Source organism: Somniosus microcephalus, chromosome 17 (assembly GCF_052327205.1).
Source record: "Somniosus microcephalus isolate GS21.2 chromosome 17, FLI_Smic_1.0, whole genome shotgun sequence".
Classification (NCBI taxonomy): domain Eukaryota; kingdom Metazoa; phylum Chordata; class Chondrichthyes; order Squaliformes; family Somniosidae; genus Somniosus; species Somniosus microcephalus.
The window spans coordinates 51,968,501-52,112,679 of record NC_141003.1 but is presented as its reverse complement, the minus strand read 5'-3'; the positions used below and the strand labels follow the sequence as shown (position 1 = coordinate 52,112,679).

The following is a 144,179-nucleotide window of genomic DNA, read 5'->3' as shown; positions in this document are numbered from 1 at the left end:
AAATATGTCCTATGTTTCTTTGTTCCTATATGTCCACCTCCTCCCACCGGGACTCCACTCCCTAAGCCCTTGCAGCCACTTACCTTGTGCCGGCGACTGTTGCCATGGCAGTGGCCTCCGAGCTGTGTGATTTTAACGGTCGGGCAGCCGCTTCCTGGCGACTTCACGCCCCTTTTGGTTGGGAAGATGGCAAGCGGCGTGCAAATGAAGATGGCCATTAAAATTGTCCGAGCTCCCTGCTGTGGCTACAGGATGATACAGCTGCTCGCTAGGCCACATTCCCACTCAGGAGACAAAATCGACCCCAGTGTTTTGGCTTGTTGTGGAGCAATTAACAGAGCTTGTGTTAAATTCATATGGCTTGATTTTTAACAGCAAATAGATATATGGGTGTATTGCAATGGTATTCAAATGATGTAAACAGATTGTCTGATACATTTTCCTTCCTTTGCACCATTGCAACACTAGTCATGCTATTGCTGCAAAGGCAACAAATACTATTTTTGCAGTGTACCACAATTACTGCTTTACATTCATTCAAAAATTAGGCATTGGGGCATGTTATTGACATGAAGACAATTTAGGTCAATAGTTTAAAGCAAAACAATCTCATTTTCTCAATGTTCAGACATATCAATCACGCACTCAACCATTAACATTCTAAATACAGAAAGAAAAGAAACTCCTATCTGCAACTTTTGGGACACAAGTTTGAACACAGGGAGTCCATTTATGAATGTGATTTGAAACAGCAGGATTGTATTTCATAATGCTGCCCTGGAGCAACTCTGAACGTTGAATAGACGCTTGATAGAGTTGAGCACACAAGTGGAATGTTTTTGGCTTTTGGTTCCTGCGGTCGCTTTATCATTATGTTTTGGGTTAATTAATGCGAACATTATTTCATGTGAAATTATGTCAACATTAATTGCTGCTGCTAAGGAAATAACTTGCTTTTATACTGCATCTTTCCCATCCTGAAAATATGCCAAAATGCTTCGCCGCCCATGAATTACTTTTGAAGTGTAGTCATTTGTTTTGTAAGCAGAACACAGCAGCCAATTTGCATACAGCAATATCCACAAACAGGAAATAAATAATTTGTTTATTGTAATGGTATTCAAATGATGGAAGCTAGGTGAGTACATGAGGAAGAAAGGAATAGGAGGATATGCTGACAGTGTGAGATGAAGTAGGGTGGGAGGAGGCTCGTGTGGAGCATAAACACCAGTGCAGACCAGTTGGGCCGAATGGCCTGTTTCTGTGCTGTAAATTTTGTAAGACAATTAACCTGGTTTTAGTTGAGATAGGAATGCTAACCATGACACTGGGAAATCTCTGCTCTTCTTTGAATAGTGCCATAGGACTTTTTGGGGGGAAAATTGACTCGCGCCCCCTTTAGGGTGCTAACTTCGCCAGGGCACTACTTTTAGCGCCCTGAAAAAGTTAGCACCCCCACACCCGAAAGTGAATGGTAGCGCCCCGAGCAGGAGGCGTTGGCAAGTTCTTAATTGGCATTGTTAAGCAGTCAGTGTTAAAATAATGATGGAATATTAATGATATGTTCTATTTTCATGGGGCAGAAAACTGGAACAGCACTGCCAACTGACACTGCTAATACTACCTTTCCTGGTTTTCTGCCAATTTTATTGTCAATTTGCATGGGTATTATCAGGGGAAACATTGCCTGAAGATATTTTATGTTAAGTTTTGTTGAAATCAATCCAAAGTCATATAATAGATGCAAACTTCAACTGGAACTATTGCTACAGAACTCAGAGTATCCATGTTGTGTGCATTTCACTGTGGCAAATGCATTGTCCTCCTGTCCTCCCTAAATCTCTGTCCCCATATAAAATCCCCAGACTATATTCATGGGCATCCCCTTGACCTTGCCATTTCCTATGGTCTGCGGTTTGATTTACAGACAAGGCCATTTACAACTACAGGAAACTTTGTGCTATCCGGCACCGACGGGACCGACCTGTTGCCGTTCCCTCAAAACTGCAGGACACACTAGCGTTAATGTTGAAGCATACGGAGCTTTTCATCTCCGTATCTGACAACAAACACTGTTGCCTAGCAACAGCTTCTAAACAGTCGGCCCGTACCTTGGAAGCATCTCTGTAGCTTAGCAACAGCTTCAGAGAGACTTTCCAGAGACTGACTGTTGGAAAAAAAAGCCACGAGAAGAAAAAAAACCTAACAAAACGGCTCCTGATTTTTGCCGGTGGCTCGAGCTTGCCGGACATTTAGCCTCCGGATAACACAAAGTTTCCTGTACTTCCTTGTATTCCTCATCATCCACATTCCGCTGTCCTCTTTCAATCCCACTTGTATAAAGGGTTTCATGATTGTAATGCCCTACCCTACATTTACTCAAAATAATTAGTCGCAATACGTTCTACGTAATGGTACATTTCTTTGTCTTTTTTCACAGATTCTGGACTGCCCAGCAGAACATGTAGTCAGTTATCCACTGCGCTGATAGAAACTGCCATCAAAGTGTGTGAGGATTTCTTGCAAAGTCTGATGTACGATGAAGATGATATTGAAGAAGAATTCCTACTGACACTTAATGAAGCTCAGTGGGCAGATCTAATTGAACAGCACTATGACCTCATTCAGTAAGTAAGAGAAAGGCTGTAACCATTATTCTCTGAACAGTATAGAAGCTTTGGCCATCAGTTTCCATTTGGATTTCTCCTGCTCTCTGGCAGTAACTTTGGTGAGAGATTAGCAGAACCTCTGGAGAAATTATATGAATGGGTATTTGTGCCATTTCTCCAGGGGTCCTGCCGATTTCTCATCAAAGTTATGGTGGGTCAGATGAACCCCTGTGGTCTTTTGTTACTACTGCTGTAAAATTCATACAATAGTTTTTTATGATTGGTATTTTTGGAAGCTCAATCATTTGAATCATTCTAAAAGCTAAGACAGTGACGGATTTTACACTACTACTTTATGTAAATATCATATTGCATATGATAAGGGGTAAGCCATTTAGGACTGAGATGAGGAGGAATTTCTTCACCCAGAGAGTGGTGAACCTGTGGAATTCTCTACCACACAAGGCAGTTGAGGCCAATTCATTAAATATATTCAAGAAGGAGTTAGATATATTTCTTAAGGCTAAACGGATCAAGGGATATGGGGAGAAGGCAGGGATAGGGTACTGAATTTGGATGATCAGCCATGATCTCATTAAATGGCGGAACAGGCTCGAGGGGCCAAATGGCCTACTCCTGCTCCTATCTTCTATGTCTCTATACCCATAGATCTCCACTTGATAAACCTCTTTACTGGCTATTTGACCAACTTTTATTTTGCTCAGATCTAGCAATCATGGAATATAATTCTAAGGCCACAATATCAGCTGAAAATAAGCTTGTGCCATGAGTTTGTCTACTATGTGGAACAGTGAATAATAAATGATAGCCCAGATTTTACGGTGCCTATGACCATGTACGCACAACGTACGCCGTCGTAAGTGCCCCGCAAGTTCCGGGTTTCCGCATGCGCTGCGCATGCAAGATTTCAAGGTTCGCCTTGACAGATTGTATGCATTGCTGTAAATTCACTTTCGCTGGCGCAGGGCTGGGTTATTTGCCCAACTACTGCCCAGCGAATACCCACAAAACCTTTATGTCTGGTAAAAGGTTTTGGGCCTTCTTTTACCAGCGTATGGGTTAAAATAAATGATAAAATAATTTTTTTAAATTATTTAAACATTCACCTACATTTAAAATTAGTTTAGGTTATTTTTGTCCCATTTAAAAATGTTTACATTTATTTTTCAAAAAATTTAATTTTTATTTTAAATGTTTAATTAAAGGGTATTTTAATTAATTTTGAACCTGTGATTATTTTTATTCCATTGTTGTTAAATGTTATTTTTTAGGTGATTTCCATTATGCTTATGGGAATTCCGTATGAAAATGGAATCCCCCATAAGCATAATAGGAAACCTCTTTGTCATTGGTTGGCCTGGTCCACATGATCCCAGGGATGCTTATGAACCACATGCGCCCCGGGATGCGTGGGCCTTTATGCAAGCATATGCCTGCAGGCCCAGGAGCGCAAGAGTCCGAAGCTCCAGAGCCATCAGGTAAGTACATAGGGCCAGATATTCCGATCCCTACGGGTGTGTACACACCCAGAGGGACATTGGAAATGCCGGTTTCAGGCATGCCAAGCGCATGTGCTGAAAACCGGCATTTCCGATCTGTCAAGAATGCTCTTGACAGATCGGACGCCTGTCCTGAGGAAGGGCATCTGCGGGCGGATAGTTGCGCTTTCTGGAGACCCTCCACCCGCAGAAAACCCTTAGAAATCTTATGCCTGATTGGCTCCACGTGATCCCAGGGACGCTTGCGAACCGCATGCGCCTCTGGGATACACGGGCCTGCTTTTACCAGCATAAGAGTCGAAAAAAAGTTAAATTTTTTTTTCACTCATTTATCATTTAAAAATACTTTAAAAGAGGTAAGTTTATTTTTAGCGCTGTAAAAATCTTTAATCATTTTTTTCAAAATACTGTACTACATTTTTGTTTAAAATATTTAATTTATTGTAATTTCAACTCATTTTAAAAATGTGATTTAAAAAAAATTATTATTTAATGTTTTACAGTGTTTTTGGGGTGATCTCCATTCATATATTTGACAGGTCTATCTGTCAAGTGTATGAAGGGAGATTCCCTTCTTTGATTGGCTCCCCATGGCCCACGTGATCCCAGGGACGCTTGCGAACCGCCTGCACCTCTGGGATACCCGGGCCCTGCGCATTTCGAGTTGGAGAGGCCCAGGAACGGAAGTGTCCGGACTTCAGGAGCCCTCAGGTAAGTCCGTAGATTTTTTCCAGATTGGAGGCCTCCGCACGCAGGAAGCCTCAGATCGGAAAAGACGGCCCATAGTTTTCTTGCGGTTCAGAGGTGTACGCGGGCAACAAACCTCCGACTGCAATTTCCAGGCCTTTAGAAATTGATTGGCACATTTCATGTACAATTGCTTAACTTGCTTGTACTACAGTCTTGTGTGTGCTATTTCTCCACAGGTGTTAAGCATTTATTTTAAATGAGTTAGCCGTGCGTAAACTTAGCACGCACAGGGATGTAGTATGAGTGTGTTAAGTATTTGTTGTGCGAACATCGCTGATCAGAATTTCTACTGTTGAAGCTTTGTATTTGTTTAATTGTTTATTATTTTGAGATGAACTTGGGCTGGATTTGTGCTGAGCTGGAGTAGTCGTGCAGAGTGTAGGTGTGTTTTGTGCTCAAATCCTCCACATGCAATTCCCGCTGGCTGCATTTTGTTTCTTGAGTGCTTGTGTACATTTGGTGGTGAATGCTCATCTGCAGCACTCTCAACGCAGAGCTTCGCGCGGCAGTTGTGCATATTTGAGAATATGGAATACTCTGACTCTCAGGGCCACGATTTGGATTGAAAATTGTGGGTCCCCCAAATCAGGTGCCCGCCCAAACTCCCACTACGTGCTCCCGATTCGCCAATCACAGTAACAAAAGTGTTTAGACCAAAAAATTACAGATTTGCGTCACAGCTTCATTTGGATCCTCGAATGCATGCAGAAGTATTTAAATGAGTACTCAGCACAACTTTCCATTTGTACGATAGCAAAATACTGCAGATGCTGGAAATCCAAAATAGCAACAGAAAATGCTGGAAAAACTCAGCTAATCTAGAGCTGTCTTTTGTCTCCACTAGTCCTATTACCATCTCATCTCATTTTGAATACCTCTTAATGTCTCTTCTCTTCTCTTTTGTTCTCTCCCAGCCCCCACTGGCCTTTTAATCTATTTCATTTCCTGTGCTTCTTCAGTCTTGACAAAGGGTTTTCACCCGAAACGTTGACTCTATTTTCTCTCCACGGATGTTGCCTGGCCTGCTGAGTTTTTCCAGCATTTTCTGTTGTTATTTTACAACTTTCCATTTGTTGTGCTGGGTTTGTCCTTTTGCCTTCAAAACTTGTTTCAAGTGGGCACAAAGGAAACTCCGCACGTGAAGGGCTCTTAAAGGGGGATATTTTTAGTATGGTATGGTTTCAATATAGAATTGACATTTTATAGTTTTGGAACAATGTTTTTAGGGGATCATTTTTATTTGTTTATTCGAATAAGTTTATTTGTTAACATCACTCACCAAAAATAGCCCATTATTGGCTACTAATTTTGGGTGGATGGGGGGGAAGGGAGGTCACAATTCTGGGTGGGTGGGTGGGTGAGGGGGAAGGGAGGTCACGATTCTGGGTGGGTGGGTGGAAGAGAGGTCGCGATTCTAGGGGGGTGTGGGGGGGAGGGGAGGTCGGCGGGGATATATCTTGACTTTGCAAGATGGTGTAAAATGGGTGGTGGATGTAAAACAGGCTGTCGACTCGCTTTCGCCTGTTTTACATTATCGCACAGCGTCAAAATCTACGCCCCAGGTTTGTAAATCCCTCACACATTGCTGTTGAGAGGACGAAAATGCACTGTTGCACTTTTTTCAATAACCTGTGCAAAGTTTCCTGCAGTCTGAAAAGATGTGATGAAAGTACTTTATTCATCATTCAACATAGGCATCAAAAGACACGTCCAGGGTCCACGCCTGAAGTAGTTGTTAAGCTTTTATATGCAAATAGTGGGCCTAACACCTGTTTGATGCCCCCTTTACCAAATTGGATTGCCCTGAATGCAGTTGTCCTGGTACTGACTGTGTGCCGTAAAACATGGTCTACATACCACCTACCCAGCAGTCCTTAAAGGGACTGCTGCAGTCCGCCACCAAAAAGGTAACTTTTATAAAAGTACTTACCTGAATGTGGAGCCCGGAGGTGCTGGAGTGCCACTGCTGTCCACCACTTGACCCCCCCCCTCCCACGATCGCTGCCTCGAGCACTTCTCCCCCCATCTTTCTGGCGGGAGATATACCTGCTGATATTTTGGACAGGGGTATGTAAATCAAGTGATAATGAGGGAAACACGGCCTCCATCCTGTTTCCTGTATTTTCCCAGTTTGAACGCCAGACATAGAGGCTGTCTGTTAGGGTTGAGGCATGTTCCCAGGCTGGTGGAATGGACCTCAGCATTTAAATAGAAGAGAAGCCCATGCAAGCACACTCGAGGCGTGACCATCTACAGGTCCCATCAACAAAATTAAACATTTTCACAATTTATTTTTTCTCTTCAGGCAGCTTGGCAGATGCTCTTCCTCCTGCTGCGCTGCAGATAGTCTCCACCTCCAGTCGAGTGTGATCCACCCCCCTCCCGAACCCCACCCCCCTCCCCCCCGCCCCAGAGGCTGGGGAGCCCACCAGCTGCATGTACAATGTTGCTGGAACTGGAATATGGCCAGGGTAAGGGGGGGCCATCTCTGGGACCGGTGGAAGTCATACGCCACCATGGATGCTTCCAATCGGAAAGCCTAAGCCAAGAACTCTTCCTGGCTATGTTTACAATGTCACTTACACTTAGTGATCAGAGCAAATCTTCCCCTCACTTTTGTAATCTATATAAAAAGATTTCTGGAACCACCTGAAAGAATCGTTGTGAGAAATGCCCATTCTGCTAGCTACAACCTCAAACAAGCCTTCTTTTTGTAGCGGAGACATGGGACCCCAGCTTACCCCCTTTGTTGTGCACACAGGATAGGGTACAAGGAGAGGAGCTGACTTGTAGCCATGTTCAAAAACATAGGGGTACATTTTTGGAGACTCTGCTCCTGGTACGGAGTTTTATTTGACAGAAGCATAGGTTTGTGATAGGAGTGTGGAGGTCAGTGCACCCGATTTGTGGTCCTTCATTTTAATGGGTCTCTGAATATGGACCCCGTAGATTTTTGCGAGATGGTGGAGAAACAATACATATGAAGTACATACTAATGATATCAGTGTGAAAACATGTACTCCTGGTGACCATTTTCTGGTCTGTGCATTACTGAAGTATCCTGGTCACTGACATGCAAGTTTTCATTTCCCTGAAATTTAAAGTTAGTCAAAATTATTTTTCTTATTCGTAGAACAACTATTAATTTGTTTCTCTTAAAACAAGGCGTTGTCTCGATGTGCATAGACAAGACTGTCTGATAGTGAACCTTATCTGTACTTCAAGCCTCCAACATCTGTTCGCGAAGTGAAAATTAAAATGTCACACACAAGTTGTGGTTAACCGTCCTTTCTCTTTGAACTCAGGCAAGAACATCTATTCAAAATAGGTCAAATATTTTGACCGGGAGCCTAATTCTGTTCTGTATTTCTGTTGGGTTATGAACATATTAAGTTATAACACTATTTGTAGACTAAGTGAAATGCAGCAATTGTTTTTTAGATAGCTAGATATTTCTTTTCTTGTTTATTTGTGTTTCTTCAGCAACCAAGCTACAATTCCTGGCTCCCACAATTATTTGATTCATTGCCAGAACGTTCTCAATAGGCTAAAGTCTGTCCATCCGCAGTTGGAAATAGATGGTATCAGAAACATCTGGATCGTCAAACCAGCTGCAAAGTCACGGGGTAGAGGTAACATAAAACAAAACCTGGTCGGTGCCATTCATTCTTATGTCTGTAGCCGTGTGTGAAATGGAGGATACTTCATAAATAAGTGTGGTGGTTGAACTGGTGGAAACTTGTGGCAGTGAGTCTGGGCATTATTATTTCACTGAAATTTTCTCCAATTAAATATTGGGAAGACTGAAGCCATTGTTTTCAGTCCCCGCCACAAACTCCATTCCCAGCCACTGACTCCATCCCTCTCCCTAACATCTGTCTGAGGCTGAACCACACTGTTCGCAATCTTGGTGTCATATTTGACCCTGAAATGAGCTTCCGACCACATATCTGCAGCATAACTAAGACCACCTATTTCCACCTCTGTAACATCGCCCATCTCCACCCTTGCCTCAGCTCATCCACTACTGAAACCCTCATCCATGCCTTTGTTACCTCTAGACTTGACTATTCTAACGCACTCCTGGCTGGCCTCCCACATTCTACCCTACGTAAACTTGAGGTGATCCAAAACTCGGCTGCCCGTATCCTAACTCACACCAAGACCCGTTCACCCATCACCCCTGTGCTCGCTGACCTACATTGGCTCCCGTTTAAGCAACGCCTCGATTTCAAAATTCTCATCCTTGTTTTCAAATCCCTCCATGGCCTCGCCTTTCCCTATCTCTGTAATCTCCTCCAGCCCCACAGCCTCCCCCCGAGATATCTGTGCTCCTCTAATTCTGCCCTCTTGAGCATCCCTGATTATAATCACTCAACCATTGATGGCCGTGCCTTCTGTTGCCTAGGCCCTAAGCTCTGGAATTCCCTGCCTAAACCTGTCCGCCTCACTACCTCTCGTTCCTCTTTTAAGACGCTCCTTAAAACCTACCTCTTTGACCAAGCTTTTGGTCACCTGCACTAATTTCTCCTTATTTGGCTCGGTGTCAAATATTTTGTCTTTTAATACTCCTGTGAAGCACCTTGGGACGTTTTACTACATTAAAGGCGCTATATAAATACAAGTTGTTGTTGTTGTTTGCATATACAGGTCAAACCCAACATACTTGTATAGAATAACAGCATACAGTAATAATGGGGATGATTTTAACCCCCAACGGGTTTCAGCCAGGCGAGGGTGTGTAGCAAGTGCAAATTGCTTTCGCAGGCGAAATTTAAGGATCGGAGTATTTTAACTTCTGGGCCTCAGCTGCCCATCCGAAACAGGCGGAAAGCAGCAGCAAGCCAGCAGAGGTTCATGTGGCCAGAGCCATCACCAAAGGAAGGATCGCGGGAACCAGGTAAGTCACAGGGAGGTGATTTCGGGAGGGCCTCACGGAAGGGAAGGGGGAGCGAGTCTGGACCAGGGAAGACCCATGACTTTCCTTGCGGAGCCCAGAAAAGCACTCCTGGTCCTCCTGGCCGCACAAAGGGAAGACTTCCACCTACTTTGGAGGGCCTCTTCGCCATTCCGACAGCTGCAGACCTGCCTTCCTCAGGTTCCCTGCTCAGGCCCTGGTTAACAGGCCTCCGGATTCTTTCAGGTTGTAAGAGCAAACATTAGCAATGTGTCTAGATCAACAGCACAAGTATTTAGAAGGAATGTGATACATTATTCAAAAAAGAATTACATTACAGAACGATGGCAAATGACTTAGGATCACAGTGTGAAATGGCTGTTGGCTTCTACAGGATGGCTGATATTTCCAAGAGAATAGGGTGTCATTGATCAAACCCACATTGGTATAAGAATCTTTTTCATTGATGCGGCTTTATGCTTAACTTGTCGGTGACCCCTCGTAAGCATTTTCCAAAGCTCCTTTTAAACTACATGAAGACACACTTCTAAAGCATTTCCAGATGATGCACTTATTTAACAGTCACTGGCCCAATACCAATAATTCCACTGCAAACCTAGACAATGAACTGGTGGCTATTTTAAGGCTGGTACCACTCAAAGCAGTCATGGCCAGAGTAGTTAATCTTCTTAAAACTCTGTGCGATGACAGAACATTTTACAAGGACAGTTTTCTGTTGAAAATGCTTCCCAACCAGCCCGATTGTAAAGTCCTAAGAAATAGTAATAAAATGTTAGTTATTAATTTATTTTTCTCAAAACATACCCTTCCTAGGCATCAGTCATTCTACATATTCCATGAAGTCACCAGCAAAATTTACTTAAATTTAATCAAATGTTTACATCTTCATAATGAAATCTAGAATGTTGAAAAGTGCAGCTATAGGCCTAGAAATTCAGTTGTTTGCGCCAGCTGCTAGCGCCTTAGGAGGCGGAGATGTGGGGCACTAGGCGGCTAGCGGCCGGGCGCTGCGCGGTCTGCGCCTCTCCCCAACTTCAGTAAAGATTTAGCGGCGGCGCAAAGCCTTTGCGCGCGCTCAGCTGCGCGCGCAGATCCTGACGTCATTTCATCGTGCAACGCCCTTTGTGCGCCCCAAACCGGAAATTCAGTGGCGCCGGCCTATTGCGCGCCTGGCGCCCCTAGCGACTGGTGGAGGGGAACGGTTCCCAGTTGCTGCGGGGCGCGGGGGGCGCTAATTAAAGGGCACTCCTCCTGCAGTAGAAATGGCAGCCATTTTGCAACACTCCTTCTTTGTGAGAGACGGATCTTTGCAGAGAGACAAAGGTAGAGAGCTTTCTGGTTTGGCTCAACATTCGCACAGGTACTTGTGGCTTCAGGCCACAGCTTTGCACTTGTCTTTAACTTCAGAGCCATAGCATTGATTGGAAACATATAATGGGGGCTGCAATGGGTGCAAACGCTGGCCTTCTCCATTGCATTCAAAGGGCTCAGAGACGCCGTGAGAGAGTGGCAGTCATGGCCAGAGGGAGAAGGGGCAACAGGCATCGGCTAAGGAGGCCTTACCCACCCAGGGTATACCGCCAGCAGTTCTCATATTTGAACATGTCTGACGAGCAGTGTGTTCGGAGGCTGCGATTCCGAAGGGTGGTGGTCACTGAGATCTGCCACCTGCTTCGCGGAGATCTGCAGCCACAGCTGAGGAGCAGGACGTCTCTGTCGGTGGCAGTGAAGGTGACGGTGTCTCTCAACTTCTATGCCACCGGCTCCTTCCAATCCGCTGCTGGGGACATTTCCAACATCTCCCAGTTTGCCGTACATTGCTGCATCCGCCAGGTGACCAATGCCCTTTTCAGAAGGAGACGTCAGTTCATCTCCTTCTCCATGGCCCTTGTCAAGCAGCAACAGCGTGCAATGGGCTTTGCAGCATTAGCGGGCTTCCCCATGGTGCAGGGCGTCATTGACTGCACGCATGTGGCTTTGCGGGCACCTCTAGAGCATGCCGAGGATTACCGCAACCGGAAGGGCTACCATTCGCTCAACGTGCAGTTGGTGTGTGACCACAGGCAGATCATCCTAGCTGTCAATGCCCGCTTTCCAGGCAGCAGCCATGATGCCTTCATCCTGCGCCAGACTTCTGTGGCAGACATGTTCCAGGCCCAGCCTCACCCACGAGGATGGCTTCTCGGGGACAAAGGCTATCCTTTGTGCACCTGGCTGATGACCCCGCTCCGTGCGCCCAGCACCCCTGCTGAAGAGGGATACAATGACAGCCATCAAGCAACCAGGAACCTCATTGAGCAAACAATCGGCGTCCTAAAGCAACGGTTCCGCTGTCTGGATCGTTCCGGAGGAGCCCTACAGTACTCGCCTGAGCGAGTCTCCAATTTCGTGGTCGTGTGCTGCATGCTGCACAACCTGGCTATCCGCAGGACTCAGCCACTGCCACCAGACATTGGAGGACCACCAGGGGAGGAGGAGGAGGAGGAGGAGGAGGAGGACCAGCACAGGAGGGAGGCAGAAAGTGCAAGGGCCGCCCGTCGGCGGCTTATTGAACGTCGGTTCTAGGCCCCCTCTCAGGGAATGGCTTGTGCCAAGATGAATGTAGCCGCTCCACAAGCCCTCAGCCGAGCAGGGCAACCAGGACTTCCAAAAGAAAGCATGGACAGTGCGATTTAAGAACATTTATTACTTTGATACCTCTGTGCCCTTCCCACATAACAAACTAATGGAGAGAAGCCCCCCCCAAAAACACAAATCGAGCAGTCTCGGCCTTTCAAAAAAACAAATCCACCCTCCCCCTTTAAGAGCTCACCGGCGCCAGAGTGTCTGCCGTCAATCAGCAGCTCGCCGCACCTGCGCTGCGCCCGCCCTCGGGGGTTTCGCCCCGGGCCGCCGGCTTAGCGCCTAATGATAGTCGTGCATCGCCTGTTTTAGCGCAGCAGCAACCGCTTGGGGCGATGCCACTGAATATCGGCAAAGGTGGCGCGAATTTGCGCCGGGCGCAAACTTTAGCGGCCACCTGGCTGTAGCGCCCCAAACGTGGCTATACTGAATTTTTAGGCCATAATGTTTTGTTAATGTTCATGTTACAGGTATAAAATGTGTAGACAGACTGGATGAGTTTCTAAAACTAAAGGATTTTGACCATTCTTTAGTAAACCCCAAGTGGGTTGTGCAGAAGTACATCGAGAAGCCACTTTTGATTTATGATACCAAATTCGACATCAGACTGTGGTTCCTTGTCACAGACTGGAACCCGATAACCATCTGGTTCTATAAGGACTGCTACTTAAGATTTTCCACTCAGCCCTTCACACTGGAAAACCTAGACAGGTAAAGCAAAAAAGAATGCAGATTGTGTCAAATATATTATATTTGAAGTTATTTATGGGTACGGTAGTGCAGTGGTTATGTTACTGGATGAGTAATCCAGCGGCCTGGACTAATAATCCAGAGGACGTGAGTTCAAAACCCCATCGTGACAGTTAAACTGGAAATAAAAAGCTGGTACCAGTAATAGTGACCACGAAGCTGTCGGATTGTTGTAAAAACCTAACTGGCTCACTAATGTCTTTTAGGGAAGGAATCTTGCTGCCCTTACCCAGTCTGGCCTATATGTGACCCCAGTCTGACACCAACACGGTTGACTCTCAACTTCCCTCTGAAGTGGTCTAGAAAAGCACTGAGTGGTATCAAACGCTAGAAAAGAACGAAAGAATAAAACCAGATGGACCACTCGGCTGTGACCGCGCCATCGAATTAGGACAAAGGCACACCTAACCCAGTCAATGCTGAAAAATCCCCCTCACTAACACCTGGGGGCCTGTGGTAAAGTTGGGAGAGCTGTCTCACAGACTAGTCAAGCAACAGCCTGACATAATCATTCTTACAGAATCATACCTATCAGCCAATATCCCAGACATCTCCAGCAGCCTCTCTGTTAGGCTCAGGTATGTCCTGTCCACAATAAGCAGGACAAATCCAATCCAGCCAATTACTGTCACATTAGCCTACTCCCAATCATCAGCAAAATGATGGAAGGAGTTGTCAACAGTGGTATCAAGCAACACATACCAATAACTTGCCCACCAATGCTTAGTTTAGGTTCCGCTAGAACCACTTGGCCCCAGCCCTTATTACAGTCTTGGTCCAAATATGGAAACGAGAGCTGAAATCCAGTGGTGAGGTGAGAGTGACTGCTTTTGACATCAAGGCAGCATTTGACCAAGTGTGGCACCGAGGAGCCATAGTAAAACTGAAGTCAATGGGGTCGGGGTGTGGGGGGAGAGGAGCTCTACAGTGGCTGGAGTCATGCCTGGCACAAAGGAAGATGGTTGTGGCCATGGGAGGCAAATCATCTCAGAACCAGGATAGCGCTACAGGAGTTTCTCAAGGCAGTGTGTCAGACTTGAGTATCTTCAGCTGGTTCATTAATGACCTTCCCTCCGTCATAAGACCAGAAGTGAGGCTGTTCTCTGATGATTGCACAATGCTCAGCTTCATTCACAAGACCTGGACAACATCCAGACCCCCACACCCTGAGAATTAATAAGAAATCTGTTTTATCATGAACTTGTCAAAACATGAATCGAGTTGGTGATAAATCTATGAGAGAGATACAAAACATTGGATCATAAACAATAACTTAGTGATTACAGCTATGAAAGCTAAATGGAAAGAATGTGCATATCACAAAAACAACAGATAAGGTCAAGGATATAATAGGTCACAAATCAAGTTAGGGGATTGCCTGTGGCAGAGCTGATGATGAGTCAGAGAATATGCTTTTTTATGACCAATTTCATTTAATGCAGTGTTGATTCTAGTGCTGTTGCTCCTGAGCAAAATAAAAACAAAACGAACTCTTCTTTTTCAATTGTTTCTCTTGTTCTTTTGCTACTCTGTAATTTTTTCTCTGTCACCATCTGTGTCAACCTGTTTGTCTTCCACTCTTTTTCTTCCCTCTCTGTATGGCTCTGACACGTTTTTACATTGTGCTATCCTTCCGTTTATTTGTCCTTGAATATTTTATCTCATTCCTTCACTTACTGTGTGAAAGCCTCTCCTTCACAGTGCCACCTCTCTCTGCTATGCCTTTCCCAAGCTGTCCTTGTGGCTCTCACACGTGTTCCTTTGCACTCAACTTTTACTTCTTGCCTTATTTAATGCCCAGGATCCACAGCAAGATAGTGGTCAACATTTACCAGGTTTGAGGTAGGTGCCAGGAGTGGGCTTGGAGAGGCTATCTGAGAGACAGTGAAGCATACACAAGTGAGGGGCTGAGGACTTGGCCTGTAGGAAAGCAGTAGCCAGGAGGAAGCTGAAGGTAGTATGTCTTGCAACACATGGAAGGTATTGGCTGCAGGAAAACAGGGCCTGGGAGGAAGCTGGGGTGGAGGTTGCTATCTGCAACTACCCATGAGGGATAGTGTCTAGATAGTTGATGGGGGCTTGGGAGCATTCGGTGGGGCTGAAACACGGGTACGTTGGCAGGCAGGGAAAGACCATCTGGAAAGAATTGTTGGATGTCGCAGGGGTTTGGTAAAGGAGGCTAGACTGTGCGGTCTGTCAATACTCTGCGGGGGAGGGTCTAGGAGTACTCAAGAGGATATGGAAGCACTGGACAAGATCTGGGATTTATCAGCACTAAGGGGGACCTGGGTCTTGGAGGTACTGCCAGGGGGTTAGGATTTGTCACTACTATGGAGTGCTTCTGGAGCCTGTAGAGGGGTTGTTCTGGAGTTTCAGCAGCACTAGGGGAAGGGAGCAGTTGAAGGAGGAGGCACACGGGGCAGCGCAGCAGAAAAAAGCCAGAAGGTAGAGAGCAGACAGCAACCACAACCACAGTTGCAGCAGCAACAGAGATAGTGACTATATGGGTCGTTGAATATATTTAAGGTGGAGATAGACAGATTTTTGAACGATAAGGGAGTCACGGGTTATGGGGAGCAGGCAGGGAAGTGGAGTTGAGGCCAAGATCAGATCAGCCATGATCGTATTGAATGGCGGAGCAGGCTCGAGGGGCCAAATGATCTACTCCTGCTCCTACGTCTTATGTTCTTATAGCCAGAGCTTGAAAAGCATCCACAGCTGCGGCAACAACGAAGTAGCGGCCATCACTACAGTGAAGGCTCAAAGTGACCATGGCTGCTGCAGGACCCCAGATAGTGGCTGCACCAGGAAGCCACAAAGTGGACATGGCTGCAACAGGAGTGAGTATAGCAGTTGTTTGGCTTCATCAAGAGAGAGAAAGTGGCTGCATAATTTATTTAGTACATGCACTATTGGAGCCCAAGCCATGTGTGCATAGTTGAAACCATTTCTGATCCAAATAAACAGGCAGCAAAGCCTAAGTCAACAATTAAATCTATAACTAGACACTCCAAGTTTAGCACCTGGCTCAAGGAAACGTATTCCAGGATTTACAACACTCTACAGGCAACTCTACGAGCAAGAACAATGATTAATATTTTATAGGGTTTTATGTTACGAATATTAATTATACTGGTGAATTTTCAAGTAAGTGAAAAATCAAGATGGCGACTCAAATTTGGTAACTCAACAATCACCAATTTTTGCCCTAAGAATGTGTGACACTTTGAAGTGTGGTATCCTGAAGTTAGTCCTTTAAGTATAATGCTTTTCATACTGGGTGGTTGCCCAGTTGGTTGAACCGCTACGTGTAGCGTTACTGTTATGTTAATGACCTTGTTGCCAGGATGTCAAGGTGAGAGCAGTGTAATGGGCCCTACTGCCCTTTTGGCGTGCACGTTTTTACCATTACTTTTATCATGTGGACTTCCAAAGCAATATTGGGAAATAATGTTTTAAAATTAAATAACACTGTTTATGCCAAACTTCTTGCAAAATTGGTACAATGATGTTTAATTTTTCCACAGTTCAGTGCATCTCTGCAACAATGCCATCCAGAAGCAATTAAAACCGTCTACTGAACGTAACCCTTTGGTGCCAAAAGAAAACATATGGCCAAGTGGCCAGTTCCAAGACTATTTAAAAATTAAAGGTCACGACAACATCTGGCAGGAGATTGTCCACCCTTCTATGAAAAAGGCTATCATTTGTATTCTGGTGACGGTTCAGTCGATTGTACAAGCACACAAAAACAATTTTGGACTATATGGTGCTGATTTCTTGCTGGGAGAAGACTTTAAACCATGGCTAATTGAGATCAACTTGAGTCCAAGTATGTCACGCTCTACTTCTGTTACCGCACTGCTGTGTGCAAATGTGCAGGAAGACACCATCAAAGTAGTCATTGACAGAAAATATAACAGCAAGTGTAACATTGGACAATTTGAGTGTCTGTCTAGACAGGTAAGAATATCTTACCTCCATCATAATATTTTTTTCTAAACAAGCATTTCTGTGTGTAGGATTGATATTTCCTGACCACTGCAGTAGTGTGACCACAATCATACAAGTTGAAATGTGCTACTTGCCATAATTATGGTGGTTTATCTTTAATTTCAGGAATGTTGCTATTAGAATTAAAATTCGTGCTGCCTGCTCATTATAATGATTGGAGCGCTGAGCTCAGCACTAAATGCGCTGCTGGTTGGCTCAGTGCTCAAGAGGGGGAGGGCCAATATCGGGTGCAGCCTACTGGTCAATAACATTTTGCCTAGGCTCTCTGCACTTCTTAAAGGGGAGGCGCTTTGGTGCATAAGCACCTCATTGTCACTCTGCATGCAGCCATGCCGCAACAGGGAAGAGAAAGGACTAGGCGCTTCTCTGATGCAGCACTGGAGGCCTTGGTCCAACGGGCTACACAGAAGACAGGTCCTCTGCCCGCATGGGGGGCAGGAGGCCTTCCAGGCAGAAGGCACTGGGAGGAGATAGCAGAAGCTGTTAATGCCACGTGTGTAGCCCCCAGGACCTGGATCCAGTGCCGCAAGAAGTTTAATGACCTCACACGAGTGGTCAAGGTGAGTGAATTCATCTTCAAATGCCATATCCCACCAACTGCACCACTAGCCTCACACACGGCTCAATGCACCACACCCCCATCACTCACTTACCAAAAATCTTTAGCAATCACCACTCATACCTCACAATCATAGGTTCACCTCACCCTCACACACTTACCACTGCTGCAAGTCTCACACCCACATCTCACACCTTCCACACAATGACAGTTATTCATCCATGACAGGCATATTACCCAAACACATTGCACCACACTCACTGACTCACTCCCCTTTCTCTTGCAGGAGAAGGTGGCTCACAACCTCAGTGCGCAGTGGCAGACAGGCAGGGGTGAAGCACGTCTCCAAAACCTTACTGCGTTGGAGGAGACAGTGCTGGAGATCATTGGATAGGCCATCACTGAGGCCATGGCGAGTGATGAGGTTAAAAGCATTTCTGATGATGGTATGCTCATACCGAATCCTTCTTCTCATATCCCACTTCCCCCTCATGGCACAATCTCTTCTTACTTACAAGCTGCTGATGGTGTAAGCATGCACACGTTGCTTTCCCCCCCTCCCCTCACCACAACCTGACCCTTGTGCCTTTCTCCTTTCAGATACCCAAGAACTGCCAGCAGCCCAGACTGTCCCCAACCTAGTAGAGGAGGACAGCGATAGACAAGAAGAGGCACCATCACTCGATCTGACACTCCCAGGCACCAGCTCAGAAAATGGCACTGCACATACTTTAGAGGGTAGTATAGAGGCGGGATCTGCATGTGGTGAGTCACTGGGCACGAGTGGGCTGCAGCCAGGCCAGGCAGAAAGGGTAGCTCAGGTGCCAGCTCCCCGGAGGGCGAGTTTGCACACGAGTTCTGCTGCACAGGACTCAGATGATGACTTCGATGGGGCGGCCTTCAGAAGAAGGATGATGGGCACACAGAAATGCTTGGTGCAACAGCAGGCCTGTCAAGGAGCATGGGGGAGTTTGTCTCCAACGTGCACGGGGCTTTGCGCGGAGCTTGGAGCCCATGATTTCCAGGATGGGAATGATGGGCAACTCCAATAGAGTACTTGTGGACCCAACCATGATGCTGGGTATGACGGGCAATGTCGTAGCTTCCATTGGAGCACAAGAGGAAGCGACCTCTGAGTGCTGCACTGGAAACTAAGACTGCTCTCATGCAGGCTCAGTTTGCTGCCACGCAAGCTTAGAGTGATGCCATCGTGGCTGGGTTTACGAGTGGTGAAAGGGGCTTGCAGGGTCTCACAGTAGTCCAGCAATCTGTGCTCCAACAGATGGCTAGGAATGCTGAGGCGCCGCCCCGGGGGAATGGCAGTGGCTCCGTGGAGCAAGTACCTGCTGTCCTCTCTCAGGATGACAGCATTCGTACTCCCACCATTGCCACTCCGCCAGTGCCCTTGCTGCTGCCTGTCGGCCAGCCAGCCCAGGCTGCTGCTGCCCATGCCGAGGCGGTGCAGTCTACAGCCGGGCCTTCTAGGCCCAGAGCAGCTTGATGTCATCCTGCAAGGCCATCTGCAGTGTCCCCATGTAAATTCAGCAGCCTTCCACCAGCCATGCTGCAGCCACTGGGGTAGCACTGTGAGGGAGCACTAGAATAAGCAAAGGAACACGAAAGACAGACACTAAGGGAATGCACAAGGGTGATTAGTTAACTTTGTTGTGTAGTATTGGATTGATACATTTATAAATTACTAGCTGGGGGGAGCCCGGCTTTGCCAGGGCTGTTTTGGGCTGGGCGGTTTAAATCGAGTGCCAGGCTTTGGGCCTGTCTGTGTCCCTCTGTGAATCTGCTGGCGGGCAACATTTCTACCTTTTAATACCTTGAAAGATGAAAGTGAAAGTACTTATAAAAGGTTTTTGGTAAATCTTATGTTATTTTTAAAAGAGATACTAACTTTTTCAAAGCTGGATAAGGAGAGTAGTTTGAGCTGCAAGCAGTGAAACAATGGCTGGCAGATCCCTGAGATGAAAACGATTAGTCCCGCCCACACACACACTTAATACCTTGAAAGATGAAAGTGAAAGTACTTATAAAACGTTTTTGGTAAATCTTATGTTATTTTTAAAAGAGATACTAACTTTCAAAATAGTTTGAGCTGGAAGCTGAAGTCATGGCACTGAAACAATGGCTGCCAGATCCCCGAGATGAAAACGATTAGTCCCGCCCACACACACACACACCGATTGGCCAACCATCATGGGACCGTACTGTAGGATTGGTCAATCGTGACGGCACAGGATTGGTCGAACCTTGACGTCAGTCAATCAATGCTAGCAGATAATGAGTTTAATTTTGAAGGTTTTTTGCATAAGGCGCGAACAATTTTCGTCCGACCGAAAAGTAAATATGCTTACCAGCGTCCCGGAAGCGTAAGCTTTCTTCGGAGGTAACACGCGCATAGGTACGCCGTATAACTTTCGAGCGCATAGCCGGACAGACGCACACCCGAGGACAGACAGACAGAAGGACAGACAGAAGGACAGACAGATCCACCGCTTTATACATATAATATATAGATGTTTGGAATGTTTGTTTTGTGGTGGCTCTCATTTCAGCTTTATGCCCAGGTGGATGCTGTGATGTTCCATGACAGAGGGACGGTAAGGTGAGGAAGTGGTGAGCAACGGGGATCTGTGGTTTCAGTCAGAGGAACCGAATTCTGATGAGGTGCTCATGGACAGCCCGTCCAGAATGGGAATCTGTTGTCTGCCTCCTTCTTTTCCTCCTCCTTCACCTTCACCTCCTCTTCCTCCTCCTCCTCCTTGTCCTCCTCCTGAGGTGGTCACGGAACCTGTTGTGGCAAGGACTGCGCCTTCATGCTGGCCAAGTTGTGGAGGATGCAGCAGACCACCACGAAATGGGACACCCGCTCCAGCGAGTGCTGGAGAGCTCCTCTCGATGGTCTGCTCAATGACATTCCTCGTGGCAGCATGGCTCTCATTATGTGAGTGCTGGTCAGGAGTGGTGGGGTTGCGGAGGGAAATTATCAGCCAGGTGCAGAGCGGATAGCCCTTGTCTCCGAGCAGCCACCCTCCGGTTCGATGTGATGGCTGGAAGATTGCTGGTGCACTGGACTGGCACAGGATGAAGGCATCATGACTGCTGCCAGGATATTGGGCATTCACCATCATGATGTGCTGGGCGTGGTCGCACACCAACTGCACATGAAGTGAGTGGTAGCCTTTGTGGTTACGGTACATCTCAGGATTGATATGCGGCACCTGCAAAACCACGTGCGTGCAGTCGATGGCACCCTGCACTATGGGAAAACTCAATATCCTGGCAAAATCACGTGTGTACTCCTCCTGCTTCTCTCTGTTCAGAGAGAAGACAATGAAGTCCCTTCTCCTGGTGTAGAGTGCCTCAGTGACATCCCAGATGCAGCGATGGATGGCGAACTGGGAGATGTTAGTCTCCTGCTCCAGTCTGGAAGGATCCGGTGGAGAAAAAATTTAAAGCCATGGTGACCTTGAGGGCCACTGGCAGCACCGTCATCGCCCTGCTCTGAGGCTGCAGGTCTGGTTTCAATAGGTGGTAGCGTTCCGTGACCACCTCCTTGGTGAAGCACCTGGCTTAAGTGCAGGTAGGAGAAGTGCTCGCAGAAGACCCTAGGTAGTTAAGGCCTCCAGCTGAGAGCCCTCCTGTCCCTCCTCCTCCTCCTCCTCCCTCTGCAAGCAGCTTGTCCTCTTCTTTGCTGCCTCTGTTCTATCTCCCTGTCATGCTCCAGTGTGAGGGGACTGCAAGTAGAGCCGCCACTGGGAGCAAGTGGTCTGAGTAGAATCCTTGAATTCAGAAGCAGGGCCTTCTCCACTTGCAGCACCACTCCCTGTCACCTCACCAACTTTGAATAATTGTAGAAAGCTCCAAACATTTGCACAAACTTACACAGAGCCAGTAGAAATCAAAAAGCAAGTCACCTGCAAGTTGTTGATGATCTCTTTTAAATACCGCTGGTGGGGGGGTCCCTCATGCAGCTGAACGCACGTCCTGCTCTGCGTGTAGTCGAGCGGCGACTTTTAGCTTTGACATCAGCATCAGATTTGACGTTGCAATGACGCTCTTGTGCATTCAATGCTGGAGAGCAGAGCCCTAGCAGACACTTAGATCAGCAATGTGGGCAGCAAAACAGTGCGTTCCTGAACTAGGAGTTTTAAAGTCCCCAATTTTCATTTTAATGGAGCAAGTCATTCATTTTAACAGACAGAAGTTCCTGTCAGGCACACTGACACTGTGCCCTAATTCCCCACATGCACTCTTGGAAGCTGAAGTTCTATGCCAGCCGCAGGAATGAATAAAATTTAACGTTTAGACTTAATCATAAACGGCTCGTTGATAACAGCACATTTGGAAAATTGCGCATAATTTTGGAAAGTCACTTTACAAAAATGTGTTCAATTGGAGAGTTTCCTGAGAAAAGCGACAAGGATGAATCTGGGACTTAGAACTCTTAAGTTAAGAAAATAAACTCATTGAACCTCTGAGAGCATTGGGAACTCGGGCATAATTGTCAGTGTGTCGTGCAGGAATTTCAGTCAATTAAAATGTATTAACTATGAGCCTTTAAATTGAGCAAGTGGGGACTGGAAAATCTTTGGAAAAACAATTGAGAGTGGACACAATCCAAGTCTTTATCAAATAGACAAATAAAACATTTTTTGCCTTTTTACAGCACTTTACTACGTCATTGAAACAATGAAATAATTTTGGATTGCAATGCTTGTTCTTATGCAATCAAACATGATAGCTATTTTACACCAGAAACATCCCACAGGCAAGTGAAACAAATGGTTCCTCAATGTGTTTTTTGGTTGAGGAGCCTTGATTTCAAAATTCTCATCCTTGTTTTCAAATCCCTCCATGGCCTCGCCCCTCCCTATCTCTGTAATCTCCTCCAGCCCCACAACCTCCCTCCCACCCCGAGATATCTGCGCTCCTTAAATTCTTTCCTCTTGAGCATCCCTGATTATAATCGCTCAACCATTGGTGGCTGTGCCTTCTGTTGCCTAGGCCCTAAGCTCTGAAATTCCCTGCCTAAACCTCACCGCCTCGCTACCTCACTTTCCTCCTTTAAGACGCTCCTTAAAACCTACCACTTTGACCAAGCTTTTGGTCACCTGCCCTAATTTCTCCTTATGTGGCTCGGTGTCAAATTTTTTGTCTTTTAATACACCTGTGAAGCGTCTTGGGACGTTTTACTATGTTAATACAAATTGTTGTTGTTGGAAAAATATTGCTCCTTTTTAAATAATGCCACAGGACATTCAATGTCCACTTGAACAGGCAACAGAACTTCTGTTTAAAGTCCTGTCCACAAAATGTCACCTCTGACACCCCCTCAGTACTGCACTGATGTGTCAGCCGACAATATGCCCTTATATGGACTCCAACCCATAACCTCTGATTCAAAGAAGAGAATGCTGCCAATCAAACCAAGATGGCAACAACATCTGATGTTGTGGTCAGAAATGAAAATGTTGACATAGTTATTTCGATAACCTGATCAGGCTATTGGAGCCAGTTTTCAGCCAAGCAGAGGCTTATTTTGAACAGCATGGATTCCAGATCCAGAAAAGGCGGTGAAGCCCTACAGACTCAGGGGGAAAGTTCAAATAGATGTGTGGCTTGTGGATCTTTTTTCACATATTGTCACTTTTCTCCAGTAATTTCCAAGAAATTCAGTAGCTAACTGTCCTGATTTATACACTTACCTGCTCTAGTGACACATCCACAATGCCTGTGAAATGTTGTCCTTGTGGATGCTTTTAGAGATTTTATCATAATTTGTGTTGATCTGTCTTGCGGCCCAACTCTTTGAGCTTGTACTTACTGCCATATCCTTTCTATCTGCATTATTTCCAGGAAAGAAGATATCTCAGCAGAAGAACTTATTCTCTTCAAGCAAAAGTCCTGCACAAAGATGAGTAGGACTATTTCATATCTCTAGTAGACTCTTTATCTGTCCAGATATTCTGTTGCGGAACTGCATTACTATTCAGCAGCTGATACTGTTTGCCTTCCATTCTCAATGATCTCACATTCCATATATTCCAAGGCTATTAAAGAGCTGCTGTTTAAAGTGTTTTTAACTTTTCAGTACTCACACATTTTTCTCATTAACTGAGTGTAATTCTTGTGTTTAAGAACAGAATAAATAGGAACAGGAGTAGGCCATTTGGCCCTTCGAGCCTGCTCCGCCATTCAATAAGATCATGGCTGATCTTCTACCTCATCTCTATTTTCCTGCACTATCCCCATATCCCTTGATTCCCTTAACATTCAAAAACCTATCGATCTCTCCCTTGATTATACTCAATGACTGAGTCTCCACAGTCCTCTGGGGTAGACAATTCCAAAGATTCACCACCCTCAGAGTGAAGAAATTTCTCATCATCTCAGTCCTAATTGGCCGACCCTTTATTCTGAGACTGTGACCCCTGGTTCTAGACTCCCCAGCCAGTGGAAACATCCTCCCTGCATCTACCCTGTCAAGCCCTGTAAGAATGTTGTATGTTTCAATTAGATCACCGCTCATTCTTCTAAACTCTAGAGAATATAGGCCCAGTCTACTCATTCTCTCCTCATAGGACAATCCCCCCATCCCAGGAACCAGTCTGGTGAACCTTTGTTGCAATCCTGCTATGGCAAGTATATCCTTCCTTAGGTAAGGAGACCAAACTTTAGATTGAAGGTAGTTATGGAAAAGGACAAGGATAGACCAGGAATAAAAATTCTAAATTGGGGAAAAGCAAATTTCGCTAAGCTCAGAGGGGATTTAGCCATAGTGGACTGGAAACAGCTACTTGAAGGTAAATCAGTGTCAGAGCAGTGGGAGGCATTCAAGAAGGAGATCCAAATATGTGCCCTTAAAGAAAAAAGATGGGACTAACACATCTAGAGCCCCCTGGATGTCTAGGGACATACAGGGTAGGGTAAAGAAAAAAAGGGAGGCATATGACAGATACCAAGGGCTAAATACTCCAGAATCATTAGAGGAGTACAAAAAGTACAGGGGTGCAATTAAAAAGGATATTAAGAAAGCAAAGAGAGAGCATGAAAAATTCTTGGCAAGTAAAATCAAGGAAAACCCAAAGATGTTTTATAAATATATTAAGAGTAAAAGGATAACTAAAGAAAGGGTAGGGCCTATTAGAGACCATGAGGGTAATCTGTGTGTGGAGGCTGGAGACATTGGTAGGGTTCTTAATGAATATTTTGCGTCTGTTTTCACAAAGGAGAGGGGTGAAGCAGACATTGCTATCGGGGGAGGAGTGTGAAATATTAGATAGAATAAACATAGTGAGAGAGGAAGTATTCAGGGGTTTAGCAGCTTTAAAAGTTGATAAATCCCCAGGCCCAGATGAAATGTATCCCAGGCTGTTAAGCGAAGCAAAAGAGGAAATAGCAGAGGCTCTGACCATTATTTTTCAATCCTCTCTGGCTTCAGGTGTGGTGCTGGAGGACTGGAGGACTGCTAATGTGGTACCCTTGTTTAAAAAGGGAGAAAAGGATAGACCAAGTAATTACAGGCCAGTCAGCCTAACCTCGGTGGTGGGAAAATTATTGGAAAAAATTCTGAAGGACAGAATGAATCTTCATTTAGAAAGACATGGATTAATCAAGGATAGTCAGCACATATTTGTTAAGGGAAGGTCATGTCTTACAAACTTGATTGAATTTTTTGAGGAGGTAACAAGGAGGGTAGATGAGGGTAGTGCGTTTGATGTAGTGTATATGGACTTTAGCCAGGCTTTTGATAAGGTTCCACATGGCAGACTGGTCACGAAGGTAAAAGCCCATGGGATCCAGGGCAAAGTGTCAAGTTGGATTCAAAACTGGCTCGGAGACAGAAAGCAGAGGGTAATGATTGATGGGTGTTTTTGTGACTGGAAGGCTGTTTCCAGTGGGGTTCCACAGGGCTCAGTACTAGGTCCCTTGCTTTTCGTGGTATATATCAATGATCTAGATTTGAATATAGGGGTATGATTAAGAAGTTTGCAGATGATTATAAAATCGGCTGTGTGGTTGATACTGAAGAAGGAAGCTGTAGACTGCAGGAATATATCAATAAATTGGTTAGGTGGGCAGAACAGTGGCAAATGGAATTCAATCCAGAGAAGAAGTGTGAGGTAATGCATTTGGGGAGGGCTAACAAGGAAAGGGAATACACATTAAATGGTAGGACACTGAGTAGCGTAGAGGAACAAAGGGACCTTGGAGTGCATGTCCACAGATCTCTGAAGGTAGCAGGCCAGGTAGATAAGGTGGTTAAGAAGGCATACAGAATGCTTGCCTTTATTAGCCGTGGCATAGAATACAAGAGCACGGGGGTTATGCTTCAACTGTATAAAACACTAGTTAGGCCTCAGCTAGAGTACTGCGTGTAGTTCTGGTCACCACATTACAGGAAAGATGTGATTGTACTAGAGAGGGTACAGAGGAGATTTACAAGGATGTTGCTGGGAGTAGAGAATCTTAGCTATGAGGAAAGACTGGATAGGCTGGGTCTGTTTTTCTTGGAACAGAGGAGGCTGAGGGGAGACCTTATTGAGGTGTATAAAATTATGAGGGGCATAGATAAAGTGGATAGAAAGGACCTACAGTATTTCCCTTAGCAGAGGGGTCAAAACCAGGGGGCACAGATTTAAAGTAATTGGTGGAAGGTTTAGAGGGGATTTGAGGGGAAATTTCTTCACCCAGAGGGCTGAGGGGGTCTGGAACTCACTGCCTGAAAGGGTGGCAGAGGCAGGAACCCTAACCACATTTAAAAAGTACTTGGATGTGCACTTGGGATGCTCTAACCTGCAGGGCTATGAACCAAGAGCTGGGAAGTGAGATTAGGCTGGATAGCTCTTTGTTGGCCGGCGCGGACACGATGGGCCGAAATGGCCTCCTTCCGTGATGTAACTTTCTACGATTCTATGATTCAAACTGTACACAATACTCCAGGTGTGATCTCATCAGGGCCCTATATAATTGCAGTAAGACGTCTCTACTCTTGTACTTAAATCCTATTGCAATAAAGGGCAACATACCATTTGCTTTCCTAATTGCTTGCTGTAGTTGCATGTTAACTTTCAGTGATTGTTTGTTCTTTCTCTGATACTTTACAGGTTTTGAGTAGTTAGCTGCTGATAATATAAAAAGCCAGGAATTATTTGCACTGCAGGCAGGATCACACTCACGTGACAAAATCACTGTAACATATAGAAAAATACCCTTCTGTATTTTCTAAGGGGGGAAAATTCAGTTGATTGGCGCTAACGGGGCGCAAAGCAACTGGCGCCAAGCATGGCGATGTTTGCGCCGCTTGCAAAATTGACCAGACATTTTGCGGCAGCGTTAAACACTACCACCACGATCCCCTGTGCCCGCAGACCATGATGTCAGTCGAGCGTGCAATGCCCCGGTAGCGCCCCGGACCGGATATTGTGTCACGCCCCCTGCCTTAGCGCCTGCCGCTAGGAACGACAGATAGAGGGGAACGTTATCAAGTCAGGAAGGGGCTGGGGGAGCGCTATTTAAAGGCGGGCGCTTCCTGCACTTTCTTGTCGGCAAAATGTTTGGTTTTAACGCTGTCCTAAGGAGTTTTGGCCCTCAGCACCACTTTTGAGGTTCCTAAGTGCCGAGCTCTTTCCCTGGGCCTATCCATTAGTGCTTCCACACAAGTGCTTTTGAGGTAACTCCAGGCCGAGATTCAAGGCTGCAATGAGCAGGGTGTGGCTGGTCAGCAAGATGGCACCTCCCCTTTAAGAACTGGACGGCGCCAGTCTGTCTGGCTTCCATGGTAATTGGCATCGCCTGAGCTTCGGTAGCGTTCTGAGGTAGCGCCCCGCTCCCTGACGTTTGCACCTTAAGAGAGGTGTGTACTGCCTGATTTAGCTTTCAAATCAACTCCAGGGGCGATAGAGGCGAATTTTCAGTCGGAGGCGATAATTAGCGCCGGGCACTAAACCTTGCGTCCGGCCAATATTAGTGCCCCAAAATGGGCGATACCGAATTTCTCCCCCTAAAACTTTTCTACCTGTACACTGCATATTCCAACATCAGAATGTGAAGAATATTTCCTGTAATTTTGCACTTTCAGTGTTAGATGTCTATTGTTCTTTTGCACTTTGATCTTTATATTATCAGCATGTAAGGGGTGGGATCGACGGCTGGGCTGTTTCGCAGGGCTCCCACGATCGGAGGTGGTGTAGCGGGGTCCGAGCTTGTGGCAGGAGAGGCTTAAGCTTTTCTTGTGGGGGCCAGAAGAGTGACTTCTCCTGGCCTCACAAGGCAGGTTAAAATAAATTTCAAAACTTACCTTTTGAGCCTTTTCTGGCTCCAATCCGCTTCACCACTGTGTTGGTCAGGAAACTCCCTGCCACTTCTTACTCAGGCAGCCTGGTAAAAATTGCATTGGGTCCCAATGACATCATCAGGACCCAGCATGCATTTGCTAAAAAGGACCCCACGAACATTGGGCGGGTGTCCTTGCCGCCTGTGATGAAATATTCCATTCATCACTCATTGGTATTCTCTGCCTGTGACTGTGGTTGGTTTCAGTTTCATTTCCCTTACCTCAGTTCCGTTTGCTCACCATTGTATTGTACTGTGTGTAGGGCTCCGCCCATACCTGGCCCCTATGTAAGCTGGCCCAGCCTGCATCACATCCAGTACGGCAGACCTCTGGATGGAAGATACCTCTCCTCTGTGTGTTACCTTCTAAGTCAATAAAAGCCTTGTTTTGTTTCGCTAACATCGAGTCTCGGATTTATTGAGGCACATCACCGCCTGCCCAGGAGAGCAGGTGAAAATCCAAACCTGGCAGCTCCTGGCGGCTTCAGGCTGGGTACATGACTTGGGCGATTTTAACTGTCTACTTGCTTGGTTTCCGCTGGGCAGGTAGGGTTAAAATTGCCCATGGTGTTACATTTTCTAGCTACTACTTTGTATTCTGCTTTATAAAATTCCTTTGTCTAACCTCTACTTTTGTACTGTCATACAAATGATGTAAGATGACAGTACACAGTAATTAAAACAATATTGTAAGTTGTAAAACTGGTACTAAGCCACCTTTCCTATATAATTATTACTATTTTTCTTATTTGCATAATAAACAATGTTATGTTTCTAAAATGTTTGATTATGTCCTACATAAGCATAGGGGAAAGTAAAGGACAGGTAATTTTAGTCTTCAGTGGAAGATTTCTGCAGGTTAAGTAATTTAAAAGGATGAGGGAGCCTTGTGAATTGTAGTGAACTGTTCATTGCACAATAATGATTATTATAGTTTAGCACCTTAACCAGCAGAAAGTGTGCCTCTTGACTTCTAAAAGAAACAAGCTGGTCATTAATGTAGATATGCCAATGAGATATTGAAGCAAGCGCTCAGAAATCACCCAGAAAAAGCCACAGCGAAAACCACAATCCTACAAGACAAACCAATAAGCCTACGTGAAATACCAGTAACCCTCAATGAAATGCCAGTAACTGAATGAAATGGCAGTAACTTAATGAATTACTGGCATATCTGAATGAAAGGCAGACAGAACAAATTAATGTTATTTCAGAAGAAAATTTACATCATAAGTAAATTACATAGGATTACATCGGATATACGGCACAGAAACAGGTAATTTGGCCCAACCAGTCCATGTCTGCATTTATGCTCCACCCGAGCCTCCTCCATTCCCTTATCCCCTTTACCTACCTCTTCTGTCCAATTAATACTGTGGTAGTTGAAATACCCCATGATTATTATTCTATGTTTTTTACTCATTTCCCTAATTTGTTTGCATATTTCTTCCTCCACCTCCCTTCCACTATTAGGTGGTCTGTAGACTACGCCTATTAGTGTGATTCATCATTTTTTATCTTTTATCTCTATCCATATGGATTCTATTTTTGTCTTGCTGATAGCTGCGTCACTTTTTTCTACTGCCATTATGTTATCCCTAATAAGTACAGCTACTCCACCTCCCTGTTTTCCCTCTCTATTTTTGTAAACATGTTATACCCTGCAATGTTTAATTCCCAGTCCTGATTTTTCTGTAGCCATGTCTCAGTAATCCCTACCATGTCTGGTTCCTCGCAATGTATAATTGCCTCCAGCTCCCCTGTTTTATTACGGACACTGTGTGCATTGCTGTACAGACAGTTTAACTCATTTTTAATAGGACTTCCTCTCACTTTATGTTTAACCATCTTTTAGACTCCTGTTCTATAACTCTATTTATTCCCTTGCCATCAATGTACTCCCTTACTTTATTATTTTCTATGCTCTCTTTTCCTGTTTTATTTATATTTAGGCTAGTTATGTTTCTTGTAGATCCCTCCCCCCATCTTACTAGTTTAAAGCCTTTGCCACCTCCCTATTTACCCTTTTCGCTAGGACACGGGTCCCATCCCTGTTCAGGTGGAGCCAGCCCCATCAGTACAGCTCCTTCCTGTCCCAGAACTGGTGCCAGTGTCCCATGAAAAGGAAAACCTCTTGTGTGATCTCATCAGGGCCCTATATAATTGCAGTAAGACGTTTCTACTCTTATACTCAAATCCTATTGCAATAAATGGCAACATACCATTTGCTTTCCTAATTGCTTGCTGTAGCTGCATGTTAACTTTCAGTGATTGTTTGTTCTTTCTCTGATACTTTACAGGTATTGAGTAGTTAGCCGCTGATGATAATTTAAAAAGTCAGCAATTATTTGCACTGCAGGCAGAATCACACTCACGTCACAAAATCACTGTAACATATAGAAAAATACCCTTCTGTATTTTCTAAGGGGGGAAAATTCAGTTGATTGGCGCTAACGGGGTGCAAAGCAACTGGCGCCGAGCATGGCGATGTTTGCGCCGCTCGCAAAATTGACCAGACATTTTGCGGCGGCATTAAACACTACCACCACGATCCCCTGCGCCCGCAGATCGTGACGTCAGTCGAGCGTGCAATGCCCCGGTAGCGCCCCAGACGGGATATTGTGTCACGCCCCCTGCCTTAGCGCCTGCCGCTAGGAACGACAGATAGAGGGGAACGTTTTCAAGTCAGGAAGGGGCTGGGGGAGCGCTATTTAAAGGCGGGCGCTTCCTGCACTTTCTTGTCGGCAAAATTTTTGGTTTTAATGCTGTCTTAACGAGTTTTGGACCTCAGCACCACTTTTGAGGTTCCTAAGTGCCGAGCTCTTTCCCTGGGCCTATCCATTAGTGCTTCCACACAAGTGCTTTTGAGGTAACTCCAGGCCGAGATTCAAGGCTGCAATGAGCAGGGTGTGGCTAGCCAGCAAGATGGCACCTCCCCTTTAAGAACTGGACGGCGCCAGTCTGTCTGGCTTCCATGGTAATTGGCATTGCCTGAGCTTCGGTAGCGTTCTGAGGTAGCGCCCCGCTCCCTGACGTTTGCACCTTAAGAGAGGTGTGTACTGCCTGATTTAGCTTTCAAATCAACTCCAGGGGCGATAGAGGTGAATTTTGCAGTCGGAGGCGATAATTAGCGCCGGGCACTAAACTTTGCGCCCGGCCAATATTAGTGCCCCAAAATGGGCGATACCGAATTTCTCCCCCTAAAACTTTTCTACCTGTACACTGCATATTCCAACATCAGAATGTGAAGAATATTTCCTGTAATTTTGCACTTTCAGTGTTAGATGTCTATTGTTCTTTTGCACTTTGATCTTTATTATCAACATGTAAGGGGCGGGATCGACTGCTGACCTGTTTCGCAGGGCTCCTACAATCGGAGGTGGGGTAGCGGGGTCCGAGCTTGTGGCAGGAGAGGCTTAAGCTTTTCTTGTGGGGGCCAGAAGAGCGACTTCTCCTCCTGGCCTCACAAGGCAGGTTAAAATAAATTTCAAAACTTACCTTTTCAGGCTCCAATCCGCTTCACCACTGTGTTGGCCTGGCAGGAAACTCCCTGCCACTTCCTACTGAGGCAGCCTGGTAAAAATTGCATTGGGTCCCAATTACATCATCAGGACCCAGCATGCATTTGTTAAAAAGGACCCCACGAACATTGGGTGGGTGTCCTTGCCGCCTGCCCAGGAGAGCAGGCGAAAATCCAAACCTGGCAGCTCCTGGCGGCTTCAGGCTGGGTACATGACTTGGGCGATTTTAACTGTCTACTTGCTTGGTTTCCGCCGGGCAGGTAGGGTTAAAATCGCCCATGGTGTTACATTTTCTAGCTACTACTTTGTATTCTGCTTTATAAAATTCCTTTGTATAACCTCTACTTTTGTACTGTCATAAAAATGATGTAAGGTGACTGTACACAGTAATTAAAACAATATTGTAAGTTGTAAAACTGGTACTAAGCCACCTTTCCTATATAATTATTACTATTTTTCTTATTTGCATAATAAACAATGTTATGTTTCTAAAATGTTTGATTATGTCCTACATAAGCATAGGGGAAAGTAAAGGACAGGTAATTTTAGTCTTTAGTGGAAGATTTCTGCAGGTTAAGTAATTTAAAAGGATGAGGGAGCCTTGTGAATTGTAGTGAACTGTTCATTGCACAATAATGATTATTACAGTTTAGCACCTTAACCAGCAGAAAGTGTGCCTCTTGACTTCTAAAAGAAACAAGCTGGTCATTAATGTAGATATGCCAATGAGATATTGAAGCAAGCGCTCAGAAATCACCCAGAAAAAGCCACAGCGAAAACCACAATCCTACAAGACAAACCAATAAGCCTACGTGAAATACCAGTAACCCTCAATGAAATGCCAGTAACTGAATGAAATGGCAGTAACTTAATGAATTACTGGCATACCTGAATGAAAGGCAGACAGAACAAATTAATGTTATTTCAGAAGAAAATTTACATCATAAGTAAATTACATAGGATTACATCGGATATACGGCACAGAAACAGGTAATTTGGCCCAACCAGTCCATGTCTGCATTTATGCTCCACCCGAGCCTCCTCCATTCCCTTATCCCCTTTACCTACCTCTTCTGTCCAATTAATATTGTGGTAGGTAGTTGAAATCCCCCATGATTATTATTCTATTTTTTTTACTTATTTCCCTAATTTGTTTGCATATTTCTTCCTCCACCTCCCTTCCACTATTAGGTGGCCTGTAGACTACGCCTATTAGTGTGAGTGATCATTTATTGGCCCAGAAATTCGGGTCTCCACGGGTGAGTACGCACGGGGTACTCACACGTGGGCCCGATGGAAGTGCCGGTTTCTTGCATGCACTGCGCATGCGCGGGAAACCGGCACTTCCGTTCCTCTGAACGAAGGGGTTCAGAGGTCGAACGCGTGCGTGCGGGAGTCTGCGCGTGCGCTTTGAACTTACGTTTTTTTTACAGGTTTTTCCGTGAGGGTAAGTCTTTAGATTTTAGAAATGTAAAAACCAGGCGTAAGGCCTGCGTTTTAAAAGGTAAGTGGTCAATTAATTAAAATTAAAACATTTTTTCCACAGGTTTATTATTTTTAAATACTTTAAAGCAAGGTAATTTTAGTTTTAGCCCCGTTTGAATATAAAATTATGTTTTTCAAAAATTTAAATTATTGTTTAAAATAGTTATTTAATGTAATTTATAGTTTATTTAAAAAGTGTGATGATTTTTAAAAGTTTATTTGAAGGTTTACAACTATTTTGGGGCCGTAGTATTTATAAGTTTTGACAGGTCTTCCTGTCACTACTTATGAATGGGCTTTTCCCTGCGCCGATTGGCTGCCCATGGCCCACGTGATCCCAGGGGACGCATCGCACTAACTATGCCCCGGGACACGCAAGCACAGCGCGCCGGCAGCTCGGCCAGGCCCCGGAGCGGAATTCTACGGGGCCCTATAGCTCAACTGCTGGCGCGCAAGGTAAGTGCAGGTCGGGGGCTTGCACCCACGGGAAGCCCCCGACCCGAATTTCTGGCCGTTATCTTTTATCTCTATCCATATGGATTCTATTTTTGTCTTGCTGATAGCTGCGTCACTTTTTTCTACTGCCATTATGTTATCCCTAATAAGTACAGCTACTCCACCTCCCTGTTTTCCCTCTCTATTTTTATAAACATGTTATACCCTGCAATGTTTAATTCCCAGTCCTGATTTTTCTGTAGCCATGTCTCAGTAATCCCTATCATGTCTGGTTCCTCGCAATGCATGATTGCCTCCAGCTCCCCTGTTTTATTATGGACACTGTGTGCATTGCTGTACAGACAGTTTAACTCATTTTTAATAGGACTTCCTCTCACTTTATGTTTAACCATCATTTAGACTCCTGTTCTATAACTCTATTTATTCTCTTGCCATCAATGTACTCCCTTACTTTATTATTTTCTATGCTCTCTTTTCCTGTTTTATTTATATTTAGGCTAGTTATGTTTCTTGTAGATCCCTCCCCCCATCTTACTAGTTTAAAGCCTTTGCCACCTCCCTATTTACCCTTTCTGCTAGGACACGGGTCCCATCCCTGTTCAGGTGGAGCCAGTCCCATCAGTACAGCTCCTTCCTGTCCCAGAACTGGTGCCAGTGTCCCATGAAAAGGAACCCCTCTTTCCCACACCAGCCCTTTAGCCACGTGTTAATTATCCTGATCTGTCTACTTCTATGCCAATTTGCACGTGGCTCGGGCAATAATCAAGAGATTATTACCCTCGAGATCCTGCTTTTTAAGTGGTCAAAATCCTGGAACTCCCTAACTGACAGCACTGTGGGAGTACCTTCGCCACACGGACTGCAGTGGTTCAAGAGAAAATTTCACCACCACCTTCTCAAGGGCGACTAGGGATGGGCAACAAATGCTGACCTTGCTAGCGACGTCCATATCCTCAGAATGATTACTTTGTAAAGTGAGAGAACTATATAAAACACAACTATGATTTGGTTGCCTGCAATTAATTACTACATTCATTTTTCACCTCCTACCAGTCACAGATGTCACATAACAGTTGTTTCTTCTGTTTGAATGTACCACCTAGCCAAGCATCAAAAACAGGTAACAGAACTAGGTCATAATACTAGACGTTAATATGTAAACAACTCAATCTTGTGGACTGATTCCATAATATATTTTCATTATTTACCTAATTGTCCTACCTAATTTAACATGTGATAAGCATTGAATTTGGTGACAAACATGAGTTTAAGGTGAACAGAATAGATCTAGTTTGATTGCTTATTTTAAGGACCATGTTTTTAGTTGTGAAATTACTTCCATTGTGGTTCTCTGCATTTTTCCTGCAGACTTACTGTAATTTCCTGCAAATTTACTGGTTTGTGTTGCAGGGCTGTGGTTTTTGTTGTGGCTTTTGTTTTGTGTCACACAATTTTGATTTTTTTTTTATGTGTTCACATTTGCATTGCAATTGTGTTTTGTTTTCATTTTTGGTGTTTCTTGCAGCTGCCCATATAGAATAAAAAAACATTCCAAAGCACTTTGCAGGCAACAAGTTACTTTTGAAGGGTGGTCACTGTTGTTATGTAGGAAAAGGCAAGAGACAATTTGTCTAACAGACATCAGTGAGATAAATGACTAGCTCATTTGTTTTTGGTGGTGATGGTTGAGGGATAACTGTTGGTCAGGAGAACTCCCTGCTATTCTTCAAATAGTTCCACAGGATCTTTCATATTGACCTAATGAGGAAGATAGGATTTTGGTCCAATGTCTCATTCAAAAGATGGCACCTCCAGCAATGCAGTACTGCACTGAAATGTCAGCCTATATGATATGTTCAAGTCTTGGAATGTGGCTTGAACCGGAACTTCCTGACTCAGAAGCAAGCGATCGACCACTGAGCCAAGCCAACATTTGCTGTAATGCATATTTTAGGAAGAAATACATCAAAGCTCATTGGTGTTTAGTTAAAAACATTGGGGGAAAAATTGAGTCGCGACCCCTTTGAGGCGCTAACTTCTCCGGGGTGCTTCTTTTAGCGCCCCGAAAAAATTTGTGCCCCCGCAGCTGAAATTCACTGGTAGCGCCCCAAGAGGGAAGCGGGGTGCTACTGGAAGCGCCCCGCCTCCCTCTTGGGGTGCTGCGAAGGAATATCGCGGCGCTACATGCTGCAGCGCCATGCTCTGCGGCAGGCTGCGCCGCAGTACTGCAGGCCTTCCTCCCCTTCTTAAAGGGGAGGGGCCTAGTGCAGCGCGACCCGGGGCCCAGCTGGGCCACCAGGGATTGGCGCGCCGGCAAAAGAGCCTGGCACTCAAGAGAAGTGCTGGGCTCACGGAGCGCAGCCGGCACTCCGCAGGGGGAGGGGGGGGCTGCAGAGGAGGCCAAGGAGAGCAGAGGGGGCAAGTGCTGGCAGGCGGCCAGCAACAAAAATGGCCGCCTGACACCTCTCCTTTAATTTGCGCCGCCCTGGCTGCAGGTAGGCCCCCCTGATCCTGTCGGACATAGCGTCCGGCGGTAAGTCAGTGGGCGCTACTGAAGATCACGGCTGGGGTGCTGCACACAGCGATGACGTCATCGCGGCGCAGCGCTGCGGGGCGCTAACGGTTACCACTGCTGCTAACCTCCCGCTGAATTTCGCAGGAGGCGTTGGTGGCGCTGCGCCCAGGTGCTAGTTGCTGTGCGCCCCGTAACGGGAGGCTCAAAGCAACCAAATTTGTAGGACATTTAGTGTAGTCACAAACAGCAATGAGCTAAATCACCAGATAATTTATTTTTTAATGATGTCGGTTGAAGGATATGTAATGGTCAGAACACTAGGGGAATTCTCCTGTTCTTCTTTGAATAGTACCATGGGATTTTTTACGTCCACCTGAGAGGGCAGACGGTGCTTTGGTTTAACGTCTCATCCGAAAGATGGCACCTCAGACAGTGCAGCACTCCCTCAACACTGCACTTGAATGTCGACCTAGTTTATGTGTTACGGCCAAATTTTCTGAGATCCCACAAACAGAAAAATTTGCGCATTGTTTCCTGGCAGCTATTTTGACCAATAAACTCTCCCAGCCACACCTCCACTGATGCAGGGGGGCCATATTTGGCGCAGAAGGAGGTTTTGTCCCAAACAAGATCCTCCAGAACCTAGCAGGGAAGCCTGAGACCTGGCGTATCTGGTTTCTGGCCCAATATCCGACTCTTTGCCTCACTCCCACCAAACTTACAGTGGGAATGTGCAGATGTTTGGCCCTAATTTTTTTTAATGTTTCTTTTGTACAGCAATGAAAAGGTAAAGGGGGTATAATCCAAATTGAAATCTAATGCATAGTTGTGAGTTAGCCAGTTGTATTTTAAAAGGAGTGTACTGTACACTTTTGATAAACATCTTTGTTTGGCATTGATGCCAAAGCTTTAATACATCAATAGCATTTGACTGTTTCTAGTAACTTCACTACTCCCCTGTGGTGTACATTAATTTTATTTCTATTCCAGTTCTAGTACCTGTGTCAGTTTTTCTGAATACAACTTTCCCCACCATTTCTTACTGCTAATCTCAGACTGATTGTTCTTATTTCATCTTGTGGACTGTCACAATTGGTAATCACTCTTGCCCCATGATTTCTTGGGTACTTGGATGACTCATTGACTGATTTTCTTAAGCAAACTGTGACTAAGGTATAATTCATAGAAAAGCAGTTGCAAGAATTTTTAGGAGAAGAGGAATAAAAAATGATTGATTATCAGAACCTATGAATTATTAGCAGCAGGAAACTGCAAAAGGAGGAAGTTAACAGTGAATGAGTAAAGGGAAACAATGAGACAGGAAATGCCTGATAAATCTCACGGAATTCACGGAACAAGCAGCTTAAGGATTATTTTTTTCCCCACTGACTCATATTGGCCAATTCGCCAATCTATATGTATAAATCTACATAGTAAACAGTGAGCAGGCTATTTGGCAATGAAGGGACACCACAACTGATCCAGTCTTGACCTCAGCCAACACTCACTCATTTGCATTTTCCAGCAGGGATCACTTGAGTGTGATCAGGAATGAGACCCTGGTTGAATTTTGTATTCCCTATCCTGGGAGTACTGAGGCCAATTAAGCGTCATTACTGCCTAATTGATATTAGTACAGACCAGGGAACAAATTTGATACCTTTCTTAGATTGCGTGGCCCAGTACTGCACTGGGTGATGCATTTACCCCCTGAGCCAATGGAGAAAAGTGATTGATGTATATAAGCGCAATGTTCATGCCTAAAACAAACTACAAAGATACACCAGGAGCATTCAAAAGCTGTCCTCTTTTTGAGTTGTTTTACTGGTTGGGCAGCAATTAACCAATTCAAAATCCATAAGCAAATACATAGTGATTTTTTTTGACTAAACAACAGATTTGGATACATTCTTTTAAGAAAGCAATGTGATAAGGAGCTCTTTTTTCTTATTTGGATATAAAATAGTGCCAAGTGCTAATAATTATGAAAGAAAAAAATGAAAGAAATTACATTTATATAGCATCTTTCCAACCTCAGGACCTCCCAAACCACTTCACAGCCAATGAGTACTTTTTGAAATGTAGTCGCTGTTGTAATGTAGGGAAATGTGGCAGCTTATTTGTGCACAACAAGATTCCACAAACAACTACAGGTACTTGCAAAATAGCTGCCACAGTGCAGAAAATCCTTAATATATTGTTAATTCTTGATTTTCCTTTTTTCATTATCTGCAATAGAAATCAAATACAGTGTGGTGGATACTTAAATGATATGAAGAAAATTAAGGCTCTTGTATGTAAACAAAAGGGTTAATTTACCAGCTGCAAGGTTCAATCAGAGGCTGGGAACTCTGCCTGATGTGCGTAGTACACAATCTTCCAACAATCTTTGAGTTTGACCTAGAGTGTTCTGGCACAAAATGTCAGGGCTCGTAAACCTTGTGGCACTTTAATAAATTGTTTTTCATTGTAGGCAAAGAACAGAGACAAAAAAAACAGATGGCTGGCCAACGTAACCTGAAATCCTTAACCAAGCTCAAAGGAGTGAATCTTTAAATAATGGGGCCTGTGTAATGAGCCACTTGACAAGGAGAATATTATGTACCCACAAGTTTGTACTTAACATTGATGCTTATTCTTCCATCTCTCAACCTTTCATACACTCAGACACTCCCCAATTGATAGCGTGCACCATCATGTCACATCATGAATTGGCAAGTTATATTAGTTACAAGGAGTGAGCTGTTGGTTCCATTGTGATGACATTCCTCTTCTGTTTCCATAGGTTTCCACAAGGAGTTGCCCTCCAAAAGGGCACACCCACCATGTCACAGTGCGCGGTATCACTCACTCCACCTGCAACAAGGACCAGCAGAGATACATCCACTCAGGGAATGAGTTTAGACTTTGAGGAGGGAGCACCAAGTTAAGCACAGAGTACCAGCGAAGAAGAGCAAGTACAGAAGAGCAGAAAAGTGCCGGCTGGAAAGCCAGCTCAAGTCCTCCCGAAGATGTCGAGTTTTGCGATTGGTGCCTTCCAGGGGCTGCATACAAACAAATGTTTCTTTCTGAGCACCATCAATTAACAAAGTTGTTTGAGAAGCACCCTGGAAGGACTTTGGGCTAGTAAAGAAGAGTTTACTAACCACATCTGTTCAGTTGTGTTTGAACTCTTCTCAGAACTGCACATGGCACCTCCACAGTCATTTGCAGTGCAGCCTCCATTAACAGAGGTCCTAAGCACACCTCTGGGCTTTCTTGGCAATGTTCCAACTCATTTTATAGGGACCTTGGGGGAGAAATTCGGTATCGCCCCGTTTGGGGCGCTAGTATTGGCGGTGCGCAAAGTTTAGCGCCAGGCGCAATTTATCGCCACCTCGAGCGACATTGGGTAGCTGCGCCCCTGAAGGTGATTGCGGCGCTAAATCAGGCACTGCATGATAGTCTTAAGGCACTAACCCGGCGGCGCGATGCAATTTCTCCGCGGGCGGGCGCAGCACAGGTGCTGTCAATTATCGATTTCAGCCAGACACGCTGGCGCCGGCCAGCTCTTAAAGGGGCAGGTCGATTATCATCTGCAGCCACACCCTGCGCCTCGTAGGCCTCAAACACGGCGGTAACCTACCTGTGGCATCGACAACTGCATCAATATGGAGAGGGTCAGGGAAAGAGCGCAGCGCTTCAGTGAGGGGGCATTGGATGCTCTGGTTGGCGCGGTGGAGCGCAGGCGATCTGTGCTCTACCCAGAGAATGGCAGGAGGCCTCAACACAGCGACTATCGCAGAGCTTGGAGGGAGGTTTCCCACAGAGTCACCTCCAGCAGCATGGTTCCCAGGACTCCTGTGCAATGCAGGAAGAAGTTCAACGACCTCACTCGGGTCGTCAGGGTGAGTGCCTTTTTCAGAATCATCTTCATCCCTCCATCTGCACCTCACTTTATGGCCAGAGGGTGTGCAAAGCCCCAATGGCCAGCTGTCATCCAGCACCCATGGCCCTTTCTGGAAACACACACGCACATTCAGCTCTGTGCATAATGTAAGGGCTAATTGACCATGGGAGGCATGTCATGCCAGATCAGGGCAGCATAATGTAAGGGCTAATCGACCATGGGAGGCATGTCATGCCAGATCAGGGCTGCAGGTTTCATCACACCCCGTCCTTTCTCTTGCAGGCCAAGCTGGCAAATAATAGAAGGCAGCAGCATCGGACAGGAGGAGGCCGGCATCACCTGCAGACCCTTACAGACCTGGAGGAGTGAGTCCACCGGATTGTGGCAAGCCGGATGATTGGCCCCGTCCCCTCTGGAGATGCCTACCCCATTGTGGACAGCAATGGTAAGGTCATCAACATTTTGACCTCTCTCCTTCCACTTGTTCCCCACACTAGCATGCTTTTTCACTCTCGAGCCAACTCAGAGCATTGCAGCACTTATGCATCCCTTGCTGCCACACTGTCCTTTCGCTAAAGCCACTCTTGAACCTCGCTGCTTTCAGATGCTGCATCACCAGCTCAGGAGGCGGGCCCTCAAGCTGCCAGTGCGAGTGACTCTGGAGGCGAGGAGGAGGAGGAAGCCGGACCATCCGTACCACCCTCAGGCGAGCCAGCCCATGTCCAGACTGGGGAGACGCCTTCCCTGGAGGGGAGCGGGGGGGAATGGTCTGAGGAGGATGCAGCTCCAGGACCCAGCGGCCTGCAGCAACGCGAGGGGGGTAGGGAAGCTCGGGGTCTCCCCGGAGGGTGAGTTAGGCCACGAGTGCTGCTGCACAGAGTGCAGAAGAGGTGCGTGCCCTCACAGAAATGAGCGCCCAGGCTGGGCTGAGGCACACTGAGCTCATGGCTGCAGTGGCAAGGATGCCCGACTCCATTGAGATACTGGCAAGGAGTGTCCAGGACTTTGGCGCAGCACTGGCAAGGATTCTCTAGGACTTCAGCGAAGCACTGGCACCAGCCACGCAAGTGCTGAGTGCTGCCACGCAGTCAGTGGCTGGTCTCGTGCAGACGCAGATTGAGGCCACGCGAGCACTGACTGCTGCCACTCTCACTGGATCGGGCAGGATTCCCTGGGGCCCTCGCCACGCCACAGCAGGCCAGCAATCTGTGCACCAGCCGATTGCTGCGCATGCTGCGGTGCTGCCCCGTCAGAGTGCCAGTGTGTCGGCCGACCAGGGAGCTGCTGTCCGCTCTCAGGATGGCAGCATTCCTGATGCCACCACTGGTACTTCTCCACTGCAGCTGCCACCACCTGTAGGACAAACTGCTTCCGCCCATGCAGAGTTGGAGCAGTCAGCAGCCGGGCCCTCCAGGCCCAGAGCTGGTCCAGGCCGTCCCTCAAGGGCATCTGCGGTCTCAGTTTCGGACAGTCAGCAGGCCTCCCCCAGCCTTGCTGCAGCCACTGGGGTCCCATTACGGAGGAGCTGCAGGGCGGGAAGGGGGCAATTCCGCAAGGGAAGCAGATCACCATCGAGGGGCAAAAAGTAGAAGGTGCTGCTAAGTTATGTTATTTCTTTCATTCAAGGCCAAGGATGCTGGTCTGAATGTTGGTTATGTTTTGCACATTGTCTCCAGGGTGTGAGAGACAGTTATGTTTTGGACATTGTCTCCAGGGTGTGAGAGACAAATATGTTTTGGACAATCTCCAGGGTGTGAGAGCCAGTTATGTGGCAGTCTGTTTGTTTTGCTGTTTGTTTCCATTGCTTTGTCATGCGGGAAGGATACACATTTTGTTAAATAAAGAAGTTTATTTATTCACAATGCCCATGTCTGTTCTTTGCACTAATTTTTGCCTTGACCGGCTTAGGGGTAGCAGAACGGTTCCACTCATGTTCTTGGAATGGCAGAAAGCATTCCCTCAGAGGGGCCTAGAAGCGACTTGTTATAAACCTCTGACGGACGGCCCTTGCAGTTTGTGCCTCCCTCCCATCTTGGTGCTGCTGCTCCTCCTCCTCCTCCTCCTCTGCTGGTGCTTCAATGTCTGGTGGCATAGGCTGGGTCCTGAGGATTGCCAGCGCCCCCCCAGCCCGACAGCGACTGGGAAACATTCCAGGTAACCTGTCCTTGTTAGCGCCAGGTGGAACAGAGGGGGGCACCACTGAATTTCCGGTCCGGGGCGCCCCAAGGGCGTTGCACACTGAAATGACGTGAGCAGGCGCAACGGTTTAGCGCCAGCGCTAAATATCCGCTCAATTTGGGAAGAGGCGCAGGGTTCGCTGCGCCCGGGTGCTAGTTGGTTAGTGCCCCACTTCTCGACCTCTTTAGGCGCTAATGGGTGGCGCAACCAACCGAATTTTTCCCCCCTTGAGTTCCAATGTCTGTGAAATCTGTCTTGTCTAGATTTAGTATCATCAGCAAATTTAATCAAATTACATTGAGTTTCTGAGTCCAAGTCAATGATGTAAGTTAGAAATGGCAGTGGTCCCAATACTGAATTCGGGGCATCCCATTCAGTATTGGCCCCCCACCCGGAGATTGCACTTCTAACCAGTGCCCATTGTTTTCTACTCCAGTCAATTTCTCATCCATACCCTAGATTTGTTCTGAATTCCTACAGCTTTGAGGTTAATTCGTAACCTTTCATGTAGAACTTTATCAAATATCTTTCGGAGGTCTAAGTACATTATGACAACTGTGGTTGCCATTTCCTCAAAAAAATCAGGATGGTTAGTCAGGCAAGATCTTCCTTCTCTAGAGCCGTGTCAACTGTTGTTTACTAGGGTAGTTGTTTTACAGATAATCCTCAAGTTTACTCCTGATAATTGATTCTATTATTTCACAGAGAATGGAAGTAAGACTAATGGGTCTGTAGTTGCTTGTGTTTATTTTATCACCTTTTTTGAATTTAAGTACCATGTTAGCCTTTTTCCAAGCTACTGGTACCTCCCCAGTATCCATTGACTCCCTCATGATGATCATCAGTGTCTCGCAAATCTCCACGCTTTGTCTCTCTCAACGTTCTGGGATAAATACCTTCTGTAATGTATGTACCTTTAAGGGGGGAACTACTTTCTACAGCTCATGTATACTGTAGTACCGGCAGTGACCACACCTGTATATAACGCTGAGTAGTAATCTGTTGTTTCAGTTGCAGTCTGAGCCACGTTGAGTAAACACCTGTTGTACCATTCTCCTGCAGTCTGTGTCTGATTATTACACGGACGTAACATTGGCGACGAGCAAGTTCGAACCTACCTGCAACTCTGCATCCCCTCCCGGGGATTCGTTCCTGGAGATCAGTGGATTGGAGGTCAAGGCCAGAGACTCGAGCGTCGACCACGGGCAACCGCCAGTCATCCAGCAGAGACTCGAGAATTGCGGGGGAGGCTGTCGAGAGCCAGGCTTGGCTTTCCAGTCGAGGTGGTCCAGCGAAACGGGCTGGCAACAGGTAGTGCGCAGACCCTTCCCGGACAGCGGAGAGAGAGAGAGGGCAGAGCGCACAGGGCGCAGCCGGTGTTCAGGGGCTGAGCAGCATCGGAGACAGGGAGAGAGAGACACGCAGAAACCCGCGAGGCACCGCCATTGCCATGAGAACCGCCGGGAGCGGCGTCGGCAGCAGCGGGGGAGGAAGGAAAGCGCGGGAGATGCCATTTTAAGCCATTGGGAGGCACCATTTTAAACCACACCCAAAATGCTGAAGAGTGGCAGTATCACCGCATTTGACAATGAAGTCGAAGATTGGACTACATATGTCGAACGAATAGAGGCGTACTGCGAGGCAAATGAGGTGTCAGATGACAAGAAAGCGTCGGTATTGTTAAATTTAATGGGTGCAAAGACGTATGGTTTATTACGAAATCTAGTAAACCCAATGAAGCCAACGGAAAAGAGTTTTGAAGACAGAGTAACGATACTAAAGGAACATTTAAACCCCACACCGCTGCTGATAGCAGAAAGATTCAAGTTTCACAAACGGAACCAGCATAAGGATGAAAGCAATGCTGATTATTTAACAGAACTGCGCAAACTATCAAAACACTGCCAGTTTGGAGCGGGACTGGCAGATACCTTAAGGGACAAGTTTGTGTGTGGGCTTCAAAGTGAAGGAACCCAGAAACGGCTTTTATCTGAAAAGGACCTTAAGCTGGAAAAGGCTTTCAGCATTGCGGTATCATATGAAGCAGCAGCACGGGGTGCTGCAGAGATACAACAGAGACCGCAAGAATATGGCACAAACAAAATGTCATATGGAACAGAGAAGTGCTATCGCTGCGGCAAAACAACACACGACCAGAATGATTGCTGGTTCAAAGACAAAGTGTGCAGACAGTGTGGAAAAGTAGGACACATAGCACGAGTCTGCAGGTCGGGAAAGAAAACCAGCAATAAGAAACCGACCAAAGGAAAGTACAAGAAGGTACATAAGATAACGGAGAATAGTTCAGACGAACAAAAGAGTGATAACGACTCCGAAAGCAGGGAACTGAGTTGTCTGAAACTACATAATGTGATCACAACGGAGGATCACCGAACCATTTGGGTCACTCTCAAGATAGCAGGAGTCCAGGTAAAGATGGAATTGGACACAGGATCAGCTCCAACAGTCATAAACCGATGGGACTACGAGCGGCTATTCTCACACATACCCTTGAGAGACACAAAAATTATTTTGAAGACGTACACGGAGCAAAAAGTCTACCCCAAAGGAAAAATAAGGGTGATCATTATATATAACGGTAAGGAAACACCAAAACTAGACCTGTATGTATTGCAAGATGGAGGACCACCATTACTGGGACGTGAATGGACCCGGAAAATACAACTGGATTGGCATTCCATACAGGCACTGACTGTGGCTGACAAAAAGGATGACGACGTCACACCTGGGCGACTGTCAAAGATCCTAACTGACGCGAAAGAAGTGTTCCAGCAAGGACTCGGAACACTAAAAGGCATGACAGCGACGATTAAAATTGAAGAAAACGCAAGCCCAAATTTTTTTAAGGCCAGCCGTCAAAGCAGAGCTGGAGAGTCTGGAACGTTCAGGTGTACTGTCCAAGGTAGACTGGAGTGAGTGGGCTACACCCATCGTCCCTGTGATGAAAAAGTCATTGAGCAGCACGCCTGGGGAACCAAGGAAGGTTCGCATCTGTGGGGACTTTAAGGTGACAGTGAACCCGGTCCTTCACACCGTACAATATCCACTTCCGCGGATTGAAGATATTTTCGCCTCGCTATCTGGAGGGAAGCGCTTCACTAAGATTGATCTGGCCCAGGCGTATCTGCAAATGGAGGTAAAAGAAGCATCAAAAAAATACCTCACAATCAACACCCATAAAGGTCTCTACCAATGCAACCGGCTAGTATTCGGGGTAGCATCAGCTCCGGCTATTTGGCAGAGGGCAATGGAAGAAGTCCTGCAAGGGATCCCAGGGACCCAGTGTTATTTGGACGACATCCTGGTCACGGGCGAAAATGACAGTGATCACCTTTCCAACCTGGAGCAGGTGCTCACTAGATTGCAGGAATATGGGCTCCGAGCTAACCACACCAAATGCGAGCTTTTTAGAAAACAGATCTCGTATTGTGGCCACGTTATCGATAAAGAGGGGTTACATAAGTCCCCAGAGAAGATTGAGGCAGTAGTCAAGGCTCCAGCACCGGAAAATGTGTCACAACCGAGGTCGTTCCTCGGGCTGATAAACTACTACCATAAGTTCTTGCCAAATTTGTCTACAATACTACACCCACTGAACACCCTACTGCAAACTGGGGTGCCATGGAAGTGGAGTGACGAATGTAGATGAGCTTTCCAGAAGAGCAAAACACTAATCACATCGAAAGAGGTATTGGCCCATTACAACCCAGCATTACCAATTCGGTTGGCATGTGATGCGTCACCCTACGGCATTGGAGCGGTGCTGTCGCACAAATTCTCGGACGGCTCAGAGAGGCCAATAGCATTTGCGTCACGATCACTAACCTCAGCCGAGCGTAACTACGCCCAGATTGACAGGGAGGCCCTCAGCCTAGTGTGGGGAGTGAAAAAGTTCAATCACTATCTGCACGGGCAGAAATTCACCTTGCTGACTGATCACCAGCCTCTTGTCTCCATTTTTAATCCGAAGAAGGGCGTTCCGGTGATGACTGCGCAACGACTACAAAGATGGTCACTTTTTCTAGGGGTGCACCACTATGAGATTGAATATAAGGGCACGAAACAGCATGGAAATGCTGATGGGCTATCACACCTGCCACTGCCTACTGCGGAGGAAGCACCAGCAGTGGATCCTGTCGAAATATTCTATTCGACTATAGTTGAATACCTACCGGTAACTAACGCTTGTATCGAAAAGGAAACCCGAAATGACCCGACACTGTCTCGGGTATATGATTTGACGGTGAAGGGATGGCCAGCACATGGCGACTCACTGTTGCCAGCATTCTCGACAAGGAGAGAACAGCTGTCAGTGTGCCGGGGGACCTTGATGTGTGGATCCCGAGTGGTAATTCCACCCAAGTTAAAGGATAGAGTGCTCAATGAGCTTCATGAGGGTCATCTGGGAGGGGTAAAAATGAAAAGCCTAGCCAGGGCTTATGTGTGGTGGCCGGGAATCGATAAACAAATCGAGGACCTGACCAAGAGCTGCTCAGGATGCCAGAAAGTCCAAAATGCACCACCACAGGCCCCTCTACACCCATGGGAGTGGCCCTCATCTCCATGGCAACGGGTGCATATTGATTTTGCTGGTCCATTCATGGACTCAATGTTTTTAATAGCCGTGGATGCGCACTCGAAATGGCCTGAGGTCATCAAAATGTCCTCCACCACCACGGAGAAAACTATTGCAGTCCTACGGACCATTTTTGCCAGGAATGGCTTGCCAGAACAGATTTGCTCCGACAACGGACCACAGTTTGTGTCCAAAGAGTTCCGGAGGTTCTTGAAAAAGAATGGGGTAAGGCATTACACATCCGCCCCGTATCATCCAGCCACAAATGGATTGGCTGAGAGGTTCGTACAAACCTTTAAGAAGGCATTAAAGGCTATGTACAATGACAACATTCCGCTGCAGCACAAGGTGGACAATTTCCTGTTCGCCTACTGGAATGCGACACATGCAGTCACCAACCAGGCCCCAGCCATGATGTTCTTTAACCGAAGGTTAAGATCTCGCCGGGATTTGCTCAGACCAAACGTACGAAGAGATGTTGAGAGTAAGCAATTCCAGCACATCCATGAGAAGCCAACAAGGAGCTTCAATGTAGGGCAACCAGTCTTGGCCCGCGACTACCGAACAGAAAAATAGCAGCCAGGAACGATATGCACACGGCAGGGCCCACTAATGTACACAGTGGACGTTGGGGAGAGCATCGTGAGACGCCATGCTGACCAGATCCTAGAGTCACAGGAACAAGTCAACCCCATGCCTCGCCCATACGTACCTGGTGATGAACCCGACGTACAGGTCGCATCTACCCCAGAAACAGTAGCATCGGAAGCTGATGAACCAACCGACGACAGGGGGCCAGAATCGCCTCCGCACCAAGAGCAAGACACTCGGGAAAGGCGCTATCCAGAAAGGATCAGGAAGCCTCCCCAAAGACTGAATTTATAAATAGACTATTTTCAGCTAATGTTGCATGTTAAAAGTGTTAATTGTAATTAGTTTGATATTTAATTGTTAAATGAGTGTTATGGTACTGTTAATCTAAAAGGGGAGGAATTGTAATGTATGTACCTTTAAGGGGGGAACTACTTTCTACAGCTCATGTATACTGTAGTACCGGCAGTGACCACACCTGTATATAATGCTGAGTAGTAATCTGTTGTTTCAGTTGCAGTCTGAGCCACGTTGAGTAAACATCGTTGTACCGTTCTCCGCAGTTTGTGTCTGATTATTACACGGACGTAACACCTTCTGTCCTAGGGAATTTATTGCTTTTAAGACCTTTCAATTTGTCTGATTTCCATGTCATTTATATCATGCCATGAATTTTGCCTTGTACTCTTTTCTTTGCAGAGAGCATGTTGTTTATATTATCCCTTGTGAATACTTGGAGGAAATAATCATTCAGAATATTTACTGTCTTTTACTCAGCCTGAGTTTCAAGTTCATTTGCATCTTTTAATGTTCTCACCTCTTCTCCGACAGTCCTTTTTAAAATTGTAGTATCGAAAGAGTTTTTTTTACGGTTATGTTTTGTCTCTGCAGCTATGCTTTTTTCTAGGCCTTTCTTTGCCTCTCTGGTCACCCTTTTAGCTTGTTTTTGCATGAACTTAAATACATCCCAGTGAGTGCCTTCTCCTTTCTCCCTGTAGTAGAGGTCACTTTCCCTCTTTATTTCACTTTTAATGGCCTGAATTTTCCAGTAGAAATATGGTGAGGTTATCAGCGCTCCCCATTATTAAAGAGTAAATCGGAGCGCAGCCTCTGGTGACTGCACATGCGCAGTTAAACGTAGAAATCAGGAAGTTGCTGTCCAAATTTCCCAGCTCCTCCAGAAACTTCGCTATAACCGTATCTCACCCAAAGGCTCGCTATTGAAACACATGGAACACGGGATGTTTTTGTACTTACCCACTAGATACCCACTAAACTCATCAGAAAATGTCCATCCTAGTGTAAGTGGATATTTGACAGTGTGATAAGTCTTAATTACTGCCAAACAGCCTTTCTGGCACTGAAAATTAACTTTTACAAGTGTGAAGTTACATTCCTTCAGATTTTAATTATTGTTGGAGGTGAAAAAAAACTTTAAATAATTTTTTAAAACTTTTTCTTGCTGACTCTTATTCCAATCTTTCTTTCCCACTATATTTTGGTTTCTGTACCTGATTTGACATTGAATTCACTATTCTAGCTGGCACTTCCTGGTTCAGACACTGCACTGCTCATTCAAAATTCTTTAATCTGATTGGTTAAGGAGATATAGGCCCAGAAATTCGGGTCGGGGGCTTCCCGCGGGTGCAAGCTCCCGACCTGCACTTACCTAGCGCGCCGGCCGTTGAGCTGTAGGGCCCCGTGGAATTCCGATCTGGGGCCTGGTCCAGCTGCCGGCGCGCAGTGCTTGCGTATCCCAGGGGCGCAGTTAGTTCGATGCGTCCCCTGGGATCACGTGGGCCATGGGCAGCCAATCGGAGCAGGGAATGCTCCATTCATAAGTCTTGACAGGAAGTGCTGTCAAGACTTATAAATACTACGGCCCCAAAATAGCACTAAACCTTCAAATAAAATTTTTTTAAATCACATTTTTAAAATAAACTATAAATTACATGAAATAACTATTTTAAACAATAATTTAAATTTTTGAAAAAAAATAATTTTATATTCTAACGGGGCTAAAAATAAACTTACCTTGCTTTAAAGTATTTAAAAATAATAAACCTGTGGGAAAAATGTTTTAATTTTAATTAATTCACTACTTACCTTGTAAAAAGCAGGCCTGCTTTTTATATATGTAAATTCTGCAGACTTACCCTCACGGAAAAACCTGTAAAAAAACCCTAAGTTTGATGCGCACGCGCAGCCTCTCCCGCACACGCGTTCGACCTCTGAACCCCTGCTTTCAGAGGAACGGAAGTGCCGGTTTCCCGCGCATGCGCAGTGCATGCAGGAAACCGGCACTTCCATCGGGCTTACGGGTGAGTACCCCGTGCATACTCACCCATGGAGACCAGAATTTCTGGGCCATACAGTTTACACAGGTCCAAGATCCTCTATAGAGGGTGCTGCGCCAAAATGGATTTCTAATCACCAGAAGTTCCAGTACAAGAGCCCATAGAAAGTCTGTGGAAAAGTATAATTGTAATGAACAGCTGGCACAATGCTGACCGCAAAATCCGGCTAATGTGTTTGTTAATTCATTCAGGATCACGTTTGTTTAGTCTGTGTTTACTGATCATCAGTATGTATTTGTCTTGCATGTCGAGCATTATTCTTTTAAAGATATTCCATTTATCTTCTACTAAAGTGTTGTTTAACCATCTTCCTTCGATCCATTTGTTTTAAAACTTTTTTTGTCTCTTTGAATTTAGCTCTTTTAAAGTTTTACACCTGGCTCCTAATCTTAGGTTTAATTGAGTAACCATTTATGTCAAACTTGATCATTCTGTGATCATTGTCCTCCACAGAACTGAGTTACGAATTCTTGAGGCCTCAGGCACCTCCGTAACCCCCAGCACAACAACCCCCCCCATTAAAACACAAATGTGCAGTAAAATGCATGAAGAAATAGGCCCGTGAAATGTTTACACACTGCATTAATACTAAAGCAAATCATATCATAATACTCTATGCTTAAATTAAACTGATCCAGCATATGCAGTTTTGCTGCGTTAGGTGAATGTTGCCTGTTGACGTGACACTTTTGAAGTGCAATGCTTTTGAGGTGAAACACTTTGAGATGTGGTACCTTTGAAAGGTCTGACACTATTGATACATGCAAGATGCGAGACTTTTAATTACTGTATATAGATGCTTACGTATAACATTGTGGCATAAACTATGCGAAGGGAAATATTAATGTCTCGCAAATTCACGTCAAGTAGCTTCAGTCTGAATGCAGCACAAGAATGAATACCATTTTTTTTCACATGTAGTACTTGCTATAGGCAGTTGGTGGCACTGCCAAGTTTGAGATGACCAGGCTGAATTGACGTGACATAGACAGAGTACAATGTAACGATAAAGAGTCAACAAAAGAAGGAAAGTAAACAGGTTTTTATCTTTTTAGATGTGGAAAACCTGCTCTGTATTTTTAGCATTTTCTTTGTTTTGATTTCAGCCTAGAGTGGAACCTTTTTATTATAAAGTTCAACTTGTCAGCAGCAACACTGAGAGTAATCGGACTAAGTTTCAGTGCAAGGGCGCTTTCTTCAGCACGACATTGCTGTTTTGACATTTATACAAGGTATACTTCCAGGAACAATAAAATTTGATTGGCCGTACATGTTCTGCAATTCAGGGAAGAGATAGTTCAGGTACAAACTAGGCATATTCCTTTGAAGGGAAAAGATAGAGCATCCAAAGCTAATGCACCCTGGATGACAAAGGAAATAAAAGCTAACAGTTAAAATAAAACAGAAAAAGGAGGCTTATGACAAATGTCAGGAGCAAGATTCAGTTAATAACCAGGGCAATTATGGAAAGTACAGGAGGGAATTGAAAATGTTAATACGGGAGGCAAAGAGGGGTTATGAGAAAAGATTAGCAGGCAACATTAAATTGAAACCTAAAATATTTTATAAACATATAAAGTGTGAGCGGTTAGCGAGGGAAAAAGTTGGGCCTATTAAGGACCCAAAGACAAATCTCCATGTGAGGCAGAGGACATGGCTAATGTAATAAATGAGTACTTTGCATCTGTCTTCACAAAGGAAGCGGATGATGTGAAAGTTATACTAAAAGAGAGGGAAGTTATGGACAAGATAGTAATAAATAGAGAAGATGTACTAAAAAGATTAACATTACTGAAAGTTGGTAAGTCACCTGGTCCAGATGGAATATATCCTAGGTTGCTGAAAGAAACAAAGGTAGAAATAGCAGAGGATTTGCTCACAACCTTTCACTCCTCATTGGATACAGGACTGGAGGGTTGCTAATGTTATACCACTACTCAAGAAAGGGGAGAGGGATAAACCAGGATACTACAGGCCAGTCAACCTAACATCAGTGGTTGGAAACTATTATCAGGGGCAAAATAAACTTTCATTTGGAAAGGCATGGGTTAATCAAGGAGAGTCAGCATGGATTTGTTAAAGGCAAATCGTGTCTGACTAACTTGATTGAATTCTTCGATGAGGTAACAGAGAAGGTTGATCAAGGTAGTGCAGTAGATATTGTATATATGGACTTTTGGAAGGCATTCGACAAAGTACCACAGAGGAGGCTTATTTAGAAGACGGAAGCCCATGGAATTAAGGGGAAAGTGGCGGTATGGATATGGAATTGGCCCAGTGACAGGAAGCCAAGGGTAGTTGTGGATGGATGTTTGTCAGACTGGGAGGTGGTTTGCAGTGGTGTTTCTAAGGGTCAGTTTTGGGTCCATTACTCTTTTCAATAGCTATAAATGACCTAGTCTCGGGTGTAGGGAGCAGCATTATGAAGTTTGCAGATGATACAAAACTTGGCAACGTAGTAAATAGTGATGAGGATAGTTCTAGACTACAGGATGACATAAGGCATTTGATAAGGTACCACATAACATGTTGTTAAGAAGATGAGGCCTCATGGGGTTGGGGGTAAGGTATTAGCATGGATTGAGAATTGGATAATGGATAGAAAACAGAGTGTAGGGATAAATGAGTCATTTTCAGGTTGGCAGGCTATAGCTTGTGGGGTTCCACAAGGATCAATGCTTGGGCCTCAGCTATTTACAATCTACAGTATATGAATGAAGGGACCGAGTCCAATGTATCCAAGTTTGCTGACAATGCAAAGCTAGGTGGGAAAGTAAGCTGTGAGGAGGACACAAAGAGCCTGCAAAGGGATATAGACAGGTTAAGTGAGTGGGCAATAAGGTGGCAGATGGAATATAATGTGGGAAACTGTGAGGTTATTCACTTTGGTAGTAAGAATAGGAAAACAGAATATTTTTAAAGTAGTGAGAAACTATTAAATGTTAGTGTTCACAGAGATTTAGGTGTCCTAGTACAAGAAACATGTAGGTATGTAAAAAGGAAAAGACTGGCGAAGATAAATGTAGGTCCTTTACAGTCAGAGATGGGAGAATTTATAATGAGGAATGAGGAAATGGCTGAGAAATTAAATAAATACTTTGTTTCTGTCTTCACAGAGGAAGACACAAAAAACCTCCCAGAAATACGAGAAAACCAAGGGTGTGACGAGAATGAAGAACTTAAAGAAATTATTATTAGTAAAAAAACAGTACTAGCAAAATTAATGGGACAAAAGTCGATAAATCCCAAGGACCGGATGATCTACATCCTAGGGTTTTGAACAAGCTGGCCATTGGAATAGTGGATGCATTGGTTGTCATCTTCCAAAATTCTATAGATTCTGGAACGGTTCCTGCAGATTGGAGGATAGCAAATGTAACCCCGCTATTTAAGAAAGGAGGGAGAGAGAAAACAGGGAACTACAGACCTGTTAACCTCACGTCAGTAGTTGGGAAAATGCTGGAATCTATTATAAAGGATGCAATAACTGGGCACTTAGAAACTAATAGTAAGATTGGGCAGAGTCAACATGGATTTATGAAAGGGAAATCCTGTTTAACAAACCTATTGGAGTTCTTTGAGGATGTAACTAGTGGAGTAGACAAAGGGGAACCGGTAGATGTGGTGTATCTGGATATTCAGAAGGCGTTCGATAAGGTCCCACACAAGAGGTTGGTGAACAAATTTAGGGCACATGGAATTGGGGGTAATATACTAGCATGGATTGAGAATTGGTTAACAGACAGAAAAAAAAGAGTAGGGATAAACAGGTCTTTTTCAGGATGGCAGGCTGTGACTAGCGGGGTACCGCAAGGATCGGTGCTTGGGCCCCAGCTATTCACAATCTATATCAATGATTTGGATGAGGGGGCTAAATGTAACATTTCCAAATTTGCTGATGATACAAAGCTAGGTGGCAGTGTCAGTTGTGAAGAGGCTTCAAGGGGATCTCGACAGGCTCAGTGAGTAGGTGAGAACATGCCAGATGGAATATAATGTGGATAAATGTGCAGTTATCCACTTTGGTAGAAAAAACAGAAAGGCAGAGTATTTCCTAAATGGTGAAAGATTGGGGAATGCAGATGCTCAAAGGGACATGGGTGTCCTTGTACATGAGTCACTGAAAGTGAATGTGCAGGTGCAGCAAGTCATTAGGAAGGCAAATGGTATACTGGCCTTCATTACAAGAGGATTTGAGTACAGGAGTAAAGAAGTCTTACTCCAATTATATAGGACCTTGGTGAGACCACACCTGGAGTACTGTGTACAATTTGGGTCTCCTTACCTAAGGAAGGATATACTTGCCATAGAGGGAGTGCAACGAAGGTTCATGAGATTGATTCCTGGGATGGCGGGACTGTCGTATGAGAAGAGATTGAGTAAACTAGGCCTATATTCTCATGAATTCAGAAGAATGAGAGGGGATCTCATTGAAGCATACAAAATTATTACAGGGCTTGATAGGATGGATGCAGGGAGAATGTTTCCCATGGCTGGGGAGTCTAGAACCAGGGGCCACAGCCTCATGATAAAGGGTAGGCCATTCAGGACTGAGATGAGAAGAAATTTCTTCGCACAGAGGGTAGTGAATCTTTGGAATTCTCTACCCCAGAGGGCTGTGGAGGCTCAGTCATTGGGTATATTCAAAACAGAAGTCAATAGATTTCTGACTAGTAAGGGCATCAAGGGATATGGCAATAGGGCTGGTGAATGGAATTGAGGCAGAAGATCAGCCATGATCTCATTGAATGGCGGAGCAGGCTCGAAGGACTGAATGGCCTACTCCTGCTTCTTGTTCTTATGTTCTTACACAGAGAGTTGGTATGCAGGTACAGCAAGCAATTAGAAAGGCAAATGGCATGTTGGCCTTTATTGCAAGGGGGTTGGGGTACAAGAGTAAGGAAGTCTTGCAACAATTGTACAGGGTCTTGGTGAAACCGTACCTGGAATACTGTGCACAGTTTTGGTCTCCTTATCTAAGGAAGGATATACATGCCTTAGAGGTGGTGCAATGATGGTTCACTTGATTGATTCCTGGGATGAGAGGGTTGTCCTATGAGGAGAGATTGAGTAGATTGGGTCTATACTTTCTGGAGTTTTGAAGAATGAGAGGTTATCCTATTGAAACATAAGATTCTGAGGGGGATTGACAGAATAGCTGCTGGGAGATTGTTTCCCCAGCTAGAGGGTCTAGAACTAGAGGGCATAGTCTCAGGATAAGCGGTTGGCCTTTTAAGACTGAGATGAGGAGAAATTTCTTCACTCAGAGGGTTGTGAATCTTTCGCATTCTCTGTCCCAAAGGGCTGTGGATGCCCAGTTGGTGACTATATTCAAGGCTGAGATAGATAGATTTTTGGACTCTAGGGGAATCAAGGGATATGGGGATAGGGCAGGAAACTGGAGATGAGGTAGAAGATCAGCCATGATCTTATTGAATGGTGGAGCAGGCTCGAGGGCCGTATAGCCTACTCCTGCTCCTAATTCTTATGTCCTTATGTTCTTAACCCTAGGCGCTTCACAGGAGTGTTATCAAACGTATCCCCCATCATATTTTTCCTCAACAACATTTGGCTACAGTATTAAGGTGGGCTGATGAAACGTAGATTTTAAAAATGTTTAAAACAGAATCAGAAATCAATTTAGGCAAAATGGATTCGCAATTTTACATTAGCAGATTTCATCCCTTTTGAAAGTATACACCGCAATGCTACACATAAACATCATTTCCTTGAAAGTCTTGCATCCTGTATGTATCCATAGTGTCAGACCTTTCAAATGCATCATTCCTCCAAGTGTGGCACCTCCAAAGCATCGCACTTCAAAGGTGTCATGTCAACAAGCAAAATGTTATAATTGACTCAAATAATCTCAGTCTGTCAAGTATATAATCAAACATCCAATCGGCTAAATATGAATCGATCATAAGCAGTTCCATTCCTTCAGAAAGAAGCACAATTTCTTAATGAACAAATGTCTTCTGAAGGCTTTGACTCATTGCTGGGGTACAGTTTCATGGGCACTAGGCACTCTGAGGTATACCTTATCTAAGTGGCCATTTTTCATGTCTCAGTCTTGACACTGTTGCCAGGCTATTTGACAAGGGGGGATTCTGTGCTTAGCCAGCTGCCACTGTCTCAACAGGGGTCATTGGACAGTGATCAGGTGTGGGACCCTAGTATGATTTTCCCCCACCTAGCCAGGGGGTGCTGAAGCCAATTGTGGCATTTACAGATATTTGAGCATTTTAAATGGGATATTGACATTTGCATCTGACTGATTGCCAAGAATATCATTATAGAGGTAAATGTATATGAAATGTTTTGCTGTAAAAGTGACAGAAGGCTGGAATTGAGAGTAAAGTGACTATCAGGTCAAAACTGGATAAGGAAATGGTGCGTACAATTGGTAACTTTAGAAAACCACGATAAAGTGCAGGAATTTACACTGAAAAAGAAGGAAATAATTGGGTTTGACTCTATTACAACAAATGGAATTATCTTATCAATATTGATAAACAACAAGTTTACTTGTCTGTCAAGTAATTAGTTAGTAAATTGAGACAGTGATAAACGGAGTGAGGGTGATACATAAAGCTAGGGGCCAAAGTCTGTAAAATTGCAGGGACAGTCTATTTTTACTATGATACCAATATTGACGTTTGTTAGAGATGCATCCTGGGAATCTATATTGGGTGAGTTCTTAATATTACAGATAAGAAAGCATGGGTTAAGAAAAGGGCATTTGGTCAATCCAGCCTTCCACAAACCATGTTTAATTGACTCAACCCCACCCATTTCCATGTCCTGAAGGAAAGTTCTGCATAAAAACTCAGCGGTCCCAAACATGATCAAGCAAAGTTCCAGAATATTCATTCAGCCTCAAGTCTCTACTGTTCATCAGATGAATCCCTCACCCTACAGTACAAAAAACATTATGTCTCATGGAATATTTGGTTATCTCAGTCTATGCCTATCACTAAAACCAACTATCCCATTCCCTATCAAATTTTTATTTAACTTTTTTTTTAAAGGAATTCATTTTCTCTGCCTCAACTTCGTTGGGTGTCAGCCAATGGCTCAGTGGGTAACACACCTTGCTTCTGAATCATGGAGGTTCTGGGTTCGAGTCCCACTCCAGGAACTTGAGCACAGAAATCTAGGCTGACACTCCAGTGCAGTGCTGAGGGAGTGCTGCACTGTCGGAGGTGCCGTCTTTCAGATGAAACGTTAAACCGAGGCCCCGTCTGCTCTCTCACATGGACGTAAAAGATCCCACAGCACTATTTTGAAGAAGAGCAGGGGAGTTCTCCCTGGTGCAATGACCAATATTTATCCCTCGATCAATGTCACTATAACAGATTATTTGGTCATTATCACATTGCTGTTTGTGGGAGCTTGCTGTGCGCAAATTGGCTGCCACATTTACTACATAACAACAGTGACTACACTTCAAAAAGTACTTCATTGGCTGTAAAGTACTTTGGGACATCTGGTGGTCATGAAAGGCACTATATTACATAGGATATACGGCACAGAAATAGGCCATTCGGCCCAGCCAGTCCATGCCGGCATTTATGCTCCACGCAAGCCTCCTCCCATCTTTCTTCATCTAAATGTATCAGCATAACCCTCTATTCCCTTTTCCCTCATATGCTTGTCTAGCCTCCCCTTAAATACATCTATACTATTCGCTTCAACCACTCTCTGTGGTAGCAAGGTCCACATTCTCACCACTCTTTGGGTAAAGAAGTCTCTTCTGAATTCCCTATTGGATTTCTTGGTAACTATCTTATATTGATGGCCTCTAGTTATGCTCTTCCCAACAAGTGGAAACATTCTCTCACAGCAGTCATCATGGGTGACTTTAATCTACATATAGATTGGGCCAACCAAATTAGTAACAATACTGTGGAGGAGGGATTCCTGGAGTGTTTACGGGATGGTTTCCTGGACCAATATGTCGAGGAACCAACCAGAGATCAGGCCATCTTAGACTGGGTATTATGTAACGAGAAAGGATTAATTAGCAATCTTGTTGTACGAGGCCCCTTGGGTCGGAGCGATCATAATATGATCGAATTCTTCATTAAGATGGAGAATGAAATAGTTGACTCAGAGACTAGGGTCCTCAATTTAAATAAAGGAAACTACGATGGTCTGAGGAGCAAGTGGGGTAGGATTGATTGGGGAATGGCACTCAAAGGGTTGACGGTGGATAGGCAATGACAAACATTCAAAGACCGAATGGATGAACTACAGAATTTGTTCATCCCAGTTTGGCATAAAAATAAAACAAAAATGTGACCCAACCGTGGCTAACAAGGGAAATTAGGGATAGCATAAGGTCCAAGGAGAGGGCATATAAATTGGCCAGAAAAAGCAATAATCCTGAGGATTGGGAGCAGTTTAGGATTCAACAAAGGAGGACAAAGGGATTAATTAAGAAAGGGAAAATAGAATATGAGAGTAAGCTTGCAGGGAACATAAAAACTGACTGTAAAAGCTTTTATAGATATTTGAAGAGAAAAAGATTGGTGAAGTCAAGCGTAGGTCCCTTGCAGTCAGAATTGGGGGATTTTATAATGGGGAACAAAGAAATGGAAGACCAACTAAATACATATTTTGGTTCTGTCTTCACAAAGGAGGACACAAATAACCTCCCAGAGATGCCGGGGAACATAGGGTCTGATGAAAGGGTGGAACTGAAAGAAATCAGTATTTGTAGGGAAATGGTGTTAGAAAAATTGATTGGACTGAAGGCCGATAAATCCCCAGGGCCTGATAATCTACATCCCAGGGTACTTAAGGAAGTGGCACTAGAAATAGTAGATGCATTGCTGGTCATCTTCCAGAACTCGATAGACTCTGGAACGGTACACATGGATTGGCGGGTAGCTAATGTTACCCCACTATTCAAAAAAGGTGGTAGAGAAAAGGCGGGGAATTATAGACCGGTAAGCTTGACATCGGTAGTGGGGAAAATGCTAGAGTCCATTATAAAAGATGTAATAGCAGAGCACTTGGAAAGCAGTGACTGGATCGGACAAAGTCGACATGGATTTACAAAAGGTAAATCATGCTTGACTAATCTACTGGAATTTTTTGAGGATGTAACTGGTAAAATAGATAAGGGAGAACCAGTGGATGTGGTGTATTTGGACTTTCAGAAGGCTTTCGATAAGGTCCCGCATAAGAGATTAGCATGCAAAATTAAGGCACATGGGATTGGGGGCAAGGTATTGACTTGGATAGAGAACTGGTTGGCAGACAGAAAGCAAAGAGTTGGAATAAACGGGTCGTTTTCCGAGTGGCAGGCAGTGACTAGTGGGGTACCGCAAGGATCGGTCCTAGGACCCCAGCTGTTCACGATATATTAATGATCTGGACGAGGGAATTGGATGTAATATCTCCAAATTTGCAGATGACACAAAGCTGGGTGGGAGGGTATGCTGTGAGGAGGATGTCGTGAAACTCCAGTATGATTTGGACAGGTTGGGTGATTGGGCAGAAACATGGCAAATGCACTATAATGTGGATAAATGTGAGGTTATCCACTTTGGTGGCAAAACAGGAAGGCAGATTATTATTTGAATGGCAATAGATTGGGAGAAGGGGAAGTGCAAAGAGACCTGGGTGTTCTTGTGCACCAGTCACTGAAGGTAAGCATGCAGGTGCAGCAGGCGGTTAAGAAGACAAATGGTGTGTTGGCCTCCGTAGCAAGAGGGTTCGAGTACAAGAACAAAGATGTCTTGCTGCAGTTGTACAGGGCCTTGGTGAGACCACACCTTGAGTATTGTGTGCAGTTTTGGTCGCCTTACCTGAGGAAGGATGTTCTTGCCATGGAGGGAGTGCAGCGAAGATTCACCAGGCTGATACCTGGGATGGCAGGAATGACGTATGAGGAGAGATTGTGTCGATTGGGATTATACTCACTGGAGTTTAGAAGATTGAGAGGGGATCTCATCGAAACCTATAAAATTCTGTCAGGCCTGGACAGACTAGATGCAGGAAGGATGTTTATGATGGCCGGGGAGTCCAGAACCAGGGGTCATAGTCTAAGGATAAGGGGTAAGCCATTTAGGACTGAGATGAGGAGGAATTTCTTCACCCAGAGAGTGGTGAACCTGTGGAATTCTCTGCCACAGAAGGCGGTGGAGGCCAGTTCATTAAGTATATTCAAGAAAGAGCTGGATATATTTCTTAAGGCTAAAGGGATCAAGGGATATGGGGAGAAGGCAGGGACAGGGTACAGAATTTGGATGATCAGCCATGATCTCATTGAATGGCAGAGCAGGCTCGAAGGGCCGAATGGCCTACTCCTGCTCCTATCTTCTATGTTTCTATATCCAATTTATCAAAATTTTTCATAATTTTAAAGACCTCTATTAGGTCACCGCTCAGCCTCCTTTTTTCAAGAGAAAAGAGACTCAGCCTGTTCATCCTTTCCTGATATGTATACCTTCGCATGTCTGGTACAGGAAACTTTGTGATATCCGGCACCGACGGGACCGGCGTGTTGCCGATCTATCAAAACTGCCGGACATGCAAAGTTAATGTTGAAGCATACGGAGGTTTTCATCTCCGTATCTGACAACAAACACTGTTGCTTAGCAACAGCTTCTAAAGAGTCGGCTGCAGCTGCAATCGTCTCTAGCTGAAGCTGTTGCTATAGCTACAGACCTTGCAGTGCCTGACTGGGAAAAAAAAGAATGAGAACTAAAAAAACGGCTCCTGATTTTTGCTGTTAGATCGAGTATTCCGGACATACAACCTCCAGATAAACCAAAGTTTCCTGTATCATCCTTGTAAAATTCTCTGCACCCTCTCCAGTGTCTCTTTATCCTTTTTATAATATGGCGACCAGAACTGTACACAATACTCTAAGTGTGGCCTAACCAAGTTTCGATACCAAGGTTTAGCATAACTTCCCTACTTTTTAATTCTATCCCTTTAGAAATAAACCCTAGTGCTTGTTTTTTTTTTATGGCCTTACTAACCTGTGTCACAACTTTTAGTGATTTGTGTATTTGTACTCCGAGATCCCTTTGTTCCTCTACCCCACCTAGAGTAGCGACCTCCAAGTGATAAGTGACCTCCCTATTCTTCCTACCAAAATGTAATACCTCACATTTATCTATGTTGAACTTCATTTGCAAATTATATGCCCATTCTCAAGTTGATTAATGTCCTCCTGTAATTTGTTGCAGTCCTCCTCAGTATTGACTATCTCCCCCCCCCCAATTTGGTGTCATCTACAAATTTAGAAATTGTGTTTTTGATTCCAAAGTCTAAATCGTTAATGTCAATTGTGAACAGCAGTGGTCCCAGCACTGATCCTTGTGGAACACCACTACCCACCTTCTGCCACTGTGAATAGCCACCCTTTACTCCCACTCTCTGCTTTCTGTCCTGAAGCCAGCTAGCAATCCATTCTGCTACTTGTCCCCTGACCTTATTCATCAGTCTATTATGGGGTACCTTATCGAAGTCCTTTTGAAAATCCAGATAAATTACGTCTACTGCATTACCATTGTCTACTCTCTCTGTTACCTCTTGAAAAAATTCAATAAGGTTGGTCAAGCAAGACTTTCCCTTTTGAAATCCATGTTAACTATTCATTATTATATTTTTGGTTTCTAGCTGTTTTTCTATTTTCTCCTTTAGTACGTATTCCATTATTTTTCCTATCACCGATGTTAAGCTGACTGGTCTATAGTTCCCTGGACATGATCTATAAATGCAAGTCTTTCTTTTCTATTGTTGGGACTCTGCTCCACATGCTTAAGTCCTGTTCCCTTTGTGAAATTGTAGAACTGCTCAACTGTATTATCCTCAGACAAAAAATATGGTTATAGATGTTTGGCAATATGCCCTTTCTAAAATGATCTGGGGCATCCCCTATAGTCATTTCCTTATATTCAATATTCACACACAACATGTACGGTTTGGCTCAGGTCCATATGGCAATAACATTTATAAGACTTCTTGATTTCCTATCACAGAGATTACATTGTTGAGCGTTCTTATAGTCTAATAACTCTTTACGCATCAAACTTGGTATGAATTAGTTCAGCAAAACGTTATAAATTGGACAAAAAGATTCCAGCCTAATTAAACATACAATAAACAGATATACATCCATTCAGGATGGAAATAAATAAAGCATTCATTTTCAATGTAAGTGCATTGAGGAGCCTACAGGGTTACGGACAAAAAGTGTGGATGTGGGACTAAGCACGATTGCTCATGCTAAGAGCCAGCACAGGCACAATGGACTGAATGGCCTCCTTCTGTGCTGTGAGTTTCTATGATTACTCTATGAAGTGTGACTGCTGAGTAAGGCTTTTTTCATAATATGTACAATTCAATATACAATCAGGCATGCCAATGCTCCCAGGATCAAAGTTTCACATCCAGAAAAATCCCAGTGTAAAATTCACATGTAAATAAACACTAACAACCAGCAGCATTTATTCATGTTCCAACACACATTTAAAGATATGCTTAAGGCTGCACTAGGAGCCATGAAATCAAGACAATAAATAACACATTTCAGCAATGATGGGGACTTCCATGTGTTCGTTCACTTGTGAAAACGAATATTATAACTCACTGGAACCTTTATTAATTATGGATCTTTTGGACATGAGACAGAGCTGTAACTAAGTAATAATGGTGAGGTATACTCTGTGTTCCTTGGCAAAGCAGAAATATTCTACCACTTACACAGCCTAACATTCGTATAACCCACAGTCCTTGAAAGATATCCAGTAACATCACTGGTGCAAGTATTACATTTAGCCTTAAAAGCAGGTGCACTTTATTTTATTTTGGTTTATATTTAACAGATTTTTCTACAGTGGTGGACATACACATTATCTAATTTACATTAAGGTGTACAGGAAGCACACATAATCCATAAATTAATATACATGACTGAATTGCTATTTACTTTGTGTGTGTGTGAGACAGAGAGAGGACAATGGGAGTCTTTGGATTGATTTGGTCATTTAAACAATGTAATCTATTTCCCCTCTCCACTGATTATCATCCTTTCCTGGAGATGGCAATTCAAGATGAGGTACAGCGACATTGCTGAAAACAGATCTCAAGTGACCATTCTTCATGTGTGAGTCTGAATGGTGAGTATCGGTTAGTTGATCAGAGCTGATCATGGGAGCCTGGTCTAAATGTTCTTCACCTTGTGTCCTCATGTAGACAGTGCTAAAAGGGGTTACTGGTTGATGACCAGGGTAGTGGTGTGTATGATAGCAAAATACTGCGGATGCTGGAAATCCGAAATAACAACAGAAAATGCTGGAAAAACTCAGCAGGCCAGGCAACCTCCGTGGAGAGAGAAATAGAGTCAACGTTTCAGGTTGAAACCCTTCGTCAGGACTGAAAAAACACAGGAAATGAAACAGATTAAAAGGCCAGTTTGGGGGCTGGGAAATGGGGATGAAAGAACAAAAGAGAAGTGAAGAGACATAAAGAGACGAGATGGTGATAGGACTAGTAAAGAGACAAAAGACGGCTCGAGATTAGGTGTGAAATGCACTGGCAGAATGAGAGACAGCTGCCATGTGGGAGAGAAAAAAAAGGGGGAAGGGCCAAAACAAAGGTGTGGATAAAAAATATATGTAAAAATGTAATAGGGGGCGAGGTTATGATCTGAAATTGTTGAACTCGATATTGAGTCCGGCAGACTGTAAAGTGCCTAATCGGAAGATGATGTGTACAAGTGGTGTGTATGGTTCAGTAGCCTACAAAGCTTTGCCCTATTGGATCCCGTGTGTGAGTGTAGGGCATCTCACCGATGCAATTTGATACTAATTACTGATGTTTCTGAGGAAGAGACTTGCCCATTGATGCCTGGGCACTTACTGACACTGGTGAGGCATTCAAATGCGGGTTAGACTCCATTATATATTGTGGGTAAAATAAAAACTTACTGATACTGGAAGAGCCCATGAAGGACAGGTGAAGAAAGAATGAAACATTCAGATACTATTTTGAGGACATTCATATTTATAGGACTGAACGCTTTTATAAAAATGAATTCTAGTTGACTGGCTACAAGCATATTTCTGGTCAGTGAATAGATCTCGAGACTCCAGTTACACTCGTCATTTTGATTCTAGTTAATTACTTTGCAGTTGTAACTTCATCTGAAGTGAACGTTTTCATCGACAGTTCTTTCCATATCTGCCACACACGTCATCTGTAATGTGTTGCAAGGCTTTAATGCCAGCTGTAAAATGCTAAACTATAACAAACAAAAGGTAATAACATTTTTGGAAATATTCCATTACAATCAAGAGATAAATTGTGCAACTGGAAACTACGCAGAATCCAGTACCAGTTCTCGACAATTGTCTATTGCTAAGCGCTTCCACCACCACACCAGCACCCACCACCCGCCCCAACTTTATTAACAGGCTGTAGATTAGAGCACTTCATGACAGGATATTCATTTTAGGAACACATATGGCAAATTTCAAATTGTGGAAGAATGCACTGTTATAACTTGTTTCAAGAAATCATGTGCTTTAATTCGAAGGGTTGGCTTCTTCTGCAGCGCCAGGGGATAGGACCCAGGAATTTCTGGAGGCGGGGCAGGGACTTTGGGTCGGTTTTTAGCCAGCTGTCGGAGGCGGCGAGTCAGTGTTGAGGCAACGTAATACTGCATGACAGCATCCCTGAAGGAAACTGTTGCACGCTGATAGTCCGCGAAATCCATGCAGGTTGTCGCGCCTCTGATAAAATAACGTGCTTTGTCGAGTTTGTGTCTTTCGTGATATCTTTGAATTTAATTTGTAAAGTGACAAAGATACAATGTGCAGGGACAGCTGCTGTCGTCTCAGTTGCCTCGTAGTTACTTTGGGTTTGCTCGTTTCTTGCTGTCGAGCTGTTGAAAACATCACTAAATGTGGATTCAGGTGTTCTCAGGTAGAGTTTAGTTTTTTAATGATCTATTATGACAAAAATGTGAAGTGTTAATTTTGCAGTCATGCTTGTATTTTTTTAAATTTTCATTATACTCTTAAAACGTTTCACCTTGTTTTAATGCTTTTAATTTTAATCTGTTGCTCCTCCCTCCCCCCATATGTTATTTTTCTTCACAATTTTAAAGCTTTTCTTGTGAATTTTTGGCCTTGACCAAGGTGAGGGATGTTAGTGTTGCTGCATGGAGCACTTTCAAGTGTTCCCAGGTTTAGGTTGAACCTGGGATGAAAGCATAACCCATAGGACCACCTGGTCCGAAGACATCCTTTTGGTTCATTGTTATTTTTTAACAGCAGTTAAAAGAAAGAAAGGACCTGCATTTATATAGCGCATTTCACAACCTCAGGACGTACCAAAGCGCTTTACAGCCAACAAAGTGAAGTGTAGTCACTGTTGTAATGTAGGAAACACGGCACCCACAAACAGCAATGTGATAATGACCAAATAATCAGTTTTAGTGATGTTGATTGAGGGATAAATATTGGCCAGGACATGGGGGATAACTCCCCTGCTCTTCTTCGAAATAGTGCCATGGGATCTTTCACATCCACCTGAGAGGGCAGATGGGGCCTTGGTTTAATGTCTGATCCGAAAGACAGTACCTCTGCCAATGTAGCACCCACTCAGTACTGCACTGGAGTGACAGCCTTGATTTTTGTGCTCAAGCCTCTGGAGTGGGACTTGAACCCACAACCTTCTGATACAAGATTAGAATCATATTTTGTATGGGAGAATGAAAAGTGATAAATATTTTATCACTAGTAAAATACTTTACTTTTGCTCAGGTAGTGAGAAGTAAAAAAGCTGTAAACATAAATATAACTAATGGATGTCCTATGGTTTGGCCCATTAAAAAATGACAAAGAGAATTTCCCTCAGACTGCATTAGTGATGCTCCATGTACAGAGGTGAAGATCTCCAGTTTCTGGAACCTATGAATCTCCATCTAGTGGTAGAAGCGCAGAGCTGCAAGCGTCATTGTATGTCACAGAATTGTGTTGGCAAATAAAGATTGTGAAAAATACACAGTAAATTTAACATATTGATAGTTGATCTCTCATGGTTGCATATGATAAGTTGGAGACTTTGGTTACTCTCTTACCTGTCTTGTTGTTGCTGTTTCTCGCTCTCATCTTCTGCCTCTGCCTCTTTCTCTTTTCTGCTTCCCCCAGTTCTTTTTGCTTTTCTCTGTTTGCTTCTCTCTTTGTTTTTCTTTTCTTTCCTTTCTGATTGGAGGTTTCTTTTCTTTCCTTTCTGATTGGAGGTTATCAATGAAACACGAGATAATTAGATTCAAAATTTTCCATTTTTGAAAGTTAAACTAATATTACTATAAAAATATATTCTTTCTCTCGCCTCACCTCCCTCTCTTCCTCTCACTCTTACCTCAGTCTCCATCTGTCTCTCTTGCTTTCTCTCTCTAACCCCAGTCTCTCTCATTCACCTTCGGCTTAATACACTTTCTGAAGTTTATTGAATACAAAACAAAAGCTTCAACAAGTATGAATTATGAAAACTATTTCTCTCTCACATGCACACACACATCCTCTTTTTTGAATTTATAAATTTTATCTCAATGAAAATCTTGAAATGTTTCTTCTTGTAATTATTTACAGAAAATCTACTGATCAGAAAGTGCTAGAAACTAAATACAAATGTTCCATCAGTACAGCTAACTGATACTAGGAAATGAGATATATTGAACATGCTGTGACTGCACAATTGGTTTAGCTCACAGTCACAACTGTAATCAAAAATATCAAATCCAAACCCAAGCTGTTGGGAGAGGCTGAGTTCTTCAGTACAAAACTTTAAAGAGGGCATTAAAAAGCACAAAAGGCAATTCAATGGATAAATGTAATCATGTTACTGTGAGATGGCAATTTAAATTTTTTTTTTTAGTGCTGTTCAAACCTTTATTTTAGACATTATGGGGGAGAAATTGGGTGGAGCCGCAAACGGGGCGCCAAGCTCGCCTGGGCGGCAGATTTAGCGCAGCGTTTGGAGCAGTAGCGACTGCCGGAAATTCAGCTTGAGCGCCCCAAGAGGGACACGGGGCGAGGCTCGAGGCGCTCCACGTCCCTCTTAGGGTGCTGAAAATGAATATTGCAGCGCAACGTGCCGCAGCGCCACACGCTGCGGCATGGCGCGCTGCGGTACTGCAGGCCTTCCTCCAATTCTTAAGGGGAAGAGGCCTGCACCAGCGCGATCGGAGATCGTGAGTGCTGGCAAATCAGGAGGCCGGGGACAGAGGTGCTGGCAGGCGGCCGCCGGGAAAAACGGCCGCCCCGCTCCTCCACCTTAATTTGCGCCACTGCCACCACAGGAAGGCCCCGTGAACCGGGCGCCATTTGCGAACGGTGCTACAGAGGCGGTCGCTGCCAAATATCGAGATCGGGGCGGTAGCGGGGCGCTGCGCACACCGATAACATCATCGGAGGCGGCGCAGCACAACAGGTTAACGCCGCCATTAGCGCCCCAGCTAAATATCGCGGGAGGCGCGGCCAGTGGCGCTAAAGCCACTGAGTGCCCTCTTTAGGCGCTAACTGGTGGCGCAGCCCACCGAATTTCTAGGCCTATAACTTTTAGTTATTGAGAATAAAAGGCAGATGAAAAACAGTATGAGAAACATTTTGAGTGATTTTATGGGAACCCGGTGACTAGAGTGAGAAGTTTACATAGAAAAAAACCCATTATAAAGATGGACATAGAAATTTATAATGGGGGAAAAAACTGACATAAAAAGTTGACAAAAACAGGAAATCAAGTTGTGCCGATAGGATGTAGGAGTAGATGCAAGATGTTTAATAAAATCTAGATAGATGTGTGCACATGTGCACTGGTAAGATTATGACCAAACAAAAATTCCTGTAGATTACATTTTTGTGTTCAATGAGCAGATATGAAAACATAAATCCATTCAAAACAACCCATTTTACAGTACATAGTTTGGAGGGGTGGACAATACTGCCAGTAACAGTGTCTCGATTAGGAAATGGATGTACAACAGGATACATACAGCTTCAGCCAGATCTTTTACTCTACTCTCAAACTGATTTCAAGGTACAGGTATTTTAATAAGTACTAAAAAAATTACCAGTATTAAAAATGGCACAAATATTTTTACTGCAGATGCTTCTTTGGTGCTTGAGGCTTTCACTGGTCACTTTCACTCCTTCACTCGGTGTTTGTGATCTCCTGTTCATATGCAAACTTTCTGTACGGTGAAGTCATGTGCCTCATCTTTGATAACATCTGACCACTTATTTAACAACATGCACCTTTCTTTTCCTTCTACTGACATTATAACAATCTTTTTGTTTGTCTAATTTCAGCCACTATGAAGCATTCTTGTTTTAGAATTGCCTTCAAAGTGGGTAGTCAGGGAATAATATTGTAGATAATTGATGACATCCTTCCATACACACAGCAGCAGTTCAGGTGTTACAAATACTTTGAGTGCTATTACCAACACTTTAATTAGCACCCAGAAGAATTAAATCTCACTATTGGTTTTAGCTTAAACACATTGCCCAGACTTTGCGGTAGGAATAAGGGTGGGGCTATCAGCCCCCACCGTTATTATGGAGTAAATTGGACAGCAACTTACGGTGTCCGCTCATGCAAAGTTAAAAGTGGAAATCGGAATTGCTGTCTGATTTGCGCAGCTCCTCCACAAGCTTCGCTATAACTGTATCTCGCTGAGAGACTCGGCATTCAAACACGTGAAGAGCTGGATTTTCTCAGCCCCGAGGAGGCGGGACTGCCGGTAAAGTTGCAGAATTTGGGTGCGGGTGGCAAACCCACCCCAACCCGCCTCAGTGCCCTCTTGCCAGGAGGGGGGAAGCCGTCCTGCCCTGTGTCCCATCTCCTTGGAGGCAGGAAGGGATTAAAGCCTATTAACTGCCTGTTAACAGGTAGTTAACAGGCAGAAAATAGGATTATCCCCATTTTTTGTTCTGCAGTGCGGGCTTCCCGACCTGGAGGAACGCCGCCAGGGTGTAGGAGCCGAGTAGGAGTTCTGCGGGGGTCGGAGGAGTCTGAAAGTGCAATGTAGAGGTGAGTGATGGGTGCAAGTGTGGAGCGGTAAGTATGTGAGGTGAGTGTAAAATGTTAGAAAATGTTCACTTACCTTTGTTTCTGCCTACATCCTTCAGCCGCTGTGGAACCGGAGTCCCGACATCTCCATTGTAGAGATCACAGACTGACTGTTGGATCCTCCGAACCAACAGTCATCTGATTTCTACAAAGTAGAAAGGTTTGATGAGTCCTGAACACAAGGACTCATCAAACTACACAGAATGTCAGTGTTTGACAGCTTCACAGAGCTGTCAAACGATGACATTTCTTCTTTCAAAAATTCTTGACAGATGACACGTCATACGTTGACCTGCTCTGTCATTGACTTCCCCCTAATTGGCCTGCTGAGCCCGCCAGGCGGGCTTAACAAGGTCAATCAGGGGAAGATCCCGCTGGTTGGCCAGAGGCTGATGGAGGCGGGACTGAAACCAGGCAAGCAGCAGATGCGCCTCCAACACATCTCCATTCATAAAATCCAGCTGAAGGGTGTGAAGTTGCAGTACTTACCAACTAGATACCCTCTAAACATGCCTGAAAATGTTCGGGATTGTCTGTTCAAGTGTAAGTGAATTTTTAACAGTGTGATATGTCTTAATTACTGTGACACAACCTCTCTGGCACTGAAAATGTACTTTTATAAGTGTGGAGTCTCATTCCTTCAGATTTTAATTATTGTTGGAGATTTTCTTTCTGTCTCTTTTATGTTTCTCTCTTAGTCCCATCTTTCTTTCGCTCTCTTTATTTTGCTTTCTGTACATGATTTTAATTTGAATTACATTCTAACTTACACTTCCTGGTTTAGACTCTGCGTGCCTCAGTAGCGATTCTTCAATCTGAGTGGTTGAAGCGACACCCTGTTGCTTGTTCTGTTCACACAGGTCCCAGATCCCCTGTAGAGGGCACCGTGCTGTTAAGACACCCGATGACCATAAGTTGCCACTTACAGCTGCCCACAGAACATAAGTGTAATGAATGGTGAGCTCCGTTCATTCGCCACTGACCCCAAAATCCAGGCAACGGTCTGATGGTGTGGTATTTTCTGCCTTTTAGAAAGTGTCAAGAAAACATGATAAGAAACTCACATGATTGCAGTTTTCCTGTATTAGAACAGTGACTACACTTCCAAAATATACTTCATTGGCTGTAAAGTGCTTTGGGAAGTTTGATGGTTGTGAAAGGTGCTATATAAATGCAAGTCTTTTTCTTTCTTTCAACACTGCAATTAATCCCAGTCATGCTATCCCATTCACAGCATGCAGGTTTCAGTTCCTAGGAAACTTGGCCTGCTTACGGAACATAGGAACCACCTTTGTGCTCCAGACAAAAGTCTTGGGATAAAGTCTGAACGGCAACAATGATTTCAGCACTGGTTGAAGCAGGTCATTTAAGAACATAAGAACATAAGATTTAGGAGCAGGAGTAGGCCAATCGGCCTCTTGAGCCTGCTCCGCCATACAATAAGATCATGGCTGATCTGATCCTAACCGCCAATCCACTATCACAGAACCATCTCCTGAATCTAACAGAATTAGACACACGAAATAGGAGCAGGATCAGGCTACACGGCCCCTGGGCCCGCTCCGCTACCCACAGGGCCATGACCGATCCGAACCTAGACTCATGTCCAAATTCCTGCCCGCTCCCCATAACCCTTAATTCCCTTTACTTCTAGGAAACTGTCTATTTCTGTTTTAAATTTATGTAATGATGTAGCTTCTACAGCTTTTTGGGGCAGCATATTCCATGGACCTACCACCCTCTGAGTGAAGTAGTTCCTCCTCATCTCAGTTTTGAAAGAGCAGCCCCTTATTCTAAGACTATGCCCCCTAGTTCTAGTTTCACCCATCATCGGGAACATCCTCCCCGCATCCACCTGATCCAACCCCTTCACAATCTTATATGTTTCAGTAAGATTGCCTCTCATTCTTCTGAACTCCAATGAGTAGAGTCCCAATCTACTCAACCTCTCCTCATATGTCCATCCCCTCATCCCTGGGATTAACCGAGTGAACCTTCTTTGTACTGCCTCGAGAGCAAGTATGTCCTTTCTTAAGTATGGACACCAAAACTGTACGCAGTATTCCAGGTGCGGTCTCACCAATACCTTGTACAACTGAAGCAATACCTCCCTATTTTTATATTCTATCCCCCTAGCAATGAAAGCCAACATTCCATTGGTCTTCTTAATCACTTGCTGCACCTGCATACTAACCTTTTGAGTTTCATGCACCAGGACCCCCAGATCCCTTTGTACTTCAGTACTTTCCAGTTTCTTGCCATTAAGATAATAACTTGCTCTACGATTTTTCCTGCCAAATTGCATAACCTCACACTTTCCAGTATTGTATTCCATCTGCCAAATCTCGGCCCACTTACTTAGCCTGTCTATGTCCCCTTGCAGGTTTTTTATGTCCTCCTCACTCACTACTTTCCCTCCCATCTTAGTATCATCTGCAAACTTTGATATGTTACACTCGGTCCCCTCCTCCAAATCGTTAATATAGATTGTAAAGAGCTGGGGACCCAGCACTGACCCCTGCGGAACACCACTAGTTACTGATTGCCAGTCCGAGAATGAACCATTTATCCCAACTCTCTGCCTTCTGTTAGATAGCCAATCCTCTATCCATGCCAGAATATTACCCCCAATCCCGTGATTTTTTATCTTAAGAAATAATCTTTTGTGTGGCACCTTGTCAAATGCCTTTTGGAAGTCTAAATACACTACGTCCACTGGTTCCTCTTTATCCACCCTATATGTTACTTCCTCAAAGAACTTCAGCAAATTTGTCAAACATGACTTCCCCTTCATAAAACCATGCTGACTTTGTCCTATTAAATTATGATTATCCAAATGTCCTGTTACTGTCTCCTTAATAATGGACTCCAAAATTTTACCTACCACAGATGTTAGGCTAACCGGTCTATAGTTTCCAGCCTTCTGTCTACTGCCCTTTTTAAATAAGGGTGTTACATTAGCAGTTTTCCAGTCTGCCGGGACCTTTGCCGAGTCCAGGGAGTTTTGGAAAATTATTACCAATACATCCACAATCCCTACCGCCACTTCCCTCAAGACCCTAGGATGTAAGCCATCAGGTCCAGGTGATTTATCCGCCTTGAGTCCCATTATTTTACCGAGCACCACTTCCTTAGTGATTTTGATCGTGTTTAGCTCCTCCCCCCTTTAGCCCCCTGTTTGTCCAGTGTTGGGATATTCTTAGTGTCTTCTACTGTAAAGGCTGATATAAAATATTCATTCAGTGTTTTTGCCATCTCCATATTTCCCACCATTAATTTCCCGGTCTCATCCTCTAAGGGACCAACATTTACTTTAGCCACCCTTTTTCTTTTTATATAACTATAAAAACTCTTACTATCTGTTTTTATATTTTTTGCTAATTTACTTTCATAATCTATCTTCCCTTTCTTAATTAATCTTTTTGTTATTTTTTTGCTGTCTTTTAAAGTTTTCCCAATCCTCTATCCTCCCACTAGATTTGGCTACCTTATATGCCCTTGTTTTTATTCGAATACTATCCTTAATTTCTTTACTTAGCCACGGATGGCTGTCTTTTCTTTTACACCCTTTTCTTCTCAGTGGAATATATTTTTTTTGGAAGTTGTAAAATAACTCCTTAAATGTACACCACTGATCATGTATCGTCTTACCCTTTAATCTATTTTCCCAATCCACTCTACTCAATTCCACTCTCATAGTCTCCTTTACTCAAGCTTAGCACGCTTGTTTGAGATCCAACCTTCTCACCCTCTAATTGAATATGGAATTCAACCATGTTATGGTCACTCATTCCAAGGGGATCCTTTACTAGGACATTTTTAATTAATCCTGTCTCATTACACAGGACCAGATCTAAGGTTGCTTGCCCCCTGGTCGGTTCAGTTACATACTGCTCAAGAAACCCATCCCTAATACACTCAATGAACTCATCCTCAAGGCAACCCTGCCCAATTTGATTTGTCCAATTAATATGATAGTTAAAATCCCCCATAATTATAGATGTTCCCTTATTACAAGCCTCAACTATTTCCTGATTGATACTCCATCCAACAGAGTTGCCACTGTTCGGAGGCCTATAGACTACGCCCACTAGTGTTTTTTTCCCCTTATTATTCCTTACCTCCACCGAAACTGTTTCATTATCCTGATCTTTTGACCCAATATCATTTCTCTGTATTACAGTGATTCCTTCCTTTATTAACATAGCCACCCCACCTCCCCTTCCTTCCTGCCTGTCCTTCCTGATCGTTAAATAACCTGGTATGTTTAATTCCCAGGCATTGTCACCCTGCAGCCATGTTTCTGTAATGGCTACAAGATCATACCCATATGTAGTTATTTGTGCCATTAACTCATCTATTTTGTTACGAATGCTACGTGCATTCAGATAGAGAACTTTCAAAGATGTTTTGTGACACTTAGTTCCTGCTTTTGCCCTTTTTATTACTTTACCTTTTACTCCATACCTTCTGCCCCTTCCCGACATGCTCTGGTTTTTAATTTCCCCACTGCTACCTAAGTCTATGACCTTCTCTGTTGTCATTTTTATTATTTGCTCTCTAGGAACCTCCCCCCCACTAGTTAGTTTAACCTTGATGTTTATTTCATAAGGATCACAATGTGATTGACCGATGCTGTGAAGGTCCACCCAGATACACTTTGGTAAAAGATCTAGCAGTGTCCAGTGGACCATTAATATCGCAATTGGACAACTTAGAAATGATCCGAGCTATCTAAATTGGACAGGCTGTTACCATGATAAAAAAAATAAAAGTGCAATATTGCTGTTCATTGAACAAAATATAGTTACACTATTGATGTTTTCTCAATTTTGACTCAAATTTGAAGATGTGGACGAGCTGAGACTGGTCGCATTCTGCAAAACACTCTGGGACTTACTCAGATAGCTTTGCTGTATATTTATGTGCTGATCTTGAGAACAGCAGCATTTCACATTTAGACATTACTAAAAACAATGCACGTTACTGCTTTGAGTACTTAAATATCAACTGGATAATGAAAATAAAGCAATGCAGTAAAATTGACTTTGCATGTCTGTTGGTGTTTATTCATGAGTATGAAAGGAAACATAACTTATGGTGCCTTTAAATCATTTTCTTATTCACTCATACACTTAAATCAGTAATGCGTTATTTTGTAGGATCCAGATTTTTATTGTTTACATACCTAATAACTTATAATTGCACCTGGTATAAAAAGATAAAAATACCGGCCCTGGAATAGGTTATAAGTTCTCTGCCCAAACTACCATGGTGGTGGTGTGGCTGTCATCTCCAGAACGTATCTCAGCCTGTACCCTAGTTTGCCAGTATTGTCTCTTTGTCTAAGCACCTCACCCGCTACCTCCTCTCCTTTAAATTCACTGTCTGTACCCTTCCAAGCCCCACAGTGACTTCCTTGCTGAAATCTTTTCTTTATTTCCCTCACTAAGCCTTTGCACTAAGTGACTCCTTTATCCTTGATAACTAAAACTACACCTAAGTTGTCCCCTACCCCACCATCCTTGGATTTCTCTGCACTCCTCACCAACTCAGTCTTGCCCTGCAGATCAACTCACCCAATCATACCCATGGCCTCCTCCTTGACGTCGCCAGCATTTAAAGCTTCATCATCTCTGAGATCTTGGTAACTGACAAGGCCTTCTCTGATCACTTCCTCATTTCCCTTACTAATCTATATCTCCTTGCCCAACTCCAACCATTCTTCCTTTACCATCTGACCATGGGCAAAACTATCCCCAGCTCCTTCGTTAGCACCTTCTGTAACTCCAGACTCCCTCTGTTCTTGTCCTTCAACCAACATGATATCAGTATGTCCATCAACCTGCTCAACTACTGCCCTGCTTTTACTTCTGATGTTCTCATCCCCACCAAATCCCTCATGGTCTTCCACTCCTTCTATTGCCCTGGTATAGTACTCGCCTCATGTACTCAAAGTACACTGCCAGATCTGGCCTGACCATCTCAAGCAATATTGCCTCTCCCTTTCTGCAATCAAATCATCTTCCTAAGGACAACCCCAAACACCCCTTTTCAATAGCACACTGTGCTTTTTATGTTCTTATAGAATTTGAACCCTTTGATTGGATTACTTGCCTTGTAATAGCTCTCAAGCTGTTTTAATGGTGCCTTTGTAACACTGGCTCTTAATGAGCAGGTCTTGGACAGTCAGTGGCAGTTGTATAGGTAAATTCCATGGATTAGTGAAGAGCAGGGAGCAGGAAAATCCATTTCTTACCAGATTTTCCTTGTTGCCACTAGGCTATCTGGCATCAGTAAACAGGCTGCTCCAATTGCTACACTACAGCGCAATTCCCTGTAGTGACATCAAGACTCAAGCCTTGGACATTTGGAGACAAGGCGAGAACATTGGCAAATGAATTGGATGGTGCAATGGGTTACCACTCTAGCCTTTCACTTCCTGCTGACATCATGATGCTAGTACTTCGCACATACTCACTGGCCAAACTGTCATGGGCAGTCTGTGCATGGGCTTCACTTTACAACGGTTCACATGGATACTGGCTGCACAATTTGGATATAAATGTGGGTAAACGGCACACTTGAGCCCTTCCCTGAGACCCAGCCAATAATATAAAAGCAGCTTGAGGTATCTGCTAATCTATATGCAAATAAAACCTGCTAAATTATTCACATGATTTGTATAGATTTCCTTATTCTTTTAGAAACAGAAGACCACATTGGAGAAATGCTAATATTTGTAGTAAAGCATTAAGTGGAAGTGATTTTATTTTCTTCCTTCTCCCCATTTCAGAAGATCACTTACAATTAAGCCAGACGCCCTTGTTACCATTTGAATTTGATGCCTGATAACCTACATTATAACCTAGATATTCTGGTGGTATAACCTAGATATTGTAGATGAAGAGAGATGTTATCTATTCAACAGAGGTACAATTTTGATGTGACGTGATCTTGTGCATTGTGCTGTTTCCAGGCAGTTTTAATTTTGCAGCGTACAATATGAAATTCTTGGCATTTATTTTTACTTTGAATAGCAGCTGCAAGCAAAAAAAAAACGAACCACTTCCTCAATGATATACAGTGTATTGATTTCAAGTGTAAACAACTGCCTAGCTGGAAGTGTGCAGCAGGTTGATCAGTGTCTGAAAGAGGAAGATCATCTAAAGGTTTTATTGAGGCTCTTTGCCAGAACTTCTCTTTTTTTTTACCTTGTTTATCCTAAAAACAATTCATGGTACACTTTGAGACATTTTTGAGAGATCTGATAAAGTGCGGTATAAATGCAAAACAAGTGAAGATAATTAATGGTGATCCCAGGAGGTTGCCCTCGCAGCATTTTCACTTGTTGCTGGGATGAATTTCCAGCTTGGTTTCCTTGACCAGTGTGCTACACTGCCAACCCCCACTTTTCTTTCATTTTACTGGTGTTCTTTTACTAACCTTAATGGCAGGTTGAGTACATACACATATGCAGGCACATACATACACACACACACACACACACACACACACACACACACACACACACATATACAGACACAAGGAGGCACATACATACATGCATATACACACACCTGTACACACACTTACATATGTACAAGCACATACAAACATGCATATATGCACACAAATAGTGCAGAAAAGATCTCAAATTAATTATGTTTATGTTCTTTCAGGGTCTCCAATGCAGAAGCAGAAACATGACTTTTAGTAAGTATTACTTTTTAAATTGGCTGTTTCTGTGCCTTATATCCTGTGTAATCCTATGTACTGTAATATGTAATTTATAGATGTAACAAATCCGTATCTCTGGGGAAAAGCTGAATAAACCGGAGCCGTTCAAGTGAGGCCTGAACCCGAAAATAGTTCGGGCCTCCTGACACCGGCTTCGGGCAGAGGACACTCTACACCATTGACTGCTCCTGTTTCGGGTGGAAGTCAAATTCCCCCTCACCCCACCCACCCCCATGAGATGTTGCTAGTAACTGAAGAACGAATGTTGTCCAGGACAGAATAGAAGCCATGATTTACAGTCACAGTCAGGTAGATTTGCTTTCTGCTTTTTCCAGTTCATTCCATTCTCAGGCATGGATCATATCACAATTACCCATGTGTATAAGAAATAGATTTAATCAAAGCTGAATTTATACCACCTTATTTCTGCCATAAATCCCATTATAAAAATTCTCATTTAACGAGAATTATTTCTGTTGGTTTAATCATGAGTAAATTTAGTGCCTCATTATGACTTAGCAGGGATTTCCTCAAGGGCACTGTGCTACCAAGTTCCAAGATTGCATTCATGTATTTACTCATATGTCAATCTTAAAATAACAGTAACAAGTAGCTCCTCCAACAGCTCATTGAGTAAACACCCCACCTAGTGTTGTACTATGTTACACAGAGCAGGAAGGTCCCAGAGTTCAATCCTCGGTCTCTGCTCAGTTTGTTGACCATTTGGGGTTGCATTTGGCCACAGTACTGAAATCTGCAGGAAAGGGAAAAATAACCCAGCTCAATGACGGTTCCCTGCGCAGTTGATAGTCTTCTGATCCTCTTACATGAAGAACAGCCACCTGCTGGAAATAACCCAGCACAAGATGGCCTTCAGGAAACAAGGCGAGAACATTGGCAAATGAATTGGATGGTGCAGTGGGTTATCACTCTAGCCTTTCAGTTTAGAACCAGACTAATTGATGAAAAGCTGGTATTTATGAGAATGCGTTTGAACAGTCTTGACCCAGTTGCTAAGGGGTGTGAACCAATAATGAAATGGTTAGTGCTGCAGCAGGCACTCTTCTGAAGCTGAGGCAGAAATCTGTTACTGGGAAAGAGCAGCGAGAGCCTTATTCTGCATCAAATTGTTTTGTACCTTGCCTGGGATTGTTCAATGCTGATACTGAATATTAATTTTTCAACACTAATATCCCCCACCTTGATAATCACAAATTGCATTCAAATAAAAACCAAAACATAGTTTGCCTCTCTATTGTGAATATTGACTCAGAAAACATGGCACTATGGCTTGGGATCTGACCCCCAACTGGCCAAAGGGTCGATGGGGGGCTCCTAGGTACAGGATCAAAATTTTGAAGTAGACCTCCTCTAAACTTTAAGGTCCCTCCCAAAGACTTTGAAGCTCAATCAGGACCCTCTAGTTGCTGATCTCCATTTCTAGGCCCTGGGCCATGGCAGGTAATCCTGGCGATCCTGGGGTTAGACAGGAGCACATGTGCACTGTTCCTGTCACGTGTGCGTGGTGGGGGAGAGAGAAGTACATCTGCTCTAATGGTTCTGCTTTCAGATTGTTGCGTTATTTTCCCCACATCAGTGTTCAAATTCATTTGGTCACTATGCCTAACCCTATTATAAACGCTGCCGTGAAGATTTCCTCCTGTAATTCTAGCAAAATTGTAAAACAATTTCTTTTAGAAAACTGTTCACACTGCCCTCATGGTGTTAAACCAGTAAATTACCATTAAAGTTGGTTATTTCACTGTGATTAAGTTGCCTATTAACAACTAATTGATCATGCTTTTTACTTTTTTGTGTGATAGTGGTGTAAACTGCATCCAACATGTGTCTTAGCACTAATGTGTTATTGTCCTTTTCCTATCTGCTGTGGCACTGAATAATAAAGTTCCAAGCGATGTGTTTCTTATTTCAAACCTGTTAGCATTCTAATCCCCTTGAAACTTGGAGTCCCACTGCCAAGGCACAGGATGTATGTGCTGTGTTATGCATTGTATATCTATGCACCATATAGAGGTGCCAATGTTATTATGTTTTATGTACACAATAAAAAAATGTATCCTTATTACAATCTTTCCATCATTTTCCGCTCTGCTGTACACATTGGAAATTTTTCTTCTACTTGTTCCTGAGAAGTGGGCAATGCTGTAATTTATTAACCATCCTTAGTTGGCCTGAAAAGGTGTTGGTAGTAGTTCTCCTTGAACTGCTGCAGTCCATGTGGCATAGGTGCTCCCACAAAGGTATTAAGTAGGGAAACTCTGGGCATAGTTGGAGGTCAGGCACTTCAGCGCTCAGCTCGGAGTAGATTGGGACATCTTGATGTAATTAGTCTAACTTGGGGCTAACCACTAAATATAGTTTACATTCAAATGTGAGATATGTCTAACAATATTGTGCAATTTATTTCCTTTTTTAGATGACCAGTACCGTGTCTGCCATGAGTCTCCATCATCCCTACCCTCAAAAATTGTGGAGGATCTCAAAATGTTTACAGTGTTGAAATGCATAAAGGAAAGGCAATGTTCCATACACCTGAAAGTTAAAGGGACATTGACACTTAATGGTATTTAAAGAAAAATATTTTCATCTAAAACGGTTTGAAAATACATTTGGAAGAATGTTGTATCCTCATTGCAGTGAGCATCTATGTACAGCAAATATAGATTCTGAAAAATGCATATATCTCTATTCTTTAGCTTTAAAATTATGGGACAAAATTTCTGTGGGGTTCTCCCAGTCTCCTGCTGTAACCTTGGTAGAACCTCTGGAGAAACAGCATTAGCAGCTGCTTTTAGCCATTTCTCTGGGGATTACGCAAATCTCCCAACAGTGAACCACTGTGGAAATTCCAGCCGTATGTACTTTCAAAGTAATTTAATATACAATGTAAACATTAAGGAAACAGATTATTTACAGTCCTGTACTTACTGGTAGAAAACTCCTTGGTGATGATGAAAGGCCATATAAGTCATAAATGTTACTGTCTCATTTCTTCTGGCGATACATCTTCAGAGGTCCAAAGATAATCTAGTTCGAATATATGGACCGAGTTGAAAATCCAATATCTCAAGCAGCTGAACTCTTTGCTTCCAATAAATTGGTCATAAGTTTGAATTTGAGCGCAGCACACTACTTAAACTTCCTTTGTTATATTGTCAGTTTTTGCTGGTAGATGAAGTGCTGTGTAGAATTTACATGTTATAATTTTCCATCTTGGGGAGAGAAGGACAGAAAGCAATCTCCAAAACACTCTGCTTGTATCACACTTCCTGCTGCCCAGTTGTAGAGCAGCATTGATGGTAATTATGGAGACATCTGCAATTCAAACTATCCTTTCTGCCTGGTTGGAGGTGAAGGGGTGATAATAAGAACAGAAGAACAAAAGAAATAGGAGCAGGAGTAGGCCATACGGCCCCTTGAGCCTGCTCTGCCATTCAATAAGATCACGGTTGATCTTTTACTTCAACTCCAGTTTCTCGCCCATATCCTTTGATTCCCTTATGTGATGAATAGTAGGGAGATGAAGATGGAACTTTTGACAAGTGTATTACATGCCAGCTGAGCAGAGACTAGTATGAGCCTTAAACCTTCTTAACCTCCTATCTGCAAGGTCAAGCAGGGCAATAGGAGGTACCAGTGGAAGTTATAAAGGAGAAAAATAGGAAATAAGGATAAAGAAAGGGGAAATGTTTAATTTTATTAAACCTTAGGTAATTTGTTGTGTCTTGATGATGATTGCACTTGCTGTTGAAGAAAAAAGATGGAAGTGTCTCTTGTGTGGTCTGATCATGCTGGTGTACTTGATTGGCCTTTAGAACGGTGCGAGCGCTTGGAGGCCGGACATATAGGTGCAGGTGAACACTCCCATTGGAATGCAATGAATCTCCCTGCTACCACATATCCCAGCCTGTAAGAGGCCCATCTCTTATATAAAGTACAGAAGTTGGCCTTGAGGAGGATACTGTCTTTTCCTTCTCCCCAGATGCTCTGTTTATTACAAAGTGTTTTACATTTACTTTGTTCTTATGTTCCAGAACATATTCGTGGTGTGGAAATATGCTCTACTTCAATGAGTACCTCACAGTACCAATGTGCAGTTGTGAAATTCAAGAAAAATACATATAAGAAGTTTATTGCACAGCCTGTAAGTTTGAATCTCTCAATGTTTAACTCTTAAAATTGATTAAACTGTGGTATAAATGCACTGTATATATTGGGCTGGATTCTGCTGTAAAGCCGCACATCTGGTTAATTAGACTTATAATTGCACATTTAGGTTTTTAAATCTTTTGCCCACAACGTTGCTGGAAGTGCGAATTGATAACGGTGCAGCGAGGGGAAATAGGGCACCTGGGAGCTTGGTGAACAATGGGACAAACAGTGCATCTCCTTAACCAATGAGATTAAAGGATTGACAAATAAACAGAGTAAGGACTGAAAAGGAGGGTGAATTAGAGTGGGTGAATTTAATGTCCAATCAGATAAGATGTTGTTATTTTTCAGCAAAATCTGGCCCGTTATGTTCCATAGTAATGGGCACTGTAGTGTAGTGATTATTAGTAATCCAGAGGCTTGGACTAATAATCCAGAGAACATAAGAACATAAGAAATAGGAGCAGGAGTAGGCCATACGACCCTTGATCCTGCTCCACCATTCCATAAAATTATGGCTGATCTTCTACCGCAACTCCACTTTCCCGCCCGATCCCCATATCCCTTGATTCCTTTAGTGTCCAAAAATCTATCGATGTCTTGAATATACTCAACGAATGAGCATCCACAGCCCTCTGGGGTAGAGAATTCCAAAGATTCACCACCCTCTGAGTGAAGAAATCTCTCCTCATCACAGTCCTAAATGGCTGACCCCTTATCCTGAGACTATGACCCCCTCCAGAGTTCTAGACTCTCCAGCCAGGGGAAACAGTCTCTTAGCATTTACCCTGTCAAGCCCTCTAAGAATTCTATATATTTCAATGAGATCACCTCTCATTCTTCTAAACTCCAGGGAATATAGGCCTATTCTACTCGATCTCTCTTCATAGGACAGCCCTCTTATCCCAGGAATCAACCTAGTGAACCTTTGTTGCGCCCCCTCTAAGGGAAGTATATCCTTCCTTAGGTAAGGAGACCAAACTGTACAAATGCCATCATGGCAGTTTGAGAAGTTGAATTCAATTAAAAAATTCTGGAAATAAAAAGTTGGTATCAGTAAAAGTGATGTAAAAAAACAACTGGTTCACTAATGTCCTTTAGGAAAGGAAACCTACCGCTCTTAACCAGCTTGACCTATATGTGACTCTGGTCTGGCCTATATGTGAATCCAGCGTAGTTGACTCTTAACGACCATCTGAGGTGGCCTAGCAAGCCACTCAATTGTATCAAATAACTACAGAGAATATGGCATGGACTGCAGTGGTACACAAAGACCCTCCTCCATCTTCTCGGGGCAACTAGAGATGGACATTAAATGCCGACCTTGCCAGCAATGCCCACATCTCAAGAATCAATTTTAAAAAAATCATTATGATGGGTGTCATTGGGCCCAAAATAATCTAATAATAATTATGACAACAAAGTAAGATGCAGACATTTTTCTTGTGTGAAGTTGAATGGATTGAAATTTGAACCTGTTTGGAAGTTTCTGAATTCACTCTAATCATATATATATATATCCAGCTTACTTAACAACTTACATGTATAATTTGTTTGATATTTTTGATTTATTTAAAGAAAGATGTAGAAGCTCAAAAAAAACTACCAGCTTCACTGTGAAAATCCTAGAATAGGATCTGACTCCAATTGACTGAGATCCCAATCAAAATTTTAGATTCACCATCCCTTGTGTACTGATTTAGAGAACCATCCCTGACCTTTTGATTCAATTTGGCTACAAGGATCTGATTGCCACAGGCTTGGAAAATGAATGCCTAACTATTTGTTTCAATCTGACATATAGGGGGAGAAATTCAGTTGGCTGCGCCACCCGTTAGCGCCTTAAGAGGGCGCTAAGTGGGTCGCAAGCCACTGCCCACGCCTCCCGCTAAATTCTGCGGGACACTAGTGGTGGCGCTAGCCATTAGCGCTGCGCCGCTACCGATGACGTCATCGGTGTGCGCAGCGCCCCGCTGACGCCCCGGCTGCGATATTTCGAAGCGCCCCCTGATTTACCGCCGGACGCTATGTCCGACTGGTTCAGGGGGGCCTACCTGCAGCCGGGGAGGCGCAAATTAAAGGAGAGGTGCGGGGCGGCCATTTTTGTTGTTGGCCGCCTGCCAGCACCTGTCTGCGCTCCCATCCCCGGCCTCCTGAACCCGCCCCCCTCGCGGAGTGCCGGCTGCGCTCCAAGAGCCCGGCACTTCTCCTCGGTACCGGGCTCTTTTGCCTGCACTCGCGATCCTCGGGGGCCCAGCTGGGCCCCAGATCGCGCTGAACAAGGCCCCTCCCCTTTAAGAAGGGGAGGAAGGCCTGCAATACCGCAGCGCGACGTGCCACAGCGTGTGGCGCTGCGGCACGTTGCGCTACGATATTCAGTCGCAGCGCCCCAAGAGGGATGCGGGGTGCCTCCAGTAGCGCCGCGCTTCCCTTTGGGGCGCTACCACTCAATTTCCGGCGGACGGCCGCGAATGCTTCTGGGACGCTACAAATGGGGCTGTACTCAATTTTTAGCCCTAGGGAGGTTTTAACCCCATGTTACCTTTTGTGAAGCATTTTTAAAGAAATGTTGTTGGGCGAATGAATCAGTACAAGTTTCAGAACCATTTTTATACAAAACATTAGGATTTTGTTATACGCTGTACAAAAGAGGGCTTGACATTTCTCATACAGGCATTTTTCAAATTGTACAGTAATTTTATCTGTGTTGACATTTTGCCTTTTCAATGCAATTTCAATAGTCATGCCAAAAGCTTGATAATTATGAGGAAGTTCCTGATTGGCAATTTTCCAGTGCTTAAGGTAGTCGGATCAAATTCCTGCCTTCACTATTTAAGATGGTTTTAATGTGGGTTAACCTTTGCCGTAAGATAATCCTGGCAGGAATTTTGTGACTGTGCCTTGAGCGCCCACATCAAAAGATCAGCTATTTGAAGATTTCCCCGTTAGTATCCCTTCCTTGGTCATTAGTCACTTGCTGAAGGTTTTGTCGGCAGCCTGCAGCAGGCTGACATTTCAGGGAGCAGATATGCTCCGTGGACACTAGCCGTTTGTGGAGTGTGGAGGGAGATACTCCGTGGACACTAGCCACTTGTGTCCTGAAAAGTGTTGAGGGAGATACCAGTGGACATGAGTGAACAATGGCGATTAAAAAAGGGGAAAAAATGGCACATGCTGAAAATCGGAAATAAAAATGGAAAATGTTGGAAATATGCAGCAATTCCTGGCAGAGAGAAAAAAAAAATGACTTAATGTTTTGGCTATATTTCCGACATCAGTGTCTGCTGAGTATACTTCATTTTTATGAAATGTTGGTTTGCCTGCTGATGCAGAGCAGCCCATCAGTAACAGGTTCAGGTTCACAGGATCTAACGTTTTATAATATTTTGAATACTGTCCAGCAAGTCATAAATATTACAATTCATAGACTCATACAGCAGAAAAGGAGGCCATTCAGCCCATTGTTCCTGTGCCGGTTCTTTGAAAGAGCTATCCAGTTAGTCCCACCCCCCTGTACTTTCCCCCAAACGCTGCAAACTTTCCATTTTAAAATCTATATCCAATTTCCTTTCTAAAGTTAACGATTGAATCTGCTTCCACCACCCTTTCAGGCAGTGCATTCCAAATCATCATAACTCGCTGCGTAAAAATGTTTTTCCTCATCTCCCCTCTGGTTCTTTTGTCAATTATCTTAAGTCTGTGCCTTTTGGTTACCAAACCATTCGCCAGGTGCTCTCCATCTACTCTATCAAAACCCATCATAATTTTGAAGACCTCTATTAAATCTCCCCTTAACCTTCTCTGCTCTAAGGAGAACAATCCCAGCTTCTCTAGTTTCTCCACGTAACTCAAGTCCCTCATCCCTGGAATAATTCTGGTAAATCTCCTCTGCTCCCTCGCCAAGTCCTTGATGTCCTTATGGTGTGGTATTGCGGTGCCCAGAATTGGACACAATACTCCAGCTGAGGCCTAACCAGTGATTTATAAAGGTTTAGCATAACTTTCTTGCTTTTGTACTCTATGGACTGGATTTTATCAATGGAGGCGAGTAGGAGGCAGGACTCCCACTTTTTGGGTTGTAGTCCCGCCTCCATCAATTTGTGGCCAACCCACTCGATTTTCCCTTGATTGACCTTGTTGAGCCTGCCCAGTGGGCTCAGCAGGCCAATTAAGGGCCATCCGGCAACAGGTGACGTCACAGATTGACATTTCATCTGTCAAGAGCTTTTGGCAGATGAAATATCAGCGTTTGACAGCTCTTTGAAGCTGTCAAACACTGACAATCTGTACTCTAAGTTAATTCCTTCCACTCAGGCTGATTTAGAGATCTCTCCAGAACAGAAAGCAGAGGCTGCAACTTTTGACAGCTTGCGGCCATTCTGCTTTCTGTGCCAATGAGATGAGGGACTCCTGAGACCTGAAGGAAGGAGCCTGTGTTAGTAAGTAAAGGTAAGTAAAACTTATTTAAACACTTTACACACACCAAACGCACTTACCTCTGCACTCATGCACCCATCACTCACCTGAACACCGGACATCTCGAACCCTCCAAGTCCTTCAACCCGACGGTCCGCCTCGTTAACTTGGCGTGGTTTGGAGTCGTCGGGAAGCCCACACTTCAGGGATAAAAATAGGGATTAGGCTAAAAACTGCCTGTTAACTACCTGTTAACAGGCAGTTATTTGGCACTAATCCCCTTCCCGCCTCGGGGAGGCAGCTCCCAGCACAGGTCGGGTACCCAATGTCATGAATCTTATCATGACTCATGAAGTAACACTGGGTGGCCAGCTGGTGGCACCGTCCAAGGAGTATAAATACTTGGGCGTGGGCCCAGCTTGCTCAGGATGTTTCTGTAACCAGGAACTAGTGATGTAACTAGAAATCTCATGGTTTTGAAACAGTTGATTAAAGCCTTGTTTTATACTCAAACTAAGCGCTCAGTAGGCTTTTTACATCACCCGCCTCCTGGGAAACAGGCATGGAGGCGGGTTGGGGGCGGGATGGGTTCGTGCCCCCCATTCCCGCCTCCACGGCCCTGGGAAATTCTAGCCCTATGCCTCTATTTATAAAGTTACGTGTGCTTTTTTTAGCATCCTTATTAATTTGTCCTGTCAGCTTCAAAGCTACTAGCTTCAGAGACAAGTCACTATTACTGTTGTTGATGTCACCGCAGAAACTCTTAATGCATTGTACCAAATTCTTCTCTTCTATTTTATCAGGGGCGTAATGCTTTTAAAATAATTTTCTAGCCTAATACTCTTTTATGCTGGTACATTTTTGGGAAAATCATGGATTATTCATGGCAAAAATTTCTAAAATCATGGGAATCATAATGAAATCATGAACATTGCAAGCATGTTTTGTGACAACCTAAACTATCTTTTGTTTTGCAATATTTTTATACAAACATTAAATCTGATGTGGGTACCTTGCATGTTCTGAATTTGCTGGGCATCATGATTTACTGATATGTTCATGTCCACAGGAATGTGGAAAAGGATGATGGAAAATTAAAAGGTTAAATTATGAGGACAGGTTGCATAGACTACCCTTGTATTCCCTTGAGTATAGAAGATTAAGAGGTAATCTAATTGAAGTGTTTAAGATGATTAAAGGATTTGATAGGATAGACAGAGAGAAACTATTTCCTCTTGTGGAAGAATCCAGAACAAGGGGGAATAACCCTAAAATCAGAGGTAGGCCATTCGGGAGTGATGTCAGGAAGCACTTCTTCATACAAAGGGTAGTGGAAATCTGGAACTCTCTCCCCCAAAAAGCTGTTGAGGCTAGATCAATTGAAAATGTCAAAACTGAGATTGATAGATTTTTGTTAGGTAAGGATCTTAAGGGATATGGAGCCAAGGCGGGTAGATGGAATTAAGATGCAGATCAACCATGAGTTAAGTGAATGGCAGAACAGGCTCGAGGGGCTGAATGGCCTACTCCTGTTCCTATGTTCCTGCCATGTTGATTGATAGATTTAGTCGGTTTTAAAGTTGCTTCTGAGAATAGCTAATTTGAGTCTTGCAAACAGTCAAGTTTCTTAAAGACGGTAGAATTTCTAGCCTAAACCTCAAAACATTTCTGGACATTTTACTATACACAGGTTTAAGTAAATATGGCCCTGAATGTCAAATTCTGTTATCATGAATATATTCAATGAGGAAATGACAAACAACATTTGTCATTCTTTTATTACAGGTGCAAGTTGAATATGACTGTTTCAGTGTTGCAATGGCTGATTATACTTATGTGACGCTTAAAACAATCCCTTACTATTGTGATGTCCTCCTAAAACAGGAGTACCAAGTCGAAGGTAAAAATACATGTAACTTATTGTAATATGTAATATCAAACTCTTCCTTAACACTGCATGGGGTTGTTTCTGATGTGATTTCTTTTTTTTTATTAATGTTGTGGTGGAAAATCATGATCATTGTGCATGACTTAAAATCATTTCGACTTTTGACTGAACCTTCCCTTTTATTGGGTGAAATCTGGTAGAGGCCAATATTACTGTCTACCAATATGAAACTAGGATTACTGCCATCTTAAGTAGACAGTGGCCTCTCAACATAACAATTTGCTAATCTACAATATCCAGTATAAAACAGTGGACCTGAAATTGTGGTGGGAGGCTTCCTACGGACGAATGCCTCCGATCCGCAAGAAAGCTTTGTACCTACCTGGTGCCTCCATATCTTTGGACTCCTGCGGTAAAGCACTATTTCTGTGTGTAGGCCTATGTAAAGGCCCAAGGCAGAGAGTTGGGGCGTATGCGGTTCGCAAGCGTCCCTGGGATCATGTGGGCCAGCCCAACCAATCAAAAAGGGGATTCCCATTATGCTTATGGGGATTTCATTTATGTACGGAATCCTCATAAGTATAACAGGAATGAGATAAAAAACACACTTTCACACAACCTAAATAAAAATAAATCGCCACATGTTTAAAATGAATGAAAATACAATTTAATTAAACATTTAAAACAAAAATTTAATTTTTTGAAAAATAAATTTAAACATTTTTTAATGGGGCCAAAAATCACCTAAACTATTTTTTAAAGGTTTTTGAATGTTTAAATGATTTTTTTAAATGTATTTTAATATTCATTTAAAACCTTATGCTTGTTAAAGAAGGCCCTATGCCTGCTTTTACCAGGCATAAGAGTTTCTTAGGCATTCGCTGGGCAGTAGTTGGGCAAATAGCCCAACTCTCCACCAGTGAATGTCTATTTCCTGCGCATGCGGATGATCTGTTAAGCTGAAACTTGACCGATCACAAGTTCCAGGTTTTCACGCAAACGGAACGTGCAGGGCACTTACGGCCGCGTACGCTGTGTGTACGCCGTCATAGGCCCCGTAAAATCTGGGCCAATATTTTTTAAGACACCCTCACTAATAGAAATCATGTAAAGCAATATTTTTTATCAACTGTGCCCTTGCATCTATTTTGGCGCTGCTATTAATTTGTAAATAGACTGTAGTACACTTAAGCAGTAGCTTATTAACTGGGTGTTAACAAAGGACAAGGGTATTATTATCAACACCTGTAACATACTCTGGATCATTTCTACAGCTTTCTGAGCAGCACAACTCAAAGAAGTCAACATTATTTTAATTATTAGGTTTATTACCCATATAATCTATCTATATCTATCTATCTATCTACCGGCCCAAAATTGCCCTGGCAACGCCGGGCCCCCCCCCCAGCTAGTATATTATATATATAAAGTGGTTGGTTTGTCTGTTTGTCTGTCTGTCCGCTATACACTCAAAGGTTATAGAGCGTACCTACACGTATGTTATATCAAAAGAAAGGTTATGATCAGGGGAGTCTAATAGATGTATTTACTTTTTGGTCAGACAAAAATTGCTCTGACAGTAGACAAAAAATGTTCAAAAATCCGCTCATTAGCGGTTGACCAATCCTACCGCTCATTAGCGTTGAGTGACATGATGGTTGACCAATCCTACAGTTCAGTGACCTGATGGTTGACCAATCCGCCGTCTGTGGGTGGGCCTAATCCTGCAGCCTCCCGAAACTTCGCCACCATTTTTTTCATCCCCACAGCGACAGCACCAGCCAAACAAACCCCCACATTGCGGCTCCGGGAGCGGGAGGTAAGTTGGAGTCACTCGGGCCGGGCCTCACAACCGCTCGGCCCGAGACACAGAGCGGGTGGGGGAGCGTCAGCAGCCAGCCGTAAACCACGCCACCTGTGGCGCAGTGCCCTGCTGCACCGGGAGCTTAGCTGGGGTCCGTCTCGGCCCCAGAGCCTGGCCGGGCCTGAACCGCTAGGCCCCGCACATCCACCGCGGCCGGGCTCAATTTTCAAAGCCCTTCCCCGGGTGCCAAAACAGGGGGAGGGAGGGAGGGAGGGAGATCAGAGGGGGAGACGTAGAGAGAGGGAGAGAGAGAGAGAGGGGACATGCAGGGAGAGAGAGGGGGGTAGAGAGAGGGGGGCAGGGAGAGAGAGGGGCAGGGAGAGAGAGGGGGACGGACACAGAGAGGGTCAGGGAGGGAAAGAGTGACACAGAGTGCGGGAGCAGCAGTGCCTAGCCATAAACCGCGCGGCCCAAAATAGCCCTGGCAACGCCGGGCACCCCCAGCTAGTATAGTATAAATTCCAGTACGTAAGTCAAACTTACATGCAGGTTTTTATGACCTGCAAATCCATACCTGAGAGAGATGCACTGGTGTGTATACTCAATAGCTGGTCAGCTGCCCATAGCAGGAATATCTATTTTTCGCCAGGAAGCAAATGTCTAGCAAAATTAAATTGCAAAACTCCAAGAAAGAATATTGTGAGAAGCATAACCCCAGGAGCTGTTGACAACATGTGAATAATAGCGCCATATGAATAAATAGATTTCGTTTTTAGATCTATTATTTTCACCTCAGTAAATAGTCTGGATCGTGTTGTTAAAAGATAGCATGACTCGCTTCAGGAAAATAACTGGCAATTTGAATGCACAATGTTATCCAGGTTGCTTGATGTGCACAGCAGCCCATATTGCAGCCTGCAAGCATTTAGTGTGCTTTGAGTTTGTGCACCAACTATGTGCAAGCTCTTAACTTCCATGGAAATGAAGGGAGCTCCTCATTATGCAGCTTGGAGCAATTCAGAAACAGTCACTCAGTAGACACCGAGGGAGGGATATAACAAAACTTGACCTTTCCCCCCACCCCCCCAGGCAGTCTTCTCCTCCACATGGGGAATGTTCCTGGACCTCCTATTGCTTGACCTCCAATATCCAACCAGCAAGTTAGTTATTTTTTGGGGCGGCCCATTTGAAAAAAGTCAGGCACTGCTTTAAGAGCCTTTTAACAGCTACTGGTAGCCCAACCCTGCCGAAGTGCTCCTCCCGGCCCCAAAAGGAAAGTCCGGGCCTCTGTTGCTCCGCCCACCCCCCCCCCCCCCCAGCCATGAGATACTTGTAACCCTCCCCTCCCCCCACCCTGGACTTGCCTTGTTGCCGGCAGCGTTCTCTTGGTGCTGGTGGGCAGCCTACTGACCACCTGACCTTCAACCTTCGACCCTCACCTCGCCGGCCAGCTATCACTTTCCGCTCAAAAATGGGACAGCAGCTGAATGCTGGCAATTAAATGAGGCCCAGAAGTTAAAATCGTTCTTTAGCCTTGGGACAGCAAAAAATTACATTCAATATTTCACATGCAGAACTTAATAGTAAATTCAGGAATTTGAGCACTTTAGATATAAGCATTACAGAGAGGTCGATGAACATGTATGGTGCCTGAAGCTGAAGCAGAAAATGATGTAACACTTAATTTGTAAACTAAGGTCAAGGGTTCCCTCCTTGGTTTAGTGAGTTTATCCAATTGGAGTTGAGCTCAATATGGAAGCACCATATTCGATCCTGAGCCTGTGCTGAATTGGATAATCTCAGCTGTGATCGTGGTAATGGTGTTACAATTGATCTCAGCATCCCGGGATTACAGAGGAAAAAGTTAACCAGGGTTCCTATTCTTCTGTTTGAAATGTGCGTGCATGGATGTCGAGTGAGGACAAGTGTGGGCATGGCTGTGATCCCATGATGAATAGCATGCAACACCCACAGTGGAGACTTACATATGAATAATGATCACCTGGCTGAGATGTTGAAGGGTAACAACCACCCATGGACCCATACCCCAGTAAGGATGGAAGGGGAGAAAATTGGCAAGAAAAAAGCCCAACTAAATTTTATGTTCTTTTTAATATTTATTATACATTTAGGACTATTTTCCAAAATTAAACACCCTTTGACCCATTTATGTGAAGCCAGAGCTTGCAGTTTAATTGCTTTGTCCTACTGCACATATTAAATTTCCGTGAGTAATAGGAATAAGGGGGCAATAGTGAAAATATTTCCTCACACATGACTGCCCTTCACCTAACCATGTTTAACATTTTGTTCCAAATGTTGAGTAACTGTCCAACTGAATGTTTTAAAACTGTTCTGAGTTGATAGAAATTGGGCTTATAAGAGGACAATGTAGTCTGGGCCACACATATCTTATTTAATCTAGGTTAAGCAGATTCTAATTAGGACAAGGGTTGATTCCAATACCTGACCCCGAAAGAAGTGTGCTTCCCTTCTGGTGCGGAAATAATGACATCCAGTAGATAAACACACAGGGCTAGATTTTCAGTTGATAGCGCCAGCAGTTAGCACCTTAAGAGAAGTGATTTTCGGGCGCTATGCGTGTAGCGCCCGTGCGCAACGCAGTTTGCGCCCCGCCCCAAATTAAGTTGCCCGTTAGCGCCGGCGCAAAGTTTAGCGCCCGCCCGGATGCGCGCGCAGAAAATGACGTCACATCCTCGTGCAACGCCCTTTGTGTGCCCCAATTCCAAACTTCAGTCGGACCGCCCCATTGTGCGGCTGGCGGCCGGAGCGTTTGGAAAAAGGAACGCAACACAACCAGCGCGGGCCCCGGGGGGCGCAAATTAAAGGGGACGTGCTCTCCAGTATAAAGGCCAGCCTTTTTTCAGAAAACACTCTTGTGCAACGCATTTCTGGAGACACAACAAGGAGGATAGCTAACTGGTTTCAAGCAGCAAGAGCTCAGGTATTTTTGGACTCAGGCCAGAGCGCTGCAAGTGGCCTTTTGGAAATTTGAGTGTTTGCCAGGATTTGATGGGGGTTGCATGGGGTGCCAACGCGGAGCTGCAGCTCCATGTCCGTAGGGCTCGCAGACGCATTGTGAGAGGGGCAGCCCTGGCTAGAGGCAGAGGGGGCTACAGGCGTCGGCCACGTAGGCCTTACCCAGTCAGGCTATACCGCCAGCAGCGCTCCGACCTAAACATGAGTGCCACGCGATGTGTTAAAAGGCTCCGATTCCGAAAGGAGGTGATTGCAGAGATCTGCCACCTGCTTCGCCGAGATCTGCGGCCAAAGCTCAGGTGCAGGACATCTCTGTCGGTGGAAGTGAAGGTGACGGTGGCATTGTTCCAGGCACAGCCTCCCCCAAGAGGATGGCTACTCGGGGACAAAGGCTATCCTTTGTGCACCTGGCTCATGACCCCGCTCCGCGCGCCCAGGACCGCTGCTGAAGAGGCCTACAACGAGAGCCATCAAACCACCCGCAACATCATCGAGCTAACTATTGGGGTCCTCAAGCAGCGGTTCCGCTGCCTTGATCGCTCCGGAGGAGCTCTCCAGTATTCGCCGGACCGGGTCTCCCAATTTGTGGTGGTTTGCTGCATGCTACACAACCTGGCTATCCGCAGGACTCGGGCACTGCCACCTGACGTTGGACCAGCACCTCAGGAGGAGGAGCAGGAGGAGCATGAGGAGGAGGAGGAGGAGGAGCAGGAGTACGTTCCCAGGAGGGAGCGACCAGGGCCAAGGGCCGCACGACGCCACCTTATTACACGGTACTTCTAAGCCCCCTGTCAGGGAATGGCCAGGGGCCATGAGGGAAGATGAATGCAGCCGCTCCGCAAGCCCTCAGCCGGCGAAGCCAACAAACACTAAGAAGAACAACCATGGAGACTGCATGAATAAAGATAATTTTTTATTACACAAAAATGAAAAGCCCTTCCCACATGAATCCCCAAAAACAATAAACGGGCCCCACAAAAAGCCCAACAAATGACTCACTCCCACAAACTGGGGAGGAGTCACTCCACCTTTCTTCAAACCGGGCCTCAACGTCGGCCTAACGTAAAAAATAAGCCCTCCAACAACACAACCATGGGCAAAATAAAGATGGCCACCGCCATATAAAAGGAAAGCTGGCCACACCCTCTACTGAGTGGCCCGCGAGGGCGAGACCTTGCCCAGCCTTTTGCCTCCCCTGCCCGGCCTGCTGCTCCTTCGCAAGCTCTGCCCAGTGGCTGCTGCGAGGCTGGGGGAAGGTGCCTGAGGCTCAGATGCCCTTCCGCCAGATGCCGCTGGGGGGCGGCCTACACGGCATTTGGGCCTCGAGGGGCCGTCTGCTGAGTGGCGCACCTGAGCCTGGCCACCATCAGCTGCAGCCGCTTGCCCTTGACGCCCCAGTGGGGGAATGGCGGCGACGGATGGCGCAATGTGGGCCAGCTGGCGTCTGGGATGCGCTGGCTGGTGCTGTGTCGCGGTGGCACTCGGCCGGGCCCGCACTGCAGGATCCGCAACAATCAGCCGAGGGGCGGCTTGCTGGGATGGTCCAGCGCGGCGGCTGCCCTGGCGATGCCTGCCTGAGACAGCGCGTGTGGCAGCAGTGAGTGCCCCTGTTGTTCTGGTGTGCGCGCGCATCACATCCGCCAGGGTCTTGACGGCATCAGTCAGCATGCGGCCACTCGCGGCAGTTGCTGCCCCGAACTCGCGCACACTGGTCGCCAGCGACTCGATGGCCTCAGGCATGCGCCCCACCACGCTCATGAGCTCCGTGTGGCGCCGGTCCGAATCCTCGGCCATCTTATCCAGCTTCCGCACCTCCTCCGAGGTGAAGGTGTCCGGACTGGAGTCGCGACTCTCCCGCTGGGGAGGAGGGGGCCGAACTAAGGGACCCTTGCCACGTTGGTGGCGGCGAGTGTGCCGATCAGCAGCACTCCCCTCTGATCCTTCCCCCCTTTGGGGGGAAGGCCGCGGGCCACGCGCACGGCTCCTGGGTGGCTGGACGCCACTGGTCCCAGAAGCTGCATTGCCCTGCGACAGTTCCTCCAGGCACTCGTCCAGTGAGGAGGTATCAAGCATTTTCTCCTCTCCTGCGGGACGTGACTGTTCCCCCGATGGTCCGGCTTGCTCCTCCTCCTCCTCCTGCTCGGAGGTGCTGTCACTGGCAGCTTCAGGGTCCTGGTCGTCACCAGCTGAAAGCAGGAATGCACAAGAGTAGCTTCAGAGTGAGGAGACGGCGTCAGCGAGGGAGTTAGGACTGGTGGGATTCAGCGCATTGGTGGGACAGTGGCAAAGGAGGTAGCTTGGATGAGCCAGTGTGACGCGAGAGGGCCAAAAGGCGAGGTCCTTACCATTGCCAGGCAGTGGAGGGTCGGATACTCCGCACGCTGTGGGGACGATCACACGGGCTCCCATGAGCACACACACGCGCTCCTCCAGCCGAGTGAGCTTCTGCAGCTTGGCGCGGCCACCCCTGGCACGGGCCTGGCGATTAAAGGCTACTTTAGCCTGCAAGAGAAAGGACGGGCTGTAAGTGCGCAGTGTAGCCCTGATGTAGTGTGCACTGCCTCCCATGGTGGAATAGCTTGGCCAGAGTGAAGCCCTGATGTAGTGTGCACAGCCTCCCATGGTGGAATAGCTTGGCCAGAGTGAAGCCCTGATGTAGTGTGCACAGCCTCCCATGGTGGAATAGCTTGGCCAAAGTGTAGAGTGCCGAATGGCCATTTGATGCTCATGACTGTCCCAATGCTGCTGGCTGAGGGCTGGCCAATAGGACTTTCAGCTCCCTTTGCCCATCATGTCAGGTGTACATGCAAGAATGAGGAGGAGACTGGAAAGGCTACTCACCTTGACAATCCTGGTCAGGTCGTTGTATTTTTTACGACATTGTTTGTGGGTCCTGGGGGCATCGCCGGTGAACGTCACCCTCTGGGCGATCTGCTTCCAGGCTTTGGTGTAGTCGTGGTGGGTTGGATTCCTCCCACTCTCTGGGAACAAGATCTTGCGCCTCACCTCCAGAGCTGTGACCATTATGTCCAGATCACCCTCTGAGAAGCGCAGGGCACGCTGACGGGCCTTCTCTGGCGTTGCCATGACTCCCTGGGGCTGAGCAGCAGTGTTGAGGCCTCTTTGCAAGGCTGCAGTGTGCAGGGCGTGGCAGCAGACCAATTCGTCCCTTCCCCCTTTAAGAGCTGGTCGGCGCCACGGGGTCTGCTGTCAGTCCAAAAATGACCGCACCCGCGCTGCGCCCCGCCTGGGCGCTATCCCTCTGGACCGCCGGCTTAGCGCCTAAAGATAGTAGTGGAACGCCTCTTTTAGCGCTCCACCAACCTCTTAGGGCGAAGCCACTGAATTCCCGGCAACGGGGCGCTACTTTGGGGCGGGCGCTAACTTCGGGCGGGCGCTAAGGTTAGCGCCCCAAAATTGCCTATACTGAAAATCTAGCCCACAGTTTTTAATTGGTGCATATTAAATGTCCATGACTAGGAGGTGGATTTAGCCTGGGAAAAAAACACACTAATTTAGAATTATACGATTGTACTTTAGTTCTTGCAGAGAGACTTTGGCATTATAAGGCTTCAACTGGCTTTTTCTTTATTTTTAGATTGTACTAATAAAGATATTGGAAGAAATATCCCAACTTGCATAGGTACAGTAATATTCTAATAATAAATTATATGATTCATGTAATAAGCATTTCAAGCTTGGGCATTTCATTATTTTCTTTTGATTTTATTCCTGAAGTCTCCCTGTGTCATACATTGACCTAGAGGGCAGTTGGGGGACCTGTTCCTTGGACTCTGTAATGAAACAAGTTGCTGGGCGGTCTCATTTTCTTTTGCCTGCTCCCTCATATGGGGAAGTACTTGGCAGTTGCTTGGTGCCTCATAGTAATGGCATGGCTAAGATTAGGGACTTACTGTGTGGGGATTTACAATTACATCAGGGAGTAAAGAATAAAATGTATGGGGATTGAATTCCAATGTGTTCACTGCTCTTTGTAGTGCACATTTTAATAAAGTACAATACAATATAAATACACGTTAATCCCGCAAAGCTTGCTTTCAATGTATATGATTTATAATTACCAAATTGGATGTTGTGCATAAAGGTTTTTTTTATATATATCATCTTTTAAAGAAAAATGAAGGTGTTGCCATAGAGTTGTTGACATGCTGAAGTTATTAGTTGACAGTTCAGCATGTTTTAGAATTTGAATACTAAATAAATTACTATTGACTTTCTTACTATATTTCAGCTGGTAAATTAGACTATGTTATTGACAAAAAACAGAAGACATTATCTGTTCAAGTTTCTGACTTCTTAGAAGATCATGCCTACAATGTGCGTTTATGCCTCAAATGGTTTACGTGTGAAGATTTGGGAACCAATGCATTGGTAAATGATCACTGTTTTGTTTCAATGTAAATTCCATCTCCTTTGAAAATATAGGCCCCAAAATTTCTGGGCGGTCTGCTCTGCTGGTTCAAGCATAGTGGAGTGGAACCCCCACCCACCCTAGCCCTGGGCTGCATACCCTGTCCCACATTCCGAGGGCAGGGTTATTTGCAAGGCTATTTTGTGCACCGCTGATGAGCCCTTGTAAGGTGGAGCGATGTCATGCGGTTCCCCAAAGGCCTTGCTATACAGCTTTTAGTGTAGCTATGCTGCCACTAGACAAGGTAATCGAGCCCCTCCAAGATCAATTACCTTAGTCTACTAAAGGAACTCCTAATAACCAGCCATGAGTTCCACTGAGGCCTTTCAGGGGTGTAAAGGATGGAATTTTGGGGGGAAGCCCTGGTGCTCTCCCCCAACATACCCCTTTAACATAGAAGGAGGCAGGCAGAAGATCTGCCCACTGCCCCCCTGGGACAATGGAAAGGCCAGGGAAAATGGAGCAGAATCTCTACACAACCAGGTTCCGCATCATATGTCCTCCCCGCCCCCAACTCAGTCCCCTTCAGTCTCAGGAATTTCGGGGCCATACATTTGATTCTTTACTCCGTAATGTAATTTGGATATTTATTTTCACTGTGGGATTGCTAAAAGTATTTTTTTTTTACAGATTAAAGTTCAAGACTCCAAAGAGGTCACCTTGCCATACTCTCAGATATTGCCCTGTTTGTGTATTGAGGTAATAAGTGTGTGCTACTGTGGCATATTCAGTTGAAGAAGTATTATCAATGATTGAAAATATCAAATTAACAGTTTAATGGCTTACTATGTGCTGAAACTATAAAGGATTTAAAGAGGTGACCAAATGCAATTGATATTAGAACTTAAAAATTCAGGATATTTATTTGTAATTGTCCTTAATTGAATCTTGTAAAATTTGTAGAGCTGTTTATTATGCTATCAAATTTGTAAAAAAAATCTTATAATCTTCTGATAATACTCTTCTAAGGTTCTCATTTTATTGTAGCTAAACTTGTTTTTCACAAGTAAATGATCTCCTATTCTCTTTTCCTTTTGAGAACTCCGTATATGTGCTTTGTTGTATTTCCAGGGCTGGCCAGCATTGCCTGATGCGAGGAGGATACAGCTTTGTCCATTTCAAAACTGTAAGTCACAGAATTTAATTAAAAAAACATTCTCTTGTGTATTCTAAGTGGCTGAGCTAAACACATCAGGGGTGACCTTGGAGATGAGCAGGGGATGCAAAACAGGTGGCATTGCTTTTGCTGCTGTCAATGGAACTGAATATCGGGCGGGGAGTATAATGGGGAAACCGATGTGATGCCTCCTGTTTTACGACCCCGCACATCTCCAATTTCACCCCATTTAACTGCTTTTGCTGTGGTTAATCAGGAGTTTGTTTAAACAGGTACTTTTACTCATTGAATTTTTTTGTCTGTTTAAAATATATTTCACACAGGTATGCTCTTTATGTATAGAATACAATGGCCTAGGTCTTCCGGCCTTGTCCCACTGTTTTTCTTGTGGGCGTGGGGTGGACGATGCTAGAAATGTGCTTGGGGTTGCGCTCTGCTGCCTCCGCACCCCACCCCACCCCACCCCCCCCCACCAAAGGGCACGCCTAAAATGTACCAGCCGTAAATGGGTAGGCACATGCAAACCACATTTAATTAAGGGCATCCCAGTATTTGAACTGCATGAATGTTGCATACAGGGGTCGCCTGTTTTGTCCAGGCACCCAGTGTTCAATGGTCGATAGAAGTGAGGAAGTGGGACGCAAAAATCAATGCACAGCCAGGGCCTGTGCATCTGTTCAGGGATTGCAGCCTGGCACAGGCCCAATGGTGGGGGGGGTTGCATCCCGAGGCCTGCTATGTCAAAGCGCCGCTCATTTTTTCAGTAGGGCTCCCTGAGTGGCCCACCTCAAATATGACTGAGTCTAGGAAGTTTGCTGGGTGAGGGGAACATCTGTGTGGCGCAGCAAGTTTCATCCTACTGGAGTGCGCATCAATCAAAGGCAGGCACAGAAAGCCTAGACCAATGTATCTGTGCAATACAATAGCTTTAACTTAGAATAAATGTATCCGCTTAAAGAGGTAATACCATAAGGACCATAGGAATAGAAAAAGGCCAACTAGTCTGTACAGAATGTCTTTGTTTGATAGTTCCAACCTGGACACCTGTTTTCTCACCATATCCCTCAATCTCTTCTCTCTTTAAAAAAAACCCATTTAATTGCTTCTTCAGTCTATTTATACTTTTATTTCGGTGACCTTCCCTGGTAACATCCCATAACTCTATTACCCTTTCAGTGAGAAAGATCTGCTTGATTTCTTTTCTTACTCCTAACTTAGCAAATTCTAACTTGTTTCTACTGGTATTTGAAGCATATTTGGCACAGCAGAAATTGGTAGCAAATGAATTAAAGCTTTATAATTCTAGTGCCAGCAGTGGATTTTGGCACGAAAAAGTAAAGATAATTTGACTTTGATATGCGTGCTTTACAATTAGTATAGCAATCTGAGAGAATGACAGCGGAGCAACACACAAACTAGTGTGATTTCTGTCTGTTAATCCACGAAGTATTATCATTGTGGTTTCTTGTTGCTGAATCAGACTATAAAACAATTATAATCGGGTGGGGCCTGAGTTTCAGGGAAATGAGCTAATCTTTAATTATTTTTTATTAAATCACTAATCCAGATCAAGTATCTGACTCCTTAGATACTTTATCCCATATAATATATATATATATTTATTACTGACATTTCATCAAAGAATGAATGCAAAAAAAACCTCCTATTTAAGATGAATATTTATACATTGCATCAAACCCAATGTGATTCATTACAGCCAAACAAGCCAAAATGAGCATGTTTTTCAGAGAATTGTTTGAATTTGTAATGCAGACAAGGATTTCAGCACCATCTACAACCTTTTCATCTGACATCTTGCTTTGTCTAATCGTTGTAAATTAATCATTCTGATGTGTTAAATTAAATGCTTTAGTTTGAAGATTGTTAACTGTTCCACCAATTCAGCAAATCACTGGTCATTAGATAATCATTTGAAAATTAAAAAGATGAGAATGCAATGCATTCACTTCCAGGAGTGCAGTTTGAATCCAGTCTAGATCAGAATGATGAGTGTTACCTTTCTCATACAGCTGTTAAAATACGTTTGACCATTTTTAAGCAAATGTTCTGGTAGATATAAATCAGTGTTACCAAAATGCTTTCAAATTTGACACTAGGTTAGTACTTTTAGAGAAACCATTAAAGAAAAAGGTTTCACAAATGGAAGTATCAGAGTGGTGCAGTATTATGCTTAGACTTGGTGTAATATAAAACAAATTGTCTACATTGTGTCTCCCCAAAATTTAGTATAATTCACATTAACTTGTTAATCCCAGTCAGAGACCTTGAAATTGTTGTACAAATATTAAGGTACTTGCTACATTCTTCTTCATTTCCTTTGTCTGCTATTTTGATGAAAGTTTCAGGGTGGGGGGGGGGAAGAGGAATCTTTCAGGGTGGGAGGGGGAATCTTTCCGCTTGTTTCTGCTAGATTTGCGCCCCTATTCCAGCGCAATCCGGGGGGAATCGGCCGAACCAGCGCAAAAGATCAGGGAATTTAAAACGTAGGTGAGTTACACCCAAAGTCACCTGTGCTCATGTTTTTCATGATCCTTTATGCTAGTTCAAGATTCAGTTCACCTGAACCAGGCCCCGCCCACTAAACTGGCCACACACCCCAGGTCAAAATTGCAAGATGCTGCCGGTTGCACTGGTTTGGAAAAGCTATTAAAATTGTGCTCATTTTCAAAAAAAATTTCATATCAAAAAATATTTAATTTACTAAGAAACTGACTAGTGTACACCAATTAAACTATTGAATAATTCAGTATAGTTTTTTAAAAAGTTATTTTCAGTGATTTTAAATCAGGTTATTCGCAGGCGGATAACTGGACATGCTTATTAAAATGCTTATTTTTGGTGATTGCGCCAGAACAGTGATAAACCCATTTTCAGCTGTATTAATATAACTGCACCAGGTTACCACTCTTAAATACATCAAGGAATACATTTTTTAATGGAAAGAAAACAAAAAGGAATGGTTACGTTCTATTACGCTGTCCGATCGCACTGGTTCATGGAAGATTGTGATTATGCAAATGGTTTTTAGCAGAAACTTGAAATTGCACTGGTTAGGCTATGCGTCAAGTGCATTTTGGGTACAATTTCCCAATTGTACCCACAGTGGAAACTCTAGCCCCAGTTGTTTTAAAATATCTGGGCTCTTGCTTCAGTTAACTGGAGCACAAAGGAATATTGGAACAGTAGAATACCAAGGCCAAAGAAACCATAAAGATAAGAATCAGGAATGAATAAAATCACACTGATACAGTGGCTCTGGGGTCTCTCTTTTAGGTTTATGACCTGAGAAATGCGAGCATGATCATTTCCCAAAGGCAATGAGTAGTGAAAAAAATGGTTGCCGTTACAGTACGTTCCTGCAAAAACTCTTGGGGTGGGTGGGGTGTTAACTAATACAGGTGTCTAATTGTTTCTACAAATTATAATTTTGTAGTTGCAAACATTCTTCAACCCAGTTTCTGATATCTGACTACAGATACAGCTGAACTCTGGAACGGCATAACATACGATCCTGTATCGCAGGAGTTGGCATGGCAACCGGCCTGCCCTGTGGAAGTTGATGTAAACCTCTGCTGGATGACTGGAAGCAATGGCCATTGCATTGATCTACAAAACTCTTTCCACAAAGTAGAACAGAAAGTAAGTAAATGAATTTAGAAGTTAAATACAAAGCAAACCGTGATAAACTGACAAATGCTGCATAGTATTTTTCTAGAACTTAGAAGGTTAAGAGGAGATGTGATAAGAGATCTTCAATGAGTTTGACAAGGTAAATAGGAAGAAACTATTTTCACTGGTTGATGAGTCAGTAACTAGAGGGCATGAATTTGAGAATAACATCAAAGGAATGAAGGGAAAAATCATTAAAACCTTTCAAAAGGAAGTGGATAAATATTTTTAAAACAATTTAAGAGTAAAGAAAAGGGCAGAGGAATGTAATTCAGCACATAGCTATTTCAAAGGGCGATGAGCAAAACAGCAATTTGCATAGTACACTTTGAAACAGAGTAAACAATTTATTTTATATGTTGCTAATACTGAGACTGTAATTCCCTTTTTAAGGATCAAACTATGCAACCACGAATTTGACCTTCAGCACAATAAAATCTTTCGATATTGGACCATTTCCAACTTTGATTAGCTTAAGTTGTAGCTACTTCAGGGGATGTTTTCCACTTTTAGAAACCAGGATGTTAGCTGTGTCAGCTGTGGCTCAGTTGGTAGCACACTCGCCTCTGAGTCAGAAGGTTGTGGGTTCATAGTCCTGTTCCAGGGTCTTGAGCACATAAAGCTAGGCTGACACTCCAGTGCAGTGCTGAGGGAGTGCTGCACTGTGGGAGGTGCCGTCTTTCAGATGAGCCCCGTCTGCTCTCTCAGGTGGACGTAAAAGATCCCAAGGTACTATTTTGAAGAAGAGCAGGGGAGTTATCCCCGGTGTCCTGGCCAATGTTTATTCCTCAATCATAAAAACAGATTATCTGGTCATTATCACATTGCTGTTTGTGGGACCTTGCTGTGCGCAAATTGGCTGCTGCGTTTCCCACATTACAACAGTGACCACACTTCAAAAGTACTTCATTGGCTATAAAGTGCTTTGAGACGTCCAGTGGTTGTGAAAGGCGCTATATAAATGCAAGTCTTTCTTTATGACTTTTATTTTTCATTTTAATGACATTACTTCAATGTCAATCAGATCCATTTTCTGGTGGGTGACTTTGTTCTGTAAGATTTTATTAGTCGCCCCAAAAGAAACCTGGCCAATCATGACCAGAATGCAGTAAAGCACATTTGAAACATAGAAACATAGAAGATAGGAGCAGGAGTAGGCCATTCGGCCCCTCGAGCCTGCTCCGCCATTCAATGCAATCATGGCTGATCATCCAAATTCAGTACCCGGTCCCTGCTCTCTGCCCATATCCCTTGATCCCTTTAGCCTTAAGAAATATATCCAACTCCTTCTTGAATATATTTAATGAACTGGCCTCTACTGCCTTCTGTGGTAGAGAATTCCACAGGTTCACCACTCTCCAGGTGAAGAAATTCCTCCTCATTTCTGTCCTAAATGGCCTACCCCTTATCCTTAGACTGTGACCCCTGGTTCTGGACTCCCCGACCATCGGGAACATCCTTCCTGCATCTAGTCTGTCTAGTCCTGTCAAAATTTTATAAGTTTCAATGAGATCCCCTCTCATTCTTCTAAACTCCAATGAGTACAAGCCCAATCGACCCAATCTCTCCTCATACGTCATTCCTGCCATCCCAGGCATTCCCCCATGTGGCTTAACAGCCAATGAACTAGTCGAATGATGATTGAGGACATTAGTCCAATTTTGGAGAGCTGGAGATTATAGGAAATGCAACACAGCAGCAAATAGGTGCAGCCCAGGTTCCTACCGTGCAGTTTCCAGATTTTGAAAGAGTGATTCACAGATCTATAATATTGGAACTATATGTATTAAAGCTTTGAGTCTTGAAATAATAAGGCAGATATTTCGGCGAATCAATTGGGGAGTCAGACTTGATGAGCAAAGATTAAACTACAGTTCAGTTTTTTTTAAATGTATAGTTTGAATAGCAAATTTCTTGGTTCATTTTGTCCCTCTTTGTACTTGCAATGATTTAAAAAAATTAGCTTTACACGAGGAAGGATAAAACATACAGCGGCACATGCCATCACATACACTTCTCCAATCTTCCAGTAGGTGGACTGATTAAAATGTTAGTGATATGAGGCCTGATGTGAATTGTTAAGCTGCTTTATTTTACAGTCAGTAAGTGAACACACAGCAACAAATATATCAAATCTCACTTCAATTTTGCCTTGGTCCCTGCTCATAAATACAAAGCCACGCCGCCCTGTCCTGATTAGTGTGCTAAATATATTTGCTTTTGGTCAGTCCCAGCATTAAATCAGACCATGGCTTATGCTGGGCCTCGTCAGCTATAGCCCTGGGCCTTATTTGCCAGTAGACCCCACCAACTGACCTAGAACATTTGGGTCCCTATTTGTTTGTTCCCTATGTCCACAGAAAGTAGGGGTGGTGGTGGGTGGTGTGGTGTGGGCTTAAGCTTTGACCCTTCCCTTGTCCAGAGGTTTGTCTGTAGAACTACCAATAATACTGACCTTTTCTCTCTCAAGTTCTTAGAGTCTTACCAGACAGTGCATGCTGTGTACACAATAATAGAACCATTTCATGGGAATGGCAATCTGGGACCCTGAAATCAAATTAAATTGCGAGAGTAAAATAAAAGGCCAGTTTAGGATTGATATTAGGAAATTGTTCTTCATATAAAGAGTGATTAATACATGGAATAGACCCCTGGATAGAGTGATGGAGGCGAAAACCCTGGCATTGTCTAAGAAACTATTAGGTGCTGCGATTAGGGAGGTTTAGGGTCACTCTGGATGGATGAACTAAGATGAGCTGCATGGCCTTCCTCATCCACAACTATCTTGTGAAGAAAGCTTTTTATGTATATAGTTTTTTTTTAAACACTCGAAAGTCAATTCTTGTATGAAAATAATACTGGCTATTTCAATTACTTTGTTGAATAGGTCCAGTTCTCACGCGTAGATCCACATCCAAGGCTCTGTGTAAAGGTAAAGCATTTTCCATTCTTTCATCTTAAATAGAATTTATGATTTTCTTTACCTTGTAGTAAAGAAGCAGCTAAGCCTCCACACAACTAGAAATTGGTCTCAGGCGGTGGTGCAAAGCGGGCAGTATCTGCTCGGCCGCCCGTTACCTACAGTGCCTGATGTTGAGTTGCATTGACTGCAATAGCACTGAATATCAGGTGCTGCGTATAATGGGCATCCGATACGATACTGCCCACTTTACGTCACCGTCCGAGATGAATGTCAGGCCACAGACTTTCCAGCACCGGACAGCATTCAAGAGCAGGAATCCTGGCTGATTTTTTTTTTCCTGCCCAGCCTAGGGATGCTGAGGTGAATTGTCATAATCCTACTGCTACTGGATTGTTGAAATCAGTCAGCTGAGCGCAGACTGGGGATCAAAGCTGGGAACTTTTGATTTGTGTGGCTGCATTACGTGCTGAGTTTTCCCACTGAGTGTTTTTATGTTTTCTCAACAATCAAATGCACAGAGTTGAAAGTAAATTGGCAAACATGGAAACAGTTTTTTTTTATAATGGGAAAAGCTTTGTACTTTTAAATATGTTTTGAGGAAAGAGAATCTGCCCTGTTCTTGGATGCTGCGTTATGCTTCCTATCCTCATGTGTACAAGTGTAAAAATATAAGCATTTTACAGACTTATACCATTTTTCACTCGATGTATGTTTGTAATCCTGACCTAACGTATTGCATTTTAAACTTATTTTCCAGTTTACCACAGACGAGGGTTTCTGGGTCAGATGTCCTTTTGCTTTTGGATATTTACCAGGTAAATTTTCATTTAAAAAGAAATATACTCACCGTGTGGTTTGGCAATGCACCACGCAGATCCTAAATGAGATCCGATCTGATAAAAAAACAGATCTGTTCCGATCTGAGTTAGCTGGCCTCAGTCCGGGCAGAGGTTGCGACACTACAACGGGGTGCAGCAGTCATGGGTTAGGGAGCGAGGCAGCTGCGGTTCATACTCTGGGTGGTGTGTGGGTTTACATGCTCATGTGAAAATCTATTGTGCACTATTTTAATGTAATCGTCAACCCATTTAAGAAATTTGAAGTGAACATATTAACTACTGGAGGAAAGTTAACCCCATGATTGCTATCTGGTGGCCCCTGTGGAAATGTGTGTGCATGTGGACATTGGCTAAGGTCAGCACTGGGCTCAGTTGTGATGCCCTCTAAGTTTGAATCGTTTGCTGACATTTGCTCAGATAGGGGACCATTGACCCTTTACTAACACTAAAAATATTGAAAATGACGTTTCAAAAGTTGTCAAATTGCTGACCTGACCCCTGAGTTATACGCCCAGCTTTGAACGGATGGACATGTTTTTTATTGAATTTTTGTATTTATTGAAGATTGCAGGGGTGGGGACCTCCTGGAGATTTGTTAGTAAATTTAGAAATCTGCAAAAGAACTCGTTTTTCTTCATAGTTCCTGAGACGAGGCAGGCTGCCCAAAAAAAAGTCTGCCGTGCTCCCAACTGAGTTATGCAAAAGGTAAACAACGAACGAAAGAAAAAGCACCCAAGGCACACCTGTTCAAAACATGGTGTTGTTTTAACTCACCCTTACATTAAATTACTGGAGATGTGCAAACATGTTCGCGTGAGATAATGATAGGATGGTGCAAGAGGATGTCTGGCACATCACTCCTGCTTCCACCAGCAATTTGAAGACATTTCACAGCCTTGTGACTGAGCATTTGTTTCCTTTCATAAAAAGAACCAAATACCTAAAAGATACAAACATGTTTATTTGACCATTCTGTAGTTATGAGGGCTGTTTTGTGGTTAGCTGATTCTTGTCACCATCGGGTCTCTTTTTTTTATTGTGATGGAAACACATTTTCCTCTTCATTTCCCATGTGGGTAAAACACCCTGGTGTTCAGAACCGGTGGTCGGAACTGCCTTACAGTTTGGAACATTTTCAGCTTAGCCAGTCGCATTGGAGCACCCCCTTTGGCTCGAAGCTACTTCAAGAGTCAGCAGACCTACAGCGAAACAAATACACTGCTAGGCACAAAGGTCTTGTGCACGAGGCAGCAGACTCCATGTAAAGTGTGTGTAAATGGGGTCGATTTTGACTTTGTGCCACAGTGTAAAACATCTCTCCCGATTTTTATTTCCATCGACTTCAGTGGGAGTGATGTAAAACGACCTGCCGAGTCGCTATCGCCTGTTTTACACCATCACACAAAGTTAAGATCTACTCCTCTTTTAAAATCAGGCCTCTGGAGTTGGTTCAAAGTGGCCCGGAATTTGCGGGCAGCAGCCAAGTGAGGGCGTTGGCTGCTGGCCCCGAATTACGCTTCGCACAAGCGATCCCTGTGTTGAGAACTTCACGGTGCAGCCTGTTTCGGAGCTGCCAATGGCATACCGCAAACCCAGGATGTCCGCATGCGTCTGCGCATACGCCGAATCCCGAAGTTGCGGTCCGTTTCAAAGGCAGAATGATGGCGAACGCTGCCAGTTCAGCGTCATCCCAACCGCAAATTCCGGGCCATTGAAAAATTTCCTGGTCTTGGATGAGATGTTCACTGGCTCAAAGTTACGAATATATTATTTTAATAACCGACTTCTAACCACAACTGTCACTAGTTAATAACTGTATTTATTTATAGTTTGGAACATGAGTGCTGATGGGCAGCTGGGCAAACTCCAACTTACTTTCGTGACTCAGGACAAGGCTGAATTCAAGATGGCTCTGTGTAAAAGAACTGCACCCCACAAGTGTAAACCACTAAAGGAGCTGTACGTCACTGCAAATACAGTGAGTTCATGTTGACTTGTTGATTAGACCACAGGTTAGACTATGGGGCTAAAGATACTATAAATGTTAATATAATGCAGTTTTTGCGACAAGAGAATATTTTTGCCATAGGCTGGGAAGGTTTATAACTATTCAAATTTATCGAGCACCTACAAAAAACAGGGAAGTCTTAACGTAAAACTTAATGTAAAACTTAACGTAAACTTAACGTAAACTCTTAATATTAGCTTTTTTAAATTAAGTAATTAAATTCATGACATCAATTTTTTTATTTTATTAGTTTGGTATGCATTAGTAGGAGAGTTAACATTCAAAACTAATCTTGCTCTGCACTTAGAAAAACCTCGCATTATGGAAAGAAAAATCACCTTTCCATTTGGTTCACCTATAATGTCTTTTGAATATTGTGTTTTATTAGGGTAGATGTTTAAATAGAAAAATTTGAAATAGCTTGAAAACTGCACATTGATTTACATTTTAGCTTCTCTATCAAAACAATAAAACATTTTAAATGTTTGTTCCGTTATAGATTGGTGCCTATTCTAAAGTTTTCAACTTGTCTCGTGAAGAATGTGGCAGCAATTTTTGTGTGCAGGTATGTGAGTGCGCTCTCTTCAGCAAAGCTAAATTAATTAGCTTTTCCTCTAATTTTTCACTTCCTGTTCTGAAGCTAGAAACTCCGTGCGATTAGGTGCCACGAGTGATTATGGTCCTTTGATATCTTATTCATGTATAAGACAAGCCAGACTGAGGGGGCTTGTGGCAATTTTACCTTGGGGATTATCATTATAGCATGTGACCTGCCCTCACCAGAGCCCATCCAGCAGAGGTTTGCTTGATTGCAGTTCAGAGCAGGCAAGCTGGCCAGTTGTTCCCTTGTCTAGCCAGGGATGCTAAGGCACCCCCACTCACTGCCAGTTGCTTGAGATCAGCCAACTAAGTGCAGGCCAAGGAACCCCCACACAGTACATTTGCCTATTGAGCTGTCAGGGTTACATTGATTCTTTTTGAAATGTAATAATATTTTAACAATTGGTAACACAAATCTAAATAATTTGCCTTGACAGGGATGGCGAACAGATATAGAATATTCTGTTCGGATTCAGATCTGTGACATAATGTGCAGTAAGTAGCTGATTTATCTATTTTAGAAATATATCTCTAATTCTGTTAAGAAACCTGTTTGAAATAACTGAGTGCTGCACTGTTAGAGGCGCCATCTTTCAGATTGGATGTAAAATCAAGGTCCCGTCTGCTCTCTCAGGTGGACATAAAAGATCCCATGGCACTATTCTCCCCGGTGTCCTGGCCAATATTTATCCCTTAACCAACATCACTTAAAAAAAACAGATTATCACATTGTTGTGTGTGGGACCTTGCTGTGTGCCAATTGGCTGCTGCGTTTTCTACATTATAACAGTGACTACATTAAAAAGTACTTCATTGGCTGTAAAGTGCGTTGGGATGTCCTGAGGTCGTGGAAGGTGCTATATAAATGAAAGTTCTTTCTATTAACTGGGAATGTCAAATAATGACGTTGAAACATTTATGTGATATTAAGTAAAGATGGAGAAGCATGCTTCATTTCACCTGATGTGACCAGTGTAACAGTTGTGGACAATCACTTCGTTGTCACTATTAATGCACTCCTATTCTCAAGTGAGAATAAATAATTTCCTTTAGTTTAACCTGTGCAACAAGGTTTAAGATAGATTGACCTATCGGGTTTAAGATAGATTGACCAAGTTAGAAGAGAAAAGCTATTCGAATTGCACAGTGGATGCAGCATGATGGCGCTGTGCATTAGTCCACCGATGTGTGGAGCTCCAAGTGGAGGGGACACAATCTCCCATTGTAATGAATTTCTGATCTTAGCTGTGCTGTGCAGAGCTGTACTGATCAGAGGACTGGCATATCCAAGTCTTTACTAGCACTGATCCCATCACAGGACCCTAGGGGAATCAAAGGATATGGGGATCGGGCAGGAAAGTGGAGTTGAGGTCGACGATCAGCCATGATCTTATTGAATGGTGGAGCAGGCTCGAAGGGCCATATGACCTACTGCTGCTCCTATTTCTTATGTTCTTATGCTAGGGATGGATGAGCATCTGATCCAAAGTGCTCATCAATCCCTGGCACTTGGGGAACAGGGTTTTTGACCTACATTCTTGACCATAGGAGGATGATGGGCTGAATAGTCTGCATGAGGAAATGTGAGATGAAAACGTCATGTACGCCATCATGGGAAGCTAAACACCCATTTACCTTCAACATGAAAACAAAAACGCAGCTGGAAGATTTGCTCTGATAGATTATAGTAGTGACACTGTAAATATAATTAGAATATTTCCTCTTGTCTCTAGATATTTCCTCTTGTCTCTAGATAGTAGTTTATTTGTTCTTTTTATGTGGAAAATCTGACAAGGCATTTATTGCCCATCCCTATTTGCTCTGAGGACATTGTGTACAACGTAGTTTGGGGCTAGAGTCAAATGTAGACTAGACGAGTTGAGGCTTGCAGGTTCCAGTCCCTGGAGAACATCAGTGAACTAGTTAGATTTTTACAACAGTCCAGCAACTTTCATGGTTATTTTGGTGGTGTTAGCCCACAAATTACCAGATTTATTGAATTCAGTTGCACAATTTGCTATGGTAGTGTTTGAATTCCTAACTTCCTGGTGGCTAGTCCAGTACCCAGTAGGCTACCAAACCAGTGACAGTATAAAAATGGTAAACCTGAAAATCCGTGACAGACTTTCACCATAACTTCAGTGGGAGTGGGCCAGAATGGCCAGAAACTAGGCCGGGACCTGGTTGTGCTGTGCTGAGTTTTTGTGATGGCTTTATGGGGACAGAGCCTCTGCCTACTCCTTATAAGGTTATGGACCCCTGAAAATCTGGTTATGAATGTTGGAGGGGTGGGGGTGGTGCCAATGTGGCAGCAAATTGTTACTTCCAGCGGGATGAAGGGGATCCTGGCACTGCCCTGGATCAGAACTCTTCCCGGCCTCTGACATTGGGGTGGGGGAGAGGGATGGGATGTCCAGATGCACCCAAACCCTGCTGAAGGCATTCAAATCACAGAACCTCCTCCTGTCCCACAGGATTTTTGCTGGACCAATAGTGGAGGTTCAGGGCGGGCTCAAATCAGCATTTATGCCAAAGTGTGCTATCCCATGGAATTTTGGAGCTGGTGGGAAGATTTCTTCTGGTGACTATATGGTAGTGACAGTGTAAATATAGTGAGAACATTTCCTTTGTGTGCTGTTTCTATCAAAATTGCTTACAATTTCAGGAGCAGTCATAGAAAATATTCCTACTATGTTTATGATTTTGCTGGCACATTGTAGCCAGAAGAAATCTTCTTTGTGTCATGTGGTATTTATGTGTACGGATGACTCTATCCATGACAGAGCATGCCCAACAAGCCTGTTAAAACTGGAAAGGCAAAGTGTTGCAGAGAGGTCAAATCTCCTTGGGAGAGAAAGATTTTATTTGTTGACTGGTTGTAACAAAATGGTAAACGCGAGTATAAACACGTGTTAATGATTTAGCTATAAGTAGCAAGCAGGGAAAGCTTTCACCATTAGGAGTTAGAGGTATTAGCCATGCTGTGATTTGGAGCTTCTGCGTAGAATACAACAGGAAAGGAATAAAAATCAGATGAATCACTCATACCAGTTTCCAGAGCTGCATTAAGATGGGTCTGGCCCGCTTTCTTCTCTGAAGGAGAGGTGTGTCACAGGGAAACCTCAAAGGGAATGAGAGAAAAAAATTAAATCTTAAACACTCTGGCTAATTTTAGAGTTGGAGGATAAACAACATTATCAGCCTTCATCTACCTTAATTAGCTACTAATATTAACACAAGAGCTGAATTTTCCTTTCAGCGAATGTGGTACAGGCAGAGTGGGACTTCTGCCCACCCTTCCGACCTGGTCACAATCCCTGACAGATTTTCATGGGTCATGAATCATTGGCTATGCAGGGCGGGTCAGAGCTCACTAGAGCAGATGAGGAAATGGAAGTGGTGCTGCAATGGGGACGGCGTTGCAGCACCAGAAGAGGCCACGATAGGCCTTAAAACGGGCAGAAGAACCATAAAGAAGCCAGGTGCTGCAGCTTTGTAGGCCTTGGCAGAGACCGAGATCTACAAAGATAAGTGCGTGAGGCCAGGTTGGAGGGAGTTATGAGGTCTTTTGTAGGCCTCCTCCATGGGCTTGCTACCACCTTCCACCTTCCAGGTGGTCCTGGGGAGCGGCAGTATGAGGGGCGGACAGGAGAAAAATGGGAATGGGGGCCAGGCTCCACGCCTCACCCCCACCCCCCCCGCACTGGCATTTATATGTTGCGGGCAGGGAAGGGGCCACTGATGGGGCCGTGGGGGGAGGGAAGTTCAGGTTTGGGTGGTATGCCTCCTTGTATATTTTACACAGAACTGTACATATGTTATCTAATATCTATTTACTTTCTATTACAGAATTAAAATCCACAGGCGCTTCCCCACAATATATCTGGCCAATTACAATCACTGCAATTTTATTGATCCTAGTGACTCTGGTGCTCTTCACTGGATACATGTTATTTACAGGTGAGAAATAATATGTTGGTATTGACTGAGTTTTTCTGGTCTTGAAAATAATGAAAACATAAATGCCTCAAGCTGAAATACATAATTTATGTATGAACTGTCACTTTGCACAGATCAGAGCAGCAAAGTGCTATGGTGATAATCAGCAGTAAAGTAGACATTATTCTCTCCAAGTGGTTCAGTTTTTCGTAGGTATTTAGATATCAGTTTTTCATAGATGTTTAGATATTTTAAAATTTCAATTGGAATCCAAAAATAGACCATTGAAACTATTGTACCATTTTTTTAGTGGCGTCAACTCTAAATCTTAAATCCCACTGTCCCTTAATATCCTTACTTCACAATTCAGTATTTTCTCCCTCTAAGACACTTGAGTTGATTTTGCATCTATGGACTTCTGGCAGTGAGTTCCACATTTCCACAGTATGAGGAGGCATTTTTCCTGGTTTCCCTTTTTATTGGCTTAGTTGCCAGCTTGAGATGATCGGGCCGATTTTAACTGTGCCTGCCTGGCAGAGAAAGGGCAGTAGCGGAGTTAAAATAGCGATGGTGAACTTACCAGCCAATTTGCACTCCGCTGCTCTGTTTACCGGGGCCTTCCATCGAGCAGCCCAAGCACCCACCTGGCTCAGGCAGAAGCCTCATTACTGTATGCAAAATAGGGTCCTATGACATGTGTAAGACCCCCGATGCAATTTTGAAGGACAACTGGGTGGAATGTGCGCCTTGCGCTCTCCTCCCAGGTACACAGGGTGGTGAAGAGGAAGAAGCCCATAACAGGTAAGTGAAAGGTCATTTTTTGTGGGGCCAAGAGGAGTAGGAGTGACCTTGTGGACTCCACAGGAATAATACCCTCACACCAATGTTACCTCTAATTTTTATTTTAGGTGCGCGTCTCCTTTAAATTTGCTGCGTGATATCATTTCCAGCGTTGCAGCTGAGTGAGCGGCCTGCATGGGACCTCCCGATTGGCCACGCAGCTCAGGAGGAATGTTGCCTCACACCACTCGTCCCCGCCCCGGACCTACCTTCCTGCTGGTCAGGTTGGCCTTGGGGCCACCCGATATTGCACCAGCCGGCAAGCTGCAACAGGACACCCATCCGGGGCACGTAGCTTGCCTAGTAATTAATTAATTTTGGCAATAGTGTAAAATTGCCTGTTACATTGCTGCTAATGGAAACAAAGATTGGGACAGGAAGAACGAGGAGCCAATCTGATATCGCCCTTTTTACACTAGTGCCAAGAGTTAAAGTGACCTCCGGTGAGTCAAACCTCACACTGAGTTGGGGGAAGGGAGGGGTGCTGAGGTATGGGCGGGTTACACATATTCAGTGAAACGATTTTACAATTGTTTGTAAGATATCTGCCTGGAGAGAGTGAAACATATGTTTCATGTTAGTTCCTGGAAAATTATGCTTTCTTTACTTATAATATATTAATACTTTAAATATAAAAGCTATAGCCACAATCCAGCTTATCTTTATCTAATAAAAAAAAGGGAGTGTGGGAAATGGATCCATCTGCCCTATTTCTTTTTTTAAACTGGACCTTCCTGGCAGCCAGACTTAGCAAATGCAGCTGACCTGATCCCGCCTCCAACCCGCCCATTTCCGGTTTTACCGGAGGCAGGACGGGGACGGAGACGGGACGGGACGGGGGGCAGGTGACCAACCCGCTCCCAGGGGTTGGTACCTCAATTTAAATATTGTAATGAGGCTGGGAACCTCTTTTTTTCCCCCTCCATATTGTGCTAAACTGTTTGTGGACGGGTTTCACACAATTCATGAAACCCGGCAGTTAAACTGAGGCGGGGACTGCTGCATCCCGGAGATAAGTGGCTTTATACCTACCTCCTGGATCCAGGGTCCCGAGCACACCTACCCCCTCGTAATCAGAGACCCCCCCCCCACGAGACCTCCGATCAACCCATGGAGAATATGGCCAGCTGCTGGAGACCTGGAGAGCCAGTGTCACTAACACGCTGCCAAGGCCAACATAAACCAGGGCAAAGCAGCCCGCTTGATTGGCACCCCATCCACCGCCTTAAACATTCACTCCCTCCACCACCGGCGCACCGTGGCTGCAGTGTGTACCATCTACAAGATGCACTGCAGCAACTCACCAAGGCTTCTTCGGCGGCATTTCCCAAACCTGCGACCTCTTCCACCTAGAAGGACAAGGGCAGCAGGCGCATGGGAACACCATCACCTCCAGGTTCCCCACCAAGTCACACACCATCCTGACTTGGAAGTATATCACCGATCCTTCATCGTCACTGGGTCAAAATCCTGGAACTCCCTCCCTAACAGCACTGTGGGAGTACCTTCACCACACGGACTGTAGCGGCTCAAGAAGGCGGCTCACCATCACCTTCTCAAGGGCAATTAGGGATGGGCAATAAATGCTGGCCTTGCCAGCGACGCCCACATCCCATATACAAATTTAAAAAAAGATTCAACTGTACTAAGGAGTTACAAGTGGAACACCCACTGCCAACATTTGTCTTACAGTTGTGTTTAAAAAAAAATAACTTACATGTGTTTAATATTAAAGATTTATTTTCTTTATCTTTCATGCCACTCAACATTTATATAGCTCTTCGTCAGCCTTACAGGAAAGTGCTTCTGCATTCAAGCCAGTCATCCAAAAGGTAGGAAACCTTTAATAGTGGCTGATAGCAGAAGCATTAAAGCAAGACAAAACTTTTCTTGTCAGTCGTCTATACCTGGAGATTTTTGTAGTGTAGATATGTGTGGATGACTTTGTTTTAGTCTGTTATTAAATAGTAAGTAATTAATCATTTAAGATAATGGCTGGAATTTCCCCCCAAAAAACAGGTGGGTTTGGAGCGTGGGGACGGTTAAAGTGTTTAGAAATGGGATTCCTGACCTGATCCCGCCTCCAACCCGCCCATTTCTGGTTTTACCGGAGGCAGGACGGGGACGGAGACGGGACGGGATGGGGGGCAGGTGACCAACCCGCTCCCAGGGGTTGGTACCTCAATTTAAATATTGTAATGAGGCTGGGAACCTCTTTTTTTCCCCCTCCATATTGTGCTAAACTGTTTGTGGACGGGTTTCACACAATTCATGAAACCCGGCAGTTAAACTGAGGCGGGGACTGCTGCATCCCGGAGATAAGTGGCTTTATACCTACCTCCTGGATCCAGGGTCCCGAGCACACCTACCCCCTCGTAATCAGAGACTCCCCCCCCCCCCCCCCCCCCACGAGACCTCCGATCAACCCCCTAGGCCTCCCCCCATGATCCTCTGGTGGCCGGCCCCGATCCTCTCTCCTCCTCTACTGATCCCCCACCCCACCGCCGATCCTCGGCCGACCCTCCCCGCCATCCCCAACCCCGGCCGATGCTCTCCCCCACCACCCACTGATCCCCAACCCCTGCCGATGCTCTCCCCCACCACCCACTGACCCCCGACCCCTGCCGATGCTCTCCCCCACCACCCACCGACCCCCAACCCCGGCCGATGCTCTCCCCCACCACCCACCGACCCCCGACCCCTGCCGATGCTCTCCCCCCCCACCCACCGACCCCCGACCCCTGCCGATGCTCTCCCCCGCCACCCACTGATCCCCAACCCCCGACCCCTGCCGATGCTCTCCCTCACCACCCACCGACCCCCGACCCCTGCCGATGCTCTCCCCCACCACCCACCGACCCCCGACCCCTGCGATGCTCTCCCCCACCACCCACTGACCCCTGACCCCGGCCGATGCTCTCCCCCACCACCCACCGACCCCTGACCCCTGCCGATGCTCTTCCCCACCGATCCCCGACCCCTGACCTCGGCCGATGCTCTCCCCCACCACCTAACGACCCCAGACCCTGGCCGATTGCTGACGCTCCCCCTCCCGCGATCCCTCGCTTCTGGGGCCTACCCGCTCGCAGCCAGCCAACCAGCCTCTCAATCTGACTGGCTGCAGGTGGGAATCCGAGGACTCGCATTTAAATCAGGCCCTGCCGTTAAAGTCGGCAGGGCCTGCGGGAAACCAGGGTTCGCCACCCACCTCGGCGGCCCCCGCCCCCAACCCGCCTCCCTGGAGAAAATTCCGGCCAATGATTTTTGGAATTGATTTTGAAATTGGCATTGATATTGGATCCAACGCAATAATATTTCGAAGTGTAAATTTCTGCACTGCACCTCAATCTTCTTTTTCCTTTGGGTCTGCTTATTCCTCCATGAAGAATCCTCTCACTCACAAGCCTGAATTCTTAATTCATTTAAAGAAAACATAGCAAACGATTATGGATACCACTTTGATTAGCTAATACTAAGATCAATATTTAAAAATTGTCAGCAATCCATGGAATATTGACAATATTTTGTTGTTGAATCTCCTTCCATGTCACATTTGAGAAACAGATATACAGCAGTTGTGATTTGTTTGTCTTTAGAAAATGTCCTTGTATAGATAGTTATTAACATATGGGGGTAGAGTTTCTGCTTTGTGCGCAATCAGCGATTCCGGCGCAAATTTCCTTCCCCCCTCCCCCGGAGTTTCCACTCAAACTCATTTGCATATCACCAAACGCAAAATCTACCATGAACCAGCACAATTGGGCAACGTTTTAAAACGTAATTTTTGTTTTAAATTTTGCTTTAAAAAATATTCCTTGATATATTTAAGAGTGGTAATTTGGTAAAGTTTGATTAATACAGTTGAAAATGGGTTTATCACAATTAAAAATAAAAGCATTTTAAATCAAATTGTCAATCCACCACCTGAGTAACCCGATTTTTTAAATGACTGAAAATGACTTTTAAAAATTATACAAAACTATTTTCTAGTTAGATTGGGATACAGTAGTGAGTTGCTTAGTAATTTAAAAAAATCATTCAAAATATTCCAAAACGTATCGATTAGTGTCCTTGAGCCCAAAAGTTCCAGCTTACTTTTTGGAGCCTCCTTGAAGGGCTGCAAACGAGCACAATTAGCGGAAACTCCCAATGACGATTAATTCACCCTGGGGGCGTGGCCAGTTTTTGTGGGCGGAGCCTGCTTCTAGCGCGATATTTATAAAACCAGTGCTAGAAGGTAGCGGAAACTCGAGTCGCGCTGAACACAATTTGCGCTTAAAATTTCGCGATCTTTTGCGCCGGTTATGCCAATATCGGGGAAATTGCGCTGAAAATCCAGTGCGATCGAGCGGGAACTCCAGGCCATGATCTGCGTCTCTCTAATTACATTACTGAAGTGTTCTTCTTCTTGTTTTTCAGCATGTCTGCGGAAGTAAAAGGAACCTCTCTCTTCTGATGGATTTGCCACCCCCATTGAGCTAATCAAAGTTTTTGCTATATTCCTCTGTGAAATGAAGATGAAGTTTACTCTAAGCTGCTTGTGTGAAAAGAATGCTCTGGAGCATCCGCAGATGACCTGGTATTTATTGCAGCAGAAGCTGTTGAAGATTATGGGTGCAACAGTTATTGTAGTTTGATCATATGTATGCTGCAGAGAAACTTCAATGCTTAGTTAAGAAAAATGGAAAGACAAATAAGCTTGACACTGGATAGTTTGCTGTTATGCTTCTTGATAATAGGCCAACCTTTATGCTTTCAGGTCTTAACATATAAACATGTGTGGGCAATGCCACATGCAGCTATTTATTTGACTGGCATACTCTGAGTCAAATGTCTGCAGGTTATTGGTGCATGTCAAAATAGATCACAGGAGTGGTTTTCATCTTTTGATGTTAGATTAGTGATTCCTTGTACAGTAGTTTGTTGGCAGCTGTGGGGAAAAAAATAACCCCTTTTTATGTGAATCCATCCTTGAGCCTCAGGATGACTGTAAATCTGAGTCATTTAGAATCTCCAGGGGATGACCTACTTTTGCTTGGTACAGAGGACTTGAAAGACTTCTTTCTTTGCAGAATGCCAATCAAATTGTCTCACATTGTCCAAAGCAATAGTGACATAAATGGCAGTGCAGAAATGTGTTCAAGATGCTCAAGCACTAGTTCCGATCTTGAACCAGGATATACTATTTGTTAACCCTTAGTGAATTAGCTGTATTTTTTTTAGTGCATATGTATTTTGTAAAGACTTTCTGTGACAATCTATTTGGAAAAATTACGGGCTAGATTTTCAGTTGATAGCGCCAGCAGTTAGCGCCTTAAGAGAAGTGATTTTCGGGTGCTATGCGTGTAGCGCCCGTGCGCAGCGCAGTTTGCGCCCCGCCCCAAATTAAGTTGCCCATTAGCGCCGGCGCAAAGTTTAGCGCCCGCCCGGATGCGCGCGCAGAAAATGACGTCACATCCTCGTGCAACGCCCTTTGTGCGCCCCGATTCCAAACTTCAGTCGGACCGCCCCATTGTGCGGCTGGCGGCCGGAGCGTTTGGAAAAAGGAACGCAACACAACCAGCGCGGGCCCCGGGGGGCGCAAATTAAAGGGGACGTGCTCTCCAGTATAAAGGCCAGCCTTTTTTCAGAAAACACTCTTGTGCAACGCATTTCTGGAGACACAACAAGGAGGATAGCTAACTGGTTTCAAGCAGCAAGAGCTCAGGTATTTTTGGACTCAGGCCAGAGCGCTGCAAGTGGCCTTTTGGAAATTTGAGTGTTTGCCAGGATTTGATGGGGGTTGCATGGGGTGCCAACGCGGAGCTGCAGCTCCATGTCCGTAGGGCTCGCAGACGCATTGTGAGAGGGGCAGCCCTGGCTAGAGGCAGAGGGGGCTACAGGCGTCGGCCACGTAGGCCTTACCCAGTCAGGCTATACCGCCAGCAGCGCTCCTACCTAAACATGAGTGCCGCGCGATGTGTTAAAAGGCTCCGATTCCGAAAGGAGGTGATTGCAGAGATCTGCCACCTGCTTCGCCGAGATCTGCGGCCAAAGCTCAGGTGCAGGACGTCTCTGTCGGTGGAAGTGAAGGTGACGGTGGCATTGAACTTCTATGCCACCGGCTCCTTCCAATACGCTGCTGGGGACATAGCAAACATCTCCCAGTACGGCGCGCATCGCTGCATCCGCCAGGTGACCGAAGCACTGTTCAGAAGGAGAAGCCAATTCATCTCCTTCCCCATGGCCCTGGAGAGCCAGCATCAGCGCGCATTGGGATTTTCCAGACTCGGGGAATTCCCCTTGGTGCAGGGCGCCATTGACTGTACGCATGTGGCTTTGCGGGCCCCTCTGGAGCATGGCGAGCAGTATCGCAACAGGAAGGGCAACCATTCTCTGAATGTGCAGCTGGTCTGTGACCACAAGCAGCGCATCATGGCAGTCAATGCCAGCTTCCCAGGCAGCAGCCACGATGCCTTTATCCTGCGGCAGAGTACTGTGCATGACATGTTCCAGGCACAGCCTCCCCCAAGAGGATGGCTACTCGGGGACAAAGGCTATCCTTTGTGCACCTGGCTCATGACCCCGCTCCGCGCGCCCAGGACCGCTGCTGAAGAGGCCTACAACGAGAGCCATCAAACCACCCGCAACATCATCGAGCTAACTATTGGGGTCCTCAAGCAGCGGTTCCGCTGCCTTGATCGCTCCGGAGGAGCTCTCCAGTATTCGCCGGACCGGGTCTCCCAATTTGTGGTGGTTTGCTGCATGCTACACAACCTGGCTATCCGCAGGACTCAGGCACTGCCACCTGACATTGGACCAGCACCTCAGGAGGAGGAGCAGGAGGAGCATGAGGAGGAGGAGGAGGAGGAGCAGGAGTACGTTCCCAGGAGGGAGCGACCAGGGCCAAGGGCCGCACGACGCCACCTTATTACACGGTACTTCTAAGCCCCCTGTCAGGGAATGGCCAGGGGCCATGAGGGAAGATGAATGCAGCCGCTCCGCAAGCCCTCAGCCGGCGAAGCCAACAAACACTAAGAAGAACAACCATGGAGACTGCATGAATAAAGATAATTTTTTATTACACAAAAATGAAAAGCCCTTCCCACATGAATCTCCAAAAACAATAAACGGGCCCCACAAAAAGCCCAACAAACGACTCACTCCCACAAACTGGGGAGGAGTCACTCCACCTTTCTTCAAACCGGGCCTCAACGTCGGCCTAACGCAAAAAATAAGCCCTCCAACAACACAACCATGGGCAAAATAAAGATGGCCACCGCCATATAAAAGGAAAGCTGGCCACACCCTCTACTGAGTGGCCCGCGAGGGCGAGACCTTGCCCAGCCTTTTGCCTCCCCTGCCCGGCCTGCTGCTCCTTCGCAAGCTCTGCCCAGTGGCTGCTGCGAGGCTGGGGGAAGGTGCCTGAGGCTCAGATGCCCTTCCGCCAGATGCCGCTGGGGGGCGGCCTACACGGCGTTTGGGCCTCGAGGGGCCGTCTGCTGAGTGGCGCACCTGAGCCTGGCCACCATCAGCTGCAGCCGCTTGCCCTTGACGCCCCAGTGGGGGAATGGCAGCGACGGATGGCGCAATGTGGGCCAGCTGGCGTCTGGGATGCGCTGGCTGGTGCTGTGGTGCGGTGGCACTCGGCCGGGCCCGCACTGCAGGATCCGCAACAATCAGCCGAGGGGCGGCTTGCTGGGATGGTCCAGCGCGGCGGCTGCCCTGGCGATGCCTGCCTGAGACAGCGCGTGTGGCAGCAGTGAGTGCCCCTGTTGTCCTGGTGTGCGCGCGCATCACATCCGCCAGGGTCTTGACGGCATCAGTCAGCATGCGGCCACTCGCGGCAGTTGCTGCCCCGAACTCGCGCACACTGGTCGCCAGCGACTCGATGGCCTCAGGCATGCGCCCCACCACGCTCATGAGCTCCGTGTGGCGCCGGTCCGAATCCTCGGCCATCTTATCCAGCTTCCGCACCGCCTCCGAGGTGAAGGTGTCCGGACTGGAGTCGCGACTCTCCCGCTGGGGAGGAGGGGGCCGAACTAAGGGACCCTTGCCACATTGGTGGCGGCGAGTGTGCCGATCAACAGCACTCCCCTCTGATCCTTCCCCCCTTTGGGGGGAAGGCCGCGGGCCACGCGCACGGCTCCTGGGTGGCTGGACGCCACTGGTCCCAGAAGCTGCATTGCCCTGCGACAGTTCCTCCAGGCACTCGTCCAGTGAGGAGGTGTCAAGCATTTCCTCCTCTCCTGCGGGACGTGACTGTTCCCCCGATGGTCCGGCTTGCTCCTCCTCCTCCTCCTGCTCGGAGGTGCTGTCACTGGCAGCTTCAGGGTCCTGGTCGTCACCAGCTGAAAGCAGGAATGCACAAGAGTAGCTTCAGAGTGAGGAGACGGCGTCAGCGAGGGAGTTAGGACTGGTGGCATTCAGCGCATTGGTGGGACAGTGGCAAAGGACGTAGCTCGGATGGGCCAGTGCGACGCGAGAGGGCCAAAAGGCGAGGTCCTTACCATTGCCGGGCAGTGGAGGGTCGGATACTCCGCACGCTGTGGGGACGATCACACGGGCTCCCATGAGCACACACACGCGCTCCTCCAGCCGAGTGAGCTTCTGCAGCTTGGCGCGGCCACCCCTGGCACGGGCCTGGCGATTAAAGGCTACTTTAGCCTGCAAGAGAAAGGACGGGCTGTAAGTGCGCAGTGTAGCCCTGATGTAGTGTGCACTGCCTCCCATGGTGGAATAGCTTGGACAGAGTGAAGCCCTGATGTAGTGTGCACAGCCTCCCATGGTGGAATAGCTTGGCCAAAGTGTAGAGTGCCGAATGGCCATTTGATGCTCATGACTGTCCCAATGTTGCTGGCTGAGGGCTGGCCAATAGGACTTTCAGCTCCCTTTGCCCATCATGTCAGGTGTACATGCAAGAATGAGGAGGAGACTGGAAAGGCTACTCACCTTGACAATCCTGGTCAGGTCGTTGTATTTTTTACGACATTGTTTGTGGGTCCTGGGGGCATCGCCGGTGAACGTCACCCTCTGGGCGATCTGCTTCCAGGCTTTGGTGTAGTCGTGGTGGGTTGGATTCCTCCCACTCTCTGGGAACAAGATCTTGCGCCTCACCTCCAGAGCTGTGAGCATTATGTCCAGATCACCCTCTGAGAAGCGCAGGGCACGCTGACGGGCCTTCTCTGGCGTTGCCATGACTCCCTGGGGCTGAGCAGCAGTGTTGAGGCCTCTTTGCAAGGCTGCAGTGTGCAGGGCGTGGCAGCAGACCAATTCGTCCCTTCCCCCTTTAAGAGCTGGTCGGCGCCACGGGGTCTGCTGTCAGTCCAAAAATGACTGCACCCGCGCTGCGCCCCGCCTGGGCGCTATCCCTCTGGACCGCCGGCTTAGCGCCTAAAGATAGTAGTGGAACGCCTCTTTTAGCGCTCCACCAACCTCTTAGGGCGAAGCCACTGAATTCCCGGCAACAGGGCGCTACTTTGGGGCGGGCGCTAAGGTTAGCGCCCCAAAACTGCCTATACTGAAAATCTAGCCCTACATGTTTCAGTGTACAATGCTCAAATGAATATATTTTAAACTCTAACTTAATGTAGGACTGATAATGACTAAATTGAGCAAAGAGGTGTATTAAATATGTAATTTGTCTCCACTAGGCAGATATTCCAAACAATTGTTAAAAGTAACTTGTACAACCATTTTGCGTTTGCTAATGTGTTAATATCAAAATGGTGTATTTTTTAAATGTATTTTAAAATGTACTGTTGAGTATTATAAAACTATACTTTATCTGAATGTACATCTTTTCCTTTTAGGAAAAATGTTTTTATTTCAATGTTACAATGTACAGTGAAATTAATACTAGTGAATCTGCAACTAGGAACTGTGCAGAGTTTAAAAACAACTACTTAAAATGAGAGATTTCTACTAGATAGTAAAAAGATAGACTTTTTTTTACATAGAACTTATATAATTTTATGGATGAACCATATCCCTTGCCACTTTTAAGGAGCAGTTTTGTAAACGTTCTTCTTAATGTAAAACAATACAAGATGTATAAGATGTGACACAGTCATTGCAATTGATTATAATTTGACAGAAATACCACACTGCTTTATTCTTACCCATATAAAAAGATGAATGTGCTTAGATAGTTGTGGTTTAAAAGAATATCCTACAGTGTTCTTCATGGTTACTGAAATATTTTCTCTTGATTGTATTTATAAACCGAAAATTAACTTGTAAAATGATGGGCGAATACAAGTCAATTATATTTTCGTAACTTCTTGACATATTTTTAATTGTGTAACTATAGAATACATATTAACATTTTGCTAAGTGTATGAATTAGAACCCCATTATCATTTTAAAAAATCACAAACAAATAAAAGAGAAACTTATTTTTTGTATTTCTGTATTGTTATTTATTTTGTTTGTTCATGTCTAGCTGATGAAATAAAAACAGAAAATGCTGGAAATACTCAGCAGGTCAGGCAGCATCTGTGGAGAGAGAAACAGAATTAACATTTCAGGTCGATGACCCTTCGTCAGAACTGGAAAAAGCTGGAGATGGAACAGGTTTTTAAGCAAGTGTAGGGGTAGGGAAAGGGGGGAGAGGAGGAAAGAACAAAAGGGAAGGTCTGTGATAGGATGGAAGGCAGGAGAGATTAAGAGACAAAAGAGATGATGGTGCAAGGCCAAAGGAGATGGTAGTGGGACAAGTTAAGAACCAAAAGATCACTCTAGATGAAGTGTAAATGGTACTGGCTGAATGATCGACAGCTGCCATGTGAGAGAGAGAGAAAAAAAAATGGAAAAAAAAGATAGGGGCAGAGGTTATGGTTTGATATTGTTGAACTCGATGTTAGTCCAGAAGGCTGTAAAGTGCCTAATTGAAAGATGAGGTGCTGTTCCTCGAGCTTATGCTGAGCTTCAGTGGAACAACGCAAGAGGCCGAGGACGGTGAGGTCAGAGTGGGAGTGGAGCGGAGAATTAAAGTGACAGGCGACCGGAAGCTCGGGGTCACCCTTACAGACTGAACGGAGGTGTTCTGCAAAGCAGTCACCCAATCTGCGTTTGGTCTCCCCAATGTAGAGGAGACTGCATTGTGAGCAGCGAATACAGTATAGTAAATTGCAAGAAGTACAAGTAAATCACTGTTTCACCTGGAATGAGTGTTTGGGGCCCTGGACAGTGGGGAGGGGGGAGGTATAAGGGCATGTGTTGCATCTCCTGCGCTTGCACGGGAAGGTGCCGGGCGAAGGGGAAGGGCTGTTGGGGGTGATAGAGGAGTGGACTAGGGTGTCGCGGAGGGAGCAGTCCCTTTGGAATGCTGAAAGGGGAGGTGAGGGGAAGATGTGATTGGTGGTGGGATCACGCTGGAGGTGGCGGAAATGGCGGAGGATGATCCGTTGAATGTGGAGGCTGGTGGGGTGAAAGGTGAGGACAAGGGGAACCCTATCGTGGTTCTGGGAGGGAGGGGAAGGGGTGAGGGCTAGAGCCATGTCAACCACAGTAGAGGGGAATCCTCTGTTGAGGAAAAAGGAAGACATGTCGGAAAACTAGTATGGAATTTGGCATCGTCAGAGCAGATGCAGCAGAGACGGAAAAACTGGGAGAATGGAATAGCTGATGAATGTGCTTTTCTCTTACTGTAGAATATTTATTTCCAACCAGGTGATGGTAGTAAAAACTCCAAATTTAGATATAACACTGTGTTGTCGGTGCAGGTTTGGCAAATCTGGGACATGAGTTTTATGAATTCTTAGGTGAATTAACCATGTGATACATTCCATTTGCACTTTTATAAACATCTCTCATCTAGATGAGCAAAAATTTACAAAAAAAGCCCCTGTTTTCTAACATCTCCACTAAATCAGTGGATGTCCTTCACCCCATTCCTTCAGCTGTCTAAGACCGAAGCTCTGGAATTCCCTCTTTACCTCTCCTCCTTCAAGATGCACCCTAAAACCTAGCTCTTTGACCATGCATTTGGTCACCTGTCCTAATATCTCCTTCTTTGGTTTGGTATCAATTTTGTTTGTTTGATAATTGTGATGAAATATTCCATTCATCACTGCCTGTGACTGTGGTCGGTTTCAGTGTCATTTCCCTTCCCCCAGTCCTCATTGTATTGTTTATTGGAATGTGCTGGAATGTGCTGTGTGTGTAGGGCTCCGCCCATACCTGGCCCCTTTTGTAAGCTAGCTCAGTCTGGCCTCAGTCTCCAGAAGGAATATACCTCTCTCTCTTACGTGTTACTTTCTAAGTTAATAAAAGCCTTGTTTTTGTTTCGCTAACATCGAGTCTCGGAATTATTGAGGCACATCAATAATGCTCCTGTGAAGTGTCTTGGGACATGTTATTACATTAAAGGGGCTATATAAATGCAAGTTGTTGTTGAATGAAGATTGTGCGCCCATGATTTTTCGATAAGCACTGACAAAGTGCAAGGTTTCCTGCTGTCTGTGCCTAGTCGGAAAATGACTCCGTTCATGTCAAATGGAGTATTCCATCATCTTATTCTATACCTATCCCGATAACCTCCAATTACATTCTGAACCAGAAAATAGTTAATTAAATGCTTGTGCCTGAAATTTATTCATAAAAAAGGAAAATTTGAGTCAGATGAAAATAGTTTTATTGTTTGTAACTAAAAACAGATAATCTGGAAAAGAAGGAATTTAAAATAAAATAGGATGAAAGAAAAATGGATGAAAAATGACAAGCCAAACAAAATGGAAGGGTATCATTTTTTAAATTAAAATTAGTTTCAATTTCACAATGTATGAGCTGAAATCCTTCAAAAGCAGTCGGCTCAGGAGACAGTAATTTCAACCGACCTGGCAGCAGTTAAAAGGTTAACTGCTCAATTATGTTCAAATTTGCTACAATAGGATAAATAATACATTTCATTTCTGGTGAATTAAACTGGATTTGCTCGTAAACTTACAATTTTTAGTTAAAGGCTCATTATCATGGCGATGGGTTTCGAGAGGCACAAGATTCACATTTCCTGATTCTAGCCAACTTGAACTTTCTTCTGACTTTAACTATCTATTTACTTAGTCAATCAAAAGCCAGAAGAGTGAAGATCAATGTGGTCACGTCATAGATGCATCCAAGCCAAATCTCTCATACATAAAAATGCATTAAAGCAGGAAATGTATCTAATGAATGACATTCCTCATCAGCAGCCCTCAGATGTAGAGCTCACTTTTCTGTATTTTATGTCATAAATTTGAAATAACTAGTGTTAAAATGGAAGCTGTTTTTCACTGTCAAATTCAAAATGGACGCCGGACTCCAGTTGTCTGTCAGTGGTTGCACTGGCTAGGCTGTTTGATCTGTAAATTATTCAAGGCACAAAGGCTTTCTATAGGAGCTAATCAAATGATACATGGTCAAATTGTTATTAGATGTGCAAAACCTGAAGAAGATGGGAACAGCTGCTTGCCAAATCATTCTACGCAGGCAAGCTCCATTGTGTTTTTAAACTTGATTAATTGCCAGCTGCTTATTCTGAGGTCTTTGGTCTGAAAAGTTTGTGCTCAATAATCTTTAGTACAGTTCACTTGTGAAGTTGCACTCTATACAGTCAACACAGGAATTGCTTGACTCATCTAAGATATTACATCGGGTAATTTACAAGGGACTGCTGTCGTGATTCTGTCACAATCCAGATACTACTTCTTGCATCCAATGCAAAGATCCATTTCCAAGGGAAAGCCCATGCTTCCTATAAACTGAAACATGACCTCATATGCTAACTAATCTGCTATGTGAGCTGTGGAGTGGGTACAATGAACCTTTTTACTAATGAGACACAAGCTGGAATTGATATGGAATACCTTGAGGCTCCTGGTCTTTCTAACTGGCAGGACAAATAAAACTGACAAACAAGACTTGGACTACAAACTGTGAATGAGATTCATTAAGAAGTAAAATAAAACAGACAACAGAGCAAACGCAACAGATTTCATTAGTTTGCAAAATCCGCTTTAAAACAATAAGTTAAAACAACTTACTCCCTCGACAAATGTGTCTATGTGAGAAAGACAAAGGGGGAGAAATTCAGTGTCGCCCTGTTTGGGGTGCAATTATCGGCCAGGTGCAAAGTTTAGCGCCTGGCGCTAATTAACTCCTCCAACAGCAAACTTGGCTTCTATCGCCCCTGGAGGTGATTGGAGCGCTAAATCAGGTGCTACACACCTCTCTTAAGGTGCTAACGCCGAGGAGCGAGGCGCTACCTCAGAGCGCTGGTGAAGCTCATGTGATGTCAGTCAGCAATGGAACACAGACATACTGGCGCTGGCCAGTACTTAAAGGGGAGGGTCAATCTTGCCCTCCATCCACACCCTGCTCATTGCAGCCTTGAACCTCAGCCTGGAGAGACCTGTACATCAAATCTGCTGGAAAGAACAATGGAGAGACCCAGGGAAAGAGCTCAGAGTGCAGCCCCCATAGTCTCTTCTAAATCAATGCAAGGATGATCAAATCAGGAAGAACCTGCAAAGTGCTGCTCAGTACCCAAAACTCCTTCACACAGTGTTGAATCTCTCCAGAAGTCTCTCTCTCTTTCTCTCTCTCTCAGAATGCGTGGTGCAAAAATGTCGCCGACAAAAAAAGGCAGGAAGCGATTGCCTTTAAATAGCGCTCCCCCAGTCCCTTCCCGACTGCAAAACGCTCCCCTCAACCTGTCGTTGCTAGCGGCAGGCAGTAAGGCAGGGGGCATCACTCAATATCCAGTCCGGGGTGCTACCGGTGCGTTGCATGCTCGACTGACATCACGATCTGCGGGCGCAGGAGATCGTGGCGGTATTGTTTAGTGCCATCACAAAATGTCTGGTCAATTTCGCGAGCAGCACAAACATCGCTCTTAGGGCGCTGACGGGAGGCGCAAAGCACCAAATTTTTCCTCGGAGGGAGAAATTAATTATAGCCCCGTTTGGGGCACTAACTTTTAAAAGTTGAAAAAATTAGCGCCAGGTGCTAATGTTTAGCAACGTTTCAAAAATTCGGTTTTGCGCTCCAGGAAGGAAGTGGAGTGCTAAATCAAGCGCTCTACTTCCTTCCTGGAGCGCAACAGGCAGCAGACGGTAGGTGTGCAGCACTGCCACGTTGGAAGGATCCTTCCCTCCCTTAAAGGGAAGGGCCACCGCTGCAGGCTCTGCAAGGAAAAAACTTACCTGGTCCCCGACGGCAGCCGCGATCTGGCCTGATCAGCTCAATCAATGCACTGCAGCAGAGTGCCGGGCTGATCGATCGCTGGAGAAGAAAAATGAAAAAAAAACCTGAAAGACCATTTAAGAAATGTTTCCACTTCAGCCATCTCGCCTTTAAGCATCGCCCCCGAAGTGCCCGACCTCCCGATGAACGCCTCCTGTAGCTGCCGGTGTTTTCGCCTGGCGATGCTGTAGGGGGTGGAACCGAAGTTTGGGACCGGGGCGATGCGCACAGCGATGATGTAACGATCTCCGGGCGAAGGAGATCGGGGCGCAATGCCGTACCGCCGCTGCAAACCTCCCGCCAAATATAACGGGAGTCGATCTTCTCACCGCGCCCAGTTGGTAAGTGTTTGGCGCCCCGTTATCACCCCCCAAAGGTGATAACGGGAGGTGCTAAGGTGTCCAATTTCTAGTCCATAGGGTCATAAATTTAAGATAGTCAGTAATAAATCCAATAAGGAACTGAGGAGGAACTTCTTTACCCAGAGAGTGGTGAGAATGTGGAACTTGCTACCACATGCAGTAGTTGAGGTGAAAGCATAGATGTATTTAAGGGGAAGCTAGACAAGCTCATGAAGGAGAAATGGGTAGAAGGATATGCTGATAGGGTGAGATGAAGTAAGGTGGGAGGAGGCTCGTGTGAAACATAATCACCATCATAGACCAGTTGGACCGAATAGCCTGTTTCTGTGCTGTAAATTCTTTATAATGTAATGTAAATTAGGCCCCCGCTCGTTTGGGGTGGGTGGTCTTCCCATGCCTGATTTTAGGATAGTTAAAATGATGGGGACGGGTGGGAATGGGCTGCAATCGCCCCCTCCTCCCATCATCTTATTCCCCCCCTCAAGCCGCTCCTGCCGGCAGAGGGGCGTTTTTTATAACGGAATGACTGCTGCCAACGACCGGAAGCTGCGCAGAAGCTTACTGCGCATTAATCTGGAACCGGAAGCTTCTTTTTTTTTTCACAGAGCATTTTTGAAGCAGCCCGCTCTCTCCCGGCATTTTTCCTCACAGCCCGCTCTCTCCTGACATTTTTCCTCACAGCCCGCTCTCTCCCGGCATTTTTCCTCACAGCCCTCTCTCTCCCGGTATTTTTCCTCACAGCCCTCTCTCTCCCGGTATTTTTCCTCACAGCCCTCTCTCTCCCAGCACTTTTCCTCACAGCCCGCTCTCTCCTGGCATTTTTCCTCACAGCCCGCTCTCTCCCGGCATTTTTCCTCACAGCCCTCTCTCTCCCGGTATTTTTCCTCACAGCCCTCTCTCTCCCGGTATTTTTCCTCACAGCCCTCTCTCTCCCAGCACTTTTCCTCACAGCCCGCTCTCTCCCGGCATTTTTCCTCACAGCCCTCTCCCTCCCGGCATTAAAAACATTTTTTTTAATGAACCCGCTCCCATGACGAACCGGCAGCGTGCATGCACAGTCCGCTTCCAGTTCCTTGGCAGCAGTCGCCTCCTTTTTATAAAGCCTTAGATTTCTACTTATCACCCACTCTCTAAATCTTTCAATTTCTTTCTCCATTTCACTTTTGTCTTCTGTTGCCATCTCTATATCTGTTTATATGTGATTGTTCTTCTCACTCTTTCAAGCAGTTATGTATTTGCTAAGATGTTGTGAAATATTTTTCACCTGCCCTTCTTAAAATAAAGATGTGCTGATATATATGTCACAGAAACTACAGGCTGGATTTTCCCTGCGGAGGCGGGATGGCGGCAGGAGAGCTGGTTGTCGGGTTCCGGTCCCGCTCCTGTCTGCAGCCGCTCTCTGAAAATGATTTTCCGTTGATTGGCCTTGTTGAGCCCGCCCTGCGGGGTGACTGGTCAATTAACAGGAAGCGGGTCTGATAACGCCATTTGATGACTTGTGATCAGCCGGTTTCCTTAAAGGGGCCACGGCCACATTGATTTTGACAGTTTTGCTGTCAGTGTTCTGCAGCATTGAGGTGCTGCAAACACTGACAAGCACTGCACAGAGGTGCACAGCTGCACCCAGGCTCACGCATGACTCCTTCCATATGCTTATGAAGGGTGTCACAGTACGCAGGGAGACTCTCTTCCCTTCCAATGTGCAGAAGAGACCTCCCCAGGAGATCAACGCAGCCTGGTTGCACATTGCACAGGAGGACACAAGCAGGGATTTCGTCAGGAGGACCTGGCTGCAGTGGAACAAACCTTTCAATGATCTCAGTAGATCACGAAACGTTACTGCAAAGCCATACTCAAACTCATCCTGCTGTGCCACTCATCACATCCCCATCACTCTGCCTACCATACCCTACTCCTGCACATCCTTACTCACACCAACTTACCTTGCACCTCCACCAATCCCTCTCTATCTACATTATCACTTCCCCACCTCACTAGCCACCCCTCACACTCACCCTCATCCTAGTGTAATCATACCAACTAACAACACACAAGGGTAGGCACTTGAGAGCTTTAGCCAATGTTCATGTGAAGATTCTGTTAATGCGTTGCCATACGTTGAAATCTATATTTTCAACGCCTTACCTTATTGGACAGATCTGTGCACACCTTGAGAAGTTTCTTTGTGAGTTCCAGTGAATGTTGAGACATAACTCCCCCTCGCTATTGTGATGAATGTGAAAGGAATGGCTTGGACATTATAGGGATGCTTTATGGTGATGGTGTGGGATGGTTCCAACCTGGCACATCATGTGGCAGCCAGGGTGTACAGCGTCAAGTGAAGTAAATCTGGCCATGGTGATGCCATCGCTGGCCTCCCGGGCAGCAATGTTGTCGGGTGCTGATGCCCTGTGTCCTGATCAGCATCAGGTGATGGCGGAGAAGGTTGGTGTTGTTTCTGGTGATGTTGGTGTGCCTGGTGATGTTGGTGTTGGGGCTGATCGTGGAGGGATTCAGAGGACCAAGGTGAGATTTTTCAAGGGCACCGATGTTGCTGGAAGAGATGGCAGCTGCAGTTGAGACGACAGAAGCGATCTGTCAATAGTGAGAGAGGTTGTTCCAATGAGGTGCCACTGGATATACAGTTGGCTCTAAACACTTGCAAGCTTAAGAAATCTCTATGGGGGAAAAATTGGAATGCTTTGTGTAATGTATGTACCTTTAAGGGGGGGAACTACTTTGTACTGCTCATGTATACTGTAGTACCGGCAGTGACCACACCTGTATATAACGTTGAGTAGTAATCTGTACAGTTCAGTTGCAGTCTGAGCCACGTTGAGTAAACACCGTTTGTACCGTTCTCTGCAGTCTGTGTCTGATTATACACGGACGTAACATTGGCGACGATGCAGATTCGAACCTACCTGCAACTCTGCATCACCTCCCAGGGATTCGCTCCTGGAGAACAGTGGAAGAAGGTCGAGTCCAGAAGCACGGGCGTCGACCACGGGCAACCACCCAGTCATCCAGCGGAGATTTGAGCATCGCAGGGGAGGCTGTCGAGAGCCAGGCTTGGCTTTCCAGTCACGGTGGTCCAGCGAAACGGACTGGCAACTGGTACTGCGCAGACCCTTCCCAGACAACGGCGGGCTAGAGCCCGACCGAGCAGCGCAGAAAAAGGCCGAGCAGCATCGACGGGGGAGAGAGAGAGGGCAGAGCGCACAGGGCGCAGCCGGTGTTCAGGACCAAGCGGCGTCAACGGGGGAGAGAGACGAGAGAGAGCAGAGCGCAGCCGGTGTTCAAGGGCCGAGCAGTGTCAACGGGGGAGAGAGGCGCGCAGGAAAACGCGAGGCGCTGCCATTGCCATGAGGACCACAGAGAGCGGCATTGGCAGCAGTGCAGGAGCAGCGCACGAAACCCACAGGGCGCCGCCATTTGCCACGAGGACTGCCGAGAGCGGCGTTGGCAGCAGCGCGGGAGACGCCATTTTAAGCCGCAGCGGGGAAGAAAGGAAAGCGTGGGAGACGCCATTTTAAGCCAGTCTAACCACACCCAAAAATGCCACAGAGTGGCAGTATCACAGCGTTCGACAATGAAGTCGAAGATTGGACGACATATGTCGAACGCATAGAAGTATACTGCAAGGCGAATGAAGTGCCAGATGACAAGAAAGCGCTGGTATTGTTGAATTCAATGGGTGCAAAAATGTATGGCTTACTACGAAACCTAGTAACCCCAGAGAAGCCAGTAGAAAAGGATTTTGAAAACATAGTGTCAATCCTACAGGACCACTTAAACCCCACACCGCTGCTGATAGCAGAAAGATTTAAGTTTCACAAAAGGAACCAGCATAAAGATGAAAGTAATGCTGAGTATTTAACGGAACTGCGCAAGCTATCGAAACACTGCCAGTTTGGAACGGGACTAGCAGATACTTTAAGGGACAAGTTTGTGTGTGGGCTTCAAAGTGAAGGAACCCAGAAACGGCTTTTATCTGAAAAGGACCTTACGCTGGAAAAGGCTTTCAGCATTGCGGTATCATATGAAGCAGCAGCACGGGGCGCTGCAGAGATACAACAGAGACCGCAAGATTATGGCACAAACGAAATGTCATATGGAACAGAGAAGTGCTATCGCTGCGGCAGAACAACACACGACCAGAATGATTGCTGGTTCAAAGACAAAGTGTGCAGACAGTGTGGAAAAGTAGGACACATAGCACGAGTCTGCAGGTCGGGAAAGAAAACCAGCAATAAGAAACCGACCAAAGGAAAGTACAAGAAGGTACATAAGATAACGGAGAATAGTTCAGACGAACAAAAGAGTGATAACGACTCCGAAAGCAGGGAACTGAGTTGTCTGAAACTACATAATGTGATCACAACAGAGGATCACTGAACCATTTGGGTCACTCTCAAGATAGCAGGGGTCCAGGTAAAGATGGAATTGGACACAGGATCAGCCCTAACAGTCATAAACCAATGGGACTACGAGCGGCTATTCTCACACATACCCTTGAGAGACACAAAAATTATTTTGAAGACGTACACGGGGCAAAAAGTCTACCCTAAAGGAAAAATAAGGGTGACCATTATATATAACGGTAAGGAAACACCAAAACTAGTACGATAGCAAAATACTGCAGATGTTGGAAATCCGAAATAACAACAGAAAATGCTGGAAAAACTCAGCAAGTCAGGCAACATCCGTGGAGAGAAATTTGAGTTGACGTTTCGGGTTTTGACCCTTCTTCAAAACTGGAGAGAAAAGGAACTAGATCGAAGGCAGGGCTGCGATCGGACATAGGAATGTAACACCTGCCCCTATACCTCCCCCCTCCCCACTGTCCAGGGCCCCAAACACCCCTTCCAGGTGAAACAGCGATTTACTTGTACTTCTCGCAATCTAGTATACTGTATTCGCTGCTCACGATGCGGTCTCCTCTACATTGGGGAGACCAAACGCAGATTGGGTGACCGCTTTGCGGAACACCTCCGTTCAGTCCGTAAGGGTGACCCCGAGCTTCCGGTTGCCTGTCATTTCAATTCACCGCTCCATTCCCACTCGGACCTCACCGTCCTTGGCCTCTTGTACTGTTCCACAGAAGCTCAATGTAAACTCGAGGAACAGCACCTCATCTTCCGATTAGGCAGTCTGCAGCCTTCCGGTCTCAATATCGAGTTCAACAATTTCAGATCATAACCTCGGCCCCTATTTCATTTTCACTTATATTTTTCCACTCCTTTCCTTTCCCCCCCCCCCCTTTCCTTTTGTTTCTCTCTCACACCTGGCAGCTATCTTTTGCCCTGCCAGTACACTTTACACCTAATCACAGCCTATTACCATCTCGTCTAGCTTCTAATCTCTTTTACTTCTTTTGGTTCTTTTATTCTTTTGTCCGATCGCAGCCCTGCCTTCGATCTAGTTCCTTTTCTCTCCAGTTTTGAAGAAGGGTCAAAACCCGAAACGTCAACTCAAATTTCTCTCCACGGATGTTGCCTGACTTGCTGAGTTTTTCCAGCATTTTCTGTTGTTAACACCAAAACTAGACCTGTATGTATTGCAAGATGGAGGACCACCATTACTGGGGCGTGAATGGATCCGGAAAATACAACTGGATTGGCATTCCATACAGGCACTGACTGTGGCTGACAAAAAGGATGATGACGTCACACCTGGGTGACTGTCAAAGATCCTAACTGACGCGAAAGAAGTGTTCCAGCAAGGACTCGGAACACTAAAAGGCATAACAGCGACAATTAAAATTGAAGAAAACGCAAGTCCAAAATTTTTTAAGGCCAGACCGGTACCTTATGCGATCCGCCCAGCCGTCGAAGCAGAGCTGGAGAGTCTGGAACGTTCAGGTGTACTGTCCAAGGTAGACTGGAGCGAGTGGGCTACACCCATCGTCCCTGTGATGAAAAAGTCGTTGAGCAGCACGCCTGGGGAACCAAGGAAGGTTCGCATCTGTGGGGACTTTAAGGTAACAGTGAACCCGGTCCTTCACACCGTACAATATCCACTTCCGCGGATTGAAGATATTTTCGTCTCGCTATCTGGGGGGAAACGCTTCACTAAGATTGATCTGGCCCAGGCGTATCTGCAAATGGAGGTAGAAGAAGCATCAAAAAAATACCTCACAATCAACACCCATAAAGGTCTCTACCAATACAACCGGCTGGTATTCGGGGTAGCATCAGCTCCGGCTATTTGGCAGAGGGCAATGGAACAAGTCCTGCAAGGGATCCCAGGGACCCAGTGTTATTTGGACGACATCCTGGTCACGGGCGAAAATGACAGTGATCACCTTGCCAACCTGGAGCAGGTGCTCACTAGATTGCAGGAATATGGGCTCCAAGCTAACCGCCCCAAATGCGAGTTTTTTAGAAAACAGATCTCGTATTGTGGCCACGTTATCGATAAAGAGGGGTTACATAAGTCCCCAGAGAAGATTGAGGCAGTAGTCAAGGCTCAGCACCGGAAAATGTGTCACAACTGAGGTCGTTCCTCGGGCTGGTAAACTACTACCATAAGTTCTTGCCAAATTTGTCTACAATACTCCACCCACTGAACACCCTACTGCAAACTGGAGTGCCATGGAAGTGGAGTGACGAATGTAGACGAGCTTTCCTGAAGAGCAAAACACTAATCACATCGAAAGAGGTATTGGCCCATTACAACCCAGCATTACCAATTCGGTTGGCATGTGATGCATCACCCTACGGCATTGGAGCGGTGCTGTCACACAAATTCTCGGACGGCTCAGAGAGGCCAATAGCCTTTGCGTCATGATCACTAACCTCAGCCGAGCGTAACTATGCCCAGATTGACAGGGAGGCCCTCAGCCTAGTGTGGGGAGTGAAAAAGTTCAATCACTATCTGCACGGGCAGAAATTCACCTTGCTGACTGATCACCAGCCTCTTGTCTCCATTTTTAATCCAGAGAAGGGCGTTCCGGTGATGACTGCGCAACGACTACAAACATGGTCACTTTTTCTAGGGGCGTACCACTATGAGATTGAATATAAGGGCACGAAACAGCATGGAAATGCTGATGGGCTATCATGCCTGCCACTGCCTACTGCGGAGGAAGCACCAGCAGTGGATCCTGTCAAAATATTCCATTCGACTATAGTTGAATACCTACCGGTAACTAACGCTTGTATCGAAAAGGAAACCCGAAATGACCCGACACTGTCTTGGGTATATGATTTGACGGTGAAGGGATGGCCAGCACATGGCGACTCACTGTTGCCAGCATTCTCGACAAGGAGAGAACAGCTGTCAGTGTGCCGGGGGACCTTGATGTGTGGATCCCGAGTGGTAATTCCACCCAAGTTAAGGGATAGAGTGCTCAATGAGTTTCATGAGGGTCATCTGGGAGGGGTAAAAATGAAAAGCCTAGCCAGGGCTTATGTGTGGTGGCCGGGAATCGATAAACAAATCGAGGACCTGACCAAGAGCTGCTCAGGATGCCAGAAAGTCCAAAATGCACCACCACAGGCCCCTCTACACCCATGGGAGTGGTCCTCATCTCCATGGCAACGGGTGCATATTGATTTTGCTGGTCCATTCATGGACTCAATGTTTTTAATAGCCGTGGATGCGCACTCGAAATGGCCTGAGGTCATCAAAATGTCCTCCACCACCACGGAGAAAACTATTGCAGTCCTACGGACCATTTTTGCCAGGAATGGCTTGCCAGAACAGATTTGCTCCGACAACGGACCACAGTTTGTGTCTGAAGAGTTCCGGAGGTTCTTGAAAAAGAATGGGGTAAGGCATTACACATCCGCCCCGTATCATCCAGCCACAAATGGATTGGCTGAGAGGTTCGTACAAACCTTTAAGAAGGCAATAAAGGTTATGTACAATGACAACATTCCACTGCAGCACAAGGTGGACAATTTCCTGTTCGCCTACCGGAATGCGACACATGCAGTCACCAACCAGGCCCCAACCATGATGTTCTTTAACCGAAGGTTAAGATCTCGCCTGGATTTGCTCAGACCAAACGTACGAAGAGATGTTGAGAGTAAGCAATTCCAGCACATCCATGAGAAGCCAACAAGGAGCTTCAATGTAGGGCAACCAGTCTTGGCCCGCGACTACCGAACAGAAAAATGGCAGCCAGGAACGATATGCACATGGCAGGGCCCACTAATGTACACAGTGGACGTTGGGGAGATCATCGTGAGACGCCATGCTGACCAGATCCTAGAGTCACAGGAACAAGTCAACCCCATGCCTCGCCCATACGTACCTGGTGATGAACCCGACGTACAGGTCGCATCTACCCCAGAAACAGTAGCATCGGAAGCTGATGAACCAACCGACGACAGGGGGACAGAATCGCCTCCACACCAAGAGCAAGACACTCGGGAAAGGCACTATCCAGAAAGGATCAGGAAGCCTCCCCAAAGACTGAATTTATAAATAGACTATTTTCAGCTAATGTTGCATGTTAAAAGTGTTAATTGTAATTAGTTTGATATTTAATTGTTAAATGAGTGTTATGGTACTGTTAATCTAAAAGGGGAGGAATTGTAATGTATGTACCTTTAAGGGGGGGAACTACTTTGTACAGCTCATGTATACTGTAGTACTGGCAGCGACCACATCTGTATATAACGTTGAGTAGTAATCTGTACAGTTCAGTTGCAGTCTGAGCCAGGTTGAGTAAACACCGTTTGTACCGTTCTCCGCAGTCTGTGTCTGATTATACACGGACGTAACACTTTGCGCCTAAGAGGGCACTAACGGGGCGCAAAGCAGCTAGTGCCCGGGCGCGGTGCCACCTGCACCTCCCGCGAAATTCAGCGGGAGGTTAGCGGCAGCGCTAACTGGTAGTGCCCCATGACGCTGCACCGCTGGCGATGATGTCATCGCCGTGCGCAGTGCCCTGCTCGCGACCCGGCCCTGATCTTCGGGAGCGCCCCCTGACTACCTGCGGCCGGGAAGGTGCAATTTAAAGGCGAGGTGCGGGGCAGCCATTTTTGTTGCTGGCCACCTGCCAGCACCTGCCTGCGCTCCCGTCCCTGGCCTCCTGAATGCCCCCCCTCTCCCCCCGCGGAGTGCTGTCTGCGCTCCAAGAGCCCGGCACTTCTCTCGAGTGCCAGACTCTTTTGCAAGCACTGCCGATCCTCGGGGGACCAGCTGGGCCCCGGGTCGCGCTGTGCAAGACCCCTCCCTTTTAAGAAGGGGAGGAGGTCCTGCAATACCACGGCGCGATGTGCCGCAGTGCATGGCGTTGCGGCACGTCGCACCGTGATATTGACTCGCAGTGCCCCAAGAGGGATGTGGGGTGTTTCCAGTAGTGCCCCGCTTCCCTCTTGGGGTGCAATGACTCAAGTTCCAGCGCGTGGGTGCTAATTTTTCCGGGGCGCTAACATAGCGCCCCGGCAACCTTATCACCCCAAATGGGGCGCTACTCGATTTTTAGCCGTATATGTCTTACAAATGCAGTAACCAACAGTTTCTGAGCTCTGAAACTGAACAGCTGCAACATGGTAACCTTTATACCACTTCTGCAGCTGTCAGGTTATCAGATAAATCAAAGCAGACTGTAGAAGTGCATCAGCATAGATATATATATCCACACATATTAGTATAAAATAAGCACACATACTCTGTTATATTAAAATGGAGTCTGGAACGTTCAGCAGGCCAAAATGGCTTCACACAGTACAAAATAAGGGGGAAACAGGCAGGCCCATATTAGGAAGCGGTTTAAGGAAGAGGATGTGACTCCTTTGTAGCTTGCAGGCTAGACAGTTCCATAAACAAGATAAGCTTAGCAGAACAAATTAATGATAACTGAAGGACATGTACTGTAAACATTTATATGAATGTCCAGAACCAAAGTGAGAGACAAACCGTCTCCATTGTATAAAATTAATTAACTTTATCTAAAGGTATTCCTGCATCATGACTTTTGATTATCTATTGGCTAACCTTATCTTAAGACACCGAGGCTCTGCTGACCCTTTAGTCATCTTCTTGTTGACCTTAAACATTCCTTACTCATCTCTTTTTAATGTTATTAATTGTGTCTCTCAATACTATACCATGTGATAAAAGGTTTTGATCTTTGTGTATAAAAAGAGGTGTTTTTGTCCATGTATTCGGAGAAGTCACGATAGCCTTTGCCTACGTGAAGCTCCCCTTGCTAGCAAGTAATTAAATAAAGTCTGCCTTTGACGATCACTTTGTTTCACAGAGTCTTATTGAACAGTCGAAACTTCGACAAGACTCAGCTCAATACAGGGTGAGCTGGTGTGTTCCCCGAGCAGCGGGTAACCCGTGGGGGAGCACGTAAAATTACAAGGTAGGCTCAAAATAACTGGCTGTTAACAAGCTATTTAATGATCTAAATTGTCTCCCCCGCCGCTTGGTGTGAGGTCAGTTCTGCGCAGACTGGGAGACTCGCGTGGAGGCGGGTTGACAGTGGGTTTCTTACCACTTGTCAATCTTTGCTATTTTGACAGCAGACCCGCCTCCAAACCTGCACTCTGAGCACCAGCAAAATTCAGCCCCACATGACTGTGTAAAATTAACTGTATTACTGTAACCTTACTCAGAGGTTGCACTAAATAGGCGGTACCTTTCTTCATGCCTAAACTAATTCTGATGAAAGAAACCTCGTAAGCAGCCAACTGTTAGATAACTGGTGCTTTCAACCAACTGAACACAAGCTCCAGCTTTGAAGTAAGAAAATGGGGGTATTCGCAGACTGACGGTTAACATGTCTAGGCCCTGTGCAGTGGCAATCAACAGACCTAATAGAATTCTGAGCTACATAGCTGAAACAAACCACGAGTTAGGGGATGTTATGCTAAAACTGCACAGTGCTCTGGTCAGACTACCCCTTGGCTACTACGTCCCAAGACAAAAGGGAGACATTCAAGCCTTGAGGTTTTGGCAGGTGGTGAGAGAACCAACATGAGGGGAAAAACCTACTTGACCTCGTCATCACCAATCTACCTGTCACAGATGCATTTGTCCATGACAGTATTGGTAGCAGTGCCCACCGCACAGTCAGTCATTGTGGAGACGAGGTCCCATCTTCACACTGAGGACACCCTCCATCATGTTGTGTGGCACTACCACCGTGGTAAATGGGATAGAATCAGAACAGATCTAGCAGCTCAAAACTGGGCATCCATGAGGCGCTGTGGGCCATCAGCAGCAGCAGAATTGTATTCCACCACAATCTGTAACCTCATGGCCTGGCATATCCCTCACTCTACCATTACCATCAAGCCAGGGGACCAACCCTTGTTCAATGAGAAGTGCAGAAGATGACTGCACAGTGTTCAGTTCCATTCGCAACGCCTCAGATAATGAAGCAGTCCATACCCGCATGCAGCAAGACCTGGATGACATTCAGGCTTGGGATGATAAGTGGCAAGTAACTTTCGCATCACAGAAGTGCCAGACAATGACTCTCTCCAACAAACGAGAGTCTAACCACCGCCCCTTGACATTCAACGGCATAACCATCGCCGAATCCCCCACCATCAACATCCTGGAGGTCACCATTGACCAGAAACTTAACTGGACCAGCCACATAAATACTGTGGCTGCAAGGGCAGGGTATTCTGCAGCGAGTGTCTCACCTCATGACTCCCCAAAGCCTTTCCACCATTTACAAGACACAAGTCAGGAGTGTGATGGAATACTCTCCACTTGCCTGGATGAGTGCAGCTCCAAAAACGCTCAAGATGCTCAAGACCATCCGGGACAAAGTAGCCCACTTGATTTGCACCCCATCCACTACCTTAAGCATTCACTCCCTCCACTACCGGTGCACCTTCTCTTCTTCTTAGGCAGTCCCTCGGAACCAAGGGTGACTTGCTTCCACATTAAAAATGAGTTCTCAGGTGACTGATGAGTCCAATGTGGGACCTACAGTCTCTGTCACAGATGGGGCAGACGGTGGTTGAAGGGACGGGTGGGTGGGGTGTTTGGGTTGACGTGCGCTCCTTGCGCTGCCTGCGCTTGGCTTCCGCTTGCTTCCGGCAAAGAGACTCGAGGTGTTCGGCGCCTTCTCCTCCAATTTGTGTGGTCTTGGGCCAGGGATTCCCAGGTGTCAGTGGGGATGTTACACTTTTTCAAGGAGGCTTTGAGGGTGTCCTTGAAGCGTTTCCTCTGCCCACCTGGGGCTCTCTTGCCGTGCCGGAGCTCCGAGCGCTTGTTTTGGGAGTCTCGTATCGGGCATGCAGACAATGTGACCTGTCCATCGAAGCTGATCGAGCGTGGTCAAAGCTTCGATGCTGGGGATGTTGGCCTGAGCGAGAACACTGACGTTGGTGCGCCTAACCGGTGCACCATGGCTGCAGTGTGTACCATCTACAAGATGCACTGTTGCAACTCGCCAAGGCTTCTTCGACAGCACCTCTGAAATCCATGACCTCTACCACCTAGAAGGACAAGCTTCCCCAGTATTCAATGGTCCACTTATGATCTATTTAGTATTATCGACATGATGGCTAAAAAATTGTAAATATTAGAAATGATTGTTTCCTTACACAACATGTAATGGAAAGAAAATAGGGGAAATTGGGTACTGGCCACAGTTTTTAGTAGTAATCTGGATGTGCTATCGGACCTTCATTTGGGGTAACACTTGGACAACAGTGAATATAATATTATTAGATTTAACTTGATCAGCCAAACCAAGGCTGCTGAAAATGTAATGCTAGTGCTAGATTTTAAGAGGGCTAAATATGTAAAGATAACAGATATAAAACAATACTGTACTTTCTTTGTATAAGACATTGGGCAGACCATATCTGGAATACAGTGTCCAGTTTTGGTCTCCTCACATTGTGAGGGAGAGAAAATAGCCTTGATCAAGGTTCAGAGGAGGGCCACTAGGTTGATACCTAGCTGAAGGGCCTTCAGTTACCAGGACAAACTAAGAGAGCTGGGGCTTTATACTTTGGAAAAGCGTAAACTTCGAGGAGAGCTAGCACTGTTAGCACTGTTGCCTCACAGCGCCAGGGACCCGGGTTCGAATCCGGCCTCGGGTGACTGTCTGTGTGGAGTTTGCACATTCTCCTCGTGTTTGTGTGGGTTTCCTCCGGGTGCTCCGGTTTCCTCCCACAGTCCAAAGATGTGCAGGTTAGGTTGATTGGCTATGATAAATTGACCCTTAGTGTTAGGGGGATTAAATACGTGGGGTTACGGGGATAGGGTGGGATATGTGTAGGGGTTACGGGGATCGGGTGGGATATGTGTCGGTGCAGGCTCGATGGGCCGAAATGGCCTCTATCTACACTGTGGGGTTTCTGTGATTCTGAGATTTGATTGAAATTTTATAATAGTGAAAGGTTTAGACTCGGTCCAAGTGGATAGGCAGCATTAACCCTCCTCATTTTACCAACCTCTCTGCAGCCTTTGACACGGTCGACCATATCATCCTCCTCCAATGCCCCTCCTCTGTCTAAATCCCTTCATTGCCTCGCCTCTCTCTCCCTATCTTAACTTCCTGCTGCCTATAACTCTCCAGGACCTCTGCTTTGTCCAAATCTATCCTCGTGCATCTCTCACTCCTTTCTTTTCACCCCACCTGACCAACTCAGCAGTCTAAGCAACACGCTCTGGAATTCGATCCCTTAAACTCTCTGCCTCTCCATCTTCCTCTCCTCCTTAAAGACCATTCTTAAAATCCACCCCTTTGACCAAGCGTTTAATCACCCCTCCTAGTACCTCGTCTTTGGCTCAGCATCCATTCCTGTCTGAATGGCCCAGAAATTTGGGTCTCCACGGGTGAGTACGTACAGGGTACTCACCCGTAAGCCCAATGGAAGTGCCGGTTTCCTGCATGCACTGCGCGTGCGCGGGAAACCGGCACTTCCGTTCCCCTGCAAGAAGGGGTTCTGAGGTCGAATGCGTGTGCAGGAGAGGCTGCGCGTGCGCATCGAACTTACGTTTTTTTTGCAGGTTTTCCCGGGAGGGTAAGTCTCCAGAAGTTAGACATTTAAAAAGCAGTCGCAAGGCCTGCTTTTTACAAGGTAAGTGGTGAATTAATTAAAATTAGAACATTTTTCCACAGGTTTATTATTTTTAAACACTTTAAAGAAAGGTAAGTTTATTTTTAGCCCCATTAGAAAATTTAAAAAATTTTTCAAAAATTTAAATTATTGTTTAAAATAGTTATTTCATGTAATTTATAGTTTATTTAAAAAATGTGATTTTTAAAAAATTTATTTGAAGATTTAGTGATGTTTTGGGACTTATAGTATTTATAAGTTTGACAGCCCTTCCTGTCAAACTTATGAATGAAGCACTCCCTGCTCCAATTGGCTCCCCATGGCCCACGTGATCCCAGGGGACACATCGAACTAACTGCGCCCCTGGGATACGCAAGCACTGTGCGCTGGCAGTTGGAGGAGGCCCAGGATCACAATTCCGTGGGGGCCCACAGCACAACGGCCGGCACGCAAGCTAAGTGCAGGTCGGGGGCTTACACCCGCGGGAAGCCCTCGACCCAAATTTCTGGGCCAATTATGTTTCTGTGAGGTGCCTTGAGACATTTTTATGTGATAAAGATGCTTAGTCCCGCATCCAGCTGATTACAGAGACTTACAAAGTCTCATGAAGAGAAATGGGGTTATTACACAAAAGACTTTACAGCATTTACATTAGAGCGTTCACAGACTGCATCTGGGTTCACTGTGAGTTACACATGTGCACAGTGCTTTTCCAACTACATTTACTATACTAGCAGATTGGATGGAGAACAGATTGTAATGTAAACCTATCAGACATTAAAGACTCTTGTGTTGATAGTTCACACTTGGAGTTGAAAATATTTCCCTCTGGCCAAATGGGACTTTACTTTGGTACTGTAGTACCATGATCATATCCTTTTCATCCTGGGGTATTGTGCTTCATTCTTGTTTCACAAGTCTTTTCAGGTTATTGATAATTTTCTGCCATTCAAGATTAAGTTGACATTTATTTCTTTTATTTGCCATTTCCTGATGTTCTATAATATTTTTTATCTGATAAAGCCTGTAGCGGTTCTATTTGGCCTCCAATGCACCATCTACTTACTAATATAGTTAACCTTTGGATCCCTCTTTCTGCTCTCTATAATCTGCCATTCTATTCTTATCTTGTCTTAATTGGCCTTAACTGACATTCTGAGAAAAAAAGTGAGTGTAGATGTGTTGAACCCTCCCTGTCCTTGAAGGATACACCAGCTCTAGAAAAGTTCTTTGTCTGCAGAAATTGACAGCAAAATGGTCCAATTCAGAAAACCCCAATTGGCTGTAGCAATGCACCTGTGATGCCAAATTGTCGACACCCTACTGAGTTCACATTTTATGTAATTACTTTTTCTCTATGCTTTATGTTTATTTTTCTTCAACTTTCTTTCCATCAAACTTCTTTCATTGCTCACATGCTTCATCTTAGTGTTATATTGTTATAATTTAAATGCACTTCAGTCTTTGGGGGAGAAATTGGGTACCTTTGCCCCTCCCATTATCGCCTCCAGGGGGCGATAACGGGGCGATAACCACTCACCGTCCGGGCGCGGCGAGAAGATCGACTCCCGCTATATTCGGCGGGAGGTTTGCGGTGGTGGTATGGCGTTGCGCCCCGATCTCCTTCGCCTGCAGATTGTGGCATCATCACCGTGCGCATCGCCCCAGGAGTGCCCCGGACCTGAACTTCAGTTCCGCCCCCTGCAGCATCGCCGGGCGATGACACCGACAGCTGCAGGAGGCGTTGATCGGGAGGCCGAGCGCTTTGGGGGCGAAAGGTAAAGGGGAGGTTGCCGAGGTAAGTCCCTAAATTTTTGAAATGTTTTTGGTGATTTTTTTTTTTCCTTCTCCTGGGCCGCAATCGATCAGCCCGGCACTCTGCTGGAGTGCATGGGGCTCAACCAGCCAAATCGCGGCCACCATCTGGGACCAGCTAACTGGTCCCAATGCAAAGCCTGCAGCGATGGCCTTCCCTTTAAGGGAGTGAAGGAGCCTCGGATAGTGGCAGCGTTGCACACCCAACACTCCGCCTGCGTCCTTTAGCGCTCTCGGAAGGAAGTGAGCGCTTGATGATGCTAAACCCAATTTCGTGAAAGCTGGGAATAATTAGTGCCTGGCGCTAAGTTTCCCAGCTTTCAAAGGTTACCTCCCTCAAACGGGACGATAATGGATTTCTCCCCCTTTGTCTCTTTGGTACTGTGGATTCACTAGATTTTTTTTAATGTTTTTTTTGGATCTATCCCAAGACATACTGACGATATTTAACCAATTTTATCCTGGTATGAGGAAATACAACTCTGAAGAAAATGATGATTCTTTCATTAGAACAACAAAGATTAAGGGGTGATATGTTGGAAGTGTTTAAAATTATGAAAGGAATGGCACAGGATTGATAAAATTAGACTGTTTCTAGTAGATGAAGGGT

The 144,179-nt window shown here is 45.2% G+C and overlaps 2 protein-coding genes across 2 annotated transcripts; both read left to right on the top strand.

Moving 5' to 3' along the window:
• Positions 1-2,385: 2,385 nt before the first annotated feature.
• Positions 2,386-17,171, top strand: LOC147105707 (protein monoglycylase TTLL8-like). Its single transcript, XM_086010938.1, has 4 exons — positions 2,386-2,627; positions 8,363-8,511; positions 12,890-13,130; positions 16,697-17,171. Exons 1-4 carry the CDS (start codon positions 2,533-2,535, stop codon positions 17,169-17,171), a joined length of 960 nt encoding a protein of 319 aa, XP_085867064.1. The 5' UTR covers positions 2,386-2,532.
• Positions 17,172-64,305: 47,134 nt separating this feature from the next.
• Positions 64,306-117,802, top strand: LOC147105706 (interleukin-17 receptor E-like protein). The gene is made up of 18 exons (XM_086010314.1): positions 64,306-64,627; positions 76,465-76,498; positions 78,960-79,106; positions 80,578-80,687; positions 86,897-87,011; positions 95,402-95,446; positions 96,056-96,195; positions 96,866-96,934; positions 97,307-97,361; positions 100,849-101,012; positions 103,930-103,974; positions 104,723-104,780; positions 106,634-106,782; positions 107,312-107,377; positions 107,850-107,907; positions 111,262-111,372; positions 113,969-114,023; positions 116,611-117,802. Exons 1-18 carry the CDS (start codon positions 64,514-64,516, stop codon positions 116,645-116,647), a joined length of 1,572 nt encoding a protein of 523 aa, XP_085866440.1. The 5' UTR covers positions 64,306-64,513; the 3' UTR covers positions 116,648-117,802.
• The last annotated feature ends 26,377 nt before the right edge of the window (positions 117,803-144,179 follow it).

Excerpts from the sequence above, each read along its gene's own strand:
- LOC147105707 (XM_086010938.1), top strand. The coding sequence starts at position 2,533 with ATGTACGATGAAGATGATATTGAAGAAGAATTCCTACTGACACTTAAT. Across the intron at positions 2,628-8,362 it reads CAGCACTATGACCTCATTCA|CAACCAAGCTACAATTCCTG; the intron begins GTAAGTAAGAGA and ends GTGTTTCTTCAG. Across the intron at positions 8,512-12,889 it reads TGCAAAGTCACGGGGTAGAG|GTATAAAATGTGTAGACAGA; the intron begins GTAACATAAAAC and ends TTCATGTTACAG.
- LOC147105706 (XM_086010314.1), top strand. The coding sequence starts at position 64,514 with ATGTGCAGGGACAGCTGCTGTCGTCTCAGTTGCCTCGTAGTTACTTTG. Across the intron at positions 103,975-104,722 it reads ATCCAAGGCTCTGTGTAAAG|TTTACCACAGACGAGGGTTT; the intron begins GTAAAGCATTTT and ends CTTATTTTCCAG. Across the intron at positions 114,024-116,610 it reads TCAAGCCAGTCATCCAAAAG|CATGTCTGCGGAAGTAAAAG; the intron begins GTAGGAAACCTT and ends CTTGTTTTTCAG.